This window comes from Melanotaenia boesemani, chromosome 6, assembly GCF_017639745.1.
Source record: "Melanotaenia boesemani isolate fMelBoe1 chromosome 6, fMelBoe1.pri, whole genome shotgun sequence".
Taxonomy (NCBI): domain Eukaryota; kingdom Metazoa; phylum Chordata; class Actinopteri; order Atheriniformes; family Melanotaeniidae; genus Melanotaenia; species Melanotaenia boesemani.
In genome coordinates, this window is record NC_055687.1 from 1,800,899 (window position 1) to 1,922,828 (window position 121,930).

Genomic DNA, 121,930 nt, shown 5'->3' on the forward strand with positions numbered 1-121,930 from the left:
ACACTCATTAACAGACATGACTATCGGACAGTGAGCCAGGACGGGATCATCCAGCAGCAGCTTCCAGCCGGGTCCTGGAGCAGCGGATGCTGCAGGAGGACCGACCCTCTTCTGAGAGCGTCTGGACGGGGAGGGGTCAGCGCGGCGCCCACTCCTCACTGAAAAGAGTAAACTACGTTCTTTCATGCTAGTCTCCAAAAAGTCTCCAATAACACCAGAAAAAGTGGCCAGATTTGTTGCGTTGCTTTTGTAAAAAACTTCGCTAGAGGGGTCTGAAAACTCGCTAAATATAGCGACAAAGTCACTAAGTTGGCAACAGTCAGGCTGTCTTCGAATCAGCCCCGCTCACAGCTTTATTTACACTCTGCTAAAGACCAAGGCTGAGCACCCTCCCTCCTGCAGCAGCCTATCAGGGGCGGCGGTTTTCAGAGAACAGCTGTGAAGCAGCGTACCTGGAGGAAAGCCCCTGCAGCATCAAAGCATGTAGAACATTTTAACGCGGTCTGATGCAAACAGTCTGCAGGGAAATGATCTAATCTGTGCATGTGGCCAAAACAAGCACAGTTTTGATGCAGGCTGCTGAGAAGACATCCTCTCAGTTCATTACACGATGCCTGGTGGCGACCAGAACAACCATAAAGCCAGGTTTACAACCTCAGGTCTGTTACAACTGGTTTTTATTTCTTATTTCACCCTGCTTCAACATATTCAGCCCCGTCTGACATCAGGGACCAGACCAGAAGAGATTAATCAGCTGATTATTGGTGGAACCAGCATGGAGCCATCCTGGCTTCATGCCTCAGGCTGCTGCTGCTGGGTGATGGTGTTTTGGTGTCAGGACAAGTATTGGATATTTCACACATAGAAGAAATTCAATAGAACAGAGATTAAGACATTAAAAGAATGTCCAAAAATCATAATAGAATTATGTAAAATCACTAAACGATTAAAAGCAGCAACAGATCAGTTAACAGATACGCTGCAGATTTCATGAGAAAAGAAATGTTTTTAACTTGGATTTAAAAGTTTACTGGCAGATAAATCTGCTTCTCCGGGTTTAGTCTGGACTCCCAGCCTGGACTCCGGCTTGGACTCCGGCTTGGACTCCTGGGCTGGACTCCGGCTTGGACTCCTGGGCTGGACTCCGGCTTTGACTCCTGGGCTGGACTCCGGCTTGGACTCCGGCTTGGACTCCTGGGCTGGACTCCGGCTTACTCTCGGCTCGGACTAGCTGACCTGAGTCCTTGGATCTAGGAGCCCTGCTAGGTTTACACTGAACATGGCTTCTGTGGTTTGTAAAATATTCTACATCTAATCTATCTTTTGACTGACTGGAAACCAGTACAAACTGGAAGCTAGGTTAAAGATTTAAAAACTGGTGTGATCTGTTCAGATCTCTTAGTTTTGGTTAAAACTCTAGTACCAGCATCTGGATGAACTGCAGACGTTTAATGGTCTTACTAGGAAGTCCAGTTAAAAGACCAGTACATTAATCCGGTCTACTGGAGATGAATGATGGAGGAGTTTCTACTGGTCTTACGAGGAGACAAAACTTTAATTCTGTTGATGTTCCTGAGTTGATAAAAAGCTGTCTTAGCGACAGCTTTGATGTCAGATCTGAGTCTATCAACACTGGTCGACAGCTTTAGAGACTCGGGCTCTTAAAACTAGAGCCCGAGTCTCCAGGTGTTTACCAGTGCTGACCCTCTTCTCTTTGCTACCAAACAGAAAAATCTCAGTTTTGTCTTCATTTAATTGTAGAAAATTCTCCCTCATCCAGCTGTTTACTTGCTCCAGACACTGACACAATAAGTTTGTCATTTTGTCTAAAGTTGGGTATCGTCTGCATAACTGCGATAATTAATGTTGAAGTTCTATTTATATTTAAACCAAAGGGACCATACATAAGCTAAACACGAGATGGTCCAGACCCCTGGAGAACTCCACAAGTCAAAGCCACTCACTCAGATTCATGGGAGCCAGGCATACCTAAATAACTACTTAACAGAACCTGTACCAGTTATGGACCGCTCCAGAAAACCCAAACCAGTTTTCCAGCCTGTGCAACAGGATCCTAGGATCTATAGCAGTGATTCTTAAACTTTCTGACAACAAGAAAACATGCATTGGTGTTCGCAACCCCTCCCCACCATAAGAATCTGTATAAATAAGGATGATAAGTGGTTTTGGTGGATTCAGTGATTTTTTTATGGTATGAGTAATAATTTAGTGGTTTAAAAAATTAACATGTTAATTTCACAGATTAATCTCTTTGCATTAACATGTTAATTTTGACAGTGATAATAAAAGTCCTAACACAACACACATACATGCACAATGTTTTACTCCCTAACCACACATGTACCTGGTCTTCTGCTGGTATTTGTTGTACCTTCTATCACAAAAAAAGAACCAGGATACAGGGCCAGAAGAAACCAGAGCTGTTTCAGTGCTGTGATGAGGTCGGAGACCTAAGATTCCCACTTTCATTGATCCAGCAGGATAATGGGCCACAAAGCTCAGATTACCTGCTTTCTATCACACCAGCAATCAGCTGCAGGTCATCAGTGCAACTCAAGTATTTAAAGACCTAAAAAAAAAGTTAAACATCACACAAAGACAAAATAAAGTCAGAGGACTCCCCAGAGACCAGAGACGTATCTGCAGCTCGAGTCGCCGCTTCCATATTAGGACACCCAGCTGAAAGGAAGATCCACAAGCAAAAACATCTGGACTGCAGCCGCGTTTACAGAAACATCCTGGGAACTGTGGGACAATCACGCCAGAGACGCAGGAAGCTGCTTTTCATTAGCTCCTAAAGTCTGGCACACAGTGATGGTCAGGCTGGTGGCCTGTGGCGAGTCCAAGAACCACAACATCTCTGAAAGGTGCCAACAAAGTGTTCGAAATGTCTTTAGAAAGGACAAACAAATGATGGGTCCAGCGGAGCAGTCTTCTCCATCGCTGAGTGAACGGATCCAGAACAACCGAGCAGTTGATCCTGCTCTACGCTTTAAAGAACTTTGTTTATCTCCTGCTTTAAAAAACACAGGACCTCCTTTATGAAACAAAGGAGGTCAAGGTGTCGTTTATTTATGTCACATTTACAGCCATCCAGTTGATTAAAGGGCTGCACAGTGGAATAATAAAAAGAAATAAAAGTTCAACTGTGTTTAAAAGGTCTGCAGTCTGTTTACAAAAAGCCAAAACAACAGAAGCAGATTAAACGCAGCGAAGCAGCCAACTGGAAATGAGATTTAAACCTGTGGCTATGTTCACACTGCCGGGAAAAGTCAGGCTTTTTGTCCATGTCCCCCATATCTGATTTTTCAAATCCGACCCACACCACCTTCATTTGTGGCCCTGACTCTGAATTAAGAGTACCAGGCAGCCGGCAGGCATAAAAAATATGGAGGTATTCCCCACCTTTAATAAAGAGATTCATTCTTTGAGATAGCATTGAGATTTGAGATTTCTTGTTTTCTCGCTCAAATGTCATATTGTTCTTTCTCAAAACTCTTCTCTCACACTCAGAAAGTCTTTTCCTGCTCTCAAATTTATCGTTCTTCCTTTCAAAACTCTGCTCCTCTCTCAGGTTTAGTGTTACAACAACTGATTTACCTGATCTAATACCCAGGATGTGTGTTAGCACTGGAAAGGCTAGTGGCTAGCACAGTTACTCCCTCTGATATCCATTAGCAAGAAAATGTTGGTTTTAGCATAAGACAAGCTAATGGCTAGCTTTCCTTCACTAGTGACCGACTGGATCTCTGCTGTCTATTAGCGAGGAAACATTGGTGTCAGCATTGGAGAAGCTAACATCTAGCTTGTCCAAGCTGGCAGTGTACTAGAACAGATCCACGCTCTGCTATCCATTAGCAAGAAAATGTTGGCAATAGCGTTGGAGTCGCTAAAAACTAGCACGCCTAGGCCTTCGGCCAGCTGAATCCTCTACTGCTGTGGATACTAGCATGTCAAAGCTAAGTGAATTAGCTCCCGGGTTAAAACTTCTATTTACTGGCACATTGCTATAGTCTTTATTTTGACCCTTATCGTGCACCATAAGTCTGAAGGGTCACGTCATATTTCAGCAGATGAAGTGAGACAGGCGTCACAACTCGTTTCCGTCCCGTCTTCCTCTGCACATGCAGGTCACTACAGTTCACTCTGGAGCCTGATGGAGGTTTCAGACCTCTTATTGGACACACTCTCAGATGTGACATTGGTTTAACCTCCTTTAAGCAAGGGGTTAAGAGGCAAAAAAGGGAATGAGAATGTTTATTTGAATACTGAGCCTTCAGTCCACTGATCCACAGACACAACATCCCTGCCCAACGTCTCCTAGAGCATTTTTATCTTTGCAGCAGATATGTGGCATCCAATCAACCTCCAGTTTCCTAAAATCCCTCTTCCCTCATAAAGACTGGTCAGCTCCATGCTGGGCTGCGTCTGCATGTTTGAAACTTACAACCTGGTCTCTCTGATGCCTTATCTAGCTGTCCTCACCGACATGCCTGGCTTTCTGTCGTCATGGTGACCATCTGAAGATAAGAGTACACTGGCTGCATGACACAGTGTTGAATCATGGGATGCATCCGATCAGCTGTGGGCAACTAGTCTGCACATGCACACACACACTTTGCAGACTGAATTGGCACTGACACCTCTGAGTGTGTCGGTAATCAGGAACTCAAAGGACCGCTGTTCTGAGCAACGTTTCCCTAGTGGAGGACACAAAAAGGAGCCAATCAGAGTGGGAGAGGGTGTGGCCAAAGGTGGTGATGTCACTGTAATTGGCAAGAGGGAGCAAATAAGTTCAGTTCAGACTTTGTTCTGATAGTTCAGAGAAAGACAAGTCAGACGAAAACTGTTTGGAAAGTCATTGATTTAGTTTGTGTCCCCTTACATATTCACACTGAATCATGAAAAGCTTTATCAGAGAATATTTCACATCGTTTCTCATTTTCTAAGCTTGATTTGGATCCTTAATATCACAAACTAGATTGTGAGATTTGATTTTAGTCCTTGAAAAAATTCCAGACTTTTCCAGAATTAAGTATTTCTATCTAAACACCACTGGTTACCATGGAAACGAAATCATAATTCTTTGTTTTCTGCCCAACACGAACACACACAGAAAGGAAGTTACGCAGCCTTGCGTGATCTTTGCTTTAAGTTGGAAGCAGCTGCACGCAAGTTACTGTTGTGCTAACATTTAGCGTTAGCGGTATGTTAGTAATCTGGCGTCATTACTCATTAGAAAATCCCGCCAGCTGAACAGCAACATGACTCATATGCAGCGCTGAAGTTTCCACAGGCGACATGAACGCTGGCAGATTTACCAGCAGAGACTTGATAAAGCATTTTGGTTGGAATCATGTGAAAGAGCAGGAGTTTGTTGCCTGAAAGGAAACGAACCACAGCAATAACAAACGTTGGCAAATGCTCTTAAAAACATGAGGAATCTGCAGAGAAAGTTAGAAAACCACCGAAATAACAGACGTCTGAGATTTTATTATCCTGGATTAACAGCCCCTGTTCTTGGTGAAAAACGTTCCCGTACGTCCAGTTTCAGGACAGTTTATTTAGCCAATAATTAAAACAGTTCTGTGGCCGTCATGGATTCCATGTGTTAATAAAACATTAATGGTAAATTTTACCCAAAGCGCCTTACATGTACGTCACACTCACCCATTCACACACACATTCACACACACATTCACCCATTCACACACACATTCACCCATTCACACACACATTCACACACACATTCACCCATTCACACACACATTCACACACACATTCACCCATTCACACACACATTCACACACACATTCACCCATTCACACACACATTCACCCATTTACACACACATTCACCCATTTACACACACATTCACACACACATTCACCCATTCACACACACATTCACACACACATTCACCCATTCACACACACATTCACCCATTCACACACACATTCACCCATTCACACACACATTCACACACACATTCACCCATTCACACACACATTCACACACACATTCACCCATTCACACACACATTCACACACACATTCACCCATTCACACACACATTCACACACACATTCACCCATTCACACACACATTCACCCATTCACACACCCATTCACACACACATTCACCCATTTACACACACATTCACCCATTCACACACACATTCACACACACATTCACCCATTCACACACACATTCACCCATTCACACACACATTCACACACACATTCACCCATTCACACACACATTCACCCATTCACACACACATTCACACACACATTCACCCATTCACACACACATTCACACACACATTCACCCATTCACACACACATTCACACACACATTCACCCATTCACACACACATTCACCCATTTACACACACATTCACACACACATTCACCCATTCACACACACATTCACACACACATTCACCCATTCACACACACATTCACCCATTCACACACACATTCACCCATTCACACACACATTCACACATTCACACACACATTCACCCATTCACACACACATTCACACACACATTCACACACACATTCACCCATTCACACACACATTCACACACACATTCACCCATTCACACACACATTCACCCATTCACACACACATTCACCCATTCACACACACATTCACACACACATTCACCCATTCACACACACATTCACACACACATTCACCCATTCACACACACATTCACCCATTCACACACACATTCACACACACATTCACCCATTCACACACACATTCACACACACATTCACCCATTCACACACACATTCACCCATTCACACACACATTCACACACACATTCACCCATTCACACACACATTCACACACACATTCACCCATTCACACACACATTCACACACACATTCACCCATTCACACACACATTCACCCATTTACACACACATTCACACACACATTCACCCATTCACACACACATTCACACACACATTCACCCATTCACACACACATTCACCCATTCACACACACACACATTCACACCCTGATGGCGGAAGCCCCCATGCAAGGCTTTAACCACGACCCATCAGGAGTAATTAGGGGTTCGGTGTCTTGCTCAGGGACGCCTCGACATGAACTCTCCGGCTGGGGATCGAACCGGCAACCTTTGGGCTGCAGGACGACCGCTCTACCCAGGCTTCAGGCTCAGCTCCCTTCACTTTACCAGCAGTGGTGAAGCAGACACGGGACAACATGTCTCTGCACAATGACACATAACTCCTCCAAAAAAAACGTTGACTGAGCCGTTTCGACTAATCGATTAGTCAACTAGTCATGAACATCCCTACCTACTAACTACTACTAGGGCTGCAACTAATGACCATTCTGATGGTCGATTAGTCACCGACTACTCGACCAGTCGTATCTCATGATTATTATAAATGGATCTTATTTTACTTCCAGCATTTAAATCTTGCATGAGGTTGTTCTGTACGTCCGACGTTCCTCCTCTTTACGTGTTCGAGCGTTGCAGACGTACTTCGTGGTCCACAAGGTCCGCTTTACAAACCTCACATGTATTTCATTTATTTTAACGTGAAGTTATTTCAGACTTCTGACGTCCTCTGCCGCCATTTTGCTCCCTGGTTGGCCGCCATATTTTTCCTCTGGTGCATGTGCAACTCCCAGCAGAGATAAGAAAAGAAGACGATGTCTCACTCTGTAGGTTTTTGTTTTTTTTGCCGACAATAGTCAACGGGTAAATTCGCTGTCGACTACGTTTATTGTCGACTACTGTCGCCTGACTGTTACAGGCCTACCCAACGCTGCTGATGGACGTGTAGTCCGGAAAATACGGCGTTTGTTTATTGTTGCTGTTTGTAGCCAAGAAGGTCAGAGATTTCTCAGAAAAGAGATGAGCTGCAATGGAAAACAGCAGTTCTGGCTTTTACTTATTTATTTGTTCAGTTAATGATTAATGTACAATAATAATGGATTTGATTAAAATAGCTCTTTTCATGGCACCTAAAGCACTTTACATTGTGTCCATTATTCATTCACTCCTCACTCGTTTTAACTTTCAGGGCTCCAGACTGTGACCAAACGCTCGTATTGTACGACTAAAATGTGAGACGGTGCGAGTGAATGTTTCATCGTCTCTACAACGGCGACGATACATTCGGTCTTTTTCTTGTAGGAGTTATAACTTAATTTAGTCGCTAACAAACTTCTGCTCCCTCTTCAGCCCAGTAGTTCACAGTAAAAACAAATCAGCTGCTGGTTTGACTCAAATTAACTTCAATACGAGAAAAAGAGACGAACACCAACGAAGAAGACGACAGCCAATGTGTGTGAGCGGGGACAAACGAGCTCTGTGATTGGCTTCTGTGTGGAAAGAGGCGGGTCTTGGAGGAATTTATTACCAACCTATCGACTTTATGGTTGTATTTAGCGAGTTTTCAGACCCTCTAGCGGGTTTTTCTGGTTATTGGAGACTTTTGGAGACGGAGGTGGATGAAGGGAGTTTTATCGGGGCTGGTCAGACCCTCTCATACGAGGCTTGGTCTTCTCGCAGCAGCAGCAGCTGCATTCAGACGACATTCACCTGTTTCATGAGCCTAAATCTAAACATTTTTAGGTTGTCTTTATCAATTCTTGCCTTTCTCACTATTCACCGTCCCTCATTATTTATTATTTTAGACTGTCCCTGTGTCTATTTCCTTTTTATAAATTTGTTTTTAATTTTGGTCTAGAGTTTTAATGCTTCCGATGTTCTATTTTATTTTATTTCTCTTTCTTTGTACAGCACTTTGGCCAGCATCGCTGTTCTTAGTGTTTTAAAAAGAAAAATCGTACTTTAAATTCGATTTGAAGAGTTTTAATTCATGCGTTTCATCTTACTGAATCTATTTAATGTGCAGTGCTTTTCATTTTTATTGATTTATTTACATTTACATTTGTTTTTCTTTTCCCAGCAACATTACAGTTTCTTTCATGTTAACTATAAATAAGTTTTTGTATTATTATTTAATGTTTTATTTATTTACTTACTGAATTTCTGTCTTTATTTAAAAGCTGTCTCCGGTATTAATAAAACCTGCTGCAGACCACAGGTGTGTGGAAACAAACTCGAAGCAGACAAACAGAGGTTCTGAACAGGACAGGAAGCCTCTGAAGATTCGTCCTGTTCAGGACGGTTTCTTCTTCTGCTGTTTCCACTCTGGTGGGATTCGGTTTAACAGCCCACCAGGGACAAGCGAGTCGCCCGAGGACGAGTCGGCTGACGTCAACACGAGTCACACGGGTCGCCTCAGCAACACAACCGGCTTGCTGCAGCTTGGACGGGTGGATGCAGGGTGAGCACCGTCTCCCTGAAACAGTTTTCATCCACCCGACCACAGAGCAGCGCCCACGTTGCCTCGGGCCAGTCCCAGCGTGACTTTAACGCTGCTTCCTTATTTGCATTCTTTTCTTGCTTTTACAGCACGTTTGATTTTTCAGATGAGGAAATTATTTTTGGCTCTTCAGTAGAAAATGTTTTTACTTGAATTTACTCTTTAAGATATAAGTTTGAACACTTTTTTAATTTATTTAATGAGTAATGTTGTTTAATAGGCAATAACTAGCAGACTGTTAGTTCCAGGTTCAATATGAGCAATAAGTTCATTTTAATAAGTTTTTAATAAACATTAAACCAGTCCAAGCCTCAGCTTGTTCCAACTTTCTCCATTTTGGCCCGCTGTGTGTTTGAGTTGGTCCCCCCTGAGCTAAAAGGTGACAGTTTACCCCACAGAGCTTCACACTTCGCTGCTGAGACGCTGGAAGAGACCTGCTGGAGGCTGGAGGGTTAAATCAGAGGTCTGACCTCTGCTGCTGCCATCAAGGTAATAAATGTTGTATTATTGTGGAAGTGAAAGCCTTCAGAGAGCTGCCACTTCCTCCTCCATCTGCACCCAACAATAACTGCTCCGTCAGGGCTGCGAGCCGCCGCCTGCTGCACAGCTTCATACAGCTCTCATTGTTCGCGGCCCCGGCTCATTTGAATGGACGGAGTCAAACGCTCCGGCTCGGTTTCCATGGAGCAGATCCAGGCTGGAAGTCAGCGGCAGATCAAACATGGTGACAACACACAGCTGGAGGACGGAGAGGCCTGCAGGGTAACAGTTCTGCCGTTTACACAAGCTGGAGACGAAGCTGCAGCGTTTACAGCTCCTCTATTTAAACACAGCCGGCAGGCTTCAGTACAGGCGCCCCTTCATCCGGGTCACAAGGATCCAGGAACCTCAAACTGTGACACAAAACTTCCTCCACTTAAATAAAAACACGGGGCTGATGAAGGCTGGAAACCCGCACCTTCATCCCAACCTCAGCTCAAACATAGAAATCATCCTGGTTTATCCCAGTGTTCCTGCCCCGTGTGGTTCAGAGGTAGCCTACTTCAACACATCCTTCATCTGGATCTGGTGCTGAGTAGGAACACGTCTAAGACCTGCAGGGCAGCGGGTCCTGAGGACCTGGACTGAGAAACATGGGTTTAACCCGGATAGAAGACGGACTGTGGAGCAACTGTTTTACTGGACTGCGTTTCCTGGACCCTTGTTGATGATGAGCATCATTCCCAGATCAGGAATCTGAGCTTTCCAACGGCGTAAACATGCGGATGTGGCTGGAAGGTCGAATCCGCCCGTGCTACCAGCGGGTTAGATAAGGTCCTCTCAGGACGAAAACCTCCAGAAAGTCCATGTGATCCTCCAGAAAGTCCATGTGATCCGCCCCATAAACAGTGGACTGAATTTCACTCCATGCAGGAGGATTGTTAAACACTTTTGGTCCAATAAAGTTTCTAAATACAAGACTGGAGACATCTGCTTCGAATGTGAAGCTTTGTTTGTCTTAACATGATCGTCGTACAGTAAATAAAGAAAAGAGTGTTTTCATGGAGGAGGATGAAGCAGATTCACCAAAACAGAAGAATTTATTTTCTGTTTATGAACGCAGGAAACAGAGAAAATATACTTTTTGCAAAATTATTTTAATCCAGAAAAACTATTTCAAAATTATCTCGTTCAATTAGGTCCTTTTTGGGGGGGGGGGGGGGGGGGGGGGGGGGGGGCTGGCAGCTTCAGGTGCAGAAACACCTTCAAGTTAAACCTGGTCCAGGTTTCTGACACCTGACAGGTGAGACCAGGACGGGGTCTTGGTCTCCGCTGACTAGAACTGGTTTCACTCCGATTCAGAGATGAACTCCAGTGTGAAGACGTGCAGAAATAAACTGACCTGAGTTTGAGCGGAACGACGACGTGATTGGCTGGCTTCTTCTTCAGGTATCAGACACACTGAAATCTGATCCAGATCCAGTCTGAGTACCGGCCCTGTGAGTCTCAGGGTTTACAGACAGTAAAGGCAGGACCACTTATCTCCACAGCCATCGGATCCTCTTACCAACTCATCTGCCAGGAAGGAGCACCTGCTCTCGCTCCACCGGGACACATTAGGCCCGTTCGGGCTGGATTAGCAGAACCAGGATGAACAGTTTCTCTGGTTTCTGTAACTAAAGTCAGGAAAGTAAACTTTAACAAACTGTGGCACGTTCAGCAGGAGTAAACAACATGTGTCTAGTAATAGCGATTAGGAAAGACGGTGTTATGTTTCTGTCAGAGGGGGCGTGGCTACTTTCAAAGCTCATATCTGGAGCAGGAAGGCCTCCGGGAGATGCAGATTCAGCAGGAATTTAACCGTTTGTGATTGCTGTGCTACAGGTGTGAGTTGTGTGCTTTGCTTCCTGAGTTTTGTTTACATTTAGACGACGTAGGAAAGCTCCGCTCGGCCTGAACCTAAAGCTGGCACCATGTGTGCGAGGGCCAGTACAGGAAGAGAAACCCACCACCACATCCTTCATAGACTGCAGCGGGTGAGGTGCTGACGCTTCCTGACGTCACCCTCTCTGCTCTGGAGTCTGCAGCCAATCTGCTGCAACAACGTGCATCTAGAAATGATTACCAACAACATGGCACACCTTCAACTTAGCGACTTTGTCGCTCTATTAGCGCGTTTTTAATCGCCTCTACCAACTAGAGACAAATCTGGCAACTTTTTCTGGTGATATAGGAGACTTTTGGAGACTGACGTGAAAGAGCGTAGTTTACTCTTCGATGGACCCCTCCCCCGTCCGTAGCGCTCAGAAGAGGCTTGTTCCTCACCCTGCTGGAGAGCAGGAGACGATCTGGTTCATGACCAGGCTGGAAATGAAACGTAAAAGCTGCTGCTGGAGGATCCTGGTTTACCGTCACAGCAACGTCTGTTAATGAAGAGTGTGGAGGAAACATCTAAAAAATTTAAAGTGTTTATTCTAGACTCCTAATTAAAAAACAAAATACACTCAAAAACTCAACTAAAATTATGAAAATACTGACAGATTATTTTATTTGATAATTTATTATTTTCAGTGAAGTGACCCTTCACTCACGCCTGGGATTTAGCTGTACGTATAACTGCAGTGAGAAATGCTGCAAACCCTTGTTAAGAGACAACCTTCATCAGGGGAATTATTTCTGCAGTGGATCCTGTATGATAAGGATCCAGATGGAAAGAGATCAGGGATGCATTGTGTCGCATATTTCAATGTAAGATATGAAGTCATTTATATGGTGGAAAAGTTATGACATTATATGCTTTATTTTTGCTGGCATTCATCTATATAAACAAATGAATGTTTTAATAAGTTTATTTATGTTTTGTAAAAGAAAAGGAAAAAAAATCGATTAAAATCGGATTTGGTTATAAAAAAATCGGAGATTTTATTTTTAGGCCATATCGCCCAGCCCTAGTTATATATATATATATATATATATATATATATATATATATATATATATATATATATATATATATATATATATATGATCTCTGATCTGATTAACAAAATGTCCTTTTCCAGGAGCCAGGCTGAAAGATGAAGGATGCTCCTGCGTTCATTTAAGATCGACTCAAACATCAAACATCAACCTCGTTTTCTAGAAGCTAATTTGAGCATCTGTCCTATATCTTTGGTCAGAAGTGGATCCTGAAGAGGAAACAGAGAAACTGTACATGTGAGTTTCACTAACTGTAAAACTAAACATCTCCACACAGAAGCAGGCCACTCCAGTTCAGTCTCCATGGCAACAGATCAGCATCCCTGCCGTCAAGCTGGGGTTGAAGTCTTCCTGATGTCTGCCCCACATCAGCCTCCCTCCCTCCAGAGTCAGAGGTCAGAAGCTGTCCTTCCAGGATGCCGTCCAGACTACACGTGAATCACATCACCACCACGTGCTCTGCAGAGTCTCTCTGAAGCGTCCACATCTACAAACACGCTTCAAAAAGTAGACATTAAAAGCCCGTTAGACACGCGTGCTGTCCTGGTAAAAGGCTGAAGTGTAGAAACGGCCTTCCAGCGGCGGACACAATGACAGGAGACAAGCTGGCGCTTCACCGCAACCTGCTCGCATCTACGTGGATGAGACGTACGACGTCTATCTTCTTCTTCGCCGCGAGTTTAAACTCTTTGTTGTGTTTTTGGGTGACTGTCGCGGACTTAGCGGCGTGTCTCTGAATAAAGAAGCTGGATGACTGAAGCGGATTCCGGCGTTTCTGGCTCTCCGCATCGCTGCTTCACTTCCTGGCATCAGCGTGGTCCTCAAAAACAAAAGCTGTCGGCTGCCAACCTTTGTTTCCCACCGGACCACCGCGTCCCAGCGCGTCCCGCGATAACTAACAGACACACACGCAGCTCAGCTCGATTCCGCGGATCTTCTTCTGACACCGGACACCGTCCGGGTCAGAACCTCCGCGTTCATCGCGGCTTTCTGACACACTTCGCCGCCCGCTGAGGAGGCGCTAGCCGCCGGCTAACAGGTACAGGAGAGAAGAGGGGGAACTTACAGATGTGAGGAGCGGTCTCATCTGTTCGCTGCGATCTTCCTCCATCTCCAGAAACGCCGAGAAAACTCCTCTTCCTCTCCTCCGCGCGCAGCTGGACCACCCTAGTTTAGCTAAGCCGCTACTCCTGCTCGCTTTAACTTCCACCACCGTCTCTCTCCGCCACTATTTTACAAATGCCTGGAATATATTAACTCCAGCTCCCCGCCTTATTTTGATTGACAGCTCTGTTCTTCGTTGACGTGGAACCAATAATTTTACTCAGACCAATGACAGAGCTGGAAAGTAAAATGGGCGGGGCTAAGCCAGTAACAAAGCACGGGGAAGTTCGCTTCGGTACATCACTTGATGTCAGTTACCGGCTGGACAATTAAATCATTTTTCCGCATATCGAAGGAGCAAATGAACGACATACAACTCTGAAAGGAAAGATATTCTATGTAACCCGTCTGTCCCTGTCGTTTTATTATTTTACACATAAAAAAGTTTTAGAAGCTTCCACAACACATAAAAATACATTCATTCATTCAACCATGGATTCATCCAACCATTCATTCATCCAACCATGAATGAATGAATGAAAAAACGAACGAAACTACAACTCAGTCAGGATGAGGTCTGGAGTCTGGACCACTGAGACCTCCTCCCCCTCCGGCCGGTCTGGGTCCTGCAGTCAGGATGAGGTCTGGACTCTGAGTGGACCACTGAGACCTCCTCCCCCTCCGGCCGGTCTGGGTCCTGCAGTCAGGATGAGGTCTGGAGTCTGGACCACTGAGACCTCCTCCCCCTCCAGCCGGTCTGGGTCCTGCAGTCAGGATGAGGTCTGGACTCTGACTGGACCACTGAGACCTCCTCCCCCTCCGGCCGGTCTGGGTCCTGCAGTCAGGATGAGGTCTGGACTTCTTTTTTTTCTAAATCTCCAGGAACAGGAAGTATATGAACCAAACAAATTCTTAGCACATTGATCTTAGATATTTTTGGTTTCTTTTTCATCAGACACGTCAACTGTCACATACCTGACACGTTTCCGTGGTAATCTTTCCGCCTTCATCTAAGGTTTCACAGGCTGGAAAGTGATGTAATTATCAGCTGATGTTCATGTGGGCGTGGTCTACCTGCCAAATTTGACAGGCCAACCACGCCCCTTTCTGCCTGCTGTTTCCGGATGCTGCTCCAGGTGTGGAACAGTCTGCCACTCCACATTCCACCTGCCAGTCTGGTTCTGGTTTTAAGTTCTTGCTCAAGACCTGCTTCTTTGCTCTGGCTTTTGAACACAGCTGAGCTCGACATTTGCTTTATTTTGCTTTTAATTTTTTCAGCTAAAATTTTTTTCTGCTTTTTTGTTTTACTGTGTAGTTTTTATTGTTCAGCTCTTTGGTGAACTGGGGTTGCAGTATACTAAAACATGACGCTGAACCAGAATCTGAAGCCATTGTGAAAATGAGTGATGGAATATTTGTCCCCTTTAAATTTCTTCACCTCCAAATCTTGCATGTGGGTTCCTGTAGGGCTGGACGATATGAACAAAATTTTAAATCTTATCATATTCATATCTCAGTGCTCCCACCACAAGGTGGCGCCACATCAGTAGCTAGACTCTTCTCCTCTGTTGTTCCCCGGTGGTGGAACCATCTACCAAACTCCGTCCGATCCGCAGAGTCCTTATCCACTTTTAAAAGCAAGCTAAAGACTCAGTTGTTTAAAGAGCATTTCCACACTTAGCTTAACTCTTCTACTCAGAATGAGTTAGAAAGATTTGTCCAGATCTTTGGTTCAACCAGGTACTGAAGAAGCTGCGTGGACTTACGCCCGAGATGATGTTGTGTGATGAAATCATGATCTTGTATTTAAATAAAATAACTTACTTAATAATAAAAATAAGAGACACACTGCCTCTAGCACTACATGACAGCACCTGGTCCACCTGGATTCCAGCAGTCTGACTACAACTTAATGATGACGTCCATCTTGTTTGAATTCTTGCTCGTGTTGTTTTTCCTCTCAAATGTAAGTCGCTTTGGATAAAAGCGTCTGCTAAATGACTGTAGAATAGAATAGAATAGAATAGAATAGAATAGTAGAATATCTTGATATTTTTACATGAATAACGATATACAATATATATTCAGTCAGGTCTCACAGTTCCTCCAAGACAACAGCCTGTTAGATCCATATCAGTCTGGCTATAGGCAAGGCCGCTCTACTGAAACTGCTCTCCTGTCAGTTACTGATTCCCTACGGGTTGCCAGATCCACTGGTCAATCCTCAGTCCTTATACTGCTGGACCTGTCTGCTGCCTTTGACACGGTCAACCATCATATACTGTTCTCCAAACTCTTGGAGCTTGGCATTTCAGGATCTGTCCTCTCGTGGTTTATGTCCTACCTCACAGGAAGATCCTTCAAAGCATCTTGGTGAGGGGGCGTGTCCAGATCACATGGGCTAACAACAGGGGTGCCTCAGGGCTCGGTGCTTGGCCCTCTTCTCTTTTCACTATACGCCTCTTCACTCGGTGCATCATTAGCTCTCATGGTTTCTCCTACCACTGCTATGCAGATGACACTCAGCTTTTCCTTTCTTTCCCACCTGACGACACAACGTCTCAATGTGAATATCAGCATGTTGCTGATATCTCCGCATGGATGAAGGATCGCCACCTTCAGCTAAATCTGTCCAAGACTGAGCTTATTGTCTTTCCAGCCAATCCTTCCTTACCGCAACAGATAAGCGTGCAGCTTGACTCCATCACTCTATGTCTACATCTTCTACCAGGAATCTTGGTGTCATGGTAGACAACCAGCTGACCTTTAAGGACCATGTTGCCTCGGTTGCTCAATCTTGCCGATTTGCTCTCTACAACATCAGGAGGATCAGACCCTACCTGACTGAACACACGGTCCAGCTCCTGGTCCAGGCTCTGGTCATTTCACGCATTGACTACTGCAACTCCTTACTGGCTGGCCTGCCTGCATGCTCAGTTAAACCTCTGCAGATGATCCAGAACGCAGCAGCACGTCTGGTCTTCAACCAGCCCAAAAGAGCTCATGTCACTCCGCTGCTAATCGCTCTCCACTGGCTTCCAGTCCACCTGGAAGTGACCTGGTCCACCTGGACTCCAGCAGTCTGACTACCACTTAATTATGACGTCCCATCTTGTTTGAATTCATGCTTGTGTTGTTCTTCCTCTCAAATGTTGCTTTGGATAAAAGTGTCTGATAAATGTTTCATTAAGGATCAGCAGCACATGTGGATTAAAACAGCTGACTGAAATTAACATAATGAATGAAAAGTACTTTTTCATGACCACAACAACAACACAGCTGTGCAAAATGCAGAAAGAAAAGCTCATTTTGACTCAAGACAAGCTATCTGGATTTAAACATATTCCCTCGTTCTATTTCGTGTGTGTCAAAGTCTCGATATATTTGAAAATCTTGATATATTGCCCAGCCCTAGTTTTCTGGGTGAAACCAATATCTGCCTGATTATTTATTTTTTAATGATAATATCTTCCTCCTTTTAGCAGGAATACTGCCTCCATGTATGTTCTAAGGAATAAACTTAACTGGTCAACTAGACATGAAAAATGAGTCTGCAGCCATATGTAATGAAGACTTTTATCATGTTTTGGTTCCTTATAAGAATCACGTACAACCTCGTCTCAGCCTGTCTGAACATGTATAACAAATTCATAATTTAACCATGAAAACTGAGCTCGTCCACAGATGAAAGAAAAGGTGTTCGGCTATTATGACGCAGCCGGCGTCCGAATGCTGAACGTGCCTCGCTGGGAAAAAAACCAAGAACAGAAGAAAAGAAGAAAGATAACACGCACAAGGTCCGTGGGATTAATGCCATTCCCATGGTAACCCTTCCGTGCTAAGAGGAGCCTCTCATTGGCCTGCACAGAGGCCTATTCAGTTCAACACAAAAAAGTCTCACATTGGGTGTGAACAGCAGTTTACATTACTCCGTTTTCAGTTCTGCTCATGGATGACTCAGCAGTGGTGCGACTCGTGCTTTTTCTTCTCCATCTGAAGTGAAGCCAGAGTGGATCTGATGTCAAGCTCGTGTGGTTAGCGCTTCGCTGGTGTGAGCGCTTGTCTCTAGACATGTCGGGAACATTCTCCCCAAACAAATCCTGGCTTTTCTTTGCTACATTGATCAACTAAAGCTGGATTTATACTCATGCTGCGCCTGCGTAGGGTCGGTTAGAGCGGTGACCTTACGCAGACGCCGTGCGAGTATAAATCCAGCTTTATCCCTCGCTGACTGCCGCAGGAAGTGGATCAGCACCAGCCTTGGGGGCTGACCTTCGTTTGCTATCAGTGCCAGTTGGCTGTGCAGCCACTCCATCTCAAACTCCCCTCCAGTTTCAACTCCAAGTCCTCCAAGAATCTTTCAAACACAATCAGGCATCGTCCCATTAGTACCAAAGGTCTCCTTTAGGCCCAGCAGCCTCTCGTTGTTTAGCCTGTTTTGGTTTTTAAGGGCTTGCACTCCACAGGTTCCACTTGAGGCCATCTTGGATGCTGCATTCATGTGACTCCTGACGTCTGGACTCTGACTGGACCACGCTGAGACCTCCTCCCCCTCCGGCAGGTCTGGTTCCTGCAGTCAGGATGAGGTCTGGACTCTGACTGGACCACTGAGACCTCCTAACCCTCCGGCCTGTCTAGTCCTTGCAGTCGGGTGAAAAAGCAGCTGGAAATACTGAACCAGAACCAGAAAAATGTTCAGATAGTGTCAGAATCTGACTGGACCAGGTCAATACCTGGTTCTGGTGTAGACCTGCTGCTGTGTTTAGGATCTTTGTCCTGCTGCATGAGCCAGTTTCAGCTTTAGGGACAGATGGACTCACATCTGACTCTAGAAGACTTTGGTGTCCAGAGGAGTTCATGGTCCATCAATGACTGCAGGAGTCCAGACCATCATCCCTCCACCACCGTGCTGACTGCTGCTATGAGGCGTTTAAGGACCAAACATGTCCCCTCTGGTCTGTCCAGAGGACCTTGTTCCAGAAGTCCTGTGGTTTGTTCAGATGCAGCTTTGCCAGCCTAAGCCGTGCTGCCATGTTCTTTTTTCTCCTGCAACCCTTCCCAGCAAGCCGTACTGGTTCCATCTGTTCTTTAACTGGACTGTTATGAACTTAGACATTTAACCTTCTGACTGAGGCCTGGAGAGTCTGAGATGTAGCTGAACTTGCTGGGACATCCAGTCTTGGAAAGATCAGCAGCTGTCCTGAATGTCTTCCACTTGTGAAGACTGGAAATGACCCGATGGCGTTCCCAGACTGAGCAGCAACGGCTGCTTCTCTAAGATCCTCTGCGCTCCTCCACTGGTTTAACACACCTGGAAGCGGAGCAGCAACCTGACCTAACCTCTGCTTTTATAGAGAACCCTCAGATCGTCTCAGAACCAGAGGATCCAACAACCCTGGATGTAGGATGAAGCCTCTTTTCTCTGCCTGCTGGAGCTGGAAATCATCCTTCCAATGAATCTAAAACACAAAACAGTGAAACATTGATCAATAAAGTTGAGAAAAGTGCAAATTCAGCAGCTACGTTTGTGCTTTTACTGTAAATGGTCATTTTACCGGAGTAAAAAAATATCTGTAAGTGCTGCTTCAACATCCACAGCACAGGTTAACGCGGGGAATCTGAGACGAGACACGTTGTAAGGAGGAGGAAAATCATATGGGTGTGGAGGAACACTGGTCAAGCTGCTGTACAACGGTCCATGAACACACCACCATCCTCCTGTGGGAAACTCTGAGAATAAAAGTTCAATTTGGAGCGAGCGGCGCGACGTGGACCAGCTGAATCAGCTCTGACAGTTTCAGCTGCTTATCTCTGATTAGCAGATCGCTGTTTGTCTAGCATTTTCCTCCTGCTGATCCCTGTAATCCTGCCAGATTATTTCACCACAGAAAAGTCATTGTTGTTCCCACAAAGGACGCTGGCAGCCTCCAGGCCTTTATTTCCAGGTTTCCTCTTAGAAAAACAACACAAACAGGTTTTCATGATGTTACACATCCAGACACGTGAAATGAAATCTGGTTTCACCTCCAACAGATTCTTTCTTCATTCCTCTTAATTACTTCTTCTTATACCTGTATGAAAGCTCATTACTGTTCGTTAATAAAGATTTTACTGTTTCTGCTCCTCATTAATATGACTCGTGATCATGATTACAGCAAACGTTTCCAACGATGACAGAATTACAACTCTGGACAAGACTTACAATCATTAAATGTAGACAGAAGAGGATTATGAGACCAAAATGGTGAGAAAATGAAATGAAAAACCTGCATCGCTTCCATGATGCTCCAGATGTTGTGTACTGGTGAAAAGTCTGGACTGCAGGCAGGCCAGTTCAGCAGCCGGACTCTTCTCCTGTGAAGCCATGCTGCTGTGATGGATGCAGGATGTGGTTCAGCATCGTCTTGCTGAAATCTGCAAGACCTTCCCTGAAAGAGACGTTGTCTGGATGGGAGCAGATGTTGCTCTAAAACCTCCATGTACTTTTCAGCATTGATGGAGCTTCACAGATGTGGAAGCTGCCCACGCCATAGGCACTAATGCAGCCCCATCCCATCAGAGATGCAGCTTTTCACCTGTCCACTGATAACAAGCTGGATGCTCCCTCTCCTCTTTAGTCTGCAGGACACGCCGTCCATGCTTTCCACAAACTAGTTCACATCTTCATCCAGGTTTCCACTTTGCCTCAGACCGTTTTAAAAGAGTTTTGACCTTCTGCCTTTTTCCATGCACACAGAGATTCCTCCAGATTCTGTGAATCTTTGGTATTATGCACTGTAGATAGTGGACTTTCAAAACTTTTGTTCTTCCACAATAATTCGACCCAGTTAAAATAAGTGCCTACATAAGTGAACCTCTGTCCATCTTTCCACCTGAGAGGTTCTGCCTCCCAGTACCATGAGGTACAAAAATGTGCAATAATGCAAGTATTCACTACAAAATAGTGTAAAACTGTAAACTGTAACCATATATATATGTGTGTGTATGTGTGTGTGTGTGTGTGTGTGTGTAAGGGCTAGGCACATTAAAGTGTTATTATTGCATTAACGCAATAATTAACTAATGCCGTTCATTTTTTTATCGTCTTTTTTTCTCAAACTTCTTGCAGATGGTAGAACATTGTGATGTTTAGATGGGAAACTGCGACGATGAGAAACATAGTTTTGTTTTTATTTATTAACTAAACGCGGTTTTATCCTGGTGGATAGAAGAGGCCAGACAGCAAACTTGCAGCATAAATCAGGTCCTCTTCTGCCTCTGGTTCGGGGAATCTTGGTCACAGCGAGATGAAACTTCCAGCTGTGGAATCTGTGAGCTTTCAGTAGAGGAGCCGTTTGTTCGTGTTCATGGGGAGACATCATCTGTGTTTACATGTTTTTCGGACTTTTCGCTGTTTGTTTGACTGCAGCCTCCATGTAGTTTCTCTGTGTTCAGAGCCAGTCAGAAAGAACTTTGAAAAAGTGTGTCCGGACCTTTAACTGGTACTGCATTAGTTCATTAGCATCTCTATTATCCTTCTTTTTATAAGTTGTTTTACATTTATTTACTTTTGATGTATCTTGATCAGGAGATGTGGAAAAGTTGGCTTTCAGGCAAAAACGTCTCTGGAGTCCGACTTGAATAATAAAAAGAAGTTTATTACAAAAGTTCAGGCATCAAATGTGGAGGTCCAAAACCAGAACGAAGACCTGCCCGTTATCTGTGGGCTGTGTCTCATATACGTCTTTTAGACAAAGACATTTCAGGATGCTTTATCCTCCAGTCACATCCAGGCCATTTGGTTACATGGAAGATGTTCGTGTGTGAATCTAGTCTCTAGGACAGGGAACCTTACATGGCAAAACTTGTGTGTGTCTCATGAAAGGCTACGCTTAGATCCCGCATTTTGTTAGCAAATGCAATCACTCTTCCCCAGGATTTCCTGAGAGGGGCTGCAAAATGTTTTAAACGGTTTCGGTACGTGAATATTTATTTCTAAACCCGTTCAGAAATCTGGTGCAGATTACAGAAGATCTGAGGGTTATTCAATGAAGCAGGGTGAATGGAAAGTCTTTCTTTAAGTCTGGTTCATCAAAGTGAGAGTTCTGGTCCATCATAAATGACTTACATGTGTCCCAGCTGAGTTACCATGGTAACTGGTGCCGATGAACTAGTCTGTTTGTGGGGAAAATCAGTTTGTATTCTTCGTTTAGATCCATCAGTGCGTTTAACCTGCTGATGAGAAGAACAAGGCCGTGATTTTATCTTTAGTCTTGCTCATTTCATCTGGGAATGATGGACGTTCCGGGTGGTTGGACTACGGAAGTCTGTCTGGAACCAGTCTGGGTGGAACCATTCTGGGTGGAACCAGTCTGTCTGAAACCAGTCTGTCTAGAACCAGTCTGTCGGGAACCAGTCTGGGTGGAACCATTCTGGGTGGAACCAGTCTGTCGGGAACCAGTCTGGGTGGAACCATTCTGGGTGGAACCAGTCTGTCTGGAACCAGTCTGTCGGGAACCAGTCTGGGTGGAACCATTCTGGGTGGAACCAGTCTGTCGGGAACCAGTCTGGGTGGAACCATTCTGGGTGGAACCAGTCTGTCTGGAACCAGTCTGGGTGGAACCAGTCTGTCGGGAATCAGTCTGGGTGGAACCAGTCTGGGTGGAACCAGGCTGAGCTGGAACCAGTCTGGGTGGAACCAGTCTGTCGGGAATCAGTCTGGGTGGAACCATTCTGGGTGGAACCAGTCTGTCTGAAACCAGTCTGGGTGGAACCAGTCTGTCTGGAACCAGTCTGTCGGGAACCAGTCTGGGTGGAACCATTCTGGGTGGAACCAGTCTGTCGGGAACCAGTCTGGGTGGAACCATTCTGGGTGGAACCAGTCTGTCTGGAACCAGTCTGGGTGGAACCAGTCTGTCGGGAACCAGTCTGTCGGGAATCAGTCTGGGTGGAACCAGTCTGGGTGGAACCAGGCTGAGCTGGAACCAGTCTGGGTGGAACCAGTCTGTCGGGAATCAGTCTGGGTGGAACCAGGCTGAGCTGGAACCAGTCTGGGTGGAACCAGTCTGTCGGGAACCAGTCTGGGTGGAACCAGTCTGGGTGGAACCAGGCTGAGCTGGTAGGTGGAACGACTCGAGGCGTGATGATGCGGTGGAGTTGGTTCGAGTCCCCGCTGGACTGATGCTGAAAGCAGAACACTAGAAACCACTGATCACCACACATCTGACACCACGCTGGGGGACAACTGCAGCTGAAGGACTACAGAGCCGACCAACACTTGATCCGTACGGACTTCATATTTAATTTAGTAATAAACAAGCAACAAGGATCAGACGAGCTGTGTGTGAGAAGCTAAGTAGTTTTTATAAATGGACTAATTTATTTCTTAAATGTGAGTCATATTTTCTGCTAAGATTCTTCTGAATTAGCAGCAAACTGATAAATATTACAGTAAACATGCAGTTAATGTGTTCTTTGTTTACCTGTTTATCTAAATGTAACCTTCATTTCTCAGTTTCTCTCTCATGTGACAGTAAAAAGAATCTAAAAGATGGAAAAGAAGTGAAACAAGTTGTTTATCTGCTCAAACAAGGACAAACAAAGGTTTTAATCTACAACATGTGAAGTTACACATTTATAAATCCCACCTCTGATGTCCAGAAATCATGTTTACACCTTAAAAACAACAAACAACAAAATATCAGCCATTAAATCAGAAAAATGTGGTGGTGCATTCAGGGCTGCGTGTTTTCAGCTGAAATGATCAGGAGGTGTTTACAGCAGGACTACATCATCCTTCCTCCTGAGGATGAGGACGCTCCAGCCTTGAAGAAGGTTCTTCTTCAGAGAGGAAGTCTGTGGCGCCCTCTGGTGTCCAGCAGACCTCCTAACCAGTCAGCAACTGGAAGCCCCGGTTGGTGGTGGGTGGGGCTTGGAGTCAGGAGCCTCCTCAGGTGAACCAGGATCAGGTGCTTCATGCTGCCCGATGGCTTGGGGCGAGTAAGAGCAATGGATTGTGGAAGGTCACGTCTGTGATGAAGGACAGAGAAACAAGCTGGAATACAACCTAACCAGCACCATTAACCAGCACCATTAACCAGCACCATTAACTAGCACCATTAACCAGCACCATTAACCAGCACCATTAACCAGCACCATTACCAGTTCATCCAGGAGTTCTCAGCATTTTATCTGAATATTTTGACCCAGACTTCTGATGGAGCTGCAGTACGTTTATTAGTAGAGCTCGTCGTACATTAAATTCTGCTTTATAAAAACAGTAAAAAAAACAGCTGAAACTAAAACACGTTGAAGCAAAAAGGATAAAAACCAATAAAACACAACAGGTGCAGTAAAAGCATTAAGATGAATTAAAACTAAAGTTTTAACAGGTTGAGAACCTCCAAAGGCTTTAAAAACAAATAAGTTTTGAAGATCTTTCTGGAAGCTTTCTGACATGTGCGGGCAGAGATATGCAGAGCAACTGTGCAGCGTACAGCTGGAACAAAAGGAAGTGTCAATAAAGTTAAAAACAATGTTTAAATCATGACGAAAAAATAAATAAATCTGCTGGTTGCATCGCTGCACGAGTCTGTGTGCATGTGCTCCATATGCCTTACAATAATAATAATAATAATAATAATAATAATAATAATAATAATAATAATAATAATAATAATAATATAAATTTCTTGCAAATTAATCTTAAATGTATTTTGAATATAATTTATTACAGTATTTGATAGGAGTGAGGACACCGTCGCATTTTTGCAACTATTTCATTAGATCTTCTCATGGGACGACACAATAGAAATGGAACTTTGATATACAGGACACCAAACTATAAAAACTAAACTCTGATATTCTGTATGTCAAAGTTTAATTTCTATTGTGATGTCCGAAGAAAAGATATAATGAAATATTAGCAAAAATGTGAAGAGTGTACTCACTTCTGTATAAAATGTGGGCGGGCCTTCCTTCCTCCTCATGTTTCCTGACATGTGAATGATGTAAACCGTTCCAGGCTACAATCATAACTGTGGATTTTTTTTACATGATTTTTAAAAGATGTTGAGTCCAAGGTAACACTAAGACATTCATCTGCGACTGACCGAGTCTCATCCAAACAAACCACTGCTGATCTGGGACCACGTGTGGAAGGGGTCTGGGGTGGACCTGAGCTGGTCAGACTGTGGTAAGAAGATCGGATCTGGGACCACATGTGGAAGGGGTCTGGGGTGGACCTGAGCTGGTCAGACTGTGGTAAGAAGATCGGATCTGGGACCACATGTGGACGAAAGTGGGATTCGAGTCCCTTTTACCTGCAGGGCGAACGGAGCCTCAGAAACAGGAAGTAAAGTTTGTGAATCAGGTAATGTGGGGGAGCGCTGTGATTGGCCGAAGGTGTAAAGATGTGCAGAACTCAGGAGGATTGGCTGGATTTACGTGGATGGTTTTAACATGGTGACTGATTACAACTGATGCGTTTTATTCCTTTACTTATTGGAAAAACATTACATACAGTAAATACGCAGTAAAAGGTGTGTTTATTCCATAAATCTGACCAAATGAATGTGCAGTATTTTAAAAACAGATGAAAGTGATGCCTCTACCAAATTTTAAATTACAAGAAGTATTTAAAAGTACTTTAAAGGGTGAGTGTTTCTCCTGCCTGGACTGTAAATATGTCCTGTGGCTGTTACCTGGTGAGTCTACAGGGATGTCTGCTGTGGAGGCCCTGCAGCCGGGGTCCGGTGGGGACGTGAGGACACTCCGGGGCCCACAGGTTCCTGGACAGAGCCGACAGAGAGTCTCGGTAGACGAGACCGCGACGGGTGGACGTGATGGGACAGTGATGACATGTCGCCAGCTGAGACAGAGACATGGTGCAGTTTCATGATGACATTAAGTACAGCTGGTCTACGTCATGTATGAATGTGTAATAGCAGAAGGGTTCCTGGGTCTCTAACATTAGCTAACACTCCAGACCTCTCGGCTCTGCCTTCTTACCTCCGTATAAAACCGTACTTAATGAATTGGATTGGTTTTGTACAATATTTTTACCTTTTAGAGGGTTTTGGGACTATTTTTAAATACTTCTTAACTATAAGAGAGCGGCTAGCTGAGTGTTGTCATCTGCTTATTGGAGTTTGTTGAACACCTAAGTGACACATTACCGCCACCAAGTGGTGGGAAGCTGCACTGCAACTGAGCTTCTCATAGATGAAACTATCTGTTGTGTCTTCAGTTGATAAGTTGCGTGGTCGCAGTCGGAGGTCTGAGATGAGACTGGGACACATCGTCTCTGCTGGTTTGAGTCTGAACATGAGCAGAAATAACAGCACACTGCTCCTTTACACGGTCTGGATGAATCTGCCTGACTCAAGGACGGAGGGAATCAGCTGATCTCAGAGGACAGTGGGTCTAAATTGAGCGCTGTGTCGGCAGGGCGGCTCCCAGGGGCCCTGCAGCCAACTCAGACCTACTTCTGCTTTAATTAGACCAGCAGCAGCTCAGAGTCACCGCAGCCTCCTCACGTCTGACAGCAAAAACACAGCTTTTATTTTGATTTGATTTATTATTGTCCAAGGTATTAGCTTCAAAAATGTGATTATAATTTTTTCAAGAATATTTAACCCTTTCATGCATAATAGCCACCTTTTTAAAAGCTGTTTTCTAGTAAAAAATCTTTCAGATTCATTTGTTCGTCTGCAGCAGAAGACAAAATCACATGAAGTAAATCTTTCAGTCCAGGATGAGATCAGACCTAAAGAGCAGCTCTCCGTCACCATGACAACAGATTAAAACCCAAATTTAAACGACTCACTGTGACGAACGCTGCCATCCTGCTGTCCGCTCGTCTTACCGGAGACAGATGAAGACTCCGGGCTCAACAAACCTTCATCCCTCGTCTTTATGTGGACATCATCAGGGGGCGGGGCCAAACACTCACCATGAGGTCATCATGTGCGACACCCTGTAACATGCAATCTACGCTCACATTAGGGACGGACACACGTGTTCTGTGATAAAATCCTCCATCCACTCAGAAACACAACCCTCTTTTAAAAAATCCACAACCAAGTTCCAAACAACGTCTCCATGGCGACAAAGATCCACATCTGCTTGTTTTACAGACTTCCCCAGATTAAAGATTACAAAGACACACACTCAGCGTGTAAAAACACACACATGATCCGTGTACTCATAGAAACACGTTCTACACATGTGAGGACGCCATCGGTGAAATCCACTTACTGAAGATGCTGTCCTCATATCTGCTTCATGAACGTCCTCATTTAGGTGACGATATCCACCGTGTCCAGCATGTCCATGATGTCCACACTGTCCACAGCACACAGCTGTTATCCAACTTGTGAAACACAAGTTGGATAACAGCTGTCACACAACGGCTACAACGAGCAAAGATGGCGGGTTGTTGTAGATGGAGGACAGTTGTGAGGACGGGAGGCAGATGCCAGATGTCTGCTGCTACACGCCGTCTTCGATCCGCAGGACGCTGCTGGACGACAGTTGGTTATTGTTCCATGTTGGAGTGGTAGATGCAGATGTTTGTTTCAAAGTCAACTGTTGGGATTTCTTTACAATTAAGACCCAAGAGAGTACCTGTGGTACCCCAGTTTAGATTTTATAAAAAATATACGATGCAATGTAAAACATTACGATACGATATTATACGATATGATATATAGCAGTATATTATGTTAAATATATTGTTTGTGGCATTCAAAACCATATATATATATATATCTATATATATTTATATATATAGATATATATATATATCTATATATATCATCCACCCCCAGGGGCCTTGCCACCGAGGAGCTTTTTAACCACCTCAGCCCCAGAGATAGGAGAGCCAACACCAGCTACCCCAGACTCTGCTTCCTCATCAGAAGACATGTTGGTGGGATTGAGAAGAAAAAAAAAACCATCAACCTTAATGCGTGATTAAAAAAATTAACGGTGTTAATTAATCGTTGCGTTAACGCGCGATTAACGAGTTAACGTGCCCAGCACTAATATAAATATATATATATATATATATATATATATATATATATATATATATATATCCAGCCACTTCACATCCAAGCTCCATGAATACATCAGGAAGATGGACCCAAGGGATGAAGCACTGAGTGTCTCAGGCAATGGAACCTGGAGGAGAATGAAATGGAGGAACCATCATGGAGGACAAGCCCCTGCATGGGATGAACCACCGACAGAGAGCTGAAGTGGAGGATATGAACAAGTCCTACCGATGGCTAGAGAGGGCTGGACTGAAGGACAGCACAGAGGCAGTAACTATGGCAGCACAGGAGCAAGTCTTGAGTACCAGAGCAATGGAGGCCCAGGTCTGCCATAACAGGTAGGACCCCAGGTCCTGCCTGTTGTGTTAAAGTCTATCCTCTGACGGACCGGCAGCCAGTGTAAAGACCTCAGAGCTGGACTGATGTGGTCCACTTTCTTGGTCTTAGTGAGGACTGGAGCAGCAGAGTTCTGGATCAGCTGCAGGTGTCTGACTGATGTTTTAGGTAGAACCTGTAAAAACACTGTTACAGTAATCAAACCGACTAAAGATGGAAGCTGGACTAGTTTTTCCAGGTCCTGCTGAGACATCAGATCTTTTACCCTTGATATGTTCTTAAGGTGATAGTAGGCTGACTTTGTGGTTCCCTTCATGTGGTTCTCAAAGTTTAGGTCTGAGTCCATCACTAGACCAGATTTCTGGCCTGGTTGGTGGATTTTAGGTGTATTGACTGAAGCTCTGTGGTGACCTTTAATCGTTTCTCTTTTGGTTCCCTTTGATGCCTCCCAGTTCAGCTCCACAGACCTGTGAACACTAGATGGATGTTAATCTGGAAACTCATCTGTTGGAGCTGAAAGTTCAACATGCTAGAGATGTGACGTTCATGAACAAATCGATTCTTTTGAACGACTCTTTTAAATGAATGCTTGGAACTGATTCACAGCTGTGAGCCGTTCTTTTTTTATAGAAATTTTTGACACTTCATCAAATCAAATCAAATCAAACTTTATTTATAAAGTGCTTTTCATGCCATAGGCAACACAAAGTTCTTTACATGATTAAAAACATTTATGCATATCTCAGTTCATATTTCATTGTTCAATAAAACAAGCCTTTACATACATCAAAGTAGAATAAGAATAAGAATAAAAACACTCAATGAAATCTTTCACACAGTCACACGCACACACGTATACACACCCGCCAAGCCCAATCCACCCCCCCTTTCCAGCTACAAAAGACTGAATGAATAAATAAATGAATAAATAAGTAAATAAGAAGTAATACAATTGAGTCCAATGAAAATAAAATAAATAACATTTGTGACATCATAGAAGTCTGATGTCCAACACGCTCCATTCACGTGAAGCATCTATGGACAGAGAGTTTTGTTCCTGTAATTATTTAATCTTGTATAGTAGATTTTATACAGGTACATATGTTTGATTGTTTGTCATTCTTATATATTGTGAAATTTTGTAAGATATTGTGAGAACGAGCCAGTTTTTTGAATGGCTCTTTGAAAGGAACGGCTCCTCAAGATCCGGCTCCCTTCAAAGAGTTATGAATCCCATCTTTACAACATGCTCAAGTGAGTCTGGTTCAGGTCCAGTCGGGTCTTTCTGTCTCTGATTGTTAGTGCTGCTCATTGCAGGACATGGTCCAGGGGTTTAAGACGACGTCCATCAACAAGGAGAGCTGAGTTAAAGTCCATGTTGAACCTGTTAATGCCAGCTAGTTCAGGTAAACTGCTAGCTTTCAGGCTTTAGATAGCTCCTTTCCTCTGATAATGTGACAGCAACGTGTCAAAGTCAGTTCTCTGTCTGACAGGAAGTCGTGTGACGATGTGAGAACCGGAGTGGTCTGTCCTCATGGTACAAGCTGCAGCATCAGGACTAAAAACAGCTGTCTTAGGAGCTTTTATAAAACCTCCACTGAAAAGAAGTTCTGGAGACTCAAGACTGAGGTAGCTAGCTTTCAGAAGCTTTATAGCCGTTTTCCTCTTTCAGGGCTGAGCCCTGAGTCTTCTGTGCAGGAAGAATTTATTTTGCTGCCTGTGAACAGAACAAAAAGTTGAACTGTTAAAATAAAGTTCAGGTGTATTGTCTGTCTGTCACTCATCGCGGTCTGCTTTAATGTAATGTAAGAAATTAAAGAAATCCTCATCTGAGTAATGAGACCGTTCATGGGTTACTGGTGGAAAACAGCACCACCCTGTGGACATCTCAGAACTCTTACAAACCAGCATATATATATAAAAAGCCCAAATCCTGCAGTCTAAGCTGACTTTAATCATTTAATCAGTTATTGATCTGTGTGTTATTTTAAACAGCTGGAATTAGTCCAGTTAAAGCCGTTGCATGGTTTACAATAAGATAGAAAGCTTTATTGTCATTGCACAGTACAACAAAATTAAGACGGGTCTGCAAACTGTGCTTATTTAGATAAAAAATAACATACAGATAAGATAAGATAAGATAAGATAAGATAAGATAAGATAAGATAAGATAAGATAAGATAATCTTTATTAATCCCACATGGGGAAAGTTCACTGTTACAGCAGCTCAAAAATAGATAAAACATCTCCCAATGCAGGATCCGTCCTCTTGCCCTGCCCTGAAATAGTTTGGAGTCCCCTCCAAACCTCCCTTGCGTTGTTCTGCTGCAGGTGGTCCTCCATTTTCCTCCTGTAGCTGTCCTTACACTCTCTGATCTTTCTTTTAGGATCCCTCTGTGTCCTCCTCAGTTCCTCTCTGTCTCCAGATTTGAAAGCCCTCCTTTTCTCCAGCAGCAAGGCTCTCAGCTCAGGAGTCACCCAGGGCTTGTTGTTTGAGAAACACCGCACCGTCCTGGTGGGCACGGTGGTCTCTACACAGAAATGAATGTAATCAGTAATGCAGTTCGTTAAACTGTCAATGTCCGTGTGGCCCACAGAGCACCTCCCAGTCAGTGGTGTCAAAACAGTCCCTCAGTGGCTCACTGGCCTCCTCAGACCACATTTTCACACACCTTTTGGTGGGGGGCAACCTCTGCACCATAGATATGTAAACAGGGAGCAGATGATTGTGGTCTGAGCAGCCAAGCAGGGGGAGGGGGTGGGAGCTGTAGGCGTCTGCTGTGTTTGCATACAGCAGGTCCAGAGTTTTATTGCCCCTAGTGCAGCAGTCCACAAACTGATGGAGGTTAGGGAGAGCAGCAGACAGGGAGGCATGGCTAAAACCCCCAGTGATGAGGAGAAAGGCCTGAGGATGAGCTGTCAGTAGTTGTGCCACAACACTGTGGAGAAGCTCGCAGGCTGCATTGCCGTTGGCCAAGGGGGGTGTACACCGTTATTGTGATGACATGAGAAAACTCCCTCGGCAGGTAGTACAGCCAGATGCTATCAGCTAGCAGCTCAATGTCCCTAGTACACCGTTGCTCCTTAACATGAGTGTGCCTAGGGTTACACCACTTGATGTTCACAAACATTGCTATTCCCCCGCCCTTCTTACCACTCTCCCTTAAATATATATATACGCTCTGAGAAAATGAAATCCGTCCAGCTGCACCAGTGAGTCCGGGGTGAGCTCATTTAGAATAAAGCTATTAAAATAAGTAAATAGTATAAAAATATTTAAAAACTTAGCTGTTTAATTTTGCATGCATGTGCACACATACACACTTACTCACAAACCTTAAATCTGAGCAGGACACAGTTTAGACAGAATTACTGCACCTGGATAAACATTACTGCTCATTCATTAAAATGTGGAGATGAATCCCAGATTCAAACCAGCCATGTTACACAAGACCAAACTGGAGGCAGCAGCTGGATGGACTCTTATTAAAACAGTTTAGCCAACTTGAAAATGAGTTTAGTTTGAAAAATGGAGATTTGTAAAGGCACCCCAACACGTTTCTACCACAGAGAAAATAAAGAGGAGTTTACTGGAAGGGGATGATGTGACTGAGGTGCCTCCAAGCAAACAGGAAATAGAAAGTAAAAATAAAAAGAATTTAACCTGCTGTCTGTCCTTAGTCTCACAGCAAGTCATATTTTAAGGTTTTATGGCTGATGACGAACAGTGACTCAGCAATATTAGGAGAGTACAGTTAGGCATCACAGTTTAGCCAAACATGACTCAGGTCATTTTGATATGAGGCTACACACACCACACACACCAACCGGCTCCAAAAGATGAAGGAATTTGGTTTCACGTGTTTCTTCACTGCATCAACAATCCAACCTGAACATCTGGGTGGCTGCAGCACTAACGTGGGCGACTGAACAACAGCTGTCGTGTTTTTACAGTCTGGGAAGCTCGGACTGGTTTGACTGGCAAAGCGACGCCGGATGAGCTGATCAAGCAAAGCAGCTAAACAAAGCAGCACGAGCTCCACGCCAGGAAGTCCACGGCAGCGCGAGGCTGCTGCTGCTCCAACAGCAAGTTTCACAAGAAACCAGGTTTTCTTATGACGTCAAACATGTTGCTTTAATACCGTGGAAAAGAATTACAAGAAGAAAATATGCTGGAATACAGAGTCACCCCCCCCCCCCCCCCCCCCCCCCCCCCCCACACACACAACACACACACACACACCCCCACACCAACTTAAAAACCTCCGTTTCCCAGTAAACCTGAAATATGATGAAAGCCAGAAGCTTCATTAAATGTCCGGGTTTAACTGGAATAAAAAGCTTGCGCTGCTCCAACAGCCCACCACACACACACACACACACACACACACACACACACACACACACACACACACACACACGACTGCATCTCATGCAAACATCTTTACAAATCAGCCGCAGTTTGACTGTCAAATGTGGTGTTTTCATTCGGAGAGGAGAAGAACGTGGAAGCTGCTGAAGACTGACCCGCAGGTCAGAGCAGGGTTCACGGGCCCCGGACGGGACGTACCAGAGTCCCACAGACGTCCCTGAAGTATCATTAAATGGGTTTATGATGCAAATATGGATCTTTAAAGATGTTCTTTTCTTTAGTTTAGCTGAACTGAATCCAGGATTATTTACTTCATGTTGTTTGTTTGTTTCACACCAGCATCGTCCAGACCAGAAATCTACTTTATTCAGCCTGTGGTGATATTCATAACCAGGCTGGAAACGTACAAGCTGCTGCTGGAGGATCCTGCTGGCTTACCGTCACAGTAACGTCTGTTAATGAAGAGTGTGGACAAAATATTTAAAAAGACTCCTAATTAAAAAACAAAATACACTTAAAAACTGAACTAAAAAAAAGAGAATATTGACAGAATTATTTATTTATTTATTTTGCTCCTTTAAACATCTTCAGGTTGTCTTTTATTAATTTTTTCTTTCCCACATCATCCCTCTTTATGGCAGCATCCATTACATCTACATGTACCAGGCTGATGATGCTAATTAGCCGCTTCTAGGACAGCCAATAGCTGCTGTTCTTACTGAGGGGCGGGAACAGCGGCTGGTCTGCGGTCAGGAGTCCAACATGCTGCTGTCACGTCAGCTGGAAGGGTTGTCATATCAATGTGCTTATGTGTGTTTGGTAATTACGTGCAGCCAGAAAAAAACAGAAAAGTGGACATAAGAGATTTCTTTCAAAGTCAAAGTTTAAGTTACTTAAAGAAATGCGTTAAACTCATCCTGCAACTCTCAGCGGCTCCATAAAGCAGCAGATCCACTTTAAGAGCCTCCTCATCATTTACAAAGCTTACAGTAATCTTGTAAAGTTTATTCTTTTATTGGAAGTGCTGATAAATAAAATGTATTATTCTTATTATTATTATTAAAAGGGGAAAATACAATATATACAAATGTGTTTTTTATACATCCAAACTAATGACAATGCATTTCCTCTATAACTGTATCATCCAAATTGATGGTAGTTACACCCCAAACTGTCCCACTGTTCATGTCAGGTGATGGATAGTAGAGACGCAGGATGAAACGCTGGGGGAGGGAGGGTAGGAGAAGCCGGAGGAGATGGAGGAGAAGAGGCTGGAGATGGAGGAGGGAGGGTAGGAGAAGCTGGAGGAGATGGAGGAGAAGAGGCTGGAGGCTCAGAGGTGAGGTTGAAAGGATAAGCATGTATTAGCTATGGCATTAAGCATTGTGACCAATGTTAGAGTTTGATAATCTGTATCAGAGCTTTCAAACACCACACTTAAAGAAAAAGAACATTAGATTTAAATAACAGGATAACATCAACCGCTCCCACAAAACTATTTTATTTCAATTTGACAGACCTGCAAACTACTCAGAGAAAAAAAGGTGACAGTGTCCGGCGGTGGTGAACGGGTGGCTCAGGTCGACTCACTGGACAATGCTTTTAACAAAACAAGACAGACATTATACTGAAAAACATTTATTTATTTCCATCTCAGGTCTGATCATTTTGGGGCCATGAATGTGGTTATAAATTTAAAAACAGGTTCTGAGAGACAAATCAGGGGAGCTCTCCTCCCTAATAAAGATGCTGGCAGGTATACTTCAGACACGCAGGGGCGGGTCTAGAAAAGTTTAGATGGGGGGGCCAGGCAGAGCACTGACCAGGAAAAGGGGGGCACAAAAGAGATATATGTTTTAAGGTCTTAATCTGATGTTATATTGAACTAATTATTACAGCTAAAGTGATCATCTAAAAAGGTAAAGAAAAACCCAACTAAGTATCGGCTCTTTCTCTTGATGCAATACAGTAAAAATGGCCAGATTTAAGCGCTGATATATGTATGTATGTATATATATATATATATATATATATATATATATATTAGGGCTGTCATATGATTACCATTTTCCGTGACTATGCCTGAAACATTTTACTGCATCGTATCACCAGAACGAGCCAATGCTACAGATATGGGTAAACTTCAGATGTCCAAGGGTCAGTAAATGCAGCATGTAATGTACTTTTATATGTTATTCTGCATCATCTTTAACCACGTTATAGATCATAATTCAGAATTCATACATCATCATCTCACCAACCGTCTCCATGGTGATCATTTCTAAAAGCAGCAAATGTGACGACTGAAGTTAAACATCCGACATTGATGAAGAAACTCTGATAAAACTGATGATCTGGATAAAAACAGCTTTTTCCTTTTATCGCTGTGTTTGTGCTGCAGTGATAAAAGTCCTACAGCAGCATTACCCAAAGTAAACACCTGCTGATAAAACACATCATTGGCTGCTTGTTTTACTCGTTTTTCTTCACTCTTTTCCTGGTCAGGGCTCCTGGCCCCCCATCAGAACTTTTCTAGACCCGGCCCTGCATAGCTGAAGTGTAAACCCTGTTTACCACCAGCAGCTGCTGTGTTAGAGAAGGTCCTGCCAACAAGACTTTGGGGTAAATATGTGACGGTGAGAACCATGAACGCTAGTTTCCTCCTTCTCAGCTGATCCATAAACACACACAGCAAGAGAGAAAAACCGATCAGCTGATCACCGACAGCCGCCATGATTTAAGGAGCAACATGAGAGGAGGAGGAAGCAGCTGCTGCACAAACAGAGACGACCAGAGATCCTCTAGAGCGGCCATGTTGGTGCAGGATTAATTTAAAGAAGAATGCCGGAAAAGTGCAGGTGTGGCTCATCTTTTCCATCTGGTCCACATCCCACCGTCCTAACAGAGAAATGACGGATATATGAGGCTCATCATGCCTTAAAAATATTAACACAACTAATTACGTAAATTAGTCACAGCTGGTAATGTCTTATTTTTGACAGCCCTAATATATATATGTATATATATACATATATACATATACACTCACACATATATATATATACACTCACATATATATATATATACACACACACACATATGTAAATATATATATATATATATATATATATATATATATATATATATATATCCTTTAGGAACATAAGGTCTCTATGACCTTCATGATTCACAGAACCACATGAGAGAAGAGGAAGGAAGAGACACCTGTGAGACACCTGTTTTGACAGTTCTTTTTCAAACAACTCTTTTGACCTCTCTTTTCCAAAACATGCCAAAATGTTGGACCTGATTTCATTGGACAGCGCGGACCATTTCCTGTTTAACAACCCTTGTTTCAAATTTTCTACGACCTTCTGTTCCTGAGATAAACCCATTTTGGCCTTCCTTTTCCAAGCCACCTTCTGACAGAAAGCAGCGAAAAGCTCCTACAGACTTGGAAACAACGTCGACATAATTCATGCCAAACACACCAGTCTTGGTCCCCTTGTCTACAAACTTCAGTTCCCTGAGATACACCTGTTTCAGCCTTTTGTTTCAAAGCCAGGCCCATTTTTAAGCAACAAAGCGGCTATAACTCCTGAACAAAAGCTCCTAGAAACAACCTCCATCGACGTAATTCCCATCTCTACACCTTCCATTGCTGAGATATCGGCTTTTGAAATTTGGGACGTGCGTATCTCCGGAACGGAAGCTCGTAGACTTGTGGACGGTACCATTAGAAAGCCTCTGCTTAGTGGGGGTAGAACACGGTTAAACTTTCTACGATCCTCCTGGGGAGAATTTCATTGTTAATATTACATTATTTTAACTTTTTCTTATTTAAAATGCTGTCTTTAAACGTTGTCACAAAACAGGAAAAACCTCATAACTCAGTTTCTGCTCTGAATCTCGAAGAGTAAAGAACAAAAACCTGCATTGCAACTTGCATTTTCTCATCTGTGAGGCAAGGATACATCAAAATAATGTCTTCTTTTCTGGAAATTTGTGAAGAAAACACCCTGCACATTGTAGAAAGACGTCAGAATAAGGAAAGGATGGAGGCTTTCCTTAGGAGTAAGAACCTCAGGTTCCCTGTGTTTGCATCCTGCTATGAAAACCTACTGAAGCTTCATTATGATGTCGACCATGCTGTGTTGGAGCTGCAGCGCTTGGGGGCCAATAAAAGCATGCATGTCCCTCCTAACCCCCCCTTCCTGTCTTCCTGAATGTCACAGTTGAGACATGGACGCCCAGTCCCACCTGACCACGATGGGCCTCACTGCCTCATCCAAACCTGATATGCTCAGGTTTTGTTGCAGATCTTAGTGAACTGGACAACATGAACATGGGAGTCTGTGATGAAAAACAGCCTTGCCACTCGGTCCAGGTTCAACATAATCCATCAGGACCGGCAGTTCTTGCTGGAGCTTCTGAACATAGCTATCTAGGCAGTGGACAAAGACCTAGATGTCTAGTTGATGGTGACCATGTTCCAGTTTGGCCAGAAGGGCTGGGAAAGCCTGGACTTGGGGATGTTGGAGTGTCCGGATCACATGAAATGCACCTCTGTCCGTTTTGCCTGTACAGTCAAAGTGAAGGACACAAGGCTGCATGTTACGTGGTCAGGGGTGGGACTGGAGGACTTGGTGGGGGACAGAGGGACGCAAATTTTCAGACCAATCCGGACAGCAAGCCACTGGATGTGTGTAGGGACCTCCTCCATGTGCTGCTGGGGGGAGATGGCTACCGTAGCAAGCTGAACACATGCACCCCCAACACACACGAAGGTGCCCTATAAGCATCCAAGTGGTCACGAAGTGCAATCTTCTCCACCACGTACTGACCAAAAACACTGGCTGTGCAACGGAGTACATGCAGCACATGGTGGACCTCGAATGCACGTTTGTGTCACCTCTGGCTTGCCGTCTGGAGCAGGTAAGGCTCTTCAGGGCTGCAGATCTCCAAACCACTGTTGCCAACTTCTCAGTAAGAAAAGTAGCTATTGGCTGTCCTAAAAGTTGCTTGAAGTCGTTAAATGATGCCGTCAAATAATGCATAATAATCAACCAGGTACATACATGGAGGCTGCTGTGGAGAAGACAGCAAAAATAATAATGATAATAAAATAAAAATAAATTATTCCGTCAATATTTTCTTTGTTACTTTAGTTCAGCTTTATTAAGTTTTAATTAAGAGTCAGCAACAACATGTTACAGCACGTCTAACTTTCATTAATAGACATGAATATGATGGTAAGCCAGGGTAGCAGCAGCTTCCGGCCTGGTTCTGAAGCAGAGGGGATCGTCTCCAGCCGACTGCAGCTGGAAGCTGCTGCTACAAGAGGACTGAGCCTCTTCTGAGAGCTTTTAAAAAGGGGGAGGGGCCTGCGCAACGCACACTCCTCATTGAAAAGAGTAAACTACGTTCTTTCACACCAGTATCTAAAAAGTCTCCAATAACACCAGAAAAAAATGCTGGAGTTGTGTCTAGTTGCTTTTTTTTAGAGGGGTCTGAAAACTTGCTCCAGACCGTTTTAACCCTGAGCTCAGTGAGCTATGGCTGCTGGATATTGTAGAAAAATTACCAAGAGTCCAGAATGAGTAAAAGTATATAAAGTTTATTACAGGAGAAGTATAAAAAAATACAGTTAATACTTGCAAGTTTTCAGAGCTGTCTTGTTGACCCCAGAAGCCGACAAGAGGACTCTGACTTCAACCTGATCCAAGCTGAAGGCCAGTCTCTGAACCGATAAAAGGAAGGAGAGACTGTGAGGCGCCGTTCTCTTACTGTCTCGCCCAAACAGGCTGATATTTTCTAAACTGTTTGTATCTAGCAGCTGCACATCAGTCTCAACCTTTCCCCACATCACGAGTCTGGAAGAAAAGTGGTCAGCCTGACCTCCCACAAGAACCCAACAGGAGAATAATAACTTCAATGTTCTATAGAAGGAAAATACACATTATCAAATGTAATTTGAGGATAATAAATGAATAAATGTATCGTATGAATAAAAGAATGATTACACTTGTGATTGTTAAATGAGTAAATATGATCGATTACTATATGCATTAAAATTACTTCCACAATATACAGAAAACCCTGCTGGTCCTGTTTGTGGTCCCGTTTGTGGTCCCGTTTGTGGTCCCGTTTGTGGACCCGTTTGTGGTCCCGTTTGTGGTCCCGTTTGTGGTCCCGTTTGTGGACCCGTTTGTGGTCCCGTTTGTGGTCCCGTTTGTGGACCCGTTTGTGGTCCCGTTTGTGGTCCCGTTTGTGGACCCGTTTGTGGTCCCGTTTGTGGTCCCGTTTGTGGACCCGTTTGTGGTCCCGTTTGTGGTCCCGTTTGTGGTCCCGTTTGTGGACCCGTTTGTGGTCCCGTTTGTGGACCCGTTTGTGGTCCCGTTTGTGGACCCGTTTGTGGTCCCGTTTGTGGTCCCGTTTGTGGACGGTGAAAATCTGTGTCAATGTCTAGAAATGAATTTTTCAAATATGGTGTCTCAGAAGTACACGTACATGTGTCAGATCAGATTATGACAGTAATCTGATTACATCTACATATCTGAGTTTAATGGTGATGTAAACGGGCTCATTGGCCTTTCAGTCCCATCCAGAAGGTGTCCATCCGCAGTGTTCATGATCATCTGAACTAGCATCGGATGCTGGGTAGCTCACGTCAGCATCGTCTTCAGATCATCTGAGGTGCTCCTTCCACTGGACCTTCACCTACGGTGTGAAAGAGGTGGTAAAAATCATTTATTATGTGGGATTAATCCAACTTGCTGTAATTGTTTTCGGCATTCAATAATATTAATAAAAAGCAGAAATTAATGTCTTTGAAAAGAAGAATTTAAGTTATTTGCTTCCATTTCTGAATTTTTTCCTCTCTTTTATTAATTCTCCAGAGTCCACAGCAACTCCACCTGAACGCAACAGCGGTCGGAAATTCGTTGTTGTTTTTCCAGAGAACATTGCCTACTATTATCCTGGTCCTTCCCAAAACAAAGTCTGGATCACTACCTTATATCCTAGTACTACAGTCACCATCAATGGGACGACCACATTAGGAAACCCAGGGACTCGCAGTTTTGACGTGAATCTGGAGCTCAGGAAGTTAAATGTTTCTGATCCTGGAACCAGCCTGTCTAACCGGACCGTCCAGATAACCAGCGACAAAAACATCGTCGTCCAAGCCTTCAGCGTCCGAAACAAAAGTATGCAGACAGCTCTGGTTATTCCTGCTGACAAACTAGGCATGAAGTACTTCATCCCTCCCATTTCCAAAGTCCCAAAAGCCACTATCAATGTCAGCGTTGCTGGTAACGGTACGATTAAATATAAAGAAAACTTTATTTTTCTTCCATCCAAAAGAAAAAAAAATCAAATAAAAGATTAAATCGGAATTATGAGGTTTGTTTCTCTAAGATTAAAAAGTTCAGCATTAAACAACAAAGCTTTTTATCTTAATATTTAAATGAAATGTTCTGTCATAATGGAGCTAATTCTTATAGACGGGCGACAGCAACGTGTTTGTTTAGAAAAAAAACCTTCATCATCATCATCAGTGAAGAAGCTTTTTACCTTCTAAAGGAAAATCACATGATTGTCGAGTTACTGAAGAGCAATATAAATAAATAGTTTAAAGCTTATAAAGTGATAAAATGGAGTTAATTAAATTTAAAAAATGCTTCTGTGTAAAATAATTAGACTGCAGATTAATTTAAAATTAATTACATTTCTTAAATGAAAATAAGATGGTGCTGAAAAACCTGCATTAAACCGGTAAAATATTAAAACCCATCGTCATAAAAAGCCCAAAACTCTAAAGCTCTCAGAGGTCACACAAACAGCTCAGCACAAATTTGACTAACTGTGGTACTACAGCGGTACTACGATGTCTACTCTGGTACTTTTACTGACTCCAGAGTATCAGTAAACCCGTGCAGGGTCCAAGCTTCGGTTTATTTACATGTAAGGGAGGTGATGTGTGCAGTTATTATGGCTCAGCTGACTGATGAAAACTGGAATTGTTAGAACAAAATTTCCATGCTATCACAGCGCTCCTGCTTATTGTATTTTATGCTAATTTCCAGCGCTAACCATCTACTCAGTTATCTTCCCAGATGTGGCTCCATGTGCAGACTGTCCAGCTGTGAGCACATTTTCCTAAACCTGACCAAGTGGTTTTACATCCTGCTCCTAGTTTTTAATCCCTAAACCTGAATAAACTCCCACTTTACAGAAAGGTGGTATTTAAAAGCACATATAGCTCAGAGACACGTAAGCATGTAGAGAAACTGAGGGACTATTTAACCCTGAATGCCTCAATCTGTTCGTAATTATATATAAACCAAATAAAGACTGGAAAAAATACAAAAATAATAATAGTAAATAAAAATAATAATAATAAAAAAATAAATAAAAATATAAAATAAATGAGAGTAAAGGAAAACACATAAATAACTAAAGTAAGATAAGACGTCCAGAAATGGGCAACGACACGATAACCACGATGTTTAAATGACTTAAAAATAATAAAAATAAACGTTGAACTAATGAAAAGATTTCTGAGGCACTTAAGAAGATAGAAGATAAAAAGCCTTCATTAACTCATGGCTAATCTATTAGAAAAAGGCTTTTTATCTTCTATCTTCTTGAGTGCATCAGAAATCTTTTCATTAGTTCAACTTGATCCCATAACTGAAGAGCACCAGAGGAAAACCACCATTTTCACACCCAAGCTGCCCTCCAGGCTCTTTTCTTTTTCTACCAACAGGAAGAAAACACGACAAACACGTGAAACATGGCTGACGTTTACAGACGTGCACGTAGGAGGTAGGTGTCGCTGGTGGCAGGTAAGTGACGCTAATGCTGTAGGTGACGTAGTTCCGGGGAGACGGCAGATTCATACTAGGCGCGCCCAAACATTTATACTTTCATTCAATTGTATTTTGTGCCAGCCTAATCAAAATATTCTTTAAAGTAGGAAAACAGTGTCTTTATAAGGTACACTCTGGAGCACAGCGGGGAGGATTTGGCCAGCCTGACAGATTTTATAGATCGTTGTTACGACAGAATCGTCATGGGGAAACCAAACAACACCTCCACCCCCTCCACCTCATCTAAATCCAAGAGACAGCGAAATGAGGATTCACCTGGAGCTATTTCACCACCGGGGAACGACTCAACAGATGTTCTGATCTCTATAGATAAGAAACTCAGTAGTTTTGATGCGTGTTTGAGTCTGGTGGAGATTCTCCACAAGGAATTCCAGGCGCTACGTGAATCATTAGAATTCATCCAGAAGCAGGTGGAAACTCTGGCTGTAGAAAATGCCGGTCTCAGAGAGTCGGTATAATCCCTCACCGAGGGCTTGACCCGTCTCTCGGAGGAAAATAAGAAGATGAAGGAAACGGTGATCGATCTGCAGGCGCGGAGCATGAGAGAGAACCTGGTGTTTGCAGGGATTCCAGAGCAGACGGAGGAGGACCCCGAGACCACGGTGAAAAACTTCATCAAAACCCACCTGAAGCTCCCGGAGGAAACGGTGAAAAACATCTCCTTTCACAGAGTCCATCGGCTCGGCGGGAGGAAACCCGGGTCCAGCAGACCAAGACCTATTGTAGCGAAGTTCGTCAGCTTCAAACAGAAGGAGCAGGTGAAGAACCAGGGCTGCGAACTGAAGGGAACCAACTTTGGAGTAAACAACCAATATCCGAGAGAGATTCTGGACCGACGGAGAGTCCTGTTTCCCATCAGGAGGAAATCTATTGCTGAAGGTGCTCGCGCTGTCATCGTGTGGTGGATAAATTATTATTAATGGACAGCTGTACCGCGACCCGGACATCACTCCGTGGCTCTACTGACTTGGTATGTGCTTTAATTTTCCTGTTTTCTCACTAGATCATGTTATATCCATAAAACTGCCATAAAAGATAATTTAGTTAACAGTAAATCCACTGCCCGTCTCCACTACACGGCTCTCAGCACAGATGCGTTTTTAAATGACTTTTTTCATTTGGCACTGTCGCTCTTTTCACTCTTTACACTTCTTCTCTCCGACCCTTTAACGGTTAACGGTAACACTTGTCATTATATTATATACACATCAGCACTTTTCATGATTCACAGGAACACACACAGAACAGCACAAGAGCACATACATCCCTGTCACAACCAGCTGGCAGATACACATGCACGCGGAGAAGCAGTGGGATGCACGCACACACGCTTCAGTAATATGCATATAGCCTCATTTCTGTGGTTGGTTCATGAACGAACTCACATTTGTCACTTGGAATGTGCGTGGAGCTGGCACGAGGGAAAAGAGGTTAAAAATTTTTAACCGTTTGTAAGAAATGAAAGCAGATATAATATTACTCCAAGAGACTCATTTATCAAACTCAACAATAGATCTTCTCTCAACAACCCAGTTTCCACACGTGTATTCAGCTTCTTATAATTCTAGGCAGAGAGGAGCAGCAACTCTTATTAATAGAAGGTTAAATTTTGACATAGATAATACAATCATAGATCCAGAAGGCAGATTTATAATAGTTACATTATCTATTAAAAATGTTAAGTTATGTATTGTAAATATATCTGGTCCAAATGTAGATGATCCTCCTACTTTCACTCCCTCTTCGCCTCTATGGTCACTCAGATAACACACTAATTATAGGAGGTGATTTTAACATTATACTAGACAAACAAAGTACCACAGGAGCTCATCGAGTCTGGAAATCCTCAGAAAATGTAAAACATGAAGGATTTTGGTCTCTGTTAGAGTAAGCAAAGTTGACAGTTTAAAGTTAACAGTTTAAACTTTCTCCCTTAAGGATGGGTAATGATTTGTTGTCTCACCCACCCTGCAGAGGACAGGATGTGGTGGTCACAGCTCTGTGTGAAAAGGGTCATAAAGTGTTGTATGCTGATGTGTTTCCCTGTTTGAAGTTTGCAAGAACTTTGCTTGCTCTACTGAAGTGTGATAGCTGCTCAATAAAAAGGGTGCACTGGGGTTGAGACTTCGGAGTTGACACCAGACACTCTCTGAGTGCTGAACCACAGTCTCTCCCCATCGCGATGAAGCTGACTTCACTCTGAGTTCTTTGTGTCTTATTTTATGATAGAAAAATACCCATCATTTTTGGTGCCGTGACCCGGATCCCAACATACCCATTCGTTGACAGGAGGAGGCCTGAACACCGAAACCCGCGCGGGCAGCCATCATCAGGACGGCTGAGAGGAAAGACCTGACGACTGAATTGTCCAACAGGCCGGTGATTTACTTCATGCTCATCCTGCCAGCGGTGGATTGACGGGATCCGTGACTGAGGAGGACACCGAACCCGGAGTGAGTATAAGCAAGAGAGTGACGCTAGGGAAAGAAATAACAGACGCCAGGTTAAACCTGGGAGCAGTCTTTGTTATAACACGCCAGATTAAATCTGGGGCAGTGTTGATAAAACACGCCAAGTGGTTCCTGGGAGCAGTGCTATAGACGCCAAGTTTTTTCTTGGGAGCAGTCACTTAGTGCGCCAGACTAAGTCTGGGAGCAGCACTATAGAACACGCCAGAAATTTCTGGGAGCATTGTAAAAACGCACGCCAGAGAACCCTTGGGAGCAGTGTTAAAGGTAAAGCGTCTGAAAGAAGTCACAGGGACAGAGCCTAGGCAGAAGTGTGTGTGAGTGAGTGACTGTGAGAGTGAGTGCTCGAAGTAGATTTGACTGAAGCATCGCACTGGTGGAAACCTGACGGTGATAACACAAGCCAGTGACTGGTGAAGTAGGTCAATTTACCTCTCGAGATTAAGGTCATAATTTCATAACACAACGCAGGACCCAATATGGGAAACAGTGAATCTTCAGTCGCCTAGAGGGCGATGTGAAGTACAATGAATCAGAGGAATCCGGATAACGTCAAGTTTCTGGAAAAATGGGTCCCCAAATATGGGGTGACAGGGAAGTTGAAGGTAGATGAGTGGCAGACAGTAGTAGATAAGCTGGAAGCAAGTGTAAGTGGTAAGACTGGTAAGAAGGCAGATAAGAAAAAGAGGAGCTGGAGTGTGCGCACAGGTGGTTAGAGGAGTCTAAGATTCGCAGGGATAATATTAGAAAGTCTAAAGAAAGAAAGAAGGGCGAAGAGGCTGCTATGGCAGCTTTTGTAAGACCTGGTGATAACGAGACCGGTCCCGTCTACCCAAGGAGACGGGACCAACCTGTTCAGCCCGCACCAGGCCCCTCGGGTGGAGCTGCTTCGGCCACCAGGGTACTCCCAGAAGAGGCAGACTACCACCTACTCTGACCCCGACCTCGTCCCTGCTTGCATCTCTTACTGCGCCCACCAGTAACAGATTCACCTAAACCAGGCCCGGCAGCTCCGTTATATCCGGTGCTGCCACCTGCATATGACTTAAGACCGTCAGATAGTGTGCGCCCACCAGCCAGATACACAGAGACTTTCCCCATGATTCAGGTTGCTAATCCTAACTCTGAGGCAGCTGACAGACACATGTATGTGTTCAGACCATGGACTCTTGAAGAAGCTGCCAAAGCAGTAGCAGGTGTGACTCCTCCTCGTGAGAATCCTGATGACTGGGTCCAGGACATAACTGACATTATACATTCCTACAGACTGAATGCTCACGAGGCAGGAGAAGCTATGATGTCCTCTTTGGGAAAGACGGGGGCAGAGTGAGAGGAGATTAATACAGGCAGAGATGCGGTAGGAGCAGTTAGCCCCTACCCAGCAGATGGTGACATAACTGGAGCCTATATAAACTCAGCTAGATGCACTTTTTGACCGTGTGCGTGTTGCCCTTTAAGAAAATGGCTAATTACAGCCACCTCGCAGCTGTAAAACGAAGCAAATGAAAGAAGTGGATGATTTCCGCATACGGTTTGAGAAAGAATTCAAAATACACAGAGGCATTCTCTATCGAAATCAAATCAAACTTTATTTATATAGCACCGTTCATACATAAAATAGCAACTCAAGGTGCTTTACCAGATAGTAAAATCCCCCAGACACCCCAACCCAATAGCAGCAAGCCCATCCCCCCCCCCCCCCCCACCCCCCCCCCCCCCCCCCCCCCCCCCCCCCCCCCCCCCCCCCCCCCCCCCCCCCCCCCCCCCCCCCCCCCCCCCCCCCCGCTTCCCATCAAACACACACACAATCACAGAGGATAAAAGCAAGTTAAAAGGACCAAGGAAACGCTGTTGTAAATTCTGGGGTCTAGTGGTGTGGGGAAACACTGAGATAAAACACTGTAAAACCAAATCTAAAACAATCTAAAAACCAACCTGGGTATAAAAGTAATAGTAATATTGCTAAGACCCATAAAATAAGAGAACCCGTGAAATAAGAGAATTAATAGTATAAATAGAAGCTGAATACAGCCTGTGTGTTAAGAATAAAGAAATGAATAAATACAATAGTAATAATAAAAGTAATGATTAAAATGCTAAACTAAAAAGGTGGGTCTTGAGTCTGTTTTTTAAAAATATCCACACTAGGTGCTCCCCTCACGTCCTCAGGCAGACTGTTCCACATACTAGGGCTGTAGAAATAAAAGGAGGACTCGCCGTGGGTTTTTGTTTTTTGATATGATACTGACGAGAAAGGCCCGTATCAGCAACAGCTTAAAACAGCCCTGTTGGACAAGATGACGTATCAACAGGAAACAGGTTTGCAGATGCAACTGCGAAGCAAGCAGCAGCAGGGCAATTTGGGGTCAATGATCTCTACTCTGCTGAGCAGCAGGGGGTCTTTATTGACCACACGGTGCTGGGTGACATGCAGGAAGCAGCGTCTAAGACAGAGAAACAACTCTGGCTTACTAAAGGAGCAGCTACAAGTCAGATAACAGGACTTTATGAACTTAATGGTAAACCTGTTCTCCCAAAATCTTTATTTAAAGCAGCAGCATTGGTGACACATGGTGTATGTCATGTGTCAACAGGGGGGATGAGTGACATTATAGAGAAGCAGTTCACAGCCTTTGGATTAAAATCTTACTTAAAAAACTTTTGTAAATCCTGCATGATCTGTATTAAACATAACCCACAAGGCAACATGAAACCACAGAGGGGCAGGTTCCCTGAACCAAAATATCCTTTTCAGACACTCCACATGGACTTTATTGAACTAAACCAGAGCGGACCACATAAATACTGTCTGGTAATGATTGATGCTTATTCTAAATGGGTGAAATAGTTCCAGGTAAACATGCTGATGCAACTGACTGTGGCAAAGCAATTTGTAAACACATTATACCTAACCATGGTATTCCAGAAATAATCTATAGTGACAATGGACCACACTTTTGTTGAACAACTAATCTCAGACATGGCAGAACACCTCAAAATGACTTTGAAAAATCACTGCGCATACCATCCCAAAGTGCCGGATTAATAGAACCGGACAAACGGGACAGTTAAATCCAGACTGAAAAAGTGTATGGAAGAAACTAAAAAGCCCTGGCCAGAATGTTTGGATTTAGTAAAGCTATACATGAGAATAACCCCTTCTGACAAAGGATTAACTCCTTTTGAGATCATTCATGGCAGACCTTACAGACTACCAGTGTTTTCTAAAGACTTACAGCATGCTAATGATGAAAACACTTTAGCAGACTACATGAGGAAAGTTCTGCAGCAAAGAGATGTAATCAATGCAAGTTTATTGCCCTCCGATTGTATTCCCTTACAGGACCTTCCTGAGCTGGTGAAACCAGGAGACTGGGTCTTCATTAAAGTCATCAAGCGCAAAACCTGGTCCAGCCCATGGTGGGAGGGGCCTTACCAAGTGCTGCTGACAACGCCTACAGCAGTCAAGATAGCGGAAAGACCCAGCTGGATACATCTCAGTCACTGCAAACTTCTGAGTGCAAAGTAAGGCTGCTGTGAGTGGGGGAAGGAGGGCTATGATTAAAACCCACAGCCTCTGGCTACAAATAGGGATTATCTTTTAGTGATAATTCGTATCAACGCCAGTGAAGAAACCAACGGATCCCATTTCACCTTAAGCGGCACCTTTAACTCAGAAACCAGCACAAATGGAGGATCTGGAGCAGAGACGTAGACCAAGGCATCACTGCTGCTGGACCTACGCGTGCGCTGTGACTGTAGCATGTCTCACCACCTTGTCCTTTGCATTACTAGTGGACCATGGTGGACTGTGATATTAAGGGTGTGTGCTCCATTCCTATCAGTAGTGATTCTGTTTTGCATTCTGATTTCTTGTGTGATTCCATGTCTTAAATCCATGATTTCTCGAGCAATTTCACATGCTTATGCGCAACAACTTATGTTGTCACGGGAGTATGCTCCACTCCCAGTTGATGCTACAGACATAGGTCTGTAATGGTCACTGTTATGATGCCTGTATTGAAAATGTGAAGACAAGTGATACAGTCTGATACTTTGAAAAGTGGACTTCGTTTTATATTTGCATTTCTTCACATATTTTTGATTTATGTTTTGATTTATGTTTAGTTTATGCTTGGAATTGATAACTTTAAATGTCAAACAGGAGGGAAATGTTAGAGTAAGCAAAGTTGACAGTTTAAAGTTAACAGTTTAAAGTTTCTCCCTTAAGGATGGGTAATGATTTGTTGTCTCACCTACCCTGCAGAGGACAGGATGTGGTGGTCACAGCTCTGTGTGAAAAGGGTCATAAAGTGTTGTATGCTGATGTGTTTCCCTGTTTGAAGTTTGTGAGAACTTTGCTTGCTCTACTGAAGTGTGATAGCTGCTCAATAAAAAGGGTGTACTGGGGTTGAGACTTCGGAGTTGACACCAGACACTCTCTGAGTGCTGAACCACAGTCTCTCCCCATCGCGATGAAGCTGACTTCACTCTGAGTTCTTTGTGTCTTATTTTATGATAGAAAAATACCCATCAGTCTCTGTGATGCTTGGCGCTCTCACCATCCCACACTAAGAGAATACACCTTCTTCTCTTCAGTCCACCATTCCTATTCTAGATTAGATTATTTCTTAACTAGCAGCTCGCTGATGAATGACATGTCAGAAATCAAGATCCATCCTATTAGCATTAGTGATCACGCATCAGTATCATTCACTCTGAGAAGTAACAGCAATAAACCAGCAACTAGAAACTGGAGATTTAATACGTCATTACTTAAAGATCCTGAGTTTATCAGCTACTTTAAAAGAGAATGGTCCTTATATCTAGAAAATAACGACTTGCCAGAAACTTCAGCGTGTGTTCTTTGGGAAGCAGGAAAAGCAGTAATGAGAGGGAAAATAATTTCCTTTTCTTCTCATAAGAAAAAGAAGGAAACTTTGAGAATTTCAGAGTTAGAACTCAGAATTAAATCCTTAGAGGACGCTTACCATGTCTCCCCAGAAGAACACACACTAAATGCTATAAGGAAAGCTAAACTTGAATTTAATGAAATAATAGATAAAAAGACGCAGTCTTGGTGCAAAGACTTCGCTTGGAGAATTTTGAGCATGGAAATAAATCTGGAAGGTTCCTGGCTAATCAGTTAAAAACAAACAAGGAGAAAACAACCATCTCCTCTGAGAGATCCAAAGGAAACATCAGCCACGACCCTGACAAGATAAATAACACTTTCAAAGAATTCTATAAAACATTATATACATCACAACTAACTACAACAGATGACAACATTGATAAATTTCTTAGTAACATCAATCTTCCAAAATTAAAACATGAAAATAAAATGGTCTTGGATTCACCTTTTTTTTTTTTAGTCAATGAACTGCATGAAGCTCTCCAGCATATGCCCAACAATAAAGCTCCAGGTCCAGATGGTTACCCAGCAGAATTCTACAAAGAATTCTGGACAATGCTGGCACCCACTTTCTACAATATGATATTAGAAATAAAGGAAAAACAAAAAATACCTTTAAATATGAACCTAGCCAATATTACTCTACTATTAAAACCAGGTAAAGACCCAACACTTCCATCCAGTTACCGTCCAATTTCATTAATAAATGTAGATCTCAAAATAATTAGCAAAGCTTTGGCCAGAAGGATAGAAAAAATAACCCCTCTAATAATACATCCTGACCAAACAGGCTTTATTAAAGGTAGACATTCCTCTACTAACATGCGTAGATTAATTAACATCATAGATTATTCTACTCTACATAATCTGGAATCCACAGTCATTTCTTTAGACGCAGAAAAAGCATTTGACCGAGTAAACTGGAAATTTTTATTTGCAACGTTAAACAAATTTGGGTTTGGGTCATCTTTCATAGATTGGATAAAAATATTATATAACAACCCAAATGCATGTGTGAAGACCAATGATCAAACCTCTCCAAGCTTCTGTTTGCAGAGAGAACCAGACAGGGCTGCCCACTTTCTCCATCACTCTTTGCTATTTTTATTTAACCCCTAGCTGCTGCCATAAGACAAAATAAAGAGATTAAAGGAATCCATGCCAAAAATATAGAACACAAGATAAGTCTTTATGCTGATGACGTATTACTCTTTCTCCAGAACTCACCGACGTCTCTCCCCCAGACAATCACACTTATTAACACATTCTCATCAATATCTGAATACTCTATTAACTGGTCTAAGACTATTATTATGCCCATCAACTGTGACCTACAAAACACACCCAATACTACAATACAGTCTGGAAACATTAGATATCTAGGCATAAACATTTCCCCCAGGTTATCAGAACTAACAAAGCTAAATTATGTCCAGCTACTTAAAGCAATAGAGGATGATCTCTCACGGTGGAGGCGCTTACCCATATCACTCATGGGGAGGGTTGCCACAGTTAAAATGATGGTTCTATCTAAAGTAAACTACCTGTTTTCAATGATACCCACTAAACCATCCTCCAGCTGGTTTAAGTCACTGGACTCACATATATCTAAATGTTTATGGAAAAATAAGCCATCACGTATCAGTCTAAAAACTTTACAACAGACTAAAGATAGAGGCGGATTGGAGCTACCCGACTTTAATCATGTTTTCTTACCTAACAAGCTGCAGTATATCTCCAAATGGCTTAAACCTAGCAGTCTGGATGAAACATGGTTAGATGTAGAGCAAGCATTGTACGAGGATGTGTTTATCTCTGACCTGCTATTCATCAGCTCAACCATCAAAACACATAAGTGTTTTAAAAGCATCAATATCAGTTCCTCTTTAGTGGCTTGGTGGGATTTTCTAAAAATAACCAAATCCTCACTTTTTCCATGTAAGTTTACACCCCTCTGGAACAACCCTGACATCCTGCAAAACAAAAAGCTTATCAATTTTACTCAATGGAAAAATAAAGGAATAAAACAGTTATAATAGAAAATGGAAACTTCTTATCATTTAATATTTGCACTTCACAATATGGAATCAGTAGCAAAACATTTTTAGAATATCATCAGCTTAAATCTATTATATGTAAAAAATATACCATTAATCAATTAAACTTACAGCTACCTATTAGGGTGGCAGAATTCATGAATCTCAATGCCCCAAAGCTATTATCAAAAACATATAGACTATTATCTAAACTAGAAGACTCAATCTGTCTTCCAACTTCAAAATGGGAGGGTGACTTATCCAGTAACTTTAATAAAGATAAATGGTCACAAATATGTTTAAACACCTTTAAAATGACTAAAAATTCAAATATGCAACTAATACAATTCAAAATTCTGCATAGAACTCATTATACAGGACAAAGGATGTTCAGGATGGGTCTGTCACAATCAAACATCTGCACACACTGCAATGAAAACACACCTGACAACTACCTCCATGCCTTGTGGTCTTGCACACCTGTCCGCAGGTTCTGGCTTCAGGTATGTGTGGACATGTCAACATGGTTTAAATGTAATATTCCTACAATCCCCGCACTATGTCTACTAGGTGACTTGGGTGACATTAATATGGCAATTAACTCTGCACACACGATACGCACAGCATTATGCCATCGCAAAGAAAACTATCCTTGTGAACTGGAAAAACAAAAATAATCTGTGTATTCAGCAGTTTAGGAATCTCTTAGTTGACCACATCAGTAATGAGACACATGTCTGCCTCCTTAAAGAACTATCGGCTGAATCTCATTCCTTCTGGTTCCCCTGTGGCTTAGTTCCATCACTTAGTGTAGGTGGAGGACTGTGACCTCGTTGCTATGGGGGTTTGAGAATGGCCGGGGAGTGACTGGTGGTTGCGGGTTTCTTTGTGGTTGCCTGTGGTGCGGGACCGGGCTGCTCTGCGGTGGGGGTGGCTCTGAGTCTGGCCCCGTTGGGGGCTGTGGGGGCCAGTGGTTGGAGTCGCCTCGTGGCAGGGGGTGAGGCCACTGGTGGTGCCTGGGTTGGGTGGGCGTGCGGTCCTGAGCCGGGTGGCCGGGCTATTCTGGGGCGGGCTGGGCGGGGTTCTGGGGCTCTGGTGCCCGGGGGTGGTCCTCCTCCCTCCGGGGTGGTGGCTTCCATATGTGCCTGGGGTCTGGCCTGCCCGGATGTGCTGCCAAGGTGTGGTTTGGTGCATGCCCTGGTGTCTGGTTGACACCCTGGGACCTAGGGTATGGCCAGGGGCAGGGGGGGTGTAGGGGTTTGAAGGAGGGCTGAGTGGGGATTCGGGGATTATAGGGGTGAGGTGCTGGGGGTGTGAGACTAGGGGTGCTTGTATGTTGTGTGTGTGTGTCTATACTTTGGATGTTTGTGTGAATGGGGGGGTATGTTTTGTGTGCGTGCGTATGCATGTGTTAGGATGAGTGGGGGGTTGTCTGGGGAGGTGAGAGTGGGAGGGTTGGATCTGTGCAAGTGTTTATATTTTTGGGTGGGGGCTGAGAAGGGCATATGTGAGTTAGGATTGAGTGGGAGTGTGCAAGGAAATAGGTGTGTGCATGTGTTACTGTGTGTGGTTGGGGGCGGGGTTAAGTGCACTTGGGGGGGGGGGGGGGGGGGGGTGGGGGGAGGGGGGGGGTGGTGGGGGGGCCTGGGGGCCGTGGTCTGCCGCTGTCCCCATCCTCTCATTCCCCGTTAGGGGTGTGGGAGGGTGGGAACTTTCTGGGTGGGCGGCGGCTCACTGGCTGCAGGTCCCTGAATGGCCCGGTCGTGGGGGGAGGCCTCTCCTGGCCTGTCTTGCCCTGGGGGGCCTCCTGGGGAGCAGGGGTGCCTAATGCCACAAAAGGCTCATCATCTAGAGGGAAGTTTGCTTCCTCTGGACGTACATCCACGGACCACTCTTACTTCCCGCTCTCTCTGTCTCACACACACACACACACGTAGGGAGTTGGGGAGGCGTTGAAGCCACGCGCGTGGAACGGAGGAGACCATTCATTGTCTCCTTGGATGCACCCCATGGCTGCTCGCCTCTCAGTTTTAATTGCACCGAGACACCAAAAACACAAGAAACACAACACACAAACAAACACCTGGGGGGCATGGCATGCGGTGCATGGTGGGCTCGCGGCTCAGTTGCAGTCACTGCCCCTCAATTTTAATTGCACACAACACACACTACATAAACAGTCAGGACGGGGGAGGGAGAGGGTATTGGGGACCTCTTACACCCCTGCTCCTGCTGTGTGTGGCTGGGGGCGGGCGGGGGGGTGGCTGCGCTGGTGGGCTGCTGGCTCTATGGGGGTTGGGTCAAGGGGTCAAGGGGGGGGTGCTTGGGGCTCGCTGTCCGCTGGTCCGCCTGGGGTGTCCCCCACGGGGCATGGTGGGTGGGTTGCGTGTGGCGTGATTGTGTGGTGGTGAGTGATTGTGGGTGCGGCACGGGGGAGGGTGTGAGTGTGGGGTTATATGGGGTGCAGGTTGAAGTAGATGGGGAGTGGGGGGAGGGGGCCGATAGCGGCTGGAACATCGGGGTGTGTGCTGGCCTACGCCGGGTGGCTGTCTGGGGGGGCCTGGTCCTCCTAGGCATGTTGCGGGCCCTCTGCCTTTGGGGGCAGGGCGGGGCCGGCGGCTGCTGATCTTGGCCCACTGGGGCCTGTGCCCCGGGACCGTGGGGGACTCTTGCTGGGGCTCTCCTCTGCCACCCTTCGGGTGGGGCTGGAGTCGTCTTTGTGGTGGGGTGGCATGGGTTGGTGCTCCGGGTCTGCTGCTGAGGGCCCTGCCCAGGCCCTGGTCTGCCTTTGGCCTCCGTGGAGGCGAGGTCGCATTTGCATGATCTCACTCACCACTCTTCATCACTGATTCACTCCTTGTTTCTCATGCTCTGCATGCTGAGCACAGTCACTGAGTTGTCTAGTGGGTTTTTAATATAAGCGATAATGATAAAAAAAAATTTTTTGTATTTTTCCTGTGAGTTAGTATTTGGTCGCTGTTATGTCTTTTTGATTTGGTTATTATTTAAAAACTCTTAATGACTAGGAGCCCGTTTTTTCTGTGTGTGTGTTTTCTGCTTTTGTAAAAGTTGTAGGAATTTTCTGTGTGTTCATGTACAGGTGTAACAGTTTGTTGTCTGGTGATGGTGTGGATTGAAGGTCGTTTCCTTCTGTCTGTGATCTTTTTGTCTCCTTTCTTCTTTTCCCTTTTGCTCTTTTTGCTATTTTCCATCTGTTTACTTTCCCCTCCGGTCAGGTCCAGCACGATTACATAGATTCGGTGATTCAAAGTAAATAAATAAATTAATTAATCACATTATCAAGAGGAGCCTTACCCATAGGCCTCCCCTTGGCAGAGCAAATTTGTTCAGCACGATACAGCAACCAGATTATCATTTTGCTGCTATGATGCTGGACAGGACAAGTTAAAGAAAAAAAAAAAAAAAAAAACAGACGCGCACATACAATGAACGTGCAGCTTTATTTAAACAGACGTTCATGCCAAACGGCGCCCAGCGGGTAACTTTCCTTCAGCGTTCTTCTGTTTCTCACTAGTTTATTTCCAGACGTCTCCGAGCTGAAACGGGTTTCTGACCTTTGACCTCCTGCTGCTCACAAACGCCGTCATTAACTGCGTTTACTTGTTTTTAGATTTTTAAAACAACTTTACGTAAAATGTTTGTCGTGTGAATCTGAACTTTTATCCATGTTTAGTTATTACTGATGTGTGTTAGTTTAGATAGAAGTAATTATTTATTCGAACCTCGTTATCATTATTAATTATATTATGTAAATGTTTTTATGTATTTTGATAAAAGGAACCAAGTTGATGAATCCTGATGAATAAAAAGAAATGAGGGTAAAAAGTGGATGTTGATGTTTATTTCTGGACTCCTGCAGACGGAAATTTATCAGCTGACACAATATTTACTCGACGGAAAGACTTCGTGTTTTCTATAAAGCCAAAAGAAATGTGCCGCTATCCTCTGATAGATGAGGTTTAAGAAAAGTTTTTCTACATGAAATATTTTTCACACTCCAGACATTTTTATTTTTATTTCTTTTTATTATTTTAAAATATTCTATAATTGTCTACATAATTTTGTATAGTATTTTTATAATATATACATTTTTTACATAAAATATACAGCTGTATAATTTTATTTGCCTGTGTATCGTTGAGGCAATTATTCGGTCATAATTATTATAAATTATACATACATACACACACACACACACACACACACACACACACACACACACACACACACACACACATCATATATATGTTTGACTTAGTTGCATCAGTGATAAAAATCTAGCCATGTGATTGGCTGATTATCAGGTACCTGGACAGGTGGACCTCGATGACGTGGATGTTTATATTACGATTATAATGTAATGATGACAATCAAGAAAACACTCAAACAGGACGTTTTCTGGAAAGCCTCCATGTTTCATTAGAGTGCATGAAGCAGGATCTCTTCAGAGAAAAGGTGAGATACTTATTTTAGAACTTGTGTTAAATCTGGTGTGAGCTCTGCATGAGAAACAGTTTCTGTTCGCTGGACGTTTTCAGCTCCAGCAGCTCAGCGCTGCAACCCGACCTGCAGCCCCACCGCGGCAGGAGGCGGATCTCATGCAAAATCCGCCTCCAGCCGGCGGATAAACGGGATGGTTTGCATAAGAGAAAAGGACAGAAGCAGCATCTGGGAGCCCGGTCTGGAGTAAGATCTCCTCCTTGAAAACATTCACACTAGAGTTTTAAATTTTATCTTCACATTTAATCTCACGTCTAAAAAACGTTAAAGCAGACCTCGGCTGTCATCACATCCATTTATAATCTTTACTTCTTATTTTATTTGAACGTGTTTCTGAATTCTGATCATTTCAGTCTGTTTTATGTTATTCCCAGTTCGTAGCTGTCCACCTGTTTCACTTCACTTCTCTACTTATTATGATGGCGCTGTGCGAGCAGCTGCGTGCTACGGCGCTCTGCCTCCTCTATTCCTTTTTTTTTAGCTTTTTCTATGGTTTTTAGACGTGGTTTTCTTTTTTCTCCTCTTTACAGTAGTCAGTACCAGGTGCAATTCTGCACATGGGAAACCTACTTTTCATTGATTTTCTATTTGGATTTCTGCTTCTTTGGCACTTTTCCAAACTTCGGCGGGGGACACCTTTGGTTTTCAGCCACGGCTCCATTGTTTACACCAGAGACCAGCTGTTAGCCTCTGAGCAGCACTGCTCTTCTCTACGCGGAGAGCCGGAGATTCCGCGGAGATACGGAGAAAACGAAGAGGCGCAGAGCAGGACAGAAAGCTCCAGGGAGGAGAACGGAGGTACAGGCCATATTACCCTCCGTGATTATGGAAACGTTCGTTCCCTCTCTAACAAGACCGACGAAGCTCACGCGCTGACCCGGCTACAGCGGGAGTTCAGCGGAATGTAGCCTCATGTGTTTAACGGAGACGTGGCCTGAATAGACTTATTCGACTCTGTGGTTTCCCTGGATGGATTTAAACTTTTCGCGCGCGGATAGGAGTGCGGCGGAGAGTGGTAAGAGGAAAGGCGGGGGACTCGCGGTGTTATGTCAACGAGAGATGGTGCAACCCGGCGCACTGTCTGTGTAAAGGAACAACTCTGCACCAGGGACATTGAGTTACTCGCTGTGGGCATGCGGCCCGTATTACCTCCCGAGGGAGTTTTTCACACCGTTTATACTGTTTAATGTGTACATCCCTCCCTCGGCTGATGCAGCAGCTGCTTGTGAGCTGCTCCACAGCGCAGTGACTCGGATGCAGACTCGCCACCCCGCAGTCCCTCCTGCTCATCAGCGGGGATTTCAATCACACCCTCGCTCTCTGCCACCTCTCCCTACTTTCGTCCAGTACGGAAGTGCCACACCAGGGAGAACAAGACGCTGGACCTACTGTATGCTAATGTGAAGGACGCATACACCTCCGCCCCCCTCCCCCGCTTGGACGCTCCTGATCACAACCTCGTACATCTGCTCCCTGAATACACACCCAGGGTGAGAAGACAGCTGGCACAGAAGAAGTCTGTGAAAGTGTGGACCGATGAGGCCAATGAGAGACTGAGAGACTGTTTCCAATCCACAGACTGGGAGACACTCTGCAGCCTCTCATGGAGAGGACATTGATGGCCTCGACCCACTGCATCACGGACTACATCAACTTCTGTGTGGAGAACACTGTGCCAACCCGGAGGGTGCGGTGTTTCTCCAACAACAAACCCTGGGTGACCCTGAGCTTAAAGTCCTGCTGAACCAGAAAAAAGAGGGCTTTCATTTTCAGGGGACAGAGAGGAGCAGAGGAGAGTTCAGCATGAACTCCAGTACAAGATCAGGCGGGCCAAGGACAGCTACAGGAAGAAGCTGGAGGGAGCAGCTGGAGCAGAAGAACACACGGGACGTGTGGAGAGGGCTGAAGGAGATCTCTGGATTTGGACAGAGTGGTGCCAGAGGGACAGCTGATGGAGACCAGCGCTGGGCCAATGATTTAAAATCTGTTTTTTAACAGATTTGATTCAACCCCACTCCTCCCTGCCCCCCCTCCCTCCTCTTCACACATCCCCAGTCCAGCGTCTACCATCCCCTTCCCCCGACCACCTTCATCTTCACCTCCACTTTCACCTACCCCCCATCTCCACTCCACACCAATGGACTCGACCACCAGCCCCCCACTGCCCTCCACCTCCCCCCTCTCCCTTACATCGGCCCAGGTGAGGAGAGAACTGATGCGGCTGAAGAACAGGAAAGCTGCAGGACCCGACGGCATCAGCCCCAGGCTGCTCAGGACCTGTGCAGACCAGCTCTGTGAGGTGCTCAGGTACATCTTTAACCTGAGCCTCAGCCTGGAGAAGGTCCCCTGTCCTGTGGAAGACCTCCTGTTGTGGTTCCGGTTCCTAAGATATCACAAGCTAAGGAACCGAACCATTACAGACCCGTCGCCTTGACCTCCCACCTGATGAAGACCATGGAGAGGCTCATCCTCGGTCACCTCCGCTCCGTGGTGTGCACCGCGATGGACCCGCTGCAGTTTGCCTACAGGCCAAACATCGGGGTGGATGATGCTGTCATCTACCTACTGCACAGGGCGCTGGCTCACCTGGAGACCGCTGGGAGCGTCGTGAGAGTCATGTTTTTTTACTTCTCCAGTGCGTTTAACACCATCCAGCCGGTGCTGCTGCGGGGGAAGCTGGAAGGAGCTGGAGTGGATGGAAAGTTAGCTGCGTGGACCATCGACTACCTCACCAACCGGCCACAGTACGTGCGTCTGCAGAACTGTGTGTCTGAGGTGGTAGTCTACAGCACGGGGGCCCCTCAGGGAACAGTGCTCTCACCGTTCCTCTTCACCCTTTACACCTCGGACTTCACCTACAACACCAGCAGCTGTCATCTCCAGAAGTTCTCTGACGACTCAGCCATTGTGGGCTGTGTGTCTGAGGGGAACGAGCTGGAGTACCGGTCAGTCATCAGGGACTTTGTGGACTGGTGTGAGCGCAACCACCTGTGCTTAAACACCAGTAAGACCATGGAGATGGTGATTGACTTCCGGAGAAGGACACTACCCCACACACCGGTGAACATCCAGGGGAAGGAGATTGACCGGGTGGACAGTTTCAAGTACCTGGGTGTTCACCTCAACAATAAACTGGACTGGTCACACCACACAGACGCCCTGTACAAGAAGGGCCAGAGTCGCCTCCACCTCCTGAGGAGACTGAGGTCCTTTGGAGTATGCAGGCCTCTGCTAAGGACATTTTATGACTCTGTGGTAGCCTCTGCTAAGGACATTTTATGACTCTGTGGTAGCCTCTGCTGTCCTCTACGCCGTTGTCTGCTGGGGAGCGAGCAGCACTGACCGGGACAGGAAGAGACTGAACAAGCTGGTCAGGAGGGCCAGCTCTGTCCTGGGCTGCCCGCTGGACTCTGTGGAGGAGGTGGGTGAGAGGAGGATGTTGGCCAAGCTCACATCCATCATGGACAACACCTCTCACCCACTGCACCAGACTGTGGAGGGGCTGAGCAGCTCCTTCAGCAGCAGACTGAGACACCCTAAGTGTAGGAAGGAGCGCTACCGCAGGTCCTTCATTCCCACTGCTGTCAGACTGTACAACTTGTCTGTATAGTCATATACTGTGTAATATTTATTTATATTTTACTGTGCAATACCCCCCATTATCAATGTCATCATATTCTTCATATCCCACCATCACCATGTAAATATGTATATAGTCTGTGAAGTTGTTGTTATATTCTATATATATATATAGTATATATATATATATATCTTTTATATTTATAATGGTACATATTTTTGCTTTTCTTAGACTTTTTCTTGTAAATAATTTATATTGCACCTTCTTGCTGTGATGCATGTTCACCTTATTCTGTCTTTCTGCACTTTATTCTATAACAAGAGCTGCTGTAACAAGTGAATTTCTCCACTGTGAGATAATAAAGTCTAATCTAATCTAATCTAATCTAATCTAATCTAATCTAATCAATCTGCTTACAGGTCAGGATCACCTGTTTCACACTAAATATAACCGCATCGCTGTCAGGAGATGCAGATCCTTCTTCCTGCTGCATGTGAATGAATGAATGTGTGTCATTTGAAATCCAAATATTAATAATGAGCTTGTTTTCCATCATTCTGAGTGAAAGAAAAACTAAAATCTGGCTGTTTTTGCACCTTTGATATGAAGTTAAAATGTGAAGGAGTTAAACTAGAAAAACGACTCACGGATAGAAACTGATTTTAATATTTAATTCCTGGGATTTCTGTGACCCGGAAGTTGGAACCCAGTCTATGTGTCCATGGCATGGAGCCACGGGTGGCTGGTCCGCCTGAAGGACCAGCATCCTGCCAGGCGCCGTGGGAGGAGCTGGGGAGCCACATCGCTGCCAGCGGTCCTAAACTGGGGGATGAATTCACAGGGTTGCCAGATCATTGAAAAAAAAGCTAAAATAACCTACATTTATCTAATAAAACAGAGATTTTTATTGGGGCTGTCAAAATGAACACGTTAATCCAAAATGATGAATCTGCAGAATTAATTCATGTTTTTCATGAACAAAAAGTCATTTCTGTTGTCGCAGGAATCTGAAGTTATCTCGATGAAAGAAGCTTTGTTACAGCGGTGGACACCCCCCCCAAACTTTAGCCTCCATGTTTATCCAGCTTTCCTCTGCATCTGAGGGATGCTGCAGGACGACCTCTGGACTTTTCTCACATCGAAGCGCTCAGTCGTGCACCGCACCGTCTGCTCCTCACCAGCTGGTGGCGCTAATGCAAACGAGTCGCTGCGTAGCCACCGCCAACAACACAAGAAGAAGAAGAACTTTCAGCTACGAGCCCGATGGAACAATCTGAAACCGTTGCGGCTCAGACAGCCTGGGACTCTCTGGCCTACCACCCAGAGCCCATACCATGTTACATCCTCCCCATGCCGAACAGGAGACAGCTTCCACAACACCGCAAAATAAATACTAAATCATTTTCTCTCCGTGGCTCGTTTTTCTAGTTGCATTTTTCAGATTTCTAAAAGAAAATGAAAAACAAGCTGATTATTTTTTCATTTCAGATTTAAATTGAATATTAAATGAGAGAATGATACACTAAACAAAATGCAGTGATTATCAGTTATGGAGTACTTAGATATTTGATCCTAATTTATGACTTTGATTGGATTTCTGAATGTAATGTTTTATATTAGATTGATTAAGTTAAAATAAATCTGATTAAATACAATAAACACTGAATAAAGTGAATTAAATTTTGTTTAACAATTTAATGAACAACTTATATTCTTATTGCATTTATTAATCATATTTTTTTAAAGTGACTGTGATGAATTCGTGTCCCCCCCCCCCCAGCACCATGAGTCCGGAGGCGCCCCCCCTCCTCCTGCTACTGCTGCTTGCAGCTCTGAACTCAGGTAACTAATCTTTTTTAATATCAAAACGTTTGAGACTCCTCTGGTTTTGCTGTAGTTTCAGATCAAATTTGCAGCACAGAAGAAATAAAAAATTATTATTTTGTTTCAACCAAACAATCAGAGGGCAGATATTAATGATGATGTCACGATGATGTCATGACTAATTTACCCTTTAATGCCGTATGTGATACGAACAGTTTCTGAGACCTTTTGCATCACTTTATGCTAAAAACTTTGCACAAAACCCTATTGTGTACAATCAGGTCCTTGTCTTCTCCCCCTGGTGGACACTTTTTGCTCCTACAGCTTTTACAGGTAAACTAAGCAGACAATCATCAGGAGTTCCTAAAAAATAACCAAGACAACAACAACAACCAAAGAACCAGAAACACACACACCTGAACCAAAGCATCTCTTAGTGTATAAACACACTGGACACCTCAGTGCTGAGTCAGCATGAGGATGAGGAAGGAGGAGGATCAGAGATGAGTATGATCCTGCAGATGTGACCACGCCTCCACGGAGGCTAGAGGCAGACAAGGGCAGCCCAGAGACCCGGGCCATCAGCAGCACTCCTGGAGCACTAACCCAAGTCCCCCCCACCACGAAGACCACCCCGGATCCACCCAGAGGGTGGTAGAGGAAGGTCCCAGCCAGAGCGAAGGGTCCAGGGCCCCAGGGGTCCAGAAGCGTCCCATCCCACCCCACCCGACCCCACCACACCATATCAAGGAGGGCCAGGCCCCCCCAGACAACTGAGGAGTGTGGTCCCCCTGTAGTTGGAGCACACTCTCCGATCCCCCATAGCCACTGTCCAATAATGTCCACTTGATGCTTTAGAAGTGTGTTAGACAAGGGATCCTGAGCCTTAAGGACCTCATCCAACCCCAGGTTCTGCCCCAGAGGAGCTCATTAAGCACCTCAGCGACCTCGGCCCCAGAGATAGGAGAGCCCACGCCAGGGTACCCAGACTCTGCTTCCTCATCGGAAGACGTGTTGGTGGGATTCAGTAGGTGTTCGAAGTATTCCCTCCACTGACCCACAACGTCCTCGACTCATGAACTGCACATTTATATCAAAATGATATCCTCTAATCAGTCTTAAAAACTTACACTATATTGTTGTTTTTCTTCCAGAGTCCACAGCAACTCCACCTGAACGCAACAGCGGTCGGAAATTCGTTGTTGTTTTTCCAGAGAACATTGCCTACTATTATCCTGTTCCTTCCCAAAACAAAGTCTGGATCACTACCTTATATCCTAGTACTACAGTCACCATCAACCCGCAGGCCAACGGGACAACCACATTAGGAAACCCAGGGACTCGCAGTTTTGACGTGAATCTGGAGCTCAGGAAGTTAAATGTTTCTGATCCTGGAACCAGCCTGTCTAACCGGACCGTCCAGATAACCAGCAACAAAAATATCGTCGTCCAAGCCTTCAGCGTCCGAAACAAAAGTATGCAGACAGCTCTGGTTATTCCTGCTGACAAACTCGGCATGAAGTACTTCATCCCTCCCATTTCCAAAGTCCCAAAAGCCACTATCAATGTCAGCGTTGCTGGTATGAGCATTAATGAGAGAGGCCCGTTCAGACTCATCATCGTCAACACCAACCAAAGCAACACGGTGACCGTTCAAGGTAAAGCTTCCAAACAAGTTTCTCTCCCACCCAATTATTTAGCTCAGATCCCGCTAGAAGACGAGGACGGGCTGCAAGTCGTTGAAGCTGAAAATCCGGTGGCGGTCCTCGTTGCTCACCCTTGTGCCTTCCGGCCTCTGTGCAGCTGTGGGCTGCTGTACGCCATCCTGCAACCAGCCAGAAACCAGGCGGTGAAGTTCCCCATTCCTCCTGCTCTGGCTGCAGACGCCGAAGTGTTTGTACTTCTGTCAGAGTCGGGATCCAGCAGCGCAGAAGCCTTCAATCCAGATGCAGCTGTGGTCGAGACGTCCGGCACGGCCGTCCTCTACCGGCCAGATTTAGTCCTCCCTCTGATCCCAGAGACAGACTTCGCCAGCTGTTACGTGGTCACCAACATCTCACAGCAGCAGAACTTTATTCTCATTGTGGTCCACAACGATGACAAAGACGGGATTCACGTTGGAAACAGTCCTCTGCAGACGCTGAATCCAGTGTGGCAGAAGCTGAATGGGACTAATTACACCTCAGCACGCCTCACTTTCTCATCCAGAAACACGGTGGTCTGGCACGAGTCCTCCACAGTGGGAGTGTATTATGTGGGAAATGTGAGCGGCACCATGTTTGGACACCCAGCACCGATCATCAGTTCCACCCCAGGTAAGGACCACGTGGTGTTTACAGTCACTAAGTTAAAGTTTTTACTCTTTAAAATTAATGACATATAAATTTACTAGTTTAAAGTATTTACAAAACACTATCTACATCTACTCACCATCAATGTTACCAGGACTGCCTTCTAGTACCGGGTCCTCCTCTTCATCAGGTCCACCTTCTAGTACCGGGTCGTCCTCTTCATCAGGACCACCTTCTAGTACCGGGTTGTCCTCTTCATCAGGTCCACCTTCTAGTACTGGGTCGGACCTTTTTAATCCTGGTGTGATAGATGAAGCAGGTGGTGGAAACCTTCCTCAGAGGTTTTCTCCATATTAACATGACAGCATCACACAGTTGCTGCAGGTTTGTCGGCTGCATCCATGATGAGAATCTCCCTTTCCACCACATCCCAAAGCTGCTCTACTGGACTGAGATCTGGTGGCTGTGGAGGCCGTTGGAGTCCAGTGAACTCATCGTCATGTTCTAGAAAGCAGGTGGAGATGATCTGAGCTTTGTGACATGGTGCATTATCCTGCTGGAAGTAGCATCAGAAGATGCTCCACTGTGGTCATAAAGGGATGGACATGGTCAGCAACAATACTCAGGTAGGCTGTGCTGGTTAAACCAGACCACGTTGGTACTAAGGGGCCCAAAGTGGACCAAGAAAATCTCCCCCCACCATTACACCAGCAGCAGCCTGAAGCGTTGATCCAAGGCAGGATGGATCCATGTTTTCATGATGTTTCCAGCAGATTCTGAGCCGAGCATCTGAATGTGGAGCTGAAATGGAGACTCATCAGACCAGCAACGTTTCTCCATCTTCTATTGTCCAGTGTTGGTGAGTGTGTGTGAATTGTAGCCTCAGTTTCCTGTTCTTAGCTGGCAGGAGGCACCCGGTGTGTCTTCTGCTGCATCCTGGTCCAAACAACTGCTGCTCTGGATGTTTTCTCTTCTTCAGACCATCTCTGGAAACCCTGGAGATGGTTGTGGGTGGAAATCCCAGTAAAGACCAACAACCATTCAGAGTCTCTTAAATCCTCTTTCTTCCTCATTCTGATGCTCAGTTTGAACTTCAGCAAGTCGTCTTCACCATGTCTCCATGACTACATGCTGCCCTGTGATTGGCTGGTTGGATATTTGTGTTAACAAGCAGTTGAACAGGTGACGCTGATAAAGTGGAGGCGTACAACTGGCCTACTTGATATGACCAGTCAGCACAAAGGGTTTATCTAAAGGTAGCAGCCTCCATGTTGACAATGAGAAATGTGTAAGGATTAATGTATCCATAAAAAAACTTATGAGTATTAGCTTCTTTTTTCTTTTTAACATGTCTGTAATTTGTTTTCTATATTTGGGTCAGATTACAGGGGTTGCATCTTGTCTCCAGAGGTCTTGAATATCCCAACCAATGCAAGCAGCTGGCAGAAATCTATCAAAACCTGCGGAGATAATAGTCTGAAGCTGGTCAGTCTCTCGGGGGAAACTCAGCAGAAACAAGTCTGCAACAAGCTGTCCCAGGTCAACGGCAGCAAGCCGCAGGAGGTGTGGATCGGCATGCGTCGCAGCTCTGCCACGGGGGAGTGGTACTGGCTGGACAACCCGTCCGTCCGGTACACCAACTGGGACGAGGGGCAGCCGGGCTCGGTGGATGGCGGCCAGTGTGCCGTCATGAGTCTGAAAAGCAACTGTTCCTGGAGAGATGAGGAGTGCTGCACCGCCGTGCGTCCCCTCTGCTACAGAGAGCCGGAGCTGCTGGTGTTCTGATGCTGCAGCATCCAGCGTGTCCACATCTGGTTCGAGAGTACACCAAATAATTTAAACCCATCAGAATCAGTTAAACCTGATTTATAACGTTATTATTGATTTACCAGTCCGGCTAATAATTTTACATGTTTCACTACATTTGTCCATTAATCTGAATTTTAACCTGATGAGCCAGGGTCAGATTAACCTCTTAATGCCTTATAGTCAACGTCTAATCTGCCCACTTTTATTATTAAAAGTGAAATTGTGCAGCAAAAATTGAGTTAAAAAATTTTTAATATGTAAATTTAATCAATTGAATTTGAAAAACTCTGAAATTTCCTGAGTTTTCATCTCCCTGTTTGAATCATAATGAAATAATTTAGTCATCTCTTTGTGAATAATTTCTAATGTTTGTCTTTTATTTCTTTGTAATTTTGGTTTCTTTTTTTATTAGCAGGAGTTAGAAGATTAATAAATGGCTGTAGAAAGGGAAGACAAAGAAATGAATCATTACATGTTTGTAGAAAAATTATATGAATGACCAGTCTGAACAGTTAACCATAATTATCTGACATTTTCATGTCAAATATGCAACAGGTAAATAATGTCCTGTATAATGTATAATGCAAATAATGTATAGAGTTTAATCAAAGTTGCTTCGAGTTCAGAGATGCTTTCTAATTTACTGGACCAAAGGCCAAAAGGAAATTAAAAGATGTTTATCTGTAATCCAGTGGTGAATAGAAAACATCCAGAGAGGCTGATTTTAGAGGTTATCCTCCTTATTTATGGAGTTACTGATAATTTTCCAGCTGTACATTTACAGTTTTTAACTTCCGGGTGTCCAGAAGAAAAGATGTTAAGTGTGTTAATGCGAAGCTCTCGTTGAGCATCAGTAATTCACGTATGAGTAGGATCACTGTTGTCACTGGAAAATGTATAAAAAACTGTTATCTATGAATTATTATTGGATTATTTAAATTTGAATAGATTGAAATAAATTAATCAGTTTTGAACCGAGTCACGTTTATTTTTCTATGTAAACCTGTCGCGGCTCTGGAGCCTAGTGGTGTATTTCCTAAATGCTTGAAAAGATTCTGTTTGTTGTGGTTTCATAGCTTAAAGAAAACTCTCATATGTAGATTTTAGCTTAAAAAATGGAAAAATTTGAAGGTGATATTTTCAGAAGGCTGTCAAAGAATAAAATTAACTGAAAAGCCATACATAGTCTTTGTATTTATTTAATTTTCTAATTAAAAAGGGACAATATGGCACATTAATGAACAAAGTATGAATACACAAATGTAAATGTGATTTATTCTAGCCGATAATTTGCATCTGATTGTCCCGGCGGGTCTCAACCTGAAGATAAACCACAAGGTACAAAAATCTGAGCTTAAATGCAAACCAGTCACAGTAAATAACAAATAAATACAGTAGCAGTCAAAACTTTGTCATACTTTTACCATCCATCCATCCTCCATCCATCCATCCATCCATCCTCCATCCATCCTCCATCCATCCATCCATCCATCCTCCATCCATCCATCCTCCATCCATCCATCCATCCATCCTCCATCCATCCATCCATCCATCCATCCTCCATCCATCCTCCATCCATCCATCCATCCATCCTCCATCCATCCATCCTCCATCCATCCATCCATCCATCCATCCATCCATCCATCCATCCATCCATCCATCCATCCTCCATCCATCCATCCATCCATCCATCCATCCATCCATCCTCCATCCATCCATCCATCCTCCATCCATCCATCCTCCATCCATCCATCCATCCATCCATCCTCCATCCATCCATCCATCCATCCATCCATCCATCCATCCATCCATCCTCCATCCATCCATCCATCCATCCATCCATCCATCCTCCATCCATCCATCCATCCATCCTCCATCCATCCATCCATCCATCCATCCATCCATCCTCCATCCATCCATCCATCCATCCATCCATCCATCCTCCATCCTCCATCCATCCATCCATCCATCCATCCATCCATCCATCCATCCTCCATCCATCCTCCATCCATCCATCCATCCATCCATCCATCCATCCATCCATCCATCCATCCTCCATCCTCCATCCATCCATCCATCCATCCTCCATCCATCCATCCTCCATCCATCCGTCCTCCATCCTCCATCCTCCATCCATCCATCCTCCATCCATCCATCCATCCATCCTCCATCCTCCATCCATCCATCCTCCATCCATCCATCATCCATCCATCCATCCATCCATCCATCCATCCATCCTCCATCCATCCATCCTTCATCCTTCATCCTTCATCCATCCATCCATCCTCCATCCTCCATCCTCCATCCATCCATCCATCCTCCATCCATCCATCCATCCATCCATCCATTCATCCATCCATCCATCCATCCATCCTCCATCCTCCATCCATCCATCCTCCATCCATCCATCCATCCATCCATCCATCCATCCATCCTCCATCCATCCATCCATCCATCCATCCATCCATCCATCCTCCATCCTCCATCAATCCATCCATCCATCCTCCATCCTCCATCCTCCATCCATCCATCCATCCATCCATCCATCCATCCATCCATCCATCATCCTCCATCCTCCATCCATCCATCCATCATCCTCCATCCTCCATCCATCCATCCTCCATCCATCCATCCTCCATCCATCCATCCATCCATCCATCCATCCATCCTCCATCCTCCATCCATCCATCCATCCATCCATCCATCCATCCATCCTCCATCTATCCATCCATCCATCCATCCATCCATCCATCCATCCATCCATCCATCCATCCATCCTCCATCCTCCATCCATCCATCCTCCATACATCCATCCATCCATCCATCCATCCATCCATCCATCCATCCATCCATCCATCCATCCATCCTCCATCCATCCTCCATCCTCCATCCATCCATCATTCTATTGTATGTATTGTAAAATTTCCTATAAACCAAATTCAGTTCAAAGCCAGAAACATTTATAGAGAAAAGAAATATTTTTACAGTTAACAGTTTTTTTTCTGTCTATTTCACACCATAAAAGTATAAAAATGATTTTATTTTTTTAGCAGAAAGTTTTCTTTTTTTTCTTTTTTTTTAACTTTACATGATGATTTAAATAGTCATACAGAAACTGGAAAGTTTCTTTATTAAATATTTGTAAGAACTTTATTATATATATATATATATATATATATATATGTATATATATATATATATATATATTTTTTTTTTAACGCATATTGTAAATGTTTAAAGTAAAAGAAAAATCTGTTATTTTCCAAACAGTATCTGGGAATCGGGGGTTTTGTTTCCATGATCTGAGCAGGTGGAAACATGTACATGCTGAACAACAGTGGGCCCAACATGGAGCTGTGGGGAATCTAGATTTAAACCAGTTCAGAACTGGACCAGAGATTCCCAACCAGTTTCCCAGTCAGTCTAACAGGATGTTCTGGTCGACTGAGATCCTGCAGAACCAGAACTGACCTTCCTCCTGTTTGTGTTTAGATGGACGTTGACTTTGATGAGGGCAGTTTCAGGGCTGTGGTCCAAATCCTGACTGAAAGTCATAAAAATTATTGTTAAATGCCAAGAATTTGTAAAGCTACAACATTCATGATAATAGGTTGTAAGCGTTTTGTAAAAATGATTTTAGATGTTGTTTCTCACTCAGAAATTATTTAGGAAATAAATAGCATCATAGTTTATAAGCAAGATGTAAAATTTACAGAAAGACAATTTAAAGGTTTCATTACATATGAACAAAAAAACAAAACAATCATGTCAATCCCTTCAGGACTTTATTGGATGGTTATCAGGAAAAAAACAAGTTATTTTAATGTCAAAATTTGACTTTTGTTCATTTAAATGGATAAAACAAATGATCTTATTTTACACCTGTCATAAAATGTTTAATGGAGCAGAAAGAAACATGCTGATAAACTAATTTGTGGACTTATTTAATATATAAAAACAATTGACAGTAAATTCTTTGGTGATAAAATGAGATTTTTAAAATATTAGATTAGATTCCCACTTTTAAAGATAAGTCCTATTAAACCATGTTCATTTCAGTTTACAATAATCCATTTAAAATTACATTCATTATGATCCACATTAGTCCAGTTTATCAAGAAACTCTTTGGTAAGGACCCAAAATGAACTATAGTTTGATAGGTAACCTTTCAGCCTGCAGTTTATTTCCTCCAGCAGCTGAATCCGTGCAGACCCCCTCCCTGCACCATCCGCACCCCCATCCCCACCAGCAACACCACTTTAGCCCCCAGAGCCACAGACAGGAGGAGCAGCAGCAAGGGTGGGGCTCCTGGGAGAGCTGCCGGGGGCCGAGGGGGCAGGACATACAGGGCAGCCTGCTCCCTGCCCAGTGGGTTGGAGGCGCTGCAGGTGTACTGCTGACCCGGCTCCACGTCTGCCAGCTGGCTGACGGTGTGAAAGCGGGTTGGGGAGCCCTGAGCCAGAGGCCCCACATCAGAGCCCTCCAGCAGGTCGTCGGGGCCGAGCCACTGGACGTCTGGCAGAGGGGATCCCTGGACCCGACACAGAGCACGGTACCCGGACGGCTCACTGCCTTCAACCGACACGGCCAAGATCTTTGGAGGAGCTGCAGCACACAAGGAGGAAAACAAGGTGTTAATGTCGCACAAGTGATTTAGATAAAGAAAAAGACTCAATGTCCCATCGTATACATGTCAATCACATCCATCTCACTGTCATGTGAAGCTGAAGAATGAAAAATATTAATAACAACAGTCTATTTCAGTAAGTTTTTGCCTTTATTTCATATAACTTTTCAGTATTAATGAATCTACTAGTCATCAGGCACAGGTGGGCATATGAAGACGATCAGGATCAGATGAGACTGAAGCAGGAAAAGGAAGCGAGGAGACGTCGTCTCTAGATCGTTGATGCTGTGCAGATGTTGGAGTCAAGGCTGATGATTTAGGGGCCATGAATGTGGTGAGATGATCAGATTCTGAGATACAAATCAGAGCAGGACCTTCTCTAACAAATTAGCTGACCGGTGGTAGAAAGGATTTATACTTCAGCTATGCAGGGGCGGGTCTAGAAAGTTTTGATTGGGGGCCAGGCAGGGCACTGGATATGAAAAAGGGACACAAATAAGACCTTTATATTTTATGTTATATTGAATTGATCATTGCAACAAAAGAGATCATCTAATGTAAAAAAAAAGTAAAGAAGTAAAGAAAACCCTAGTGTAGGTCAGTTAAAGGCTGAATAATTACAATCTTTTTCTGTTAAAATAATTTAAAATGTTCTCATTTGCTGCGAGGGATAAAAGGAAGCTTCCCTATAAACAATCTGTCTCCTACATCAACAACGTCTTTGTCAAATTTTTCTCCTTTCAAAATAAGAGTTCCGTGCCAGAATAACTTGGGTGCACCGTGTAGCTCTTTCCTACTTCCTGGTTCCTTAACCAATCATATGCGACTCCCACGGTTGCCTAACAACAACAAGGCAGCGTTTGGTATTTTATGTGGGGAAAAGAGCAGCAGCCTGCAGGTATGGAAGCTGGTAAAAGAAACAGACCAGAAATAGTTTCAGAAAAACCTAAAAAGCCTCGGCATCCTGCTAAAAAAGCAAACCACCAAAAACGGAATAAAACAAGGATCAATATGTGGAGAAGTCTGAGCTGGCAAAGTTTCTCCTCCACAGGTAAACACCTGAATTTTGCTTAAATTAACCGAAAAGTTTCTCTTGATTTACAAAGATTTTAGTCTAATTTATTTCTCGGCACTCATTAAATGAATGTGTGTGACTGTATGGACGTATTTGTGGAGTAAACTGGTGGCCTGTTAGTTTACAACAACAAATGTAATGATGTTTGGGCCGAGTGAATACTGTGTTTGTCCTTATAAACTTGAAAAATTACTATCACATTAATTTATTAAGTGAGACTATGGGAAAATTGCTGCTGCGTGACATTTGTTGATTAATGTAGCTTTTGGTTACACTTTATTTTATGCTGACGTAAATTAGCGCGTGAAATTAGCGCTAGCATTGCAAAGCATAGCAGCTTATTGTGTTTGTGAATCATCTTCGCTCCTCATCATCATGTTTGCTGGCGCTTTGTTCTCCGTCCTTCATAGACCGGATAAAAGAACCGTCCTCTCACAAACCAGAAACCTGCGGAAACTCTCCGGGGGAGGAAGATCGCTCTCCGTGTTTTTCTCTTTCGACTGCAGTTCTGATTTGAAACACTAGGTGTTAGTGCTGCTTATTTTGCCTTTAACAATAAATATTTGTAGCATCGGCTCTTTCTGTCCATACAACACAGTAAAAACTGACATGTATTGTAGGCATCGTTGCAAATGGTGATTGATCATGATTTATTTGTAATCTGTGATTAATCTGATTAAATTTTCATCATTTTCCCTAATTTGCATTAAATGACTGTAAAAGTGTTTTACTTTTTGTAAAGTTGCTTTTTTTAAATGAACCCTGCTTAGTTCTCAGTAGAAGTGATTCAGCATTGTACTTTTGTTTAGTAAACGTAAACATGGTTTCTATGGTGTAAATGTGTAGTGACCTCATGTAGTATTTCCCTCCATGAAATATTTTTTTTGCACTTCCCAGCCACCGTACCCGGGTCCTGGTGAAAAGGTTTTCCTCTAACTGGATGTCCTGACCTAAAGGCACGTTATCCATCATGATGATAGAAGAGACAGACCTAGTGGAGTTTTAAGTTTTAAATGAACGCTGTGTTTTGGAGCGTACCCTCTACTCTCAGTCTGGTCCCCATCTTGTCCTCGAAGCTGATGTGTTTCTGGCCCTGAATCTCCACGCGGCAGTAGTAGCGCCCGCTGTCCTGCAGGGTGGCGCTGTTGATGCGCAGCGACAGGTCGTGCTCCCTCGGGTTGCCCTCTAGCCGGTACCGTTGGTCCTGCTGTGGCCCCGGCTCGCAGGTAGGCGCTCCGAGCCGGCTGACACAGCGGTAGAGGACGGTGGCGGCCTGGCCGTGGCCCAGACGCCACAACACCTGCAGCGAGGAATGCTGGGAGTGCTGTGGGTGGCTGAAGGTGCAGGGAAGCACCACCGGGTAGCCGTCGATGCCTCGTACCTCCGACTGTACATTCATGGACCAGCCGTCATCTCCGGAGCTTAAGGCTTAAAGAAAAAGGTTTTTTTGTGTTTAATGTCACGTCTGTAATTCTGACCAAAAATGACACCACAAGCTTTTATTGAAGCTTTAATGTGGATTCTGGTTTATTTAAATCTGGTGATTTTATACTTTGAAAATTGGGCCAAAAATAGTCAAAGCGATGTTTTAAACATAGGAAGCTAATTATACCCATCAATATTTTGATGAAGGTTCAAGACATTTCAGGTATAACCTGCCCAATATGTCAAAAGGTTAATAAAGCTAATTATACAGCAGGTGGAAAAAGTATCGAACACATCAACAGTTTTCCGAGTAAAACATCAGCAGATGTTGGAAGCAACACAAGTAATCCAGACATGCAAAGAAATTCAGAGATTAAGTTATGTAATGAAATAAAAATAGCATTTTACGCATGAAGAAAGGGAGGTGTGAAAAGACAACAGTCTTATATTTATATATAACATATACATATATCAGCGTTTCGAGGGTATTACCGTGGAGGTTGTAGGTTAAAATCCCCACAATGGGCATAGTTTTACTATTTTTCTCCTGGGGACAAATAAAGTATTGATCTAACTAATAAACAAATTCTGTGGTCACATTTTTTTCCGACAGTTGTTACTGACACGATATCCCACCTGTCAACGATCACGTGACCAAGATCAAAGCTTTTTACAGGCGGCCAGCAGGGGGCGTCATGTGATCATGAAGCTTCGAGAAATGAACCATTTTCTGAACCAGTTTGCTGGAAAGCTTCGTTGCTTCATGAAGATTCATCTGACCATCACCAACTGGAAGTGCTGCCGCAGCAGCCTGCAAGCAGGTGGATGATCAAAAATAACCAAACGGGCAAAGAAGAAGAAAAACTGGGACTGGGCAGATGAGGAAACCATCACAGACGACGATCTGGAGTAGAACAACAGAAACCTGGAGGCATATGCTGTAGGAACTAATGATAAGATGAGGAGCAGCTAGCAGAAAGCAGCTGAACAGGAAGTAAGTGAAGCAAAAGAAACAAAGGAACAGATACTACAAAATAAAACAGGAAGTAAGACAAACCAGCATATAAACCAACAACAGAGCCAACGCCCATGGATCATGACAGTAAAGAACTCTGCCAGGATGACTGTACGATCGCTCACCACGAGGTCCAACTTCTCCATTTAAATATTAACACTGTATTAGTTTAACTGATCTCAGTTTTGGTTTAATTTCTATTTATTCACTGAACCAAGTCTAGTTCCAGTTTAACAGCTAAAACCTTGTTGGATACATGCATGACACACTGAGATCACTTCTGACCTCCACCAAGGCAGAGGTTGTGTTTTCAGTGGTGTGAATTTGTCTGTCTGCAACATAAGTCAGAATAAAAGACACCAGGTGACGTCTCAGCCAATCAGATGCCTTAAACCCAACTTAAATAGAACCAAAGATCAGAGTTTATAGAAGATTTTAAGGCTGTTTTGTGGAAGAATGGATGAAATCACACCTGAACAGAGAACACTGATGTTCAAGCCTGTTTTATTACACATCATTTCAGCTGCTTTGTTCTGGTTTCTCTGGATGTCTGGATTATTTCAGGGTAAATGCTTCCATGAGAAATATATTTCCAGAGGAAATGTGTTCAGTATTTTACCTGCTGTATGAGTTACAACAAAACCTAAAGCATGAAATCAGCTCCAGTTCAAACTAAAAGTAAAATGAAGTTTTCTTCTAGTGTCATCTACTTTACAAAGCGTTCCAACCAGCGCCTCTTCCAGAGTTTCCACCAGTGAAACTCAGATTTCAGCTGGAAGATGATGTTTGTGTGTAAATCGACTCACCTCCGGAGGCAAACAGCAGCAGATTCAGAGAGCTGAAGATCCACCAGACGTCCATGAAGAGACAGCAGAGCAGACCACACAGCCGGACGGTGGTGAGTCAGAAACCTCCAGACACATCTCTGCTCATGGTTTTCCACTCTTCTATTTATATTCCAGCTAAACTTCTCTGTTTGTCTGTTGGTAGGAGCACAAGAAACCTGGTAGTAAACCTGATAAATAGAACAAATTAAACGGTTTCTGATTCAGGGAAACTCAGTCTGGATAGATCCTACCTGCAGGCCGTGAAATGATGCACCACAGTCAGCCAACAGAGGGCGCCAGAACCGCCGTCCAAAACGGTTTAATTCCAAAAGGGTTCAATTCTTTTACATAAACTATCAATGTCACAGAAAGTGAAATCAGTCGAGGGGAAGTTCTCTACCGAAACTGAAGCTTCCTACGCTCGTACGCATCATGTGACGGGACTGAGAAGTAGTGTTATGATGTGTTAGACCACTTCCCTGTTTATACAGAATTATATGTGGCCTGTAAATATCTTAAAATAATATGACATTAAAATCTACAACCCCAAATCCCCCAAAAGTTGAGACTCTTTGTAAAACATAAATAAAACCAGAATCTCTTCAGGTCATATTTTACTCCCAGTAGAAGATAAAAACATGTCACATGATGAAACGGAGACGGGCGTAGCCGCTTGTCCTCGAACATTCGCGGCTGGACACGTGATGGATTCCTGGGGGGCGTGGAAGGTCATGTGTCTGTTGATTCTTTCTGTTGAGGACGCTGAAGACATCTACACATTTGGATTCATGATAACTGGGTTTCTGCTGTTTGGAGCGGGCGGTTTCCTGGTGTATTCTAACATTCGGCCACTGTCTGTGGCCACTGGCAAGCTGCCAGATTTCTGTGCCGTGTGTGTGTCGAGCTGCGAACCATCAGACTTTGGCGTTCAGGAGCTTAATCGTAAACTGGATGCTGTTCTAGCTCAGAATGACGAGCTGGCTGCGGTTCCGGAAAGGAAAGGAGAAAGGAACTGGGAGAAGGTTCACAGGCTCACTTAATTATACACACTCACACACACTATTACCGACACACCCCCCCTCCATGATTTCACCTCCTTGGTTTGTGCCCCCCCCCACCATGTGTTTTCTTGTGCTGTGAATGTGCTTTTATGTACTGAGTTGTGTTTTTTTGTTTCTCCTTCAGGCCCGGTGTAGAGATGCCTCTTGTTTTCCCCTCACACATCACTTCCTCATGTCATCTTTTCCATCTGTGGAGATGCTGCTCGGTCTGCCTGATCCCGTTTATGTTTATATGTTGTTTTTACTCTTGGACGGGTTTGTACTGGAAAAAGATTTTGTTGCACCTGTTGCAATGACAATAAAGTTTCATACATTCATAGTTTACATGTGTTTCATGTTTTTCATACTGTTTGAAATGTGAATCATGTGGTTCACATTAAAATCTCATGTTAACCCTTAATCGCACCTAAGCACATTTATGTGTGTTAGGGTGCAAAAGGGAATTTTTTTAAAGGGGTGACAGAGGGTTGATCACACATATTGTTGTTGACATATGAATCACGTATTTCACATTTTACATGCTTTTCACATGTTGAATGTGCGTTCACCGCTGTCCAAAACCATTTAATCCTTTTACATAAACTATCAATGGGACAGAAAGTGAAATCAGCCAGTGTTTTTTTCTATAGGGGTTAAAACAAAATGGATGAAAGAGTAAAAATAAGTTAATGAAAATATTAAATATGATTTAAAATACACCAAAATAAACCACAAAAAAACAAAAAAGCCTTGTGATCATTATTCAGACTTTGTTTATTTCGAACAGAAGTATGAAAAACAAAAGAAGAAGAAGAAAAACAAACTCAAGTATACAAAGATGGTGTGTGATCGGTGGTTACATCACGGCCTCCTGGATAAGAACGTTAGTTTCTGAGGTCACAAAACAAATGAAAGACTTTCATCATAAACACCAACAACCACAACCATGATAAAAACAGCAGTAGGAACCTTCCACAGCACACAGCCTTCCCTCTGTGGTGTCTCTCACTTCTTCTTTCTAACAGGAAACGTTCCTCCCGCTCAGAGAAATGAGAAAAACAGCTTCCAGACGACGTTCATCTGCTGTCTTTCAGCCTGCGGCTGGTCCGACTGAAGATGTGGCAGCAGGCTCTGTGTTTCCCTCTCTCACTGATCCTCACAGGTAAGAGCATCAGGATAAACTTTATTATCCACGACGGGAAACTTGCTTTGCAGTAGAGAAGAAATACCACAGCTTGAGTCCCATGAAAGTGATATAAACCTGAATACAAGTAAAACTTAGACACAGTTCAGATTGTGGTAGAAACAGATGAGAACTTAAATCTATGTTTCTACCTCGGAACAGAGAAAAACCTCCGTCTGGATCTTCGGTCTGTCCGAACCTCCAGATCCTCTCTGGATTCTGTGTAGCCTGAACTTTAAACAACAGAGCAGGATCATTTATTTTATACCATCATTTAACAGCGTTGCACAGTTTTTTGCAGAATGAGGGACCCAGACAAGCAAAAACACTGCGTTACAAGTTATTCTTTCTAAGGTCTGCACAGTCAGTGTGAATGCCAGCGAACAGGGCGATTTAACGGTCAAACATCATATGAAGTTATTTAATGATGATTAAAACACCTCTGTAAATCCAGATCAGTACAAATCAAACTTCAAACAGGCTGCAAAGAACTGAAAATCTCCACCTTTTGGACTATTTTCTAGATCATTTTCTAAAAACAAAAGCCATGACTCCAGGTCCAGTTCCGTGTCAACATGGGGTCCTTCTCTGGTTTCTCCTTAACATCCGTCTCACTGAACCTGGACGTTCACAGACAGTTTCTACCTTAATCCCACTGACGAGACCAAAGTCTCGGCCTGAAGGGCCACTGCCCCCCCACCCTCACAGGTTCTCCCTTCCTTCTTTCACATAATGGTATGATCCTGATCTGTCCTCGCGTGTGATTGGCTGTATGATGTGTCCATCAACATTAAGACCCTGTCTGCATGGACATTCAGTCGGCTCATCCATGAAGGACACATTAATAACTCCCTTTCTGAGGTTTGTCCATTAAAAAGTTGATTATACAAGAAATCAGGGATCAAACTGGACTTCAGAGAGAAATAACGAGAACACCTAGAAATCGACCTTAAAATCATCCACTGCTTCAAACGTACACCTAGAACAGCTGGAGCTGCTAGTTAAAGGACTTAAAATGACACTTTAACTAGGAATATTTTTTATCCGTCCGTTCGTCCGTCCGTCCATGTTGCTGTTGTTTTGGCTGCACATGAAGGACCAACATCATTTAAGGCTGCTGGTTTTGATGTTGTGGCTCCTACGTTTGTATTTTAAAACAAGAAATAAAAGCTTAACTTTGGCAGAGGAAGGACGGTTTGTGTCTGACAGCTTTTCTAATCAAACTAACTCCTCTTTAGTGACGGTGTCTGTTGGCTGGAAGATGAGGGTCTCTCCGGTGGTCACTGTCTCCAGAGGAGAAGACGCTGTCCTCACCTGCTCCCTCACAACTGGAAAAATGGGATATTCAGGGAAGATCACGGTGAAATGGATGGCCAGACAGACGAACACTCCTCCTTTCTTTCAGTGTTCGGTGAAAAATGACTCGCTGGAGGAACCGAATCCGTGTGCAGCTTCTGGGTTAAAATATTCCCTGGCCGGAGACCCTCGGCATGGGGAGCTGTCGCTGCTCATCAGGAAAGTGGAGCTGTCAGACAACGGCACTTTCTTCTGTCGAGTGGAGGCGGAGAACAATGTCAGGTGGATGGCAAATTATTTAGAAGAAAAGACAGATCTTTATGTTACAGGTAAGTTTCTGAAAGAGTTGTTTTCAATGTGTGTTTATTCCTCAACTGCTTTAGCTTTGCTCTTGTGGTTATTTCTGAGCTGCATGTACATGCTGGACAGGAGGGACATGAATGGAGGAAAAAGTAGAGACAGGAAGCAACAGCAACTGTACAACCACAACAGAAGCAACCAGCTGCTACACCCGGAAGAAACTTAACACCAAACATCCTACAGTCTCAGTCAGAAAACGAAGCAGACAATCATCAGGAGCACCTGCTCATCGTAGAAGCTTCTACAAGCCCTATATTTGAGGATCAGAAGTAGATGTGTAAAGTGCTGGGAACTGGCAGGGCAGGCTGCTGTCTTGCTGGCGTTGATTTGCAGAGCACTGATCTCATACCAGCCAACAAAGTCACTGATCACCCCCCTGTAGTCCTGGTCGTTCCTGTGGGACATGTCCAATAATGGCCGTATCATCCGAGAACTTTTGTAGGTGGTAATGGTCCGAGTTGTGCCTGAAGTCTGAAGTGTACAGGCTGAACAGGAAGAGTAAGAGAACTGTGCCGTGCGGCGCCCCCGAGCTGCAGACTACCACATCAGACACACCTCACATTCTGTGGTCTGTTAGGTAGTCGATGGTCCATGCAGTCAGCTGCTCGTCCACTCCGGCTCCCACCGGTAGACGACAGCGCAGTCCACTCTGATGCCAGGCCGGTCGGCAAACTGCAGGAGGTCCAGTGCAGAGCTCACCAGTGGATGAAGGTGGTGCAGGATGAGCGTCTCCACGGTCTTCACCAAGTGAGAAGTCAGGGCCACAGGTCTGTAATTGTTGGGCCCCCTGGGGTGTGCGATCTTTGGCCCTGGAACCACACAGGAAGTCTTCCACAGTTCAGGAACCCTCTCAAGACTCAGCGAGGAGGGTACAGGTGACAATAACACCACACTAAGAGTGGGGGGGGGGGGGGTGTTCATCAACTCAGTATTTCTGGCCGTTAGCAAAGACAGAGGTCATGTAAACAGACTGTGCAGGCAGCTGCTGCAGAAACATGAAGTTTAGCAACACTCTTACACACCGAGCTGCCGGCCTGACTTCCTCCTTCACAGGAAATGCAGAGTGAGAATAAAAGGTCATTTCGCCAGGCGATGGAGGAAACGACTACATGCTGTTACTCACGGAGAACTCCTCAGAAACACCCACACCCAACTTATCCCACCCTGGCCTGCACAGAAGATTTCATTTCAACACAAGTTCAACATTTCCAATAACTGCACCTTGTCTGTAAAAACGATCCCACACTGGATGCATGGGCTTCATTTTTCCATACCAGGAGATGGACCCGGACCAGCTGGGTAACCAGGAATCCTGACCACTGGTCCAGGTGGGTTGGAGAAGCTGCACCAACAATCCAGTTGCTTCTCAGTAGGCGTCAGACCTTGAGACTTCGTTTTTCACTAGGGTCGAGGATTTGTTTTCTAATGAATAAGTTTTAATTAATTTACTTTTATGTATTTTTTTAATTGTTTATTTATTAAGAACTTTTATTAATTTATTCAAAGTGTGTTAATTTCATTACAGTCTTATTTTTAAAATATTTTTTATTACATTTACTTTGCTTTTATATCATTGTAAATAAATTCAGGCGTTTGGCTTTTTTGGCCTTTTTCTGAATACTTTTTAACAGAATTTGCTTTCTCAATGTTAAAGATTCATGTTTGTATATACAACCGTGATCAATAAGTCTTAATTTCCTGATTTCTCCAGCTCAGCCTCAGATCGCCAGCCTCTCCGTCGTGAACACCCCCTGCAGCAGCGCCCCCTGGAGGCTGCAGTGTGAAGCCGAAGGCCACCCGCTACCTCACATCGTGTGGCTGTCAGCCTCCGGGCTCCTGGAGGACCAGGATGAGACCTGGGAGTACGGACCGTACCAACGGATCAGCTGCATCCCGTACCTGGAGGAGGAGCAGGTGTTTACCTGCCGGGCGGAGAACAGCTGGGGTCATGCAGAGAGGAGCTTTCCAGAGAAGACTGATCATCTGATGCTCATTCTGACGATCTGTGGCGTCGTCGTGGTGATGCTGTCGGCTGGGATCCTGGTTTACTGCCTCAGTGAGTTTCTGCTCTCCTCATTTCTTCAGATAAAACCAGTTAGTTCCGATTATAATCCTTAAATTTCACCCCTTTAAAACCGACCATAGAACAGCACGTTTTCATGTTTCCACATGCTGTAGTGACATTTTTTGGAGCTTGGACTTCGCTAACCCTAAGTCCGAACTAACTAAATAAATAGCTAAAAAAGAAAATCGTCACTTCATATCACACATAGTTTTCTAAATATAGAGGTGTCAAAGCTTAATCTCTTAAAACTGTACATGTAAAAAGAGTTAGAGAAATTTCTAGAAAATTTATTGTGGGTTTGTTCATGACTTACTTTTTTAGATACACTTATTTTTATTAACACTGACACAAACTAAAATAAAATGCACAATAAATAACTAGAAAAATTCAAACTTCATATCATATATATATATATATATATATATATATATATATATATATATATATATATATATATATATATATATATATCTAAGACCACTCTAAAATCTCTCTAGGAGTGAGTGTGAGTGGTTGTTTGTCCATGTTGGCCCTGAGATGGACTGGTGACCTGACATCTCACCTGCTAAACGCTGGGACAGGTTTCCAGCTTCCCTGTGACCTTATATTTATCACTATATGTATATATGTATTAAAAACTGATGTCTGTACCTTGTTTACATCTGAAGAGCGAAATCGTGGCCGGTGGGACTCAGACTCTCCGGCTGATGGAGGACAGGAGCTCCAGCCGGTTTACTCAGATGTCAGCTGCTCCTTCTGTGAGTTTTATCCACGTTACACCTTTTAGATTTCTTAGAAGTCAGTTTTGTTTACAGGTCAGCTGATGTCTTATCGGTCTTATCAATGCATGTCTCTGTCAGCGGCACAGGTGGACAACGGGGCGTCCACTCTGCAGTCTGAGCATATAGGTAAGAGCTCCTTCTGCTTCCAGGTGGAAGTGTATATTCTCCGGCTAAGAGGGGGTTTTTGGGCAGATGAAAAACTCTTGATTTTGAACATTTCAATAAAAACACTTCCCAGCACATTGAAGATGGAAGGATCGATTTTCAGTTAAACACGGAACACAATCAACTGAGATCCCATTAAATCTAATTTACTAAAACTGTTGTGTTTTTATTCTCTTATAATGAAGCATTTCTATCTCCTCACCGTGGGTCCACATTCATGGCAGCTGCCACCATTTTTACTACGGTGTCTCTGAATGGACAAATAAGCTTTAAAGCTGCAGCAGGAGCTTTGTCTGATCGGAGCTAGAGCTCCGTTTGAGATCAGTAACGCCTTAAAGTAACATAGAAGAAGACATGCAGTTACCAGGGGAGCCTTATTTTCAGGCTAGAGATGGGATTTATGGCTCTTTGAAGGGAGCCGGATCTTGAGGAGTCGTTCCTTTCAAAGAGCCATTCAAAAGACTGGCTCGTTCTCACAATATCTCACAAAATTTCACAATATAAGAATGACAAACAATCAAATTATATTCCTATATAAAATCTACTATACAAAATTTAAAAATTATAGGAAAATAGAGATAAAAAGGATAAACCTGAGCAGTCAGTGCAAGTTCTAGTAAATGTTTTAGAAAGAACTCACAGTTTTTGTTTCCGAACAAAACTCTCTGCACATCGATGCTTCACATGAACGGAGCGTGTTGGACATCAGACTTCTATGATGTCACACATGTGATGAAGGCAGTGTGGAAAATTTTTTTATAGAAAAGAATGGCTCACAAATGAACGACTCTCAGCTGTGAGTCGTTCATTTAAAAGAGTCGTTCAAAAGAATCGATTCGTTCATGGACGCCACATCTCTATTTCAAGCTGCAGTAGTGCGGTTTAAAATGTGGTTATTATGCTACCAAAAACACCCTGGGCTCAATATTAAGTCATAAAGATAAAGACTTTAATTTTTCCCACAAATACAAATCTTTTTTTACAAGCATGAAAATCCTTTTTGCACATTTGCAAAGTTGAATTTTTCAGGCAGATTGTTTATACAGGGTGACCAGCTGATTTACAAATGCAAACTCTAAAATTATTTGCAAACGTTCATTAACAACTGCAACATCTTTATGACTTAATATTGAGCTCATACTTGTTTAATCAGAAACAGGGACACTCAGCGTATCCACCTCCCCTCCCCTAACCACACATGTTCAAAATAAGCAATAACAAGCAATAAAATCAGTAACAGACAAGAGAAACAAATAGAAAACAAAGGAATGAATTCTGGTTGTAGAAAAGCAATAAATGGTTTTAGCTGAGATATAAGAAGGAATCCATATAAAAAGTGTGTTTATTATCTCCAGTGTTTTGGTGGTTGTGTTGAATATCTGGTCAAACGAAGGTCTGGAGTATTTCAGCTCCAGACTTTATGGATGTTTAACTTCTTGTGGAAAAACTTTTTTAAACATTTATTTCTTGTATTTTGGTTCTTTTCGGATTATAAATCAGACCGGAGGGATATTGCACGAAACCAAGATAAGGGATTAAGCCGGGATATGTTGGTTATCCTGGCTGAATTTAGCCCTAAGTCGGTTGCATGAAAGCAGCTCAAACTAATCCCGGCCAAGTTACTGTGGTGATTTATCCGCTGCAGCTAGCCTGCTCCAGACCAGGCTAACTGCTCAGGCTAAGATTAATCCTAGCGACTACCTGCATGTCCAACGTCAATTCTATGTGGAATTAATGTGTTTTACAGCATGTCCATGGTCTTCCTAAGTATGGCGCGTCATTTTAATCATCCAGTATTAAAATATTACATATACAGTCACTGTACTTTTAATCCAAATCTGTTCGTAATCGCAACAGCCTTTTTATATGGATTCGAGTTGTAGTATTATTACTCTATTCTATTCTATTCTATTCTATTCTATTCTACAGTCATTTAGCAGACGCTTTTATCCAAAGCGACTTACATTTGAGAGTAAGAACAACACAAGCATGAATTCAAACAAGATGGGACGTCATCATTAAGTGTTAGTCAGACCGCTTTGAGTCCAGTTAGACCCAGGTGCTGTCGTGTAGTGCTAGTGTAGTGCATATAATTTTTTTTATTTTTGCTGTCATTTTATTTAAATACAGGATCACGATTTCATCACACAATATCAACTTGGTCATAAGTGCATGATTTCATCAGGCCAAGTGTTATATTGCTATGCTAATGAAGACTGCTCGTCAAATTGCTGTCAGAGGTTTTATAAATATGTGTTTTATTGCATTAATTGAGATTACAAAACACAGCGGATGAGGTTACAAAGGTGTATTCAAAGAAATCCGTGACGAGGGCAATGTAGAATATTCAGGTCCAACTCCCCTTCACCTGTTCCCTCTTCATAATGGCTTGCCCTTTTTCGGAGGATGTGCTGGACGAGGAAGCCCGCATCCTCAGAAGAGCATTCAGACGTGAACGAGTCTTCAGGGACAGCTCACATCCCCTGGCCTTTGGAGATGACTATGTCATTGAGAGATACAGATTTTCGGTTACTGGATTTCCAGGTCCAGTTTTCTGAGTGTCCGGCGTTTAATCTCAAGATCCAGCTCCATTCCTTGGAGCTTGCTCTTTTTGAGTCAGCTTTTAACATCTGCCAGCTCTCTCTCTCTCTCCAGGTGCCCTGAATAAAGCGTTCTGACAGTTTGTGAAGTCTGTAAAGGAAATGTCAGTTAGCACAGCAGGATTTGTGCATAACGTAGATTTACTTTAGCCAATACTCACAATGTTACCAGGCCGCTTAGGAGACTGTGCAGCATCCGGGTCCTGCTACACATTTTCTATTAGCACCACATCACTGACTTCATATCCTTCATGGAATAAATAAGCAGGCCAATCCCATAAAACTGACATGCCTCAAGCCTTCTGGACTCCACTGACACAGTCTCCTCATCTGCAGACGTGCATTCTGCAGCTGCAGATGTGCCTTCCCCCTGCCGTATACATGCAGCGAGAGGACTCGGATTAAGATTTCACAGAACATACCAAGCCTGTGATTTGGAGACACTGTACTAACCGGATCATCTTCTGGTGGCTCCAAAAGTGTAATTGTGTTCCCAGACACTGCAAGGTTATCCAAAGTCAGACACTATATTATATTTGATTGTGTTCCATGTGCAGTAGAATTGCAGTACTTTGTGTACCTTGTATGAAGCGGACAGTTTCTGTGGCTGGGACAGAGTCAGTTATTGTCCCTCCCTGGATCCCCTCCATCACTGGCCTCCCTTTATTTAAATGGAGGCCAGTTCCTCTGCTGGAGTCACATCCTGGCTTGGTGGGCCGCCCCCTGTGCCAGTTTATAGGCCTTTTTTTAACTGCTACAATCATACAGACATTGAACATGTCAGCAGACACCTCATCTATTCACCTCATTTGTTGCAAACGTGCAACCAATTAAGCCAGGATAGGCCGCGCAAGCTAGGTCAAGCTGGGCTTGTTTAATTATCCTGGATTTCTTTATTCTGGTTTCGTGCAATACCCCTCAGGTCCAAAATGATGTTTACAGCTGAATGTTTGTATTTTCAGACACCGTGTACACTTACGTGAAAACCCCGCAGTGACGGAGATGTGAAGCATCGGCCTAAATAATCTGCAGACATGGAAGTATCCGATAGGATCCGATCGGATCCATAACAGCTGGAATTCTGCAGGACCTCCAGCCGGGAATCTGCTGCTGCATGTAGACAGTGTCCATAAAATCTCGTTCATTCATACGGGCAGCTCTTCAGACTTTTCCTCTTTATATTTTTAAGATATTTAATCTTTTTATAAAAACAGTTACATTAAAACAGATTATGTTGTTCTTTGTTTTTCCTGAATGTTAACCCTTAAACCTCCTCTAGCTCTCCCAGTGTCTCAGCAGTGGTAGTGTGTAGCTCTGTGGGGTAAATGTGATGGATATTTTACCCTTTAGCTGATTTACAGAAGTTTTCCAGCATTTCTATCCCGTCCAGGAGGTTTACAATCCAGCCACTAAATGTAGTTTTATTCAGACTCTATCTGGTAAATCCACAATGATCCATGATAACAGTATTATTTATCACATTTCACCATAAAAACATCACCATCACTACTATGTTGCTAAGAGACCTCTATTTAGACCTGGACATGATGATGAAGCCACTTCCTGTCAGACTTTCCACCAATCAGAGAGCTTAGATTGACGGTAACGTCCAATCAGGAGCAGCCAAAGATCAACCAGTGAGCAGAAAGTTCTATGTGTGTGTGAAAAGAAGAAAAATAATGCTCCTCTATGGCTGAAATAAAGCCAAGAAGACGTTTCTGATGCACGGTGGCGCCACAAAGCAGCTGAGCTGGAGTTGGTTTAGTGAGGATAGCAGGTAAATAGTAGCAGGAATAACTGGAAATGAGGAAAAAGTGGAAACATGGAAATAGTTTCTGTTGTGTGTTTGTTTTAATAACAATATTTTTTCTCCTGAAAGCCAAAACTTGAGAGAACGATGAGATGAGAAAAGGTTTGGTCACTGTTGGTCTGTGTGTTATTTCTGTTCTCTTGACGTTTGGCTGCATTATACGTCCACCACTGTCTGAATTCTGTTGCCGGTTTCTGCTCTTTTAACTTGTTCACTTTCTATTTAAACTGTTTTAGTCCTGTGTTAATGCCTCGTCTGCATGCTGCTGTGATGCTTTGATGTTTTATTTAAAGCACTTTGAGTTGGCTTCTGTATGAAATGTAATAAATAAACCTGTCTTGTCTAAACTTCCGTCAAGCTTCACCTCCATGTTTCCTCCAGCAGGAGGAGCCACAGTTCAGCTTAAACTCCCATCAGGTTCGTTCCTGTTTCTCTCTAAGTGTGTGTGTTGGATTATTATTGATCAGACGGGGGGATAATCCCTGTAAACATGAGTTCATCTTTCCTGGAACGTTCTCCAGGTTGATGGATGATAGAGAAGCCAAAGACCAACCACCACCAGATGCCCGCTCTGCAGAGGACCAGCCCCCATCACTGTTTCCATGACAACCACACAGCTTCCTGCTTGCTGAGGCTCTTTACCTGGTGAATATTTAACACGTGTTCTCTGTAAAACCTCAAACCCAACCCGGACATGTGGTTTGGTGAGAGTGGCTGCTGAGGCTTTGGGCTGCGGCTCACTCAGCAGCGTTCCGCTTCAGAAACAAACTCGGCTGCATCCATCGTGATGTAAAACTCACGAATTGGCCCAACTGGTCTGAAACTTTTCATCCAGGAACTGCAGCAGCTTTCAGCTTCGCTTCCTGCTGCTGCAGCGCTGTATGGAGGTGTGATTACCACACCGAAGCTCCAGGAAGTGGTTAAAGGTGTGAAAATCCAGTTTTAAGTCTCCATGGTAACAAATTAAGCTCTTAAAGAAATATATATATTTTTAAACTACTTGCTGTGAGGTGTGTTTACCCATGCTGCTGGAGCCAGTATGTGGTGGACCTCAGACTGGACGTAAAGTCGGACACATTGAGGAGATTTGCTCTTTTGTTTTTTTTTTGGGGTGTTTTCACACATCTTTATTTCTGGCACACATAACGGCAACTTACTGGAAACACTCACACCTTCTGATGATGTAACCTCACCAACAGGCAGGTGATAAAGCCATTCAGACCTGCACTTCTCTCCATGATGCTGCCAACATGTCGGTGTCGTTTTTGAAAGTGAGTAAAGCTGGTGAAGCAGATGCATCCTCCTCCATGCACCTACACCTGTTTATTATGTTGTCCTGCAGGTTTAATAACCAACAGCTGCGGTTATGTGTTCACATACTTGCTGCTGGTGTTGATTTTCCTCATGTTTTCCTTCATTTGTCTCCATGGAGGTGCTCCTGATGGTTATCTGATTTCTTATCCTACAGAAGTCAAAGTCGTGGAATGATTTGTTATGTTTCTTTACTGTGTAGCAGGTTTCTGTCCTGACTTACATATAACCAGGTTTCTAAACCACCTTATTCAGATTCAGATTCACTTTAATGTCCTTGCAACGGGTACAATGAAAAGTAAGTTCCACCTACATAATAAGCCTCGCTGCCCCCGCTCTCAGACATCTACAACACCCGCTGGACATTACACATCCCTGACATGGACTCTTCTCCCTACTACCTGCCTGTACCTCCAGGATGCAATACTTATACTTATCCAAAGTTTCATGGTTAGGCAGTAGTGTTAAGGGTTTTGGCATGACCCAACTGGATTTTCATCCTCTGGGATCGAACTTTACTCTAACTGCATTTAACCCATCCTACTTAAACCAGGAGCAGGGGCTGCCAGCTTGGTAAGGGCCTTAGTCAGGGGCCTACAGTGCCAGCCCTGGGATTTGAACGTAGGTGCTCTAGACCCAAGCCCACCTCTGTAACCACTAGGCCACCAATGTTTTAACTTATCTAACATTAACTCAACCTGTAAATCTAATTCCAACCTGTGACTCAACTTGCAACGTAAATGCAAACTAGTGTACTACACCACTGTTACTTCTGATGCTGTAGACCCCAGACCGCCAGCAGAATTACTAGATATCAGAGCCACTAGTTTTCAGAACCACTGGTTATCAGAACCACTAGATATCAGAACCGCTAGCTATTACAATCACTAGCTATCAGAGCCACTAGTTTTCAGAGCCACTAGCTATCAGAGCCACTAGTTTTCAGAGCCACTAGCTATCAGAGCCACTAGTTTTCAGAACCACTGGTTATCAGAACCACTAGATATCAGAACCGCTAGCTATTACAATCACTAGCTATCAGAGCCGCTAGCTATTACAATCACTAGCTATCGGAGCCGCTAGCTATTACAATCACTATCTATCGGAGCCGCTAGCTATTACAATCACTATCTATCGGAGCCGCTAGCTATTACAATCACTATCTATCGGAGCCGCTAGCTATTACAATCACTAGCTATCGGAGCCGCTAGCTATTACAATCACTAGCTATCGGAGCCGCTAGCTATTACAATCACTAGCTATCGGAGCCACTAGCTATCGGAGCCACTAGCTATCGGAGCACCTAGGTATCGGAGCCACTAGCTATCGGAGCACCTAGGTATCGGAACCACTAGCTATCGGAGCCACTAGCTATCGGAGCCACTAGCTATCGGAGCCACTAGCTATCGGAACCACTAGCTATCGGAGCACCTAGGTATCGGAGCCACTAGCTATCGGAGCACCTAGGTATCGGAGCACCTGGGTATCGGAGCTCTGTGTAAGCCATGCCTGTCTAGTGTGACAGAGAAAACAGAGAAAACGGACTTCTTGTGGTGCAGGGTGGTTGATAAAGGAGAGATGTGTGTGCTGGAACAGTCTGCTGCGTGTGATGTGTGTGTGTGTGTGTGATGTGTGTGTGTATGTGCATGTGGTTCTTAGTGTGTGTGGATCCACTCTAAGTACATTATCATATCTACTGTATCTGTCTTGTCTGCTGTGTTTTAACACCAGTTGCTCCTGGTGGAACCTTGTATTGTTTAACTGTGTACTATGTATGTGGCTGAAAGTACAATAAAGACTACTTGACTTGACTCCCGTCTCTGAGTGATACAGAAAAACTGGTCCATAGATTTGTTCCTTCCAGATTGGACGATAATTCCTGATTATTGTTCTGTTCTATAAATGTTCTGAAAAGTCTCCATCTGGTCCAAAATGCTGCAACGAGGGTTCTGCTGAGACTCTAAAAGTAGAATGGGAAGCAAAATCTTCGGTTATTGGACCCCCCCGTCTGTGGAACCTGCTCCCAGTTTGGCCTTTATCAGCTGTTCAGCTGATGAAGGTGAGGAGCTTCAGTTGGAGCACCATCTAGTGGCTGGAGGAGTAACCTGCAGCCTTGTGGCAGTGTCACACCACAATCTGTGACCCATCAGAATCTGTCACCTTACTGTACCTGCATTAAAATGAACTCAGACCTAAATACAAGTGTTTTTCCAAGACTTTGCTTGTCTTATAATGCTGGGCTGACACCAAATGACTAAAAACGGAAGTCTTTAGGAAATCTTAGAAGTTTTACTGGAGTCCCAGTGGTCTTTAAGTTTAAGCTGGTAATCTGGCTGTTTAACATCAATCTTAGTCTTGGATCTGCGACAATATCAAACTTATTTGATATTGTCGTAAGTCGCAATGATGAAACACTATCAACAACCAATAGATGAGCTCTGACAAAAACAGAAACAGGAATCTCGACAGTAAGAACACCGGCAAAAACGGACGGAAAAGAAAAAGAAAAAGAAAAAGAAGAACAAGAAGCTGAGATGAAACGTCGTCGGTGGAGCGTCCAGAAAGAGGAGTGGATGTTATTAGAAGTAAACGTCTGCTGTGGATCATTTATGTGTTACAGTATCATGATCTAACAAACGAGACAAGAATAGAAACTGATTCATCCTCCAGATTCTGATGAGTCGGTGTAACAACTGGTGGAGACGTAAAGCCAAACTTAATAATGATGTGTAATTCCCTCCTGAAGGGAAACTCTCGCCTTGTTTGCTTTGCTGTGGGCAGATCAGCCCTGTTCCATATCAACTGTCCAACATGTCACAAAAAATGCTAAAAGAATCTAGTTGTAGTCTCGTAAGTAGTGATTCACAGTCTTTGTCAAATGTCAGTCTAGAGTTTTAAGTCTCAGCCTAGTCTCAAACATTCGTCTTTAGATGTGAGCTGCTAGTTTTCTAGTCTTTTAAAAGTCTTCTTCTGAAGCCCAGCATAAAACACACAGCAGAGAAATGTACGCCGTCGCCCCCTGTGGTCACAGATTCTGATGGGTCACCGATTTTGGTGTAACACCGGTTTTCTGTGTTTGTGGACTCGGTCTGCAGCAGTTTCTGCAGCGAGTCGATGTTTGTTCTCCTCTGGTGTTTCTGATGCAGCAGCTTGAATTATTTATGAGATCACGGAGAGTTTTAGTCAAAACCTCAGCAGGCTTGTCCAGCTGCTCAGCACAGGGAGATTTAATCCGAGGCCCGAGTTCATCCAGCTGATGGTCGAAGTGCGAAATGAGAGAAAAAATATCCAAATGACTGCATCCGGTAAAGCCCAGAGGGGTTTGATTTAGATTCTCCAATGATCTCTTCTTTTATTGGAATCTGGTGAGTTTAAGACCACTTCCTGTTGGTGGGAGAGTCGGAAAACGGAAAACCCAAACGACTTCTTCTCCAAACTTCTCCAAAAGATTTATTTAAAGCCAACTTTCACTTTATGAACCCTACAAGAAAACGGATGATTTTCTGTCTTTTTAAAAAAATCTTTTTGAGAAATTTTACACTTAGTTTTTGGTTCTTTTTTTTTTAAATTGCTTTTTACTTCATATCATTTTGAAGGGCATCATCTTTTTTTTTTTTTTTTTTTTTTTTTAACTTGTCTTGTCCAGCATCGTTGCAAACAGAATGATTGTCTGGCTGCTGTCTGGTGCTGGGCAATTTTACTCTATCAAGCAGGGATTTATACTACATGTATAAAGTCCCTCTTGATGACATGAAAAACTTTATTAAATCAGACTCTTAATGCTGGACTCGACCGGAGGGGACAGAGAGAGAGAGAGATAGAAAAGAAAGTAGAGAGAAGAGGGAGGGGAGAGAGAGGGACAGAAAGGGTGTGGGGAGTGCGGGTGGGGACTTAAAACATTATACAGAAAACCATGTAATCCATACTACTTACAACATATATAGCTAAGATCATCCTGGCCAGTAGGTCATTACACAACTAGTTGATAATAGTAACAATAATAATAATCACAATAATAGTAATAATAATAATAGTAGTAGTAATAATAATAAGAGTAAGAGTAATAATAATAATAAGAACAGAAATAATAAAAAAAAAGAAAAAAAAAATATGATAATAGATATAAGTGAAACTGCTGTATTCAAGAACACGCGCAGAGAAACCTGTGTGGATATGCTGGAGAACTCGGCCACATGGCGACGCAAAGACTGTGTGGAGACGTTCAGGAAGGAGTGACCATGCAGAGTGATCATGCAGATGCCACCTCACTTGAACAGAGGCCAGAGTCAGGCCAGCGGTCCCGAGACCCAGGCCACCAGCCCCCCCGTAGGCTACAGATCCCGACCGGTCCACAGAGACGACCACTCGCCCGCCCAGGAAGGCAGCAGCAGGAGACCCCAGCAGGAGCCGCCCCGCGGACACAGGGCACCGGCCCCGGCAGGCCGAGGCCAGCAGTCCCCGACCCCCCCGGGCACCGGCCGCCCGGGACAGACGGGGCAGAGGGCCCGGGCCCAGGAGCGCAGGGACACCCCCCACCCCCACAGGCCAAGGGCCAGCACGCCACCCGGGGGGACCCGGCCCGCCCAGACGGCCACCGCCAGAGGCCAGCCCCACACCCCAGCGCCCAGCCGCACACCCCGAGAACCAGTCCTGCCCCCCCCCCCAGACCAACACACACAAACACACACACTCTCCTTCCACTCCTCCATTCATCCTCCCACACATACACCATCCAACCCTTACATACTCTGTCCTCCCACACACACACACCATCCTTCCACCATCCATCCTTCCACACACACACCATCCTTCCACCATCCATCCTCCCACACACTCACCATCCTTCCACCATACACTCTCCCACACCTACCCCATCCTCCCACACACACATCATCCCTCCACCACTCATCCTCCCACACATACACCATCCTCCACCTTCACACCTCCCACACACACACACACACACACCATCCTTCCACTACCCATCCTCCCACACATACATCATTCTCCTACACATACACCGTCCTCCCTCTCCTACACCAAACATCCACCTTCACGTACCCCATCCTCCCACACACACACACACCACCCCTCCATCACCCACTCTCCCAAACATACACCACTCCCCCACACACACACCATCCTCCCTCCCATACACCATCCATCCTCCTGCACACACACCATTCTTCCACCATCCGTCCTCCCACACACTCCCCCTCCCTGCACCATACATTCTCCCACACATACCCCATCCTCCCCCACATACATCATCCCTCCACCATTCATCCTCCCACACCCACACCACCCCCCCTCCCACACACCACACATCCACCTCCACACACCCCACCCTCCCACACACACACACCATCCCTCCACCACCCATCCCCCCACACACACACCACTCTTCCCCCCCCCCCCCCCACATACACACACACACACAAACAAACACCATCCCCCCACCACCATCCTCCCGCCACCCCACGCCGCGGGGGGACAGCCCCAGCCAGGAGGCGAGGAGACACGAGCCAGGCCCCCACCCCCCCCACCCCGCCCCAGTCCCCCACTCCCCACCCCCAAAACAGCACCTTCCCCCCAGGGCCAGCAGCCAAACCCCCCGGGACAGCCCGCCCACGCCCCGGGCCAACGCGACAGGCCACCCGGCCCACCCCGCCCCCGGGCCATCCATGGAGACAGGGGCGCTTGAAGACCCCATCGCCCCTCCCTCCCCCACTAGTGAGGGAATATATTATGTGCTGTTTGCAATTAAAAAAAGAGGGTTAAAATTGGGGGGCAGTAACTGCATTGAGGAGGGGGTGGGGCCACCTGAGCAGTCCCACCCACCTGACCTCGCATGTTCCACCCCCCAAAACGTGTTTGTATGTTGCAAATGTTATTTGTGCTCAGTGACTAAGTGGAATTAAAAGCTGGGAGGCATGCTGCCGCTCGGCGAAGCAACGGGGCCACTATGATGACCCCCCCTGCCCCGCCCAGCGCAACAAGCACACCCCCCACGGCCCTACCTGTGTATGTAGTGAAGAGTGGGGAGGGGAGGGGTCAGGAGATGTAGGTCCAGAGGGGGGTAAGCCTCCCCCCTGGAAGACGACCCGCCAGTGGCTTAGGGCGCCCCCGTCCCCCGCCGGCCCCGAAGGGCGTCACAGGCCCAGAGCAGGCACCCCAACCCAGGCACGCCACGAACCCCCCCCAGGGGCCAGCCACCAGCCCAAGGGGCCACTTTCCTCTTTCTGAGTGGGAGGGGGGCGAGGCGAAGGAAGGGAACCCCAGGCCCCCGCCCCCAACACCCAGCCAGGGCGCCCCCCAGAGGACACGTCCTAACCCCCTGCAAACGCACACACTCCCTTTTTTTTTTTTTTTCTCCCCAGCCACTCACACACACTCTCACACACCTCTATATACCAACACCTCAATACGTGCACATACCTCCACACACACACGTCACGCACATACCTATAAACACACACACCGGTGCCCACATACACACACACTCTCATACCCCTCCATACACATACACCACTACACACACACTCACATACATACCTGCATATACACACAAGCACCTCCATACATACTCACGCCTCCACCCACTCCTTCACTCCTCCACACACACCTCGACCTCCACGTGCACACACTCATATATACATACCTTCACACACACCCACATCCCACATAGACCTCCACACACACACCCGCACACTACTCACACACACACATACACGCACACACCCAGACCTTCATACACACCCACACACACATACGGCACACACGTCCCTCTACACCCACCCACACACCAGCATACCCACAGACACACACACACACACACCCACACACAAACACACCCCCACCCAGGTTCCGGGGCTGCGACCAAGCACCAGGGCACGGACCAACCCCCGGCACGGCACATCCGGACGGGCCCAGCCCCCCCCAGCAGCGGCAGACCCCCCACCCCCAGGAGCGGGGGGAGACCCGACGCCCCAGAGCCCGGGGCCCCCACCCGGCCCACCCCGGGCCCGACCGGCCACCCGGCCAGGGGCCGACGGACACCGACCCAGGCACCCCGGCAGCCACCCCCCACCGCCACGAGGCAGCCCCACCCCGGGGCCCACCCAATGCCGCCCGCCCAGACCGGAACCCCCAGCCGACCCAGCAGCGGAGCAGCCTAGATCCCCACCCAGGAGACAACCGGAGACCTGAAGCCACCAGGGACCCCCCACCCACATCCGCCCCCATCCCAGCGAAGCCGCAATCCTCCACCTACATTAAGTGATGTAGCCAGTCACAGGGGACCAGAGGGAATGAAAGTCATCTGACTGGTTCCTGGAGGAGGCAGACATTGTCTCAATGCTGATGTGATCTAACAGGAGATTTCTAAACTGCTGGATAGACAAATTATTCTTATCTTTCCAGTTCACAAGAATAGTTTTCTTTGCGATGCATAAGACTGCGAGGACCAAGTTTATGGAGTGTATTCCTATGTTGGTGTCACCCAGGTCGCCCAGTAGGCAAAGTGTGGGGTTTGCAGGAAAACTAGTTTTAAAGGGCATCATCTTAAATACGCCACCCAGCTGTTAACATCTTTATGAAAAAGAATGAAAAGGTACAACGACGCTAGCATGCCTGGTTTATCCTTTAGGCTAGCTTTGTCCAGTCAGTGCATGAATAACTTTAACAAACACAGAACCTCGAGAAACTAGAAAAACACAAATTCACTAGTTGCTCCTGGAATTATAATAAACCAAAAAGCTTGGACGCTGAACTGGAGATGCAAAGATTTTCATTGTTTTCCAGGAAAGGGTTGGGATTGTGGTGAGAAGCGAGGTCTCTGCAGGTCGGGTAAAGCACGGGTAAGTTTCAGTATCAAAAAATCCCTCAGATTAAACAAACTAAACCACACAGACCATGAGTGGGCGACGACCTGGCACCTCCACCTCCTCCTCCTCCTCCTCCTCCTCCTTTGTCTTGGTGGTTGACACAATGATCTGGTGCATTTCCACTAACGGCCTCTGCTGGTAAGGAGAGAAGACCACAATGTCACTCACAAAAAAACCTAACAAACATCTTCATATCCTCTCAAACGAGTCAGTCTCTTGAAGCCTTAAAGTGGTCGTATTTAGAGTTCTGTTGCAGTAGATTCATGACGTCCGGCTTAACTTTCCTTCCTGGAAGCTTCGCTGTAATGAATCATGTCCCATTTAAACCGGTAGAGACATCGTCTCCTCCCTTCTCCCTCTGTTTCTGCCACCTTTCCTTCACTTTCTCTTTTATTATGCCATGTTTTATTTATTTATTTTGTTTGCTGAAGTTGATTTTCAAGTCAGCTGGACCACATTTAGTTGCCTGTTCTGCTCTCTTGTCCACCCTCGGATTGCCAGACTACTGTTCCCCAGACGAAATAATCTGCGAGCCTCAGCGTTTTTATTCTGTGTGCATTTTAACGCCATAAAAACTACAAAGACGACAGTGTGTGTGTAGAAGTTCCCTCCGTGTGTCCGTCAGACCCTTCGGCCGCTTCACGAATAGTTTTTATAGGAATTTTTGTTTGCGAAGACTGATCGTTTGTTCGAGGCCCTCAAATCATCTCACAGCTCTGACTCAGGGCCTGGTTACCGTCTTGCAGGCAGAGCGTCTCTGTTGTCATAGCAACGCCAAGCGGCAGACCCTGTCGTAGTAACGGCAGCCTGCAGTTGTGTGTGTAAGACTGGAATCATGCACACACCTCCCAGGTAGAGTAATACACAGTGATTCAGAGCAACAGGATGGATTTAATGAAGGATCCACAGGTTTTACTGTTTATAATGAACGTCTGATTCAGCGACACGTCTCACCATAAATACACACCTGCTCTGTCGTTCCAGCAGAGAAAAACACCAGAACTTAAATCCCTGCTGGAGGATTAGTCAACTGGGAACAGGTGTGTTTCCTCTGCTACCTTCAGCTGTGTGAGATGTGGAGGCGGAGACTCACTGGAAGCACCGCCTCTAAAACATACACCTGTTCTGACTGGAGATGGAGAGAGAGACCAAGCAAAGGATAGAAAAGACGCACGCTGAACCAGAAAGAACCAGGTTTATATGCAGCAGTAGGTTATTTTTACTGGTCTGGCCCACTGGAGATAAAACAGGGCTGTGTGTGATCCCTGGTTTAAAGGGAATACACCTAAACATGTGATTTCATGAATATGTATAAAAGATGTTTGGAAATGTGATAATAAAAAAAACATGCTAATTTACCCACTAAACCATAAAAACATGGACTGATCCTGCATCACCAGCCTCCATGTTTACATGTGGCTGCTGCTGTAATGGTCCAGCAGATCTGTTTCTATATCCTCCGTCATGTGAGCCCAGTAACGTCGAGCCGGAACAAGTAGGTACAACCAAAAATGTTAGAAAAATGGTGAAAATGTCCTTTAAATCAACATGAAACAGAGAAAGCTGACGTTTTGTGGTGCAGGGTGGTTGATAAAGGAGAGCTGTGTGTGTGCTGGTGTGTGTGCGCTGCATTGATGTGTGTGTGCTGCGTTCATGTGCAGCGGGGCGTCCTGATGTTTCTCTTGTTTCTGCTGATGTGAGGACAATCATGTGGACCGCTGAGGCTCTGGAAGCTTCACATGATGCTGCTGCAGTGCTTCCTGACAGAGAACACACCTCCACAGCAGCCGTCCGTCACACTCACACACACTCACCGTCGCAGCCGGAAACCTGCACAGGAAGTCTGCTTCAAAATAAAAGCTCCTCCTACAGTCGCCTCGCTCAGGACAGAAAAACTAAAGCTGGTTTTTATTCCTCTTCAGATGAAAATGTTGAACATGAAACAGCAAATTAAAATTAGAATTAAGTTATTGTTGAAGTTAAAAGAGGATAAAATTATACCCACTCTTTCTCATTTCCATCTACATTCACGTCCACTTCATCACCTCCACCTGCTCAACTTCCTGTTAACGCAAATATCCAACCAGCCAATCACACGGCAGCATGTAGTCATGGAGACGTGATAAAGACGACCTGCTGAAGTTCAAACTGAGCATCAGAATGAGAAAGAGAAGAGATGTAAGACACTTTGAACGTGGCATGGTTGGTCTTTACTGGGATTTCCACCCACAACCATCTCCAGGGTTTCCAGAGATGGTCTGAAGAAGAGAAAACATCCAGAGCAGCAGTTGTCTGGACCAGGATGCAGCAGAAGACACACCGGGTGCCTCCTGCCAGCTAAGAACAGGAAACTGAGGCTACAATTCACACACACTCACCAACACTGGACAATAGAAGATGGAGAAACGTTGCTGGTCTGATGAGTCTCCATTTCAGCTCCACATTCAGATGCTCGGCTCAGAATCTGCTGGAAACATCATGAAAACATGGATCCATCCTGCCTTGGATCAACGCTTCAGGCTGCTGCTGGTGTAATGGTGGGGGGAGATTTTCTTGGCCCACTTTGGGCCCCTTAGTACTGTCGAAACCGCTGACGAATATTTACCCTATTGTCAGTTCTTTGACCGACCTTTCAGGCTCACGTCCTGTTGTTTCCTCTCTTGGATCTTTAACGACCGGTGAGACTCCAGTCGTGAAGTGGTGGGCGAACCTTTCCACCTCGATTCTTTTGGTGCGAGAATAAGCAATTTTACCCCTTTAGAATTCCTGGTTATTATCGTCCGCTCATGTGGAGATAGAACTGAGGAGTTATTCTGGTAGATAAGCCAACCTTTGGGTCTAGGAGTATGAAGCTACCGTACTATCGTCCTAACAGGATAACTACCTGGTGTCGAAGTAATAACCTAGCGAATTCTTATGTCTCTTCGGGCGTTGGGGAATCTGGGGCTTACCTGCTCGTTGTGGTGTCCTCCCTTCAGTGGATGTGGACAAATATAGGAGAAATAGGTTTGGTTGGGAAGTTAACCGAAGTTAACTATAACCCTTTTATTCAAGTTTTCTATTGTTTTTGGTACAATACAGAGAAAAATAAAAAGAAAGAAAATATAATAAAATTCCCCTTTCGGGGTTTTCCCTTAGCTGTGGGTCAAAAGCAGGATATATGAAATAAGTACAGAATAAAAAGTTTCTCACAGGGAGTGATTCCGCTCTCGCGGTCTAAGCCTTCTTCAACAATAAAAATCTCCCTCGGTAAAGAGTAAAATCTCTCCCAGCAAAGGAGTAAAGATCTGCAAAAATCTGCCAAAATCTCCGCAAAATCTTACCCTATTCAAATTATCACCAGTATATATACACAACTCAAGACCATCCCACTTGGTATCTTCCCACTAGCAGAAAAACAACTCAAAACCAACCCACTCAGTGTTTTTCCATCAGCAGAAAAAGCATATGTGGGTCTCCTGCAAGGTGGTCCCTCCTTCTGGGTTACGTCAGAGCTGAAGGAAAAGAAGACACTTCGCTCTGCCCTGTTATCTATTTGCCTTTCTGTGCTGACTCCCTTCCTCACCTGTTCCCACAGTTTCACACAAAGGCTGTTCTTTAATAATCTTTCTGAGTTACTGGGAAATTCTGCTCTGCTTGGAGTGAGTAGATAAGGAATAACTCCCTTCCTGGACACCCAGACCTGTTTCAAGGTCCCTTGCTATTTTCCCAGTAGTGTGAACCCCTGTCTTCTGTTTGTGTCCTGTTTGTGAATGCACTGTCTGTAAGCTGTAGATTAATAATAACAATTAAGCTGTAGTTCTATTAATTAAAAGCAAAACCTAATGAATGTCACTAGAATCTAAGGATAAAATGTAAATGAGTAAGTGAACAAGAATGTATAAAATGTGAATGAGTAATGCACAGAGCATAGAAAAATATAACTGAGTATTGATCAGGCAGTCCATAGACTCAGTCTTTGATGATAAACATCATCTCACATCATATGTGTCATAGCAGTCATAGATTCAAACTTTAATAAAACTTCTCTCCCTTCTGACACACTGAAGGCAAAAGTGGTGGTTTCCAGGTGTGAGTTATCTGTAAAGATAAGGGCCTCTGCTTCTCCTGATTGTTGCCTTAGCAACACTCTCCGGGCAGAGCAGTGTTCCCGTCGCTCCCTGAAGAGCGTTGCCTTCACAGTACCAGCGTGGTCTGGTTTAACCAGCACAGCCTACCTGAGTATTGTTGCTGACCATGTCCATCCCTTTATGACCACAGTGGAGCATCTTCTGATGCTACTTCCAGCAGGATAATGCACCATGTCACAAAGCTCAGATCATCTCCACCTGCTTTCTAGAACATGACGATGAGTTCACTGGACTCCAACGGCCTCCACAGCCACCAGATCTCAGTCCAGTAGAGAACAGGGAGGGTCTTGTGGGCTGGGAGGGTTTCTGAGGTGGAGCCCCTACTTGGTTGCCTGCCCGGTGTGGGACTGCACACCAGGACCGCTGTTAACGCATCACACCATCGCAGGACAGAGAAAAAGACATCCGCAAAATGACTTCATGTGTTCCAGTTATTAATAAATCAAATCAATGGAAAAATGTTGAATTTACTTATTTTAGTTAAATGAAAACACTCATGGTTTGGTTTCCCCACAATGAAGTTCGCTTCTATTAAAAATAAATTAGAAGTAATTTACTGTATGATGCTTTTACTTTGGGAGCTTAGTTATAGTTAATACTACCCAGTACTTTTAAAATGACTTCTTTCTTTCATTTAGTTGATCAATAATTTAAATGAAACAAAAGAAGTTTCTGTTGATTCATATAAGAAGGACAAAATGAGAAATAAACTCCATCCATCCCTCCGTCCGTCCATCCATCCATCCGTCTGTCCATGTATCCATCCATCCATCCATCCATCCGTCCGTCCGTCCATCCGTCTGTCTGTCCACCCCTCCATCCGTCCATCCATCCATCCGTCTGTCCATGTATCCATCCATCCATCCATCCATCCGTCCATCCATCCATCTATCCGTCTGTCCATGTATCCATCCATCCATCCATCCATCCATCCATCCGTCCGTCCGTCCATCCGTCTGTCTGTCCACCCCTCCGTCCGTCCATCCATCCATCCGTCTGTCCGTCCATGTATCCATGTATCCATCCATCCGTCCATCCGTCTGTCTGTCCATGTATCCATCCATCCCTCCGTCCGTCCGTCCATCCATCCATCCATCCGTCTGTTCATGTATCCATCCATCCGTCCATCCGTCCGTCCATCCGTCTGTCTGTCCACCCCTCCGTCTGTCCATCCATCCATCCGTCTGTCCATGTATCCATCCATCCATCTGTCCGTCCGTCCATCCATCCATCCGTCTGTTCACCCCTCCGTCCGTCCGTCCATCCATCCATCCGTCTGTCCATCCCTCTGTCCGTCCGTCCATCCATCCCTCCGTCTGTCCACCCCTCCGTCCGTCCGTCCATCCATCCATCCGTCTGTCCATCCCTCCGTCCGTCCGTCCATCCATCCCTCCGTCCATCCATCCATCCGTCCGTCCGTCCATCCGTCTGTCTGTCCACCCCTCCATCCGTCCATCCATCCATCCGTCTGTCCATGTATCCATCCATCCATCCATCCATCCATCCGTCCATCCATCCATCTATCCGTCTGTCCATGTATCCATCCATCCATCCATCCATCCGTCCATCCATCCATCTATCCGTCTGTCCATGTATCCATCCATCTATCCATCCATCCATCCGTCCGTCCGTCCATCCGTCTGTCTGTCCACCCCTCCGTCCGTCCATCCATCCATCCGTCTGTCCGTCCATGTATCCATGTATCCATCCATCCGTCCATCCGTCTGTCTGTCCATGTATCCATCCATCCCTCCGTCCGTCCGTCCATCCATCCATCCATCCGTCTGTCCATGTACCCATCCATCCATCCATCCGTCCATCCGTCCGTCCATCCGTCTGTCTGTCCACCCCTCCGTCTGTCCATCCATCCATCCGTCTGTCCAGGTATCCATCCATCCATCCGTCCGTCCGTCCATCCATCCATCCGTCTGTTCACCCCTCCGTCCGTCCGTCCATCCATCCATCCGTCTGTCCATCCCTCTGTCCGTCCGTCCATCCATCCCTCCGTCTGTCCACCCCTCCGTCCGTCCGTCCATCCATCCATCCGTCTGTCCATCCCTCCGTCCGTCCGTCCATCCATCCCTCCGTCCATCCATCCATCCGTCCGTCCGTCCATCCGTCTGTCTGTCCACCCCTCCATCCGTCCATCCATCCATCCGTCTGTCCATGTATCCATCCATCCATCCATCCATCCGTCCATCCATCCATCTATCCGTCTGTCCATGTATCCATCCATCCATCCATCCATCCGTCCGTCCGTCCATCCGTCTGTCTGTCCACCCCTCCGTCCGTCCATCCATCCATCCGTCTGTCCGTCCATGTATCCATGTATCCATCCATCCGTCCATCCATCTGTCTGTCCATGTATCCATCCATCCCTCCGTCCGTCCGTCCATCCATCCATCCATCCGTCTGTTCATGTATCCATCCATCCATCCATCCGTCCATCCGTCCGTCCATCCGTCTGTCTGTCCACCCCTCCGTCTGTCCATCCATCCATCCGTCTGTCCATGTATCCATCCATCCATCCGTCCGTCCGTCCATCCATCCATCCGTCTGTTCACCCCTCCGTCCGTCCGTCCATCCATCCATCCGTCTGTCCATCCCTCTGTCCGTCCGTCCATCCATCCCTCCGTCTGTCCACCCCTCCGTCCGTCCGTCCATCCATCCATCCGTCTGTCCATCCCTCCGTCCGTCCGTCCATCCATCCCTCCGTCCATCCATCCATCCGTCCGTCCGTCCATCCGTCTGTCTGTCCACCCCTCCATCCGTCCATCCATCCATCCGTCTGTCCATGTATCCATCCATCCATCCATCCATCCGTCCATCCATCCATCTATCCGTCTGTCCATGTATCCATCCATCCATCCATCCATCCGTCCATCCATCCATCTATCCGTCTGTCCATGTATCCATCCATCTATCCATCCATCCATCCGTCCGTCCGTCCATCCGTCTGTCTGTCCACCCCTCCGTCCGTCCATCCATCCATCCGTCTGTCCGTCCATGTATCCATGTATCCATCCATCCGTCCATCCGTCTGTCTGTCCATGTATCCATCCATCCCTCCGTCCGTCCGTCCATCCATCCATCCATCCGTCTGTCCATGTATCCATCCATCCATCCATCCGTCCATCCGTCCGTCCATCCGTCTGTCTGTCCACCCCTCCGTCTGTCCATCCATCCATCCGTCTGTCCATGTATCCATCCATCCATCCGTCCGTCCGTCCATCCATCCATCCGTCTGTTCACCCCTCCGTCCGTCCGTCCATCCATCCATCCGTCTGTCCATCCCTCCGTCCGTCCGTCCATCCATCCCTCCGTCTGTCCACCCCTCCGTCCGTCCGTCCATCCATCCATCCGTCTGTCCATCCCTCCGTCCGTCCGTCCATCCATCCATCCGTCCGTCCGTCCATCCATCTGTCCATCCGTCCATCCATCCATCTGTCCATCCGTCCATCCATCCATGTATCCATCCATCCGTCCGTCCATCTGTCCATCCATCCATCCCTCCGTCCGTCCGTCCATCCATCCATCCATCCATCCGTCCGTCCATCCATCCATCCGTCCGTCCGTCTGTCCATCCATCTGTCCATCCGTCCATCCATCCATCCATCCGTCCGTCCATCCGTCCATCCGTGTATCCATGTATCCATCCATGAACATCCACACCGACTTCCTGCTGCGTTCAGGGACATCAGTTCATCTGACATTCTGAAGGCTGAAAATAAAATCAAGATCTTGTGACGTTAAGCCTTCAGTTTATGAAATTTCTTCCACAACCTCATGAACTTCCAGCAAACTGAGATTTATTTAACTTCTACAAACTTACAACAGTCCTGTTCATTAAACTCAACCTAATAAAAACCAGTTTTCAGATTTTTTAGTAAAACCAACGTGTTAGATTTTACAGTGCACGTGTTTGTGGGTGAGTTGGGGAATCTTTCCACACGTGTGTGAATTCCTGCTCAAGTCTACTTTAATAAGACTGTTGTTTAAGTATGAATAAAGTTATGTGTGTTGTGTGTCTGGTGGTCGTGTTGGGGTCAGAGGGAGGTTATTCACATAGGTCTAATGAGCTGACCAGGAATCATGTTTTATTTGTTTGCCAGTTTGGACAAACATCAGCTGAACGTGCGTCATGGCAACGGTCATCTTCATTCTTCTAATCACACAGAAATCAAGACAATCATCAAAGTCTTTCTCCGAAAGATTTTTATTTTCATCCTGAAATAATTTAACTCTGGAGAGAAATGAAACAGAGACATAAGTAAATTATAATTAACTAATCAAATTTAAAACATGCTCCATTTTAAAAATGATGATTGTATTATCGATGTTGTAATTTAACCACACCACAGACACGGAAATGTTATCTTCCATTTGCTGATTTCATCTTTTATCCATGTCCTGTACTTGCATACGTCCATCATGCCGACTGCTTCAGAACAGGCTAATTTAATATGTCCAACGAAAGAAATCCCTCCATAAACCTGGTTGTTGTACACCGCTCCTCCACCAGAGCCCTCCGTGGAAAGACATGAGTTATTACCTGCACTGTATGTGGGTTTATTCAAATTATGATGTAACCTAATTGATTGCATAAAAAACAATAAAAGACTGAAAATGTAAAGAGACCAACTTATGAAACAGGCGTCTCTTCCAGCGGTTTGACCACAGAACCAGCTTTGTTGCTTCTATCTGCTGGATTTTTGTTTCCTCTTCTTTTTATCTACTTTCTTTTTCACTTCTCATTATCCTCCTTTTTTTCTGTCCCCTCCAATCAGGTTCAGCAAGATTACATAAATGGTATAATTCAAAATAAATGAATAGGATAAAAAAATCAGATTATCAAGAGGAGCCTTATACTCATTAAGGTCCTACTGGCAATGCAAATTTTTCCAGCACAACAGCAGCCAGACCATCATTCTGCCGCCACCATGCTGGACAGAAAAAGAAGTTAGCACCACATTTCATTAGTAATTGTTTGAGGTATTTTACTGTAACAATAGATGGGATTTTCTTCTGAAAGATCTCCCGGAAGTCCCTCTGTACATCCGGTAAAGCTTGACGGTATTAAAAAAAAGCAGACGGACTGTTTCCAGACGACGTGGATTCTGCTGCTGTTTAACTTACTCTAAACATCTGTTTACCGCCTTGTTTACCGTAAACATGTCGCACACCGTCGTCACGACAACAACGACCACGGTTCGGTCTTCCGGTGACAGCGTCCTGAACATGGGCTACACCCAGACCATCCCGGGGCTGCTGAAGATGGGACAGCTGGTGAGAGTCGGAGCTGGTGGAGGCGGATCCGCCGCACCGCTCCTCCGCACGAGCCCCAAACGTTGCTCCACTCCGCGTCTATCAGCTGTTTGTGTCCAGATGAGCTTTGAAAGGCAGAAGAATTCTGTTTTAAACGTGTTGTGCAGCTGTTTTTATTTCAGTAGCCTGATTTTCCCTCCTCAAACCTTCTTGTGATTGTTTATATTATTTAACATGATGCAGGCCTGTTAAGGCATCAGACACTAATCTAGATCTGGATCCAACCAGCTGGAAGAAGGTAAAAACCAAGCCCACAATGACAGCTGACAGCCCATTGTGTTGCGTTCAAAGCACTTTTAAGGTACCAGGGTTGATAAGCCAGGTCTGTGTTACTATTTTCTATGTCTGGAGATGTTTCTCTAACTAAATTATGGCAGACTGGAACCTTTTAAAGAGACAACAAACCTCCTATTTACCACATTATGTTTGTGCAGGTTGGACAGTATTACCAGCGATTAGATCCAAAATAGGTTATTATTTGCAACGTGAATGTGGATTACAGATGTAAAATACTGTGTACATTCATCAATATGTCATGTCTAGTAAATGTTATTGGCTGCTTTTCAACCCGTCCTAGCTGTTTGGATCTGGCTTCCTCTGGTTAATAATAAATACAGGTTTGCTTTAAGAGGAAAAACATTAAGGTTGTTTTATACATTTGGAAAAATCAAAGCATGCATTTCTCTGTGAGGCAGCCATGACTTTGTTAAACCTCTGTGATAATACTACACCACCCCACAGAAGAGTAAACCAACTACATTTAGCTATTTATCCCTTTTCACTTTGGAGGAGATCTAGTTTAGATCCACTTCCATCAAGGATGGATATCTGAGGAAGGCTGGAGTTAATCCGGGTTAAGGGGTGGGTCAGCTGGTCTGGTGAGGTATTATTCTATTCTAGTCTATTCTATTCTATCCTATTCTACAGTCATTTAGCAGACACTTTTATACAAAGCGACTTACATTTGAGAGTAAGAACAACACGAGCATGAATTCAAACAAGATGGACGTCATCATTAAGTTGTAGTCAGACTGCTGGAGTCCAGGTGGACCAGGTGCTGTCATGTAGTGCTAGAGGCAGTGCTTATAATTTTTTTTTTTTTTTTTTAAAGTCATTTTGTTTAAATACAAGATCACGATTTCATCAAACAATATCATCTTGGGCGTAAGTCCACGTAGCTTCTTCAGTACCTGGTTGAGCCAAAGATCTGGACAAATCTTTCTAACTCATTCTGAGTAGAAGAGTTAAGCTAAGTGTGGAAATGCTCCTTAAACAACTGAGTCTTTAGCTTGCTTTTAAAAGTGGATAAGGACTCTGCGGATCGGACGGAGTTTGGTAGATGGTTCCACCACCGGGGAACAACAGAGGAGAAGAGTCTAGCTACTGATGTGGCGCCACCTTGTGGTGGGAGCACTAGGCGTCTTTCACTGGCAGAGCGTAACTTTGTCTGCAAACATATGATGGCTGCCACATGTTCCTAGCGTTTGTTTGGCACATAGGCCGCTCGCGTTGACACGAGGTAACGTGTCGTATGTGCGAGTTGCAATATTGACCTGAACACTAGAGGCACTCATGCAAACAAGAGCATGAACACAAGGTCCGAGGTAAACACGATGGCTGGTAGTTTTGAAGACCCTCTCTCGGACCTTGTCTGCAACTACTGGCTTCTGTAAGATTTTTCTTCCCCGTTTCACAGTGATAAACACTCACGCCTTAACAGTTAGCAAATTGGAAACGTCTCTGGGGGTTGATGCCTCGAAAATACAACATGACCCATAGATTGACCTTTTCACTATTTCAACGTCCAAGTGCTCTGTACTTCCCCTTGTGGCTCCAGCATTGAGTGTTTTTACTGCGCTGTGCTTCCATCGTTCATAGTGAGTATACACACAAACGTAGCGGAACGCTGACGTTCACAGCGAGTATATCCCATCCCTTAATGTGGAGTTTAATTCCATTGTTTACATGTGGAGTAATATTCTCCCCTGGATGAGACTCATGTTGAACAGCCTTTCCAAACCATTTTACCCCGGGACGAGTCACATTCAGAGAAAAGAAAAGCTGATCTCATATGTATACACCTTAATCAGACTACTACGTCCTCGTGTATACACCTTAATCAGACTACTACGTCCTCGTGTATACACCTTAATCAGACTACTACGTCCTCGTGTATACACCTTAATCAGATTACTACGTCCTCGTGTATACACCTTAATCAGACTACTACGTCCTCGTGTATACACCTTAATCAGACTACTACGTCCTCGTGTATACACCTTAATCAGACTACTACGTCCTCGTGTATACACCTTAATCAGATTACTACGTCCTCGTGTATACACCTTAATCAGACTACTAGGTCCTCGTGTATACACCTTAATCAGATTACTACGTCCTCGTGTATACACCTTAATCAGACTACTACGTCCTCGTGTATACACCTTAATCAGATTACTACGTCCTCGTGTATACACCTTAATCAGATTACTACGTCCTCGTGTATACACCTTAATCAGATTACTACGTCCTCGTGTATACACTTTAATCCGACTACTACGTCCTCGTGTATACACCTTAATCAGACTACTACGTCCTCGTGTATACACGTTAATCAGACTACTACGTCCTCATGTATACACCTCAATCAGACTACTACGTCCTCGTGTATACACCTCAATCAGACTACTACGTCCTCGTGTATACACCTCAATCAGAGTACTACTTCCTCGTGTATACACCTCAATCAGACTACTACGTCCTCGTGTATACACCTTATTCAGACTACTACGTCCTCATGTATACATCTTAATCAGACAACTACGTCCTTGTGTATACACCTTAATCAGACTACTACGTCTGATCTACATTTAATAATAATCTGATAAATAATGATGTAAAATAAGATAATAAACCAGTTAAACCTGCAGTGTGACTGCAACGTAAAACACCTTGTAGAAATGTAGTGGAGTAGCAAGTAGAAATATATGCTGTAAAATGTAGTAAAAGTTCAAATTGTCCATGACTAAATACTGAAGTACAGATACCTAAAAAACAGAGTAATGAAGTACTTGTACTTTGTTACATTCCTCCACTAATTTGTGGTAATCATTATTTCTCGTGTTTCTTCGAGGTAATTTTTTTTCTAGTTTATTTGTTTTTCTGTTTGTGTTTTTTGGTGATTAATTTATTTTGTGTTGTCTCGTTTGAACAGTATGGAGTTTATTTGCCGTTGCCGCTGTGATTTTACTTCAGTGTGCTTTTCTCTCCTGTAACTGTTTCTGGGATTTAGTTTTTATGCCTTTGTGGTGGTTTTTGGGTTATTCGTGCGGTTTATTTGGTCCTTGTTGCTTCTGTAGCAGCTGTTCTGCTTGTGGTGGGTTTTATGTGGGTCTTTTTAGTGGTTTGTGGGTTTTTATGTCTGGTTCATCCTGTTTACTCTCAGCAGATCTAATTAAAAGGTTTCCGTTCGGTTTGGAGCTGATTGAGATCTCCGGATAAAATGAGTCAGAAGCTGGGTGTCTGTACCAGCGAGATAAGCCTCTTCCTCATTTTAACCAGAGTTTGATTCTCATAAAACTTTCTGCTTTCTGTGTCCGTCTCATCTGTGTCCTCCAGCTCTCCCTGCTCATCTCCTTCCTGTGCGTCCACTGCGCTCACGGATGGCCCAACTGGTACGCTTTCCAGTTCTTCGAGGTGGTGGTGCTGTGGTTCTTCTTCGCCTTCCTCATCTTCTTCATCATGCACCTGTTGAGGCTGCAGGGGAGGATGCCCTGCATCAACTGGCCGCTGACGGTGAGCACGGATTGCCTTCAGGCTGAGGTTTTTCAGCTCTCTGCAGGTTTATCTCCACATTATCTCACTTCAGGTTTCCCCTGAACTTCTGCTCTGCAGACGCGACTTTCATTCCTCGGTGTATCTGAACCGGAACCAACATGCATCCTTTACAGGCCTCAGAAGGAGGAAGGAAGCTCCAGCAGCGTTGCAGCTTATCTAAATGACTAAGAACTAATGATGTTTTACTCTCAGGTGGTTTAAACCTTAAACCTTCAGCAGGTCTCCTCCACCACCAGGAGCGGTGGTGTGTAGCACTGTGGGTTAAACTGATGGATATTTTACCCTTTAGCTGATCTATGGAGGTTTTCCAGGCAGGAGGTTTACAATCCAGCCACTAAATGTAGTTTTATTCAGAGACTCTATCTGGTAAATCCACAAAGATCCATGATAACAGCATTATTTATCACATTTCACCATAAAAACATCACCATCACTACTATGTTGCTAAGAGACCTCTATTTAGACCTGGACATGATGATGAAGCAACTTCCTGTCAGACTTTCCACCAATCAGAGAGCTTAGATTGACGGTAACATCCAATTAGGAGCAGCCAAAGATCAACCAGTGAGCAGAAAGTTCTATGTGTGTGTGAAAAGAAGAAAAATAATGCTCCTCTATGGCTGGAATAAAGCCAAGAAGACGTTTCTGATGCACGGTGGCGCCACAAAGCAGCTGAGCTGGAGTTGGTTTAGTGAGGATAGCAGGTAAATAGTAGCAGGAATAACTGGAAATGAGGAAAAAGTGGAAACATGGAAATAGTTTCTGTTGTGTGTTTGTTTTTACTACAAAGTGCTGTAGTGCTGGGGGGCGGGGGGCCGGGGGGTCGGCCGCCTCTGCCGAGTATTGGACGGTGGGCTGGACGGCGTTTCAGCGGGAGATTAATGTCTGTAACGTTTCTGCTTTAACGGAAACTTGGCTCGACCCTCGATCCCGGACTGGGCCGTTGTTCCCGGGGGGCTCTCGGCTGGACCGGACTGTGAATTCGGGGGGAGCGGGGGGCATGGTGTTTATTTCGTGCTGAACAAGTGGTGCTCAGATGTGGGAATTATTTCTACGGGCTGTACTCCGGACCTGGAGCATGAACAGATGCTGGCCATATTATCTCCCGCGTGGTTTCACATCGGTTGTCATGACAACAGTGTATGTTCCACCACACGCTGAAACGAAGGAGGCCATGAAGAACTGCTTGAAGTTATCAACAGAGCCGAGACTTCATGGCCTGAGGTGGCATTTATTGTAGCCGCACCAACCTGAGGAAAGTCCTGCCGAGATACCACCAACACATCAGCTGTTCTACGCTGGCGACAACACACTCGGTCATGTTTACACCCCTCACGCAAACATGTATACGGCCCTCCCTCGCTCTCCTTTAGAGAAATCTGATCACGCCTCAGTTCTGTTGCTGCCTTCCTGTGGACAGAAACTGAAGTGACTCGGACCATTCAACAATGGTCGTCCAATCGGGTTGCAGCATTCAAGCCCGTCCCAGCAACTCAGGGACGGCTTCATACCGCAGGACATGAGACTTCTAAATGCTGTCACCTTTAAATAACATCTTATTTCTTATTATATTTTTACTGTAGAACTTATTTGTAGTATTCTTGCTTTTTGTGTTTGAATATTTTTATTGTGGTTTATATTATTTTTGTTATGAGAACCTGGATCTAAGAATTTCACTGCCAATGATTGCTGATGTAACTGTTGTGACGGATCAAAGTGGTTTTATTGTGAGCAGATTTCCTGCTGAAGGACCACGAGGCTCCAGCTGGAACTCGGGTCCTCTGAACGTACCTGCTGCACAGGTGCATGTTTGCAGGAATCCTGCAGCTCTTCTATCCTGATGTGGTTCAAACTCAACTCGTCTCCGTCTTTAATTGAGGTGCAGAAGAAGAATCTCAGAGCAGCTGATGGAGATCATTAAACACTTTTTCACCTGTAGGTCGATGAGGAGGAACTTTCTGTCCGAGATGTTTTTCATCCAACCGGGCTTGTAAACCTGACAGGGTCTTGTCCCCAGTCCGGCCACAGGTCCGGTCTCTGGTCCGGTCTCCGGTCCGGTCTCAGGTCAGGTCCCCGGTCCGGTCTCAGGTCAGGTCCCCGGTCCGGTCTCAGGTCCGGTCTCCGGTCCGGTCTCAGGTCAGGTCCCCGGTCTGGTCTCAGGTCAGGTCTCCGGTCCGGTCTCAGGTCAGGTCGCCGGTCTGGTCTCAGGTCAGGTCTCCGGTCTGGTCTCAGGTCAGGTCTCCGGTCTGGTCTCAGGTCAGGTCCCCGGTCTGGTCTCAGGTCAGGTCCCCGGTCTGGTCTCAGGTCCGGTCTCAGGTCAGGTCCCCGGTCTGGTCTCAGGTCCGGTCTCAGGTCAGGTCCTCGGTCTGGTCTCAGGTCAGGTCCCCGGTCTGGTCTCAGGTCAGGTCTCCGGTCTGGTCTCAGGTCAGGTCCCCGGTCTGGTCTCAGGTCCGGTCTCAGGTCAGGTCCCCGGTCTGGTCTCAGGTCAGGTCTCCAGTCCGGTCTCAGGTGTGGTCCCCGGTCTGGTCTCATTTGATTCTATTTAATTTATTCCCTTTATAATTTTGTTTCTATTCTGTTATTGATTTAATTTTATTTGATTATTTTTAATTAATTATTAAAATGGATTTTATTTTTATTTCATTTAATTGATCATTTTGTACCTATTTTATTTAATTTATTGTTAAATTTTCTTTTTTTTATTTGTTAAATTTGATATAATTTTATGACAGTAGGGACAGTAGAAAACAGATTTTAGAACTTTTATCTTCTGGCTGATGTCTCGGCTGGTCGATGTTACTGGGATTTGTAAACAGCAGAACATCCTCGTCCGTGCTCTGGAAGTCCACCTTTCCTCGCTAACCTCTCTACGGTTCTCGGTTTTTCTGGACCGCTGTGACTGAAGCAGGCTGAACAAGCCACCATGCCGGAGGACTCTGGACCTCTGTGGTGAAGGCCTCGTGACCTCAGAGGCCATCTGGGCAGATTTCCTAGAACTCGGTAACTTCAGCAGATGGATCGGATGGCTCGGTGTTCCATCCCGTCATGTTGTAAACGTGTTGGAGAAAGAAAAACCTGCTCGGCCCGACGGAGCTGATCAGAAATCAATCAGCTGTTTCTTCTCTTTCAGGAGTTCTTCCATTACTCCGTGGGCGTCGTCCTCATCTTCATCGCCTCCATCGTCGCCGCCGTGAAGAGTGGTGGCGTTTCAGCGCTGGTGGTCGCATCGGTACGTAGCCGCACACACCTCCAGCTACAAAGACGAGCTGCCCGGTTTTAACCAGTTCAGTCCACTCTGCCGCTTGTTGGAAACTTCATGACGTTCCGGGCTGAGCCAGGCCTGGTTCTGAAGTCTGAGGCAGGGTGAGACCTCTGTCTCAACATGATCCGGCCTCCGTCCTGCAGCGACAGCCCCAGTTGGGACGTTGGGACTTGCAATGATTTACAAGCCTCATCAACATATTTTATTCCCACTAGAAAATAAAAACATGTCAGAGGATGAAACTGAGTGAATCTGGTGCAGCAACACGTCTGGAAAAATTTGGATCAGGAGCAACAAAAAGCTGGAAAAGTAACTGGTACAATCCAGAAACACCTGGAGGAGCATTTATTTATTTATTTTTATTTTTATTTAACCTTTATTTAACCAGGTAAAAAATGTTTGAGAACCAGTTCTCATTTGCAAACATGACCTGGCCAAGAGGCCCCAGCAGGAATAAATAACGTACATACATACAAACATACATGGAGCATTGGACAACTAATCAGTAGGACTGGGAGATCAATCGAATTTTAATCTTAATTACGATCTGGGTTTCCAACAAATAAAATCATCCGATTATTTGCTCCTTCAGTTTCCTTGTGCTGTTTTCAGCACTCTGCTGCAGACTCCTCCCACTGCTGCAGACTCCTCCCACTGCTGCAGACTCCTCCCACTGCTGCAGACTCCTCCTGCTGCAGCAGACTCCTCCCACTGCTGCAGACTCCTCCCGCTGCAGCAGACTCCTCCCACTGCTGCAGACTCCTCCCGCTGCAGCAGACTCCTCCCACTGCTGCAGACTCCTCCCACTGCTGCAGACTCCTCCCACTGCAGCAGACTCCTTCCACAGTCCGACCACTTTCCTTTTATTTAATGTCTAAATAACCCACCAGTTCTCAGAGACACAAAGAGACTATTTTTTTCTCGCCAAAGACCAGTGTTCAGTTAACACAGTGAACAACCCGGATTGAAGAACCTCATCACCACTCTGGACAGACGGCGTCACGGCCATCTCGTCTCCATGTGGTGTGAAGGACGTGGCTACAGATGTTTTGCCACCGCTACGGACCTGTGGTCAAGCTACACCATAGAGCCGGATATAAATCTCACACTAAATTTCATTGACACAGATTTCAACATGAAAACAAAATGTCTCCAGACTCGTGTCTTCCAGATCACACCAGGCAGAACATAGCTGCTGGTCTGAGAGGAGCATTTCAGAGAGGCAGAGTCTCTCAGATGGAAAGATGGATAGAGGTTCACCAATCTGAGACAAACTGGATCTAAAACTGTGGAACAATTAACATCTTTTCTGTTTTCTGTTTTTTTTTCCAGGTGTTTGGGTTCATAGCAACATTCCTGATGGCCGTTAATCTGTGGACATCTTACAGTGTGGCCTGCGGCCCCCAGGCTGGTAGGTCCATCCTCAATCTGAAATTCACAGAATGCGTAAAGCAGAAACTTCTGTGTGACCGTCAACATGCGCTGATGGTTGCAGGGTGAACGGAGGGGCATCTGTTGAGGGGTCATGTGTCTTTCTACATGTGCTTTGGTGAAAAATGGCCTTTTCTGTACTCAGTAAACACAAACAGCTGTTAGTGTGTTTATGCATCTGGCTTCAACCAACTCCACCAGGAGAGGTGGGTGCTGGTCGTGGCCTAAAGGAGGTCTTTACCATCTGGACCTGGTCTAACAGGTGCATAAGTAGAGCATTGGGTCACATGTTGCAGCATCTCTGTTGGGCCTGCTAGTAGTCCCGCGGCTGGATAACATTACTGGCAAAAATACCACAATTTCCTGCATCTGCCAGCAAGGAGAAGACAGCTGAATCTAGAGAAATCCAGAAAAATGTCAAATATCAGGACTTTTCTTCCAAAAGAAATGTTGACATTAAGAAATGAAAGGTTTTAAACTGGAATGATCGAGCGATTAAATGATGTGGTTTTGATGTGATAAAGGTTTTTAGAGGGACTAACTGATACTACATAAATATACGTACTTATATCCAATCAGATATTCAAGACTCTAACCACCACAATAGTCCCACTCCCCTCATATAGAAAATAATTATTCCTTATTTAATTATACTATTTGATTTTACCTTTTTTATTTCATTTTTATATTGAATTTAGTTTCATTACTTTCCATTTTATTGCTATCATTTGATTATTTTAATTTGATTTTGCTTTATTTTTTCATTTAATCTAATTTTATTTTTAAATGTAATTATTTTATTTAATTCATAATTTAAAATTTTATTCACTATTATTCAATATTTATTAATTTGCATATTTTCTTTACTATTTATTTTATATTTTTATGACGGTAAGTTTCAGAGTTAAAGGGTTGGGTGATTATTTTTTTTTTATTTTGTGCTTGTACATTTTTGCCACCAGAGGGTGGAGAGTTTGAGGTCACGAGGGTTTAGAGCTTAATTCGTAGAAGTTGTCCCACAGCATTCCTGTGATGTTCCTATGGGAATGGGAGGTCTCCCGAAAGGATGCCGTGGTTTTCCAGGCCTGGAGTCGGATCCAGAGCCGGTGGATCAGAACGGCTGCTTTCATGGAGGAATGTTGTCACAGCTGATCAGGCGTTAAATGGAACCAACAAGCTTTCAGTGATAACCAGACATGTGAGCTGGACACACATGATGAAGTTAACCCCTCGCCCCCCATCCTCACCCCCATCCTCACCCCCTTCCTCCCTCCTGACTCATCTCATGTTCCCATCATGCCTTTCTGTCCCCTCCAGGTGCATCAGTGTAGAAAGTGGCCCGTCATGAAGAAAGCAGAGGGCTGTGTGGGCAGTTTGCTGCATCCTGGTCAATTTTCTGCCTGGCAACCACCTGCATAATCAACCTGATTGGATTATAAGTCATACTGCAGAGGTAAAGGAGCTGACCCAGGACGAGCTGCCCGAGACATAAACATCCCAGATCATCACAGTAAAAACCCTGACAGGACAGCAGTTTTTTATTTCATACTGAATCATTTCCAACCTGGACCGTCTCATGTTAAAGGTGCTCTGTGTCACATTTAACCAACACCACAGTGAAAACAATCAGCCACCTGGTAGTCCTGATAATGTTTTATTGTTCATCATTTCAACCCTCCTTAACCCTCCATCTCCACTCAAACATGGAGAACCTTCCTCCTGCTATGTGCCATAAACCAGCCCAGATAAAGTTCATGCTTAACCCTGCAGGTCTGAATGCAGCCGAGTCTCTGGTTTGGTTTTATAAATAAAATATTTTCCTCAGCAGTTTACGCATTAATTAGCTTGATTTTTATCCCACCTATTCATTGTTTTCTTAAAGTACTTTAAATTCTAGTGAAAGGATTTTGGACCAGTTATTTATTCAACCACTGTAGCCCCTTTAGCTTATTATGCTAATCCTTTGCTAGTACAGTTTGTTTGTCATGCTAACAAACATGACCAAGCTAATCAGAAAAATGACTCGCATGCTAATGTTTTTTGGCATGCTAATACATAACTCAGGAGCTAAAAACAATATCATGCGAACAGTTCATTTAAATTGAATTGTTCAAATAGCTAGCTAGCTAGCTATGCTAACGATGTGAAGAAACTCGAAATACAGAAATAAAGAGAAAATAGGTATTTTAACTAATAAATAAAGGCTGGTGGTAATTTACAGCTTCTTTTTGTCAGGAAAGCTCATGTGCCGTTGGAACCAGTGAGTAAATCTGTTTTTAAACGATGATTCTGGGCTTATTCTACGTCTGTTTCCCATTAATGTGGCTACTGGAAATTATGTGAATAATCTGCTCTTATACATGAAGATGCGGTTAATCCGATGGCGTATGTATGGGTGGAGATCCATAATGAAGTTAATGAAATATATGTTTCAGGTGGCTGAAAATTTAACCTCCTGAGACCAGGCGTCCTCATACGAGGACATTGCAGGTTTAGTCTTCTAGTAAATAGTAAATTCTGTGTAAATGGAGCCTGTTGCACCAAATGTAGACATTTGGTGGCAAAGACATAACATAACATAATAAACCTGCAGAAAAGGGCTGCAGAAATATGTTAATGAGAAATAAACCAGAATGATCATTTAAATAAAGGATTAATCCACTGCTTACTGGCTCATTGAACAGCTGTTTAAACCAGGTTATGGGCAGAAAAGACGTTTTAAGTGCGTATGAACTGACAAAAAGAATAAATTTATCACCAACATTTTCAAATATGTTATACAACAAAAAGCTTTCGTGTGGTTTATAATATTACGAGTAAAATAACTAGAAAGTGTTAAAGTGAATTAAATATAACTAACACTGCAGCACATTAACATCCACCGTCTCCGTCTGTCCGCGTGGCTTTTATCACGTTTTACTTACAGCATGCTGTTATTCTTGTTTTACTGCAGGCTACGTGGGGCTTTTCCTGGTGCTTTTACAAAAACAAGCTCAGTATTTGAATCTAAATTTACTCTGAATTTTAATCGTTTAGTAAAAAAGCACATCAGTGAGAGTTTTACAAGATGCCAGTAACAGAAACAAGAGCCCGTCCTCAAAACTAAACCGGATTTAAATGTCTGCAGACGATCACATGCAGAAACTTACAGGCGGTGGAAATCTGACTGCACAGATTCATGAATTAATCCGACGTGTACATAATAAGGGATGGATGCATGGGTTTTATAAACTTCACCTGCATTATCCAAATGTTTACATGGATTATAAATGTTCACCATCAGATGTTTTGGTGCATGATACTAATGGATAAATAAAACAAATTAAAAATAAATGGATAAATTAATATCAGTACAGATTAAACACTGTAAAACTCAAATATATCATTAAATGTTTTGAAATCTTTTGAAAACTCTGCATCTAGTTCACAGAAAATAAAAAAGTATTAAAAATGTAATGATTAGTAAATCCTGCTGCGGTGAAATAGGCACAGAGTAATAAAGAGTGAAGGTTTAATACGTCATTCGCTGCACTAAATAGAAAATAATCTCAGCATGATCACAAAAATTCAATCTCTGACTGTTAAAGCACAAGACGCAACTCTTAGCCTAAACCCGCATGTTGTCCCAGCATCAAGCCCGTTCACCTCTTTATTACTCTGTGGTTTTTTTATTTCGCTTGGTGGAGTTTTATTGATCTGCACAAAGCCATCGGCACCGGGAGCGGCTGAGCCGGCGGTGCACCGAAACTCAGTTCTGCAAACATTTCGATGACGCCGTGTTTAAAACAAGGCAAGATGGAAAACTGGAGGCTTGTTCAGATTTTAATAGATCAGATTTAACTGTGTGCTTTTAGTGCTGCAGCTACGTTTGATGGAAACGAGCTGACATTAAAATAAAGGTTAAATAAAAACTTAATTTCAGACATCAAATAGAAAACTAAGAGAAAAAATGATAAAGTAGTAATACTCCATCACTGAAAAGTTAAGTTTTCTTCATGTTTCATTCAATCTAGTTTAATTAAAATCATCTCGAGCCACTTTTAACGATCCCAGTACAGTTATATATAACTCCATATTAATACAATTAGTTTATGTTCCTGTTAAAGCCAATTAATAAAAATACGAGTTAATTACATGTATTTATATAAATCAGAAATGCGCCAGAAATAATTTTTTGTTGCTAACCTGCAGTACCCAGCTTGTTATTTTTTTTAAATTAAAACTAGTTTTATGGCATTTTTTAGTAATCTTGTGGCGTGGTAGAAAAACTAATAAAGATGTAATGTTAAGCATAGCTTTTTAAAGTATCACTCTTAGCTAAAATGCTAAGATTAGCATAACATGACTGTTATGGAAAACAAGCGGAAAATATATTTAAATGAGAAAGGATTGCATCAAGAGCAAATAGGGAGTTTATCCCTATAAGTTTATCCAGACAAAAGTTAGCTAGTACGCTAATGGTAGGTTGTTTACGCTAGGACAGGGGTGTCACAACTCAGGTCCTCAAGGGGCCGCTATCCTGCAGGTTTAGTTATTTTCTTGCTCTATCAACACCTGAATAAAATCAAGTGGATCCAACAGCTTCTTTTCAACTTCACACAATAAGCCCATAAATTTCAGTCAGGTGTGTTTAGATCAGGGAAACAATGAAAACCTGCAGGATACCGGCCCTCGAGGACCAAAGTTTGACACCCCGTGCACTATGAAGGGCAATTAGTTTAGATTAAAAGCTTGCTTGTTTCACTTCTTAGTAATATTCATTCATTCACTATAACATACTGTAATTTAAATTGAAAGAAATTCCCAAATTTTTTTTATTATGAAATCGAATCGATGTTAGCTAAGAAGCTAATGCTAAGCTTAAGTTAGCTAAACTGTTTGATGACATCACAGCAGTTTTCTTATAACCAAAAATATAATTCTGTGTTTCGTGTCTGATATTTTCCCAGAAGAAGTTATTATGTTACTTTAGTGTAAATATAATAGTTAAATAATAATGTGGCCCAGACGGCCCAAAGAGTAAAAGTGGACATGCTAATCGCTAACAACACTGTATTTTGATCTACATTAACTATATATCAATGCCACTTATTTATTTTTGACCAGATTTCTCCGAAATATCTTTCCAGTTTATCATTCAGCAAATTGTTTATGGAGTTATAAAAAAGAAAATGCTCTTTTTCTGGTCACAAAAGGTTTAACGAGCTTTACCAAGGACGTCTGCGTCTGAGAAATGTATGTGGAACTGAAACTTTCACCAGTTCTGGCTGAAACAACAAAACATCTTCGATTTAAACTCTAAAGTACTGCCTAACTGTTCATCAGATGCCAAAAAATCTGTGTGATTTCCACTGAATGTGTCACAATGTGAAAGGGTTCACAGACAGTTAATAATGTATTTAATCTGAATGTTTATGCTTTACTGGACAGACTGTTATTACCTATGGCGCATATTCCCTGCACCCCACCGCTGTGGACGGCAGCCTGAAGGCTTCAGATTAAAGGAATAATGTCTGAATTATTAATTAAAATCACATTTAACTAGAATTTTTGCGGTGAAGCTGCACATCTGGAGCGATAAACTCATTCTTTTTAAATTTACACCATATTTCTTCATTGTTTTTGAGAGCTTCGGCCGGAGACGGTGCTGCATACACAGTGTGCAGGACTTTCTCCACCGTTATCATCGCTGTTCTGTTCCACGCGTTTCTATGACGATCACATCAGCTGTTCTCTCTGACTGTGTCACGGTTGTTTTATTTTGAGTCTGGAGCTTTATTTTTATGATGCACTGATGAACGAGATGCAGAGCCGCCTCTGATGTAAAACCAGAACCTGGAACACTTGTTGAGAATCACTGGATAATATAAGAAAATATGCTGATTAAAATTAGTTATTTCATTTAAAGTTTGTATTTCTATTGTTGAATTTTAATAGACTAGTAAAATTTAGGGCTTTGGATTAGATCGTTTTATTGGTGCATCATTTCATTTTCTGGCTGGGAGTTTCTGTGTGGATCCAGAAAGGACTCTGTCGGGGATTGGGGCTGGATGTGAGGGAAAACCAACCTGCTGCTGAGCATCAGCAGCTGTTTACAGTAGAATTCCTCCAACTTTCTGTCAGACAAATATTTCTTCCCACATGAACTCTGACCAGACTGGTTCTGGTGTCCAGGTCGGACACCACCAGACTGTTACAGTTATTTATTTAGGCTTGGATGTCATGCTACCGCGCCTTAATGATGGTGTTCTTAGTGACGTGAAGTGGCCGGATGTCACGCTGATCGACTGTGGGATTTACGACGCTAGTTTGATCACCCTGATCCAGAACCTGGAACCATGTGGCTCGGTCCAGGATGGAGGCGGATCCAGTTGATGTGGAAGAAAATGGAAACATTGAAGGAAGATGACTCGATTATCGCTCTGATTATTTCAGTTAGCAGCTGTTTAAAAAGTCATTAATTAGAAGTTAATTATTGGGAAACATCCGTCCAATCAGGGCAGTTCATGTAAAATCAGATGTGGACAGTTTTTAGAGATTTCTCTTCCAGATCCCGTCTCCACCAGAACCCCGACTCTGTTTGGCCGAAGTTTAGCTGTCTTACACATTTATTGGGTGTATAATTATAAAGGCCAGCGATGACGTATAAACAGCTTCTTATAACTAAACCATTAACTTTCCTAATAAATACATCACTGGTTCCAAAACTTTTTGAGCCACGACCCCGAAAGACAACATACGATGGTGTTACAGATGCCTTATTGATAATTTATTTACACTTACAAACTCCATCAGTCTCTAATGCGCCCCCTAGTGGAATCCTCTGGTAACACCACCAGCCAGTACGAGAACATTTTCCCTCCTGATGGAGCTGGTTGCATAAAAAGCTAAAATATTCTCATCCCAACGGGAACGTGGATCCATTGGAACTCTACCGTCAACCCTTCTTCTTCTTCCATTCCACGTTTCCCGAGTTCCGCTTGATTCGGTCCTGGTTCTGGATCAGTGCTGGTGAAAACTGGTGTGGCCCAGTGGGACTTCCCTATAACGTTAAGATGGTTTCAGTTGCTCTCCAAAGTGCCTTAATGTTCTGTTGGCCACACTGGTTGCAGTGATGGTGGCGGCGGGAGGTTTGCGCTGCGATGGTGAAAGAAATGGTTTTAGTAGATTTTAGAAGATGTCTGCAGTATTAGAGTCCCATCACAAAGAGCTCCATGACTTTTGTGTTTTTTCTACATTTATTTAAAGTGTTAAAATACAGGTTGTAATTTGTTGCACGTTGTGAATTAAAGGCTCATTGCACCAATTTTCTGTCTCATTGCGATTTTTGCGTTAACTGTGGATAAAAGCAGTGGTTTCCTTTGAGTCCGGTGTGTTGAAGCAGGAAACTTTGGAAAATCTGCAGGACAGCGGCCCTTGAGGACCGACTTGGGCTCCACTGGCTTTAAAGCCAGACCAAGTAAATAAAATGGGGAAAAAATTCCCAGCGTTCTTCGAGAATTGTACCGTTCTCGGGGACAGTTTTAACAGGGTTTTAGCAAAATTTATTACCATAAAATTATTCCAAAGGTCTTAGACACTGTATTTCGATACATACAGCATTTAAAGGGTTTATAAAAATGACCAGGAATCCAAGCTGATGGGCAACCCTTGGTCCTGTCCTGCAGGACTTGCAGGTGTGTTGGAGCAGGAAAAATCTGCTTCAACACACCTGATTCTGCTTGTGGTGAAGTTCGGTCCAAGCCTGGAACTGGCTCTGATCTGCTCCTAGCCGTCCTGGAACTTTCTGCACCATCTTAAGGCTCCAGATATCTTTCCAGAAGCTACAGACATGTTAGTTCAGAGGTTTTATTTCAAACTGCATCAGACACGTCAGCTGTAAGATTCAGAAGATACAACTCTTCAGGAAGTTGAGAACATCTGATCAAATCAGGGCTGAATTTAAACAGTGATTTCATTACACGGTATTTTATCAGACGAGTCGACCTGCAGCCGGGTCACACATGGATTTCACTGGTTTTATGGGCTCAAAGTACCTGCAGGTTTTCAGGCAGATCTGAGTGAACTGACCTGGAAGAATGTCGCCACCTGCTGGAGGAAATACAAAATTATTAATATTATATTATATTATTATTAAAATTATTTTTATAATCACTTGATATATTTCAATATTTCATATTATATCAATAGTAATCTTATTCAAATATTTGATTATTCTTAATGTTCATAATTATTGAATTAATTCCAGTTATTAGATATTTATTGTTTATTGAAGTGCACATTTTAATTACATACATTAATGTCAGTATATTTATCTTGTTTATGTTTACACAGTCAAACAGAATCAGTTAAAATACATGCCCATCCTCCAGGTCTCATCCTTGCCACGTGTTTTTTATTCAGCTTTCATGTGGGCAGAATTTAATATTCAGCTTTTTTCTTCTACAATTGTTGTGCTCAGTGAAGCGTTTCAGGGGAAAAAACGTCATATTTGAAGGGGAAAGTCTGGATACTTCATTTTGTTTAGAATTTTCTTTTGTTTTTTTTGGTGGTTTATGTTAAAAACAGACCAAACAAACAAACTTAGAGCATGAATGAAAAGATGCTTTTCATGTGTACTCACCCCCTCTGCTTAAGAAGCTCCTAAATAATCAGTTGTGACCCGTTTGCCTTCAGAAGTCCCATAATGAGCTGCATTCAGGTCCACCTGTGTTCTCTCTGACGGTCACATGATCTCAGCAGCATTCAGCTGTTCTGAAACTCTAATGAAGGCACACCGGCTCTCCAGTCAGGTCAGGGACAACGTTGTGGGCAGGAACCAATCAGAGTTGGGTTATAAGTTCACCATCCCCAAACACACTGAATATGAAACAAACAGCGCCTCAAACTCAAAGTGGGCATTCAAAGAGACCAAAGGAACCCTGAAGGAGGTGAAAGCCCCCAGCAGAGACTGCTGGACCGGTCCAGACAACCACCATGGACCCTCCACAGACCTTGCTGATAAAAGTTCACCAGAAGGCTTGATGGAGGCTCCCCAAACATCTGGAACAAGGTCCTCTGGTCAGAGGAGACAAAAACGTAACTTTGTGGAACATGAAGGAACAACACCAACACCTCTCATCAGCCGCGGTGGAAACATGGTGGTGGCCTCGTGGTTACAGAGGTGGGCTTGACCGTAGGTACTAGAGGACCTACGGCCAAGTCCCAGGGCTGGCACTGTGAACCCCCGACCAAGGCCCTCCCCGGGCTGGCAGCCCCTGCTCCTGGTAGGATGGTCAAATTACAAGGCTGGATGAATTAAAGTGTTATAAATAAAAAATGACGGGGGGTATGTTCAGTGAGGTGTGGAGCTGCAAACAGCAATAAGTCTAAAGACAGGATTTAAACGGAGGGCTCACTGGGCGGCGGGTTAAACCAGCCGCGG

General features: G+C 44.3%; 5 protein-coding genes and 1 long non-coding RNA gene across 7 annotated transcripts in view; 3 read left to right on the plus strand and 3 right to left on the minus strand.

Moving 5' to 3' along the window:
* The window catches only part of LOC121641435 (sodium bicarbonate cotransporter 3-like), an 84,404-nt gene extending 70,291 nt beyond the window's left edge, over positions 1 to 14,113 (minus strand). Inside the window, exon 1 of the mRNA XM_041987548.1 lies at positions 13,934 to 14,113. Within this exon, the coding sequence (XP_041843482.1) occupies positions 13,934 to 13,978 (45 nt within the window). The 5' untranslated portion in view covers positions 13,979 to 14,113. The remainder of the gene's footprint in view (positions 1 to 13,933) is intronic.
* Positions 14,114 to 60,911: 46,798 nt separating this feature from the next.
* Positions 60,912 to 66,232, plus strand: LOC121641439 (IgGFc-binding protein). Its single transcript, XM_041987559.1, has 3 exons — positions 60,912 to 60,971; positions 62,108 to 63,268; positions 64,626 to 66,232. Exons 1-3 carry the CDS (start codon positions 60,914 to 60,916, stop codon positions 65,027 to 65,029), a joined length of 1,623 nt encoding a protein of 540 aa, XP_041843493.1. The 5' UTR covers positions 60,912 to 60,913; the 3' UTR covers positions 65,030 to 66,232.
* Positions 66,233 to 68,832: 2,600 nt separating this feature from the next.
* si:dkey-11p23.7 (V-set and Ig domain-containing protein) lies at positions 68,833 to 74,453 on the minus strand. The gene is made up of 4 exons (XM_041987563.1): positions 74,275 to 74,453; positions 74,003 to 74,176; positions 71,795 to 72,184; positions 68,833 to 69,659 (listed from the first exon to the last, which is right to left on the minus strand). Exons 2-4 carry the CDS (start codon positions 74,055 to 74,057, stop codon positions 69,235 to 69,237), a joined length of 870 nt encoding a protein of 289 aa, XP_041843497.1. The 5' UTR covers positions 74,058 to 74,176; positions 74,275 to 74,453; the 3' UTR covers positions 68,833 to 69,234.
* Positions 74,454 to 75,937: 1,484 nt separating this feature from the next.
* LOC121641441 (sialic acid-binding Ig-like lectin 15) lies at positions 75,938 to 84,912 on the plus strand. 2 transcript variants are annotated; one of them, XM_041987561.1, is made up of 7 exons: positions 75,938 to 75,950; positions 76,042 to 76,225; positions 77,485 to 77,871; positions 79,614 to 79,958; positions 80,636 to 80,725; positions 80,828 to 80,875; positions 84,477 to 84,912. In XM_041987561.1, the coding sequence occupies exons 2-7, from the start codon at positions 76,180 to 76,182 to the stop codon at positions 84,509 to 84,511; spliced, it is 951 nt and encodes a 316-aa protein (XP_041843495.1). In that variant the 5' UTR covers positions 75,938 to 75,950; positions 76,042 to 76,179; the 3' UTR covers positions 84,512 to 84,912. The 2 variants fall into 2 exon arrangements, with proteins under 2 accessions (XP_041843495.1, XP_041843496.1); XM_041987562.1 differs by lacking the exon at positions 80,828 to 80,875.
* An 18,811-nt stretch (positions 84,913 to 103,723) lies between these two features.
* Positions 103,724 to 119,811, plus strand: cmtm7 (CKLF-like MARVEL transmembrane domain containing 7). The gene is made up of 5 exons (XM_041987564.1): positions 103,724 to 103,937; positions 107,595 to 107,771; positions 110,944 to 111,042; positions 112,408 to 112,486; positions 113,824 to 119,811. Exons 1-5 carry the CDS (start codon positions 103,824 to 103,826, stop codon positions 113,835 to 113,837), a joined length of 483 nt encoding a protein of 160 aa, XP_041843498.1. The 5' UTR covers positions 103,724 to 103,823; the 3' UTR covers positions 113,838 to 119,811.
* A 328-nt stretch (positions 119,812 to 120,139) lies between these two features.
* Positions 120,140 to 121,374, minus strand: LOC121641446. The gene is made up of 3 exons (XR_006010699.1): positions 121,130 to 121,374; positions 120,406 to 120,597; positions 120,140 to 120,329 (listed from the first exon to the last, which is right to left on the minus strand). It is a non-coding gene; the product is annotated as an uncharacterized LOC121641446 (long non-coding RNA).
* Between the last annotated feature and the right edge of the window lie 556 nt (positions 121,375 to 121,930).

Excerpts from the sequence above, each read along its gene's own strand:
- LOC121641439 (XM_041987559.1), top strand. The coding sequence starts at position 60,914 with ATGAGTCCGGAGGCGCCCCCCCTCCTCCTGCTACTGCTGCTTGCAGCT. Across the intron at positions 60,972-62,107 it reads GCTTGCAGCTCTGAACTCAG|AGTCCACAGCAACTCCACCT; the intron begins GTAACTAATCTT and ends TTTTTCTTCCAG. Across the intron at positions 63,269-64,625 it reads GATCATCAGTTCCACCCCAG|ATTACAGGGGTTGCATCTTG; the intron begins GTAAGGACCACG and ends TATTTGGGTCAG.
- si:dkey-11p23.7 (XM_041987563.1), bottom strand. The coding sequence starts at position 74,057 with ATGGACGTCTGGTGGATCTTCAGCTCTCTGAATCTGCTGCTGTTTGCC. Across the intron at positions 72,185-74,002 it reads GCTGCTGTTTGCCTCCGGAG|CCTTAAGCTCCGGAGATGAC; the intron begins GTGAGTCGATTT and ends TTTTTCTTTAAG. Across the intron at positions 69,660-71,794 it reads GACCAGACTGAGAGTAGAGG|CTCCTCCAAAGATCTTGGCC; the intron begins GTACGCTCCAAA and ends TGTGTGCTGCAG.
- LOC121641441 (XM_041987561.1), top strand. The coding sequence starts at position 76,180 with ATGTGGCAGCAGGCTCTGTGTTTCCCTCTCTCACTGATCCTCACAG. Across the intron at positions 76,226-77,484 it reads TCTCTCACTGATCCTCACAG|TGACGGTGTCTGTTGGCTGG; the intron begins GTAAGAGCATCA and ends ACTCCTCTTTAG. Across the intron at positions 79,959-80,635 it reads GATCCTGGTTTACTGCCTCA|AGCGAAATCGTGGCCGGTGG; the intron begins GTGAGTTTCTGC and ends TTACATCTGAAG.
- cmtm7 (XM_041987564.1), top strand. The coding sequence starts at position 103,824 with ATGTCGCACACCGTCGTCACGACAACAACGACCACGGTTCGGTCTTCC. Across the intron at positions 103,938-107,594 it reads TGCTGAAGATGGGACAGCTG|CTCTCCCTGCTCATCTCCTT; the intron begins GTGAGAGTCGGA and ends TGTGTCCTCCAG. Across the intron at positions 107,772-110,943 it reads GCATCAACTGGCCGCTGACG|GAGTTCTTCCATTACTCCGT; the intron begins GTGAGCACGGAT and ends CTTCTCTTTCAG.